Below are 104315 nucleotides of genomic sequence, written 5' to 3'. Positions count from 1 at the left end.
GTTCTGCACGTTTGGAGGTGAGCATATTTTTATGATTATAGCGTCATGTATTGGTCAAATTTTCGTAAACTTATTTTTGTTCCATGGCGTTTCCCCCCGCGCCTCGACAAGGGAAAGGTAATGCCCGTGAATATTACCAGACTTGAGGCCAAAGACGTGAAGGTGACAAAGGAGATGCTGATAGCGAGATCGGACACGCCTTGGGTGGAAGATTGCTGCAGATAAGGTGTAAGCCGCAAACAGTCACAGGACGCCAGTGAGACAGCATTATGTGAGAAGGAGAAGCATCTAAAGACAGTGGAGACACCAGAAATGAAGAATTTACTGATGGAATCTGAGGATTTGTTTTTTCTTCAGGGTCTGTTTCCTACAACGACCATTATACGGCACAGAAGTCCGATAGGGATGAAGCACTGGTGTACCATAAACCATATGAATACCACATTATCTACCGCCGATTCTGAAGGTGTTTATGAATCAGAAGTTCGCTGATGGGTTAAGAGAAGAGAGTAATAGTCCATGAGGAGCAGGAACTGTGATTGTGTAGAAAAAGTCTGTGGACAGTTCCAAGAGATACAGATTTACAGATTTTGCTGTGGTTATCGCCGTCATACAACTGTAACCGATGCATAACCCATACCCAATATCACAGAGAACTTGGGACAACGCGGGTATTTCTATACCATGGATTTAAGAAGTAGATACCATCAATTGGAGGTGATTCTGAACGACTGACCGAAGCAAGACTTACCATCATTCTGCGGCATATACCAGTGTCAGAGGATGCCACTTGGATTAAAAAAATGCTCCAGCGGTGTTTCAGCTTTTGTTGGTCAGTTCGTGGAAGACGAAGTTTTGTCAGTGTTTAGCTCACCTTGACGATGTACCTGCGTTCTCAAGGGACATGGAAAAAGATAGACAATGATTGAGAGATGTATTTATCAGTTTGCGGGCTATACATCTGACACTGAACAGAGAAGTATAATTTTGCATACGAGGCTGTTAGTTACTTAGAGTATCTGATTAGCAAAGACAGGGCGAGAATCTACCCAAGACTGCTAAAGGCAGTCCTAGAATTTCCATGCCGAAGACTAGCGAAAAACTAAAGTCGTTCTTGAGACTCCGGAACTGTTACAGGAAGCTCATAGGAAGATTTGCTGATACAGCGCAACCAATCCCTCAACTACTGAAAAGTGGTACAAAATTTGTGTGGACGGCGGAATGTTAGAAGTGTTCGAAGAACTGAAAACATTTGTCGTCAAGTCGAAGTGTTGGTGTTCCCAAATTCCAGAGGGAGTTTATATTGTCTTGAGCAACATCTAATCATGCTGTATGGTGTGTTCTGTATTAGAAGACTAATGATGAGCAATACTTAATTATTGCTTTTGCATCAGGTCAAATTGATACGACTGAGAGAAACTCCATGCTTAACCTCACATATGGAGTGACGTATTTTCGATGTTACCCTCATGGGAAGAAGTTTACAAAAAAATGGTTCAAATGGCTCTGAGGACTATGGGACTTAACATCTGTGGTCGTCAGTCCTCTAGAACTTAGAACTACTTAAATCTAACTAACCTAAGAACATCACACACATCCATGCCCGAGGCAGGATTCGAACCTGCGACCGTAGCAGTCACGCGGTTCCAGACTGAAGCGCCTAGAACCGCTCGGCCACCCCGGCCGGCGAAGAAGTTTACAGTTGTGATCGATCATGTTCCTCTGAAATGGTGATTACGGTTGAAAGACCCATCTAGAAGACTAATAAAGTGGCCGTTAACGCTCAATGAGTTTGACTACAAAGCAGCTCATAAGCAAGGAAAGAAACATGGAAATGCAGATGCATTAAGCAGGTGGTAGCGGTTGCGCAAATACTAGATCAGGTCATTTCTAAGTGCCAACCACGGCATCATGCTGACAGTGACTGCAAACAATACACAATACATATGCAATTCAGCAAGTGTGACAGTCTGTTTCACAAGGTAAAGAGGTTAGGGCTGTGTGTGGTGGTACTGGCTGAGATTAAGCAAGAAGTTCTAATGGAAGCACACAATCATAAGCTGTCTGGTCATGGAGAATGCAGAACAATGAACTAACAGCAGCAGAGAAATGGTGGTGGAATGGAAGAAAATAGATGTGGATCAGCATGTGAAGAATTATGTCCAGTGTGGGGATGTAACGCCGAAAATGTAGGATGCATGCCACCTGCTACCAATGTATAATTTTTTTTAAAATTGTATGTAAATATTTGCAATTTAAATGCTTTCTTTTAATAAATAAGGACATTGCTCCACTGTATGTGTACATTTAAGTAGAAGTCTGTAGACATTTCATTACATTTGTCTGTGTTTTACTGTGAAACTTATAAGCCCTGGGAAAAAGCCAAAAGAATTGTTATTTGCATCGACTAGCAACAATAATAGTAGTCCTTGTGCGTTGTAAAATATTTGAGTAGGGAGTTGATGCACGGAGCGCGCGGAGAGAGGAGAGATGGGTTCCAGCGCTTGTAGTGTGCGGAAGTGTGGTGTTAACACTCTCGCTGTAGAGAGTACCAATTTCGGCGGCATCATGTATGCTCGCCGGCCAGATTTCTAGAGCAGAAGTACGGACAGTGGACGGGCGGAAGAGGCTGTATTAATTACGATTGCCGTTCCATTAATTAGCCATGGCTCCACGATATGCTACTGCATTCAACAACAGCAGCAGTTCCTGCAATGGCCGGCCGGAGTGGCCGAGCAGTTCTAGGCGCTTCAGCCTGGAACCACGCGACCGCTACGGTCGCAGTTTCGAATCCCGCTTCGGGCATGGATGTGTGATGTCCTTAGGTTAGTTAGGTTTAAGTAGTTCTAAGATCTAGGGGACTGATGATCTCAGATGTTAAGTCTCATAGTGCTCAGAGCCACTTGAACCAAGTTCCAGCAATACAGTTTCGTCGTCGGCACCTAGTTTCGTCATATGCACAGCACTGAAGTAAGACTGTTCATTGGTAGAAAGTATTAACGGCTAACTCAGCAGTACAACTGAATGTGATTTGATTGACAAGATTTATTTAAATAATAATCAGTTGAACTCAGGGCTATTGTGCCCTCATCGCCCCCAGACATTGTTACCAGGCAGGATCCTTCTTCCTTTGTTTTTCCTAATATGCTAACTGAGTGTCATTAGAAACAAATTGAATAGTTACAGCCAGTTTATTAATGAATAATTTCTCTTTTAAGAATTTTAGGCTCAATCTACTTTCAGTTAACTGTTGTACAACACAGGCTTCAGTATGTGACTAACGTAAAACAATTTCATTTTTTAACTTTGAGAATCAATCACGGAAAAAATCCAAATCTCAAGAAATGCACAATTTTAGAGTGCAGAAGTTTTATTTATTTTACATATAGCTTGGAGCACATGGCTGTTTGGTTAGGTACATTTTCTAGTATTTAATTCTGTTCAAGTCAGTAAAAAAGGCTCAATTGTTTAGACAATAATATGAAATCCAATTTGCAAAATAAGTAACGGCAACGTAAAAAGTGCTTGCTTTTTTTCTAAATTTCTTTGGCGACGTTATGCTGAGGTCACTGAAAGTCATTATTGACATAAGGAAGTTCAGTACTAACATACAGTTTAACTGCATGTTTTCAAATCATCACTCGATTGCCTTTCTCAAAATTCAATTCCAAACATAACGTAAGAGTGACTTCTCAGTTTTCTTTATCATTACATATTCATTTAAAATTAATGTAAAAAATACCATGGAAACCTTTAGTTGCCACGTCAGTGTTTATTAATCCATGTTTTTCTTTCCCATCACCTTGTACAGGATTTTGGATGTAAATAGCCCTAGTTGGCTGGCAACCGTTAATTAGTTCCTTTTCGTTCATTAGTGTAGCTTTTGTCGTTCGTGAGTGAATGCACAAAGTAACTTTCATTTTCCAAATTATAGTCCTGTTCGGTTTAATTACTTTTATTTTTAGTAGAATTTCCTTCAGAAGAGTAGGTTGTACACTTTCCTCCTACTTATCGATATCACTGCTTCATGAAAGATAGCCTTATACAATTAGAAAAAATCCATTAGGCATACAAGCGATCCACAGTCATATTTTATATCGCAAGCAGGATAGGCCGATTAGTAAGAGGGAGGTTACAGGGACTTGAGTTATAAGCGAGTACCATTACAGAGTCTTCCAGAAGATTCAAAACTGTTTGAGATGATTTTGGTGGATGAGTTAAGACCGTTCGATCATACTCAAGTGGGGAATCGTTTTGCACTGATGATGACTGATCATTGCTCTAAGTATATAGAGATGATACATGTACTGAACCATCAAGCAGTTAGAGTCACACTGGTGATGGTGACACATAGATTCTGTAGCCTGGAGTACTGCAAACGATGACAGCAGGTCTGTGGACGAACTTTATGTCAGACCTGATGGAAGTATGTCGTTTATTATGAGTGAAGGAATTATGAACTAGCCCACTTCAGCTTCAAACGTATGAAATGGCAGAATGGGTGCATTAGACGACTGGGAGAATGCTGAAATACTACATGAAGTCTCACCACAGTCATTGCGACAAGTATTTTTCATCTGTAGTGTGCGTGTATGTGTGTGTGTGTGTGTGTGTGTGTGTGTGTGTGTGTGTGTGTGTGTTTGTGTAAAATTCTAAGGTCCATAGCACTACAGGGTTGTCACCGTATGAGGTAGAGCGAAGGAGTAAAATGCCATTCGCATATGATATAGTTGAGGCAGACAGAGGCAAGGACAGGGATTCGGTCCATGAGTTCGTGAGAACAGTGATAGGGTTATGGAAGTGAGTACAGTAGGTACACACCTTGGTGGTGGAGAGACAGGCACAAAACTCTTACTGCAGTATAGAGAGGTGTAGTTGCTGATATTGTCTACTCCTATACATTGGAAGGCGCGATGAAGAAATTTGCGACAATGTACAAAGGTCTTTATCAGAGTATAAAAACGACGTCCCCAGTCAATGTTAGGCTAAAATTGTCGTGGAGGTCGACAGTAGAACATGTTGGTTGTCTCTGACTGTGCAGAGGTGCTCTGGAGTCTATTACAGGGATACTAAGAGTGGATACACAGAAAAATGCAAAAAAAAGAGGGATTGAAGGAGTATACAGGTAATTGTAAATTGTAAATGATTCATTATGATCAAGAAAATAGCAGATGTCTTTTTATTGTGTTTATTGATGATTATTTAGGGTATTGTGTGGGGGTACCATGAGGAGTATGTTAAGGGTGAATGTATGAATTTTGTAGTAGAGTAATGGTTCTTTGGTTTTATTTTTATGAAAGATGCTAACCAGAGATGGCATACTTATCAGAAAAAAGAGAGGGCAATGGTAGTCCTTATACTTGTGTTGCTATACACTGAGACTGAGGATGTTGGTCATGGTGCCGCTGTAACTCTTAACTTGGGATGGAGTGTTGGCACTGCAGAACTAACATTTGGAGAGAGGAGTGCTGTTTGCGAGACAAGAGGATGTCCATCAACAGATGCTTAGCGTTTAATGAGTGGGAATTCCAGAATGAAATAAGGAGCCTGGAGAAGGTCGGTTCTTGTTTGTGACAGGTAACCATACATGGTAACCAAACCTGATGTGTTCCTTGAACCAATTAATAGCCGTTCAAGAGGTGTGAATCTCTGCAGAGCTGTCGGTACAGCATGATAAACGGTAATGATGAGTACCTGTGACCTTGAGTATCATGATACCTAGTTCTGTAGTGATTCTAACTCTGCTTGCACAGCCTTCATCTATTTGAGGCGGAGGGCCACTCAGTACACCGATCCACTGGTAATACAGATCCGGGTAGATAGGTTACTAGAGCATTAAAGGGAATATGGTAATGAAGAAGAAAGTATTTTATGGAATTTAAGAGGATGTAATCTCATGGAATAAGCAGTGAACGCTTGAAAATTTCCAACGGCAGATATTTTGACAGAATGTTAGAAGTGTAGAGGCACAAAGTGACGAATGTTCTAGGCTGTTAAGTGGGGTAGGCGTAAGCAACTAAATAGCATAAGGAGGCATTTAGCGTGTAGGGATTAATGTCAAATGTGGTCTCTCAACTTTGAAAATTCTACTGCCAGAGGTTTTGTAAGGGAACCTAGTGTTGTATGCGTGACACAGTGGAGAACCAATCCTAAGAAGACCCATGGGACCACGTCTCCTCTGTGGAAGGTTAAGAGTAAAAGTTGTGGGAATGTGTGGTAGAATATTGCATTAGCCGCTAGGGGGCAGTGAGCGTGTAATGTTACATTTGGGTTAAGATAAGAAGTATGTGAAATTATAGCGAGCCGTTCTAATAGAGATTTATCGAAGACGAGCGTTACTGAGATGACCTGTTGCTCAAACAGAAAAGAGTAGGGAAAAATGTTTTTTGTTTTGTTAAGAGGGCAAGATCGCTCTCTCTCTTACTTTTGTCTTTCTGTCGTAGTGTGTCTTCGCAAACAGAAGTATTGTGTAAGTTATGTAAAAAGTATTGCTTCTGTTTGCTGGTTTTAGAGTAATTAAGTGTGGTATCTGTTAAATACTACTGTAATTATTTTAAATTTCTTTCCTTCCAACTGGGTAATTTAAATGATGTTTTTGCCATAGAATTCAGCAGAGTCGGCAATCATGAAGACACGAAATAACCGTAGTGCAGGGAAGCTAAGACGAAATGGCTGCAGGAAAAAATGTGCCGGCCGTTGTGCCCGAGCGCTTCTAGGCGCTTCAGTCCGGAACCGCACTGCTGCTACGGTCGCAGGTTCCAATCCTGCCTCGGTCATGGGTCTGTGTGATGTTCTTAGGTTAATTAGGATTAAGTAGTTCTGAGTCTAGGGGACTGATGACCTCAGATGTTAAGTCCCATAGTTCTAAGAGCCATTTGAACCATTTGAATTTTGAAAAATGTGAATACATCGAAAAAGAAACTACTATCGGAAGGACAGGCTCACCATACAGGAAAGTCAAAACAACCTTCGATGGCATTAAAGTCAAGGCTGATAACATTAAGAGTGCAACGGGAATTCCACTGTTAAATGCAGAGGAGTGAGCGGATAGGTGGAAAGAATACATTGAAAGCCTCTATGAGGGTGAAGATTTGTCTGATGTGAGAGAAGGGGAAACAAGTGTTGATTTAGAAAAGATAGGGAATCCAGTATTAGAATTTCGACCATCTAACTATCGGAAAAGCATCATCCACGCAATTCTGAAGACGGCAAGAGCTGACAAGTGCTATAATTGTCGCACAATCAGCTTAACAGCTAGTGCATCGAAGCTGCTTACAAGAATAATATACAGAAGAATGGAAAAGAAAATTGAGGACCCGCTAGATGACGATCAGTTTGGCTTTAGGAAAAGTAAAGGGACGAGAGAGGCAATTCTGACGTTGAGGTTAATAATGGAAACAAGACTAAAGAAAAACCAAGACACGTTCATATGATTTGTTGACCTGCAAAAACCGTTCGACAATGTAAAATGGTTCAAGATGTTCGAAATTCTGAGAAAAGTAGGCGTAAGCTATAGGGAGAGACGGGTCATATACAATTTGCACAACAGCGAAGAGGAAATAATAAGAGTGGACGACCAAGAAACAAGTGCTCTTATTAAAAAGGATGTAAGACAATGGTGTATCTGTACATGGAGCCCAATGATGAAAATAAAATAAAGGCTCAGGAGTGGAATTAAAATTCAAGGTGATAGGAGATACATGATACGATTCCCTGATGACATTGCTATCTTGAGTGAAAATGAAGAAGAATTACTTGATCTGTTGGGCGGAATGAACAGTCTAATGAGACAGAGTATGAATTGAGAGTAAATCGAAGAAAGACGAAGGTAATGTGAAGTAGTAGAAATGAGAACAGCGCAAAAATTAACATCAGGATTGATGGTCACGAAGTAGATGAAGTTAAGTAATTCTGCTACCTAGGCAGTAAAATATTCAATGACGGGCGGAGAACGGAGGACATCAAAAGCAGACTAGCAATGGCAAAAAGGGAATTCCCGGTGAAGAGAAGTCTAATAAAATCGAATATCGACAATAATTTGAAGAAGAAATTTCTGAGAATGTGCTTCTGGAGTACAGCATTGTATGGCAGTGAAACATGGACTGTGGGAAAGCCGGAACAGAAGAGAATCGTAGCATTTGAGATGTAGTGCTACAGATGAATGTTGAAAATTTGGTGGACTGGTAACGTAAGGAGTGAGGAGGTTCTGCGCAGAATGGGAGAGGAAAGGAAGATGTTGAAAACACTGATAAGGAGAAGGGATATTGAGCCGTGTGCGGCTCCCGTTGGTGCCGTTCATAGCTTGCCATCTTGTAATAGCGATAGTGGCGTCTCATTTTCTTAGTGTGTTCACTGGCGCTCCCCTTGTCTGTCCGTGGGTGGCAGCACCAGCGCTTATAGATAGCGCGTACTGTGGTACCATCAGTGGAACGGTCTCTAGTATTTCCGGGGTCGTCGTTTGTAGAGCGGGTGGACTTGAGACGCAGCGGTAGTGAGCTCCGGACAGCCAGTGCTCGCCCGACCGCTGACGACGCACATGCACTGCCCGACGGAAGGATGCGGTCGAGAGAGTGCACGACCAAGTCAAAGACCGGGTTCAGCGAGATTCACTTGAATGGATCGCGATATTCGAGTAGCGCAACTTTCACCGGCGTGTGTCTGCCCCTCGAAGTGCCCTCATGACAATAAGTTGTCAGTTGACGATTTATCTTTCCGGTGCCTGGCTTGAGTGGGGAGGACCGTTAGTTGGTCGTTCTGTCTGTCGTCGCAGCGGGTGACCTGTATTTGGTCCTCCGAGTGCTTCTGGCTTCTCTGTGTTGTGCCGACTTATAATTCGTCCGTGTTGTTTCTCAGTGACTGGTTTTAGTATTGTGAGTTGTCGGTGGAATTGTTTTCCCAGATCCGTGTGTGTCTTGTGGTTTTGAATGAGCAGTTATTTTAATGCTGTCTGCGTACTGCATTTGGTGAGGGGTTGCCATCGGACATCAGTTCGGCTTCGGGCGGAGCAGCGAGGAGGTCCGTAGCGTGGGGGCAGGCCGACACCACTGGCGGAGTGCAGGCGCTTTCGGACCGAGGGGCTGTAGCGGGACAACCGAACCCAGGACGTTTGAAGTTGAGTGAGCCGTGGCCAGTACTGAAACCTCCACTGTTTGAGATCTCGCTGTTGTTTGCGTGTTGCTGCTCCCAGGATCGGCGAGACCAACCGCAACAAGTGGATGCTGTCTGGTTGGCGAAAGCTACTCGCCGCCTTCTACTCCTTGATGTTGGTTTGTATTTAGTATTATTATTATTAGTGAAGTGCAACCAGCGGTATTTTCTGCTTTGTGGCAGCTAACGCCCCAGTTACCTGCCCTTCAGCCGTCGCTATAACTTGTTACAGTTATTAAGATTGTTAAAAGGGTTTTTGGTATTTTTAACTTGTAATTGTCCACCTTATTGGTGATTCAGGCCTTCAGCCGTTGTGTATTTTGAAATTGTTTCTGGCCTTCGGGTTAGCGTACTTTTCTGGCAGTGTACCTTTCCACGTAGTGTTGATGCTGTCTGACACGGCTTGTAGTTCGACAGCCTATGGAATTGTACTGTGCATATGTGTTTGTGAGGTCTACCTTGGTCCTAGTGTTTCCTTCGGCCTTGGGTGTGTTTCTGAAGACGTGGTGCTGCCCTCTCTTCGACCTTCCCTAAAAATATTCCATCGTTGTATCGGTGATCGGACGTTAGGCGGATTGGTTAGTCCATGGGTCAGCGCTTAAGCTACCCATAGTGTGAGTTGTCGTCCTGTACAACTCTTGGCTGCCTGTATCACCACTTACACAGCTGTAGTCACCTTCTTCAGTTCGATCCATTGCCTGTCTTATTTGCACAAGTTGTCAAAATTGCTTAAAATTTACCCTAATGTTTTAACATGTTATTGGCTTCCCCACGTGTAATTGCGGCCTTCAGACATTAATTGTTTGTAACACCGCTAGTGGCCTTCAGTCGACAAATTATTTTCAATTTTCTCTTAATAAGGCCTGCAGCCGTCGCTATAGCCTGTTGCAGTTCGCTAAGATTGTTTTAAAAAGGTTTTGGTATTTAAACATGCAACTGATTTCCTTACTTGTAATTCAGGCCTTCACCTGTTGAGTATTTTGAAAACTGCTTGTGGCCTTCAGCCCCCAATAATATGGAATCCTTTCTTAATGATTCCTTCAGCCGTTGATTGTTTGTAACATTGCTTGTGGCCTTCAGCCGACAAATAATTTTGAATCCTATTTTAGTGAGGCCTTCAGCCGTCACTATAGCTCGTTACAGGTTATTAAGATTATTAGAAAGGGTTTCAGTATTTTTAAAGTGTAATTGTCCACCTTATTTGTAATTCAGGCCTTCAGCCCTTGTGTATTCTGAAACTGCTTGTGGCCTTCAGCCCAAGAATAATTTTCAACCTTCTTAATCAGACCTTCAGCCGTTGCAATTCTTCTAATAAGGCTTTTAGCCGCCAGTGTAGTAAATTAAAAAAAAGATCGTTGAGTTTTTTTTAAATAAATTGTACGTGTTTTCTGTGCAGCCAACGGCAACTGATTAGGCCCCGTCCACACCTTTCCTTCTTTCCGTATGTTCCACGTATCAGACATGATGATAGGAGATCTGTTAAGACTTGGGGGAATGACTTCCATGCTTCTAGAAGGAGATGTAGAGGGAAAAACTGAAGAGGAAGACAGAGATTGGAATACATCCAGCAAATAATTGAGGACGTAGGTTGCCAATGCTACTCTGAGATGAAGAGGTTAGCACAGGAGAGGAATTTGTGGCAGGCCGCATCAAACCAGTCAGAAGACTGATGACAAAAGAAAGGGCTTATGAAGATTGGTATTATATTATTTGGGAAAGGAAAATTTTGTACGACACGGCACAACGTTGTAAGGCAAAGGTAGATGTTCAGCAACTTTCTTACATTTTTTAAAAGTCACTCTTGTCTCATTTTGGGTTTTTGGGAGATAAACTTCACTATCTGTAATTTCGTTCTGGATATTGCTGTAAAGAAGTTCTCAAACATGGCGGAGACTGCGCAGCGCGTTGGCAAGATGGAATGGTATGCTAACTTCTGCTACATAAATGAACATCCGTCTCGTCTGTTTGTGGTAGTCAGTAATTATTGCTGCGCATAGTTAATGAATAAGAGAATTTCAGCCCTGTGATTATTTCTCTTTTTTGAATTTTGTAATATTCTGTGATATTAAAATTATGACAAAATTCTGGGAGCTTGAAAAGATGGAAACGCAACCAGATTCTGAAAAACAAATCAATGTCGACGACGGTGATATTGTCGATCCGGCTATTGACAAAGCTGATTCTGATGTTGATACTCCAGAATCTGCGGTTGCCAATGTGAGTTATTTGCTTGAGGATTCAAACAAAATTGGTGAAAGAACGGCCGCAAGGTTAACTTCTCGCGATAGCAAACAGAGGAATGATTTAGTTTCTCGAGATATGAAACATAAGAGTGAATTGAATGAAAATATTTCCCGCATTTTCAAGGGAACAGTGCACTAGAATCTACGATAGGTTGAAAGCGCAATCCATTTGGACGAACAAAAAGTTTGACGAAGTAGTTAAAAAGACAGAAATAATTATATTACCACAGCTTTATATTGCGTAAAAACTGAAATAGTAGGTCTTACAGAAGCATACCGTGAAATATAGAAGTAGTAAGCCAATTATCTGAAGATGTTAAGGAATTAGAAAGTGAACAGACTATAATAGAAACCAACAGAGAATAAGTTAAACCCCCTTCTGCTCAAGGTGAGCAGTCTCACAAAATGTTTAACGAGTGGATTTCAGAAAAAAATACTGACATCTTTGAAAAACCTGAAAAGGAAATCCGTGCTACGGTACAATCCGCCGATGCGGAGGTCTTTTCTCAACCGGTGAAAAGTGGTGAGACTATGCGAAATAAGCTCGGTCTGATAAGACAGATATTGGCCCTCGACTTACACGACAGGAGAGTCACTGTTGTTACATAAGAGTCTGACCTGAAACAGGAACTCTAAATGATAAGCAACTCAACGGATGAGACATGCGGACGCCACCATATGCGAATGTAAAGAATGGTACTACAAGTCAGTAAGTCCAGTCTGTTTCGCGTCACCGAGGGCCTAGTAGCCTGTTTCCAGAATGCTCGTATGATTCGGTGGGGCCAGCAAACACGTTCTCACGTTAACCGCCGTGCTTGTAGAGGAAAGGTTGCTCAAGCACCGGCAGTTCCAGATCTATAAATTGTCTAAAAAGTATCCAAGTCCTGTCATTTCCATTTGCAGTTTTAAGGGGAACTTACCTATAACGTGGAATGAAAAAAAAAAGAAAAAGAAAACCGTTTGCAGTATCACACATGCGAGGGAAGTCCTTGCTGTGAGTCGCACCAACGTCTGAGACCTGTTTAACGCTTGATTCATTTGAACATGCTTTTCTCGTGAAGTGTCGGTCGCAGCATGTCCAATGTCGCTTAAGACGAAGAGTGTGCAATCCTGAGACGTACATCTCGAAACAGAGCAGTCTCAGAAAAATATTTCGAGATGTACTGGGACAACTGAAGAGCATACAAAGATGGCATAAGAATGTTGAAGGGCAAACTGCGGAACAGCATTCGTGAAAAATTGTTTCCTGCACCGGAAGACACCGTGGAATACTTTTTAACTGTACTAGTTTCGCTCGATATTATTCAGAAGGATACGAAGCATGTTAACGGCAAAGTTGGCGCGGCGACACACAACTGTCAAAATCACGTCGGTTGCATAGGGTTGCTATCCGTGAGGATATATCGGGACCGTCACCGTTCTGGATCCTCTTGTCCCGACACCCCGACAAGACCCAGTTTTGTCCAGATTTGGCAAAACACTGTTACGAGCTTGGCTCAAGTACGCCACCTGTCAGCCAAAATATAAGTGCAGACTCAATTAGTTACATTTATGCCAACAAGTTTATGTTGACAAGGTCGTCTCACATATGGCGTTACTTTGTCGAAGCCCTGAAGTCTATTCGTGTAATAAAATAGCTTGACGCCTTCGAAGGAGCGATGAAGTTTTACTTATTCTACATCTACAACCATACTCTGCAAGCCGCCTGGCGGTGTGTGGCGGAGGGTACCTTGAGTACCTCTATCGGTTCTCCCTTCTGCTCCAGTCTCGTTTTGTTCATGGAAAGTAGGATTGTCGGTATGCCTCTGTACGGGCTCTAATCTCTCTGATTTTATCCTCATGGTCTCTTCGCGAGATATACGTAGGAGGGAGCAACATACTACTTGACTCCTAGGTGAAGGTATGTTCTCGAAACTTCAACAAAAGCCCGTACCGAGCTACTGAGCGTCTCTCCTGCAGTGTCTTCCACAGGAGTTTATCTATCATCTCCGTAACCCTTTCGTGATTACTAAATGATCCTGCAACGAAGCGCGCTGCTCTCCGTTCGATCTTCTCTATCTCTTCTGTCACCCCTATCTGGTACAGATCCCACACTGGTGAGCAGTATTCACGAAGTGGGCGAACAAGCGTACTGTTACCCACTTCCTTTCTTTTCGGATTTAATTGCCTTAGGATTCTTCCAATGAATCTCAGTCTGGCATCTGCTTTACCGACGATCAACTTTATATGATCATTCCAATTTATATCACTCCTAATGCCTACTCCCAGATAATTTATGGAATTAACTGGTTACAGTTTCTGGCCTGCTATATTGTAGCTAAATGATAAGGGATCTTTCTTTCTATGTATTCGCAGCACATTACACTTGTCTACATTGAGATTCAATTGCCAATTCGAGGACCTGTATGTTTTTGTTAATATTTGGAAAATAACCAGTCTAGTTACATATATCATTTTTCTGCAACACACTGCGTGTATGATAATATTGGTTAAGTAAATTGGAAGTGGAGGGTCGAGAAAGGAAAGGAGAGGAACTACTGATTTCTGCCACATCGCGAATTTATGAGGAATCAGCGACGACGCGAGAAAACGCGTACCGGTTACTATGCAGTTGCATTAACCACTGCAGCAGCTGGACACAGTGTCTGCAACAGTAGCGCGGACTATCGTAGTAGAGATTTATCGATGATCAGCGGTACTGAAATCATCATTCGTCGAAGAGGGGCTGCGTCTGCAAGATTCCCGTAGATGCTGTTCACGTCTGTACTGTGGCTCACACAACACAGCCACAGGGCCTAGCGCCGAGTGCAGACGCCAGCAACAGCAAAGTAGACGGCCAGCACATGTTGCAGCCAGCTGGACAGACGTTAGAGGTTGGTTGGTTTGATGTGGCTTACCACGAATTCCTCTTCTGCGCAGACCTCTTCACCGCAAAGTAATACTTGTATCCTCTCCGTCTTCCTCTACAGTTTTTACCCTCCACAGCTGCTTCTAGTACACGATAGGTCATTCCCAGATATTGTGTAACACATGATTTACTATCCTGTCCCTTCTTCTTGCCAGTGTTTTCAAATGGTTCTAGTGGCTCTGAGCACTATGGGACTTAACATCTGAGGTCATCAGTCCCCTAGAATTTAGAACTACTTAAACCTAACTAACCTAAGGACATCACACACGTCCATGCCCGAGGCAGGATTCGAACCTGCGACCGTAGCAGTCGTGTGGTTCCAGACTGAAGCGCCTAGAACCGCTCGGCCCCAATGTTTTCAACATGTTCTTTTATTTGCCCATTCCGTTGGGAACCCCTTCATTCTTTGTCATATCCGTCCACATAGTTTTCTGAGTTCTTCTGTAGCAGGACCTCTCAGACACTTCAGTTCTCTTGCACTCCAGTTTTCCCACCATCCGTGATTGACTACCATACAGTGATGTGCTACAACCGTACATTCTCTGAAATTTGTTTCTCAGATTGAGGCCTATGTTTGATATCAGTAGACTTCTCTTGGCCAGGAATACACTCTGTCCCTGTGCTGGTCTGCTTCTTATAATAACTGTCTTGTGTGACACTGTAATTGAGACTTACCGACGATCAGCGTTATTGAAATGGCTTGTTGCTTAAGCAGAACAGAGTAGGGGAATGTGTTCCCTCTCTCTCTCTTCTCTCTCTCTACCCCTTTTTATGAGGGCGAGCTCCTCTCTCTCTCTCTCTCTCTCGTAGCCTGTCTTAGGAAGCAGACCTTCTTCGTTAAACTTTTAGAGTAATGAAATGTTGTATCTGTTAAGAACTTCTGTAATTATTTTAAATTTATTTTGGATAATTTACATTTTTTTTAACCATAGGTTACTGCGGAGTCGCCAGATCATTGTGAAGAAACGCTGTGACCAGACACGTATTGCGTTCAGTCGATAATTTATACTTGCTCATGAGCAATCAGTGACCCTGAGATCAACAGCCGATCGCTTTAATGTGTCTTGCTGCTATTCCATGCAAGAGACGTTATAAATGATTCGGTCATTCTTTTTCGATTAGTGGTACTGTCGGTTTTTGTCAGACATCGGCCACGTGTTCAGTAATTGGGCGGTTACTCTCCTTGCCTTGACCCTATGAAGGTTAAAAGATACGAAAAAGAACTTAAACTAAGATAAAATTGAGGTGCAACGCTTGGCTATCATCGTGTCCCTTCTTCCAGTCTGTGTTTTCAATATATTCCTTTTTTCGCCGATTCTGAGGAGAGCTCTCTCATTCTTTATCTTATTTACCCCTAACTAATTCTGAACATTCTTCTGTACCACCACTTCTCAGGCGCTTCTCTTTTGTTCCGGTTTTCCCACTGTCCATGACTTACTACCACACAATGCTGTGCTGCAAACGTGAATTCTCAGAAATTTCTTTCCCAAATTAAGGCCTATGTTTGATATCAGTTGACTTATCTTGGCTAGGAATACACTCTGTCCCTGTGCTGGTCTGCTTTTTATGTCATTGTTTCAACTGTCAAGGATGATTTTGCTTCCAAGGTAGCAAAATTCCTATAACTTAGTGTACTTCGCCGGATCGTCTGGCACCAGATTCATCACTAAGTACCCATTTCATTACCGGTGAAATTTACGCTGCTACGAATACAGCACTGACAGTACTAGCGGGCCATCACTTCCACTCCTATCACAAACAAAGTGTGCAATCTGTCGTGCCAAATACTTTTAAACCCAGAGTGCATGTCTGTCAGTGTTGCGTATCACACTACTGCAGTGCGCAACTTTTTCCAGTTTGTGATATGTAGTGATATCGCCTGTTTCAGCCGTGGCGAAGTTTTGAACAGGAGTAAAATGTCACCCAATCATACACCGCAATCGTATAAGATCACGAGCAATGATTCTCTGTCTAGCTTGTAGGCCGAAATAGTACAAGATTTATTAAACGCATCATGTTTGATCAGAAGGACTGACTGGGCACGTTACTTGATGCCTGTTCTAGGTGTGCTGGAGACAGCACGTCTTGTTTTTGGTGATTTCACATCTGTGCTCCACCCCATATCGATAGTAGTGTTGCTGACCACCTGAACAACTGAGACGATCGTCTTACGATGAGAAGGGAATAGTTTTTCTATCTCCATCGCGATCGCTAGGTACCATTCTTATAGTATTTTAGTTGCAATGGTGTTCACAACCATGATAAATTTCTTAAATTATATCAGTTACTCGTAAGGCTATTGTCATTCTTTTATTTCGTAAGGTTCACAACTACGTTGTTTCAGCTGTGTAGCCATTCTCAAGTGTCTGCCATCCATATCAGGTAATGTACGGTAAACTGTACAATATAAAGAAAGCACTTGTTTTGTAGTCGACACAATAAAAAGAGAACTTAGGAAGCACAGCCTATTAGTAGCAAATACCGCGGTTACACCAGACGTACTTCTCTAAATTGCATAACTGTGAATGTAGAGCGTAGCGAATTAGATAAAACTGAAAGAAGTATGCTCGTAGTAACATCTTAATATTGTTTGAACATTTGGAAAATTGAATATTACAGTATAATTAGTTCTCATGTGTCACCTACACCGTCCATCCTAAAAGTTCCGAGACAGATTTATTCCCGCCGTATAAGTGTGAACTGCCAACTGTAAACAACAGACGAAAATTGGGAGTAGTCGAGTTAGTTGTGCGCAGGCAGTGTTAGGTGGTGGACGTATGGCTGTAGTGTGTCAATGTTGTTGTGTCACAAATCACAGTGCAGCAAGAGCTCTAAATCAAGTGGTCAAGAGATTCTTCAGGATGTTTGGAGGGAGAGGAAAATGTTTGCAAAATTTATGCGACACACTTTGGTACCCAAACAAAGACAAAGGCCACGAATTGATTGAAATGAAAAACGCGGGCAATTCTTTTATGGAAAAAATCATAATCTGTGACGAGATTTGGTGTTATCAGTGCGAAGCTACTGCAATATGATAAAATGCAGAAATCCACAAGAAGGGTCAGCGCTTTGACAACATAACCGACTTTCAAGCCAGTGCGACGCGCGAGTTGAACGACATTCCAAAGAAAGACTTTTCTAACAATTTTACACAGTCGTATAAACGTTGTATGCGTCGCATTCAAGTGAGGAGGAACTACGTAGCACAGCTGAAATTAAAACCACCATCTTAAAATTTTTCTCTTTTATTATTATTATTATTATTATTATTATTATTATTATTATTATTAATCCAGTCTTGAAATTTTCTGGACTGACAGGGTTGTGCAGTGCTGCACACTAGGTTAATGTCTTCCTCCATGTTGCACGATCTGTAACACCGTATTCCTCGCTGGTATTGTTGGAGTCGTGCGGACATTAAATCAGCGGGTATCGAACATAAACTTCGATATGTTTATCGACGTTGGCTGTTACTTGGTGGATATATGCTCGCTGATCCAATCGATGAAGTACGAAACTTCTGTGAAGACTCCAGGTAAGCCTTCGGAGGCGCAGGGCTTCTCGGACCATGAGACTATTCCGATCTGCTGGCCATTTGCTATGAGGGGACCTCCTGAATCTCCCTGAAAAAGAAAAAAAATGTTTATTACGGGTATGCAAGCAGGCAATAAAGCTATCACGACAGATCTTAGAGCGTTAGGCACACTGCAGTTCAACCTTCACACAGCAACAGTAAATTCAGACTAAAAATGGGTTTTAAAAATGCAACAAAGTATGGTACATGTAAAACCTATTGGATTCCTCAGGTAGTGGTCCTTTGTGCACTAGAATCACAAAATCTTTGACAAAGTTATTTAAGGGGGGGTAGGACGTCAAACGGGCTGACTTGGAGCAGGAGAGGCACCAGAGGACATTTTAATTTCTACTGTCTATACTTTTACAAGTAAATTCATAAAATGACCAGGACGAATTCAGGATTCACACTCGTAGCAGCGGAAGTTCAAAAACATAACAAAATAATTTTTTTACATGTGAATTTCATCATTTTTTCACTTACTATTGGCTGCATTTGTTGCTATAGGTACACTTTCCTTCATAAGTAAGAGAGACTGTTCAATGAATTTTGCACAGCACATAAAGAATACTTACAGGTGTCTGAAACTCTAAAATCTATTTATTTTTTGAAAAAAATAATGAGCTGTTACATTTTAAACTTTATGTTTAGAAAAAAATCAAATTTTGTAGAAAATTATCTCAATTTTTACCACAGTTTTTTATAGATTTGGAAAATTCTAGAGTTTCATACACCTGTAAGTATGGTTTGTATGATGTCTAAAATTCATCAAAGAATCTCTCATCAAAGAATCTCTTGTGAAGAAAAATGTACCTATAGAAACAAATGCAGCCAACAGAAAGTGAAAAAATGGTGAAATTTCATACCTAAAAAAAAAATATTTTGTTATGTTTTTGCACTTCGACTGCTATGAGTGTGAATCTTGAATCCTTCCTGGTCATGCTGACAAAGTTTTATGAATTTATTTGTAAAAGAATAGACAGTAGAAAATAAAATGTCCTATGGCGCCTCTCCTGCTCCATGTCGGCCAGTTTGACATCCTACGCCCTTAATACCGTCACATAAACAAAATACGTTCTTCTGAATCAGATGTGTAGGCATGTAACAGGACTGAACCATTGCTAGCAAATGGAGCTCAGTACGTCCTTATCAATGGCCACGCACTGAGAGAAGTGGAAGTAACATCGAGTGTATCTTGAGGAGCTGTAATAGGACCGTCACAGTTCATGGTAAATCGTCCTTTAGACTGAGATATAGAAAAAAAATGTGCAGGCAATCGTAACAGGCATTGTCAGTAAATAATCAACTAAACGATAGTCACATCACAAGAATAATATATTTCAGACTAAGGCTGGTCAGTTCGCATCTCAACATGGCAGCACTTTCCAACCACCACACCACAAAGTTCTGTAATTCCTGTATCTTTTACATACCAGTATTCCAGATTGAATACGCGGCGAATTTAAACAGAGGGTTTATTGTGTGACTGCTCAGGCTTTCCCTGTGGGTATGTTAAATATAACACTACCGGCTTTGCCGGCTGATCACGTTTTATAAATCTCACAGTATTTCTTCGAGGCAGCTGATTCAGATTGTCATCCGACTGCACAACTTTCACATGAGGCCTTCACAACAAGACCATCACCACGAAGACGCCAGCAGTTGGTAAATACCATAAGTAACTGGCAGACACCGCTTGACGGTACTGAGCACTGGCCTCAAAGAAATATTGTCAGATTCACAAAGCATCATCCACGTCCGAGATCTGGTGTTTGTGTTATTTATTATCAATGTACTTTTGTTCAAAGGCTCCGAGCACTATGGAACTTAACTTCTGAGGTCATCAGTCTCCTAGAACTTAGAACTAATTATACCTAACTAACCTAAGGACAGCACATACATCCATTCCCGAGGCAGGATTCGAACCTTCAACCGTAGCAGTCGCTCGGTTCCAGCCTAGAACCGCACGGCCACTCCGGCCGGCTACGTACTTTCGTATTGGAATCATTAGTCTTTCTTTGAGTACATGTTAGAAAATTATGGCGATAAGAAAATTTTAAAAAACGCTTCCTTCTGACGAGCAACTGTCAGTTGAGAATCCGGTGTAAAAAACAAAGTAGGTCCATCATAGAGTCCTCCTTTTAAGTAGAAATAATCACTGCATCCACAGAAAATTTAGAAATTTCAGTCCATGTTGATTCTTTACTCATACGGTATGTTGTTTAACATGAAATAAAAAATTTAGGTGTGAACTGAAAAAGACAGTTACTTTCATCTGGGCTTTACCGAATCAGTCCAGATCCGTGTGCTTCAGAATCTTAAGAGTCTCTAACAAGGACGACCAGCTAGAGCGATCATGTGCCATCAAGGTCTACAGTCAACAGTGTCATTTAGACTCAGTGTTTGTGTCATCTGTGACTCATCAAGGTCTACAGTCAACAGTGTCATTTAGACTCAGTGTTTGTGTCATCTGTGACTCATCAAGGTCTACAGTCAACAGTGTCATTTAGACTCAGTGTTTGTGTCATCTGTGACTCATCAAGGTCTACAGTCAACAGTGTCATTTAGACTCAGTGTTTGTGTCATCTGTGACTCATTTAGATGAGTGGTTGCCATCTTTTACCCACCAAACAGTCCGAAGTGCGCGTTGGTGAACTACACTGAAATCTGATTTCCACGAAATCATCATCAAAATGGTACCTGTAGGTGCTAAGAGCTGCAAGGTTCGAACTTCTAGATTGGACATTGGGATTTACGAGGGCTATTTGGAAAGCAAGGAAAGATCTGTCGGAAAATAGAAACCCCAGTGAAAATCAAAACTGTTTCATTTCCGACAGTTAACTACATCTACCAGGTGCTCCTCTACACAGTCGCCCTTCCGACCTATACATCTGTATTAGCGTTTTACTAACTTTCCATTACCCTATTCATCGATGGCAGCCCCCTGTGCTTTCCGACAATTTGCTATGCTGGACAGCAACTCGTTGTCTGTGCCAAAATATCGTCTTTATAGCCAGCTGTTCATGTGAGAACTCCGTCTTCAGGCCACGAGTGGCCTACCGGGACCATCCGACCGCCGTGTCATCCTCCAAGGAGGATGCGGATAGGAGGGGCGTGTGGTCAGCACACCGCTCTCCCGGTCGTTATGATGGTTTTCTTGACCGAAGCCGCTGCTATTCGGTTGAGTAGCTCCTCAATTGGTATCACGAGGCTGAGTGCACCCCGAAAAATGGCAACAGCGCATGGCGGCTGGATGGTCACCCATCCGAGTGCTGGCCACGCCCAACAGCGCTTAACTTCGGTGATCTCACGACAAGGTCGTTAATGTGAGCAGGAATGAAAATTAGAGGGAACCAAGTCCAGGCTGTACAATTGGTGATTTAACATTTCCCACTGAAAACGCTACAGGAGCGTCCTCATTGTCCCTGCATTGTGCAGTCTAGAACTGTGTTAAGGAAGGGAATGCATTACAGTGACATTATGTGGGGTTGCGTAAAATCATGCGAAAGCTCCTGGTGGGCATCCATACTCTGCAGGAGACACTACTTTCTAGGCATCTTTATGCATTCACTGTACTCATGACAGAGGAGAACGACGCGACGCTTCCTATGGGCATACTAGAGATTCTGCTCAATACGTCTGTGTTTCACTGTGGTTTTCATTCGCGACCTATCTTCCTTTCAGAATTGCCCTTGTACAAAGGCTAATTGCCTAATCCTCTGTAAGATATAATTATTAGCTCTACCCCTAATTTTAATTCAGTCATTTTCAGCAGTTTACATGATGCACACGTAATGAAAACACTGCTCGGGTAGTAGTATGCCAAATTACAGTCCGAACAGGTGCCCGTTGCGTAAGGATCGAAATGTGGTATAGTGGTGAAAAGATTTGTACAGTGGCTACTAAAGTGAATTATCAATGGAAATGTATAGATTCTGAAAGTATAAGTTGCTGCACACTTCAGAAAGAGTTTGCAGTAGACCTGCCTGTATCTTTCCCAGATAACGAAGTTGATCCCACCGTAGAAGATATCGATGTTATCGAGTCAAGGACGGATTCCGGCAACTCAGTATAGGCTGTGTGCGCTCCCAGCAGTTATCCAATGCTGGCACCGAGAGACCAGAAGGCCTTTTTATGCAGCGACTGACAGCTCCAATAGGTTGTTCACCAAGTGAAGGCTGTTGAAATCATCCTCGTAATCTGCTACTGCTCTCTGGTATCTCTCTACTGGATTAGACTACGGCTTGCCAAACGGACTATTAGTTACTGCGCTGATAACGACTTTGCGAGGGATTGTGGACTTTCTGGTATAATTCTTCCACCTCCTGACACAACTCGTTCACGTTTTGTGGATTGTAACTTTGTTCTGTGATTATTTCATTACGAATTAATGAAATTAATTAAAAGGACTACAAGCAATGTATCCTCAACGAATCTTCAGCGAACGTAGCTGCGTATGGGCCCCCACAGCGGGTGCTTGGTTCATGCGCCCATGTTAACTGCTGTTCATCGGCGACGAAGTCTCGAATTCGCACGAAAAAACTGGAACAGGAAGTCCACTGAGTGGCGACAGCCTGCCTTTTCAGATGAATCACGTATTATGTTTCAGCGTCGTGAAACGTCTGAAAGAAAACACCCTGGAACAACCGTTGGAAAAGTCCAGGTCGGGGAGGGGGATTATGATCTGGGGAATTCCCTGCGTGATCTCGTCATTCTGCAAGGCGCAATGGATCAACATAAGTATGCATCTATCTTTGGGGACCATGTCTACGGCTACTAGCAGTTTGTCCTTTCGTCGTCACGATTGTATCCACTAGGAGACACTGCAAAGTGTATGTTCATGTTGTGAAGAGCACCAGGATGAGTTTACCGTACTCGCCTGGCCACCAAACTCCCAGATTAAAACCCAATCGAGAATCTGTGAGGCCACTTCGATCGGCCTGGTCGCGCCGTGGATCTCCAACCGAGAAACCTAGCGCAGCTGGCCACAGCAATGAAGTCGGCATGGCTCTACATTCCTGCCGGTAACTTCCAAAACGTCACTGAGTGTCTTCCTGCACGTTCGCACTGCAAGAGATTGTCATTCACGGTTTTGGTAGGTATTCACATCAATGTGACTTGACCGTGTATGTGGGAGTTCATGGTGCCCATGATATCAAAATCAGCCTTCCTCCTTGAGAGGGTTGAAGTGCAGGATCACTCAAATCTGGTTACCACCAGACTAAGTTGTGTTATTCAGTCAGTAAACGGTCAATACCGGTCTTACCGATCATTTATCTGATATTCACATGAGCAGTTTGCAGATACGTAAAAGAGGAAGTCGTTTCAACCTTGCTCCCTGCCATGATGTGGCTGTTGCGGAAAGAAATGTGGTTACTGCCTTTACATTTCATACAGGATGCCTTTCTCCGTTTGAAGCACTGATCGTAGTTGTGACAACGTCTAAGGAATAAGGCGCAGCAGTTCGTTTCCTTCGCGATTGTGTTCTAGCCTGTAAGCTTGCACGCTTTAGTCAGTTTTGGCTCCAGTGTTCCCATCACTGCATTACACACAAAAGGCTACTGAATTTTATTTGCTGTGGCCTTCTACACCAGACATCATGGCGCCTAGAGTATCAACAACCAAACTGACAGCCTGCAGCCGCGGGTTGCCCGCCATCGCAGGCACACCGAAGCACTACACAACCGACAGGCAATATTAATGAACGGCCACAGCAACAACCACAGCCCGCATCTCGTGGTCGTGCGGTAGCGTTCTCGCTTCCCACGCCCGGGTTCCCGGGTTCGATTCCCGGCTGGGTCAGGGATTTTCTCTGCCTCGTGATGGCTGGGTGTTGTGTGATGTCCTTAGGTTAGTTAGGTTTAAGTAGTTCTAAGTTATAGGGGACCGATGACCATCGATGTTAAGTCCCATAGTGCTCAGAGCCATTTGAACCATTTGAACCAACAACCACAACCACAACAACAACACAGCAAAGACACCAGCGGCCACCAGGGGCCACTACCGGCCCACATAAACATAAGGAAGAGGTCTCTGCAGATCCCGGAACTATTATCACACGACAACCGCGTGATGGAAAATAGTTCCGATCCGCCGAAGCGCTATAAAGGCCGGCGCTCGGCCGCACATCGGCAGTTCATCGACCGCCAGCAGACTTGGATAGCTGCCGCCCTGGCAGCCCGGCTTGGATCTTGTCTCTGATCTCTGGATTAGGCTTGGTTTATCGGAGAAGTCTCTGGCGGAGACTAGTAGGAGATTATTTCAGTTGTTTTCTATCTTATTCTTGTATGCAGTTGTGATTCGAAGACGGATCACTGTTTTGTGTTGGAGTTATACTTGGAGAAATTGTTTTGGTTAATTGAACAGTCCAATAAATTGTTTCGGATTTTGATCGTTAGTTTCTTCTGCTTACGCAGACGTATCATTATTGTTTCCTCCTCTTGTCACCCGTAGTTCTAACCTTCACATGAGATGCGAATACCATGTGTAGCCTACACGATTCCCTGGTGGAACAGTATCTTCACGTATGTTGTATGTTCCATCAACCTCTTCCTGTAGACGCTCCATGAGGTGTGTGAGATTTCCTTCTTGGATCTTTTGCCTTCATGCATGGATAAGCCAGTGTGTGCAAATATCCTGTGAGAATGCATATAGATGTTTGGCAGCGAGAAATCTAAAAGAATCCACGTCCTCTTCTAGTGCTCATTGTGCATGAATATGCTTATGGCAGTCAATGTAGATGGTGTTGAGAGCTTCTGGAGTGCATGAAGTAGGAGCTTTAAGGTTCTCCGAGGCGTCTAGGAGGCTTTGGATAACTCTGTTTACGTTGCTTCATTTGGATTTGAAATCAGGCATCGTCTTCTAATAACAGTCCCATCGGCCATGTCCTTATGTTACTTATCTAGGTCGCCACAGAGGAATATATGCTGATTAATAATAGACAATGTCGGATTTTCATCTTTGGAAGGAATGAACTGCTCCCAGAATCGAGCCCATGCTTCCATGACACATCAATTAGGATGCAGTTTGGTGGTAGGCAACTTCACATCTGTGGAGGCGTCATGGTGCGCTTTTGAGGTTGGCAAATGAGTATCACCTGTATTTCTACCACCTGAACGTGCTCCTCCGAGAACCCCTTTCACCTTCAGATAGCGTGTTTGCATTTGTTGGTACAGTTGTCACAACTTTCTGGCCTGCCTCGCATTCAGTGTAATCCAACAGATCTTGCACTTAGTCACTGAGTGTGATCACCTTTTCTAGGGGTTTCTGCAGGCAAAGTTGACAGCGTCCAATTCCCCTGCCGGTATGAAAACATCAACTGTGTTTATCTGTCTCAGGAAATCCTCAGTGTTTGAGTGCAGATTTGTTCGCTGTCGTCACAATTTGGGGAGAATCAAGGTTGCTGTGTGCGTCATGAAGAGTGGTTCTTGCTTATACCGTGAGGATATATCTGTATCGCTGTAACAGGCAGCCGCTGAGAGATGGCGCCACTGTCTAGTAGTATGATAAGTTATCTTTTTACTATGCAATAATATGCCAACTGGACAATATTGCTCTGTCACTAAAATGCCTGCATCAAATAACATCATAAACAACAAGAGTGTATCAGTAATATCAGTTCGAGTGCAGTAAAGCAAGTCTGTGACTAATTTGCATTAGCTGAACGTGTTGTGGCCTGATCTAAATTAGATATTTAAGTCGCTGGAAATCTTCTTCGTCGACACTCTCACCCTGAGATACCTTAGCATGACCCTCAACTGTCAGCTCTCCTGGAACTCTCAAACTCCTGACCATCCAGCAGAAAGCCTATTCCCGCCTCCACCTCCTGGAACTCCTGTCTGGCCGGACATGGGGATTTCATCCTTCCATCATCCTCCACACCTACAAATATCTCATCCGTCCTCTCCTCTGTTATGCCAGAACTCCCTCGATCTCTGCACCTACCTGCTTTTACAAGGCCGTCCAAATCCTTGAACGCCATGCGCTCTGCTCTTCCTTCCGTATCCACCTTCCTTCCTCCACACGGCTCCTGTGTGACCTAATCCCCTTCCCCCACCTCCTCCTTTTCCACCAACATCTCCGCATCCTTTACACTGTCTGCAGGCTTGATCCCTCCAAGCCCCTGGTTTCCTCCTTCCTCTCTGCCCGTCACCCATTGCCATGCCTCTATCGCTGTATCTCTCCCTCTCTCCACCTCCACACCCTCCATTTCCTTCATCAGGGCAATTTCAAGCATCTCCCATTCCCGGATATTGAACTTCGCCATGACATATACCCTTCCTTCCATCTGTAACCTGGGCTTGTTACCCTCCTACTCCTCTCTCCTCCTTCTCCCAGAGCTGATTTTCCTCCTTCCCCCCCCCCCCCCACCCCTCCCCCGACCCTGTGCGCCATCCTCACCTCTTTCCCTGCCACGTCCTTCCCTCCCCAGCCCTCTTCATTGCGCTCCCGCCTGTTTGCCCCTCTTCTCTTCCTCTCCCTCCCTTCTTCCCTTCTCCCTCATCTCTATGCACCTGGCGGATCCCCCGTTTTGCTCATCGTCATCAGTGTACTACGTCAGTGTTGTGTTTGGTGCTTGTGCAGAAAATAAACAATTTTTTCAGCCTTCAGTTGCAAGGTGTGGTCCTTATTTCTGGCTGGCGTAGCTCCATCTACGTTCGCCTTAATGGTTAATTTTGACAGACATAATCTTATGATTGTGTCTTTGTTTCAATCTTTAATCTGTGACATGGCCAGTGTTTAGCTCTCAAAATAATTTAATTTTTTCTTCTGAAGAAGATTCTATTACTGAAATCGAAACCTAGGTAAACGAGTAAAAATTACCTTGCAACTGAAAGCTGAAAAAAAAAGAATAAAAATGTTTATTTTCTGTATATTTCACGGTTGCTGACGCGCTGCATTATGTTAAAGATTTGTGAATTTGGTGCTTATATTTGGTGCTGTTCTCCTCTGCATTGAGAGGTGTGGTTTTAATTGTGTGCTGGACTTGTACATAGTGCTCCTGTCAGTGATTATTATGTGCTACACCGTCTGTTGATACTTTTGTGCTCCAGTCATACTTCGCCTTGTGTTCTTTTAGCTGTCCCAGTGTTTGGTTTTTTGTGTGCACTACTTTTTTACGGTTTCTATCTCCATTTTACAGTCGCCCCTTTTTTTCTATTTTCTTCCATAATGTCCCCCCTTTTTTATATCTATATACACCATGTTTTCTCCTTTCTGTTATTTTTAAATGTCTTCCATTGTATGTTTTATGTCTTTCGGCTGAAGAGCAGTACATATGCTGCTGCCAGCCCGCCCAGACGGGGAATTGAAATACAATAAAGAACAAAAAGAAAAAAAAAGTCGGTGTTGCACCCTCTTGAATGTGCTGCTGTAATTATTAACCACCTCATATGATCCCACGTTTCGGCACCGAAATGTTGCATCTTACTACTGTTTAAAGGAATTCAATACAGTAACTTTGGGACATACATTAGTTCACAGCACCGATTACAGTTACAGTTACAGTTACATCACACACACACACACACACACACACACAGACATATGTATGTGCTTCACTGGGAACCACAGTCTACAGTTCGCTATAATACGGCAATAGACGGCGTATTCCTAGATAGTCTGCACACACGCTCTTTGCTATTTCACGACACAAGCTAGGCTGAAAAAGAACGGCCACTATCTGTTAGTGGCATTTAATATGTCTGTCTGTCTGAAGGGTGGAAAACATAAAAACGTAATGTTGTAGCTTGTGTTGGTAACAAAAGGTGAACAATGGTTATCTGTGTAGAGTATCAGTCTTTGCAACATGGTCAGCTGTTTCTGCAGATCATCAATGGTCCAGTCTGTTGATGCTTGAGCTGCAATCCTTTGGAACATACTTCGATCCAAAGAGCTCCATTCAAGCTCGATAGCATTATGCTAGTGAGTTAGCTGGCGACTGTAAAAACCTGAATCTTCATGTTACAGACACCTATGTAACAAGGCAGACCTGCATGGCGCACACTATTAGCCATTAGAATCAAAATCCCCATCAAATGTACCAGTTTGCAGGTGCAAATACTTTGCAAGACACCAGTCATCAACCGTAAGCAGTGATGGGCATGCTCCTAAAAGGAGCCTTCAATTTAAGAGAATACTGCTGACACCGCTTCGGTCCCTACGTAAGTAATGGAAGGTTTGTAACATGACGCAGCAGAACAGACGGCGAGAGGCTCTTCCTAGGTTAAATCACAAACTATTAGTCAACGGGACACTGGAACACCTTTACTGAATTTAGTCATGAACTAAGCTTACACCGGGCTCCAAACTCGTTTTCATAAACGAGTGTCCAAGTTCCGTCTTTGATTGGACATGTTAACATTTCAATACCGATTCCAGAATTGTAGTGTACCGATTGTGAAACTGTAGTCACCTTTAAATCGTTAGAGGATTACAATGTTCACGAATTACCTTTCCATATATTTTCCACAGGGTGCATGATTTCAGTGGGTAATAAAATATTGTAGCATGTATTAAATGGCATGGACGAGTTCGAAAATATATTTTCGTGAAGAGTCGCCTCTTCTTCTTCCTTAGAAGTTCATTGAAAACTATTAGGAAATCGTGGTCTCTCTGTATTAAAAATACTACAAAGGAACGGATAACTTCATTCTGTTGTTCTGATTTACAAACGCCATTCGTGTTTTCCGAAGTTAGATCTCGGTCTTCCTCAAATTGTGCTGCATGGAAACGTAGAGATGGTGCTCAGGACGCCAGTTCGGTCAGACACAAGTTTATTTGATGGGAATGCGTATTACAGGTCGCCTAAGGTGCGACCATTAAAATTTGACAGTACACAATCAGAAGGAAAATGTGAGATTAAGAATGTCACAAGGTTGGTAGCCATTGAAGGCACTACATTAACTGCATGTCTTTGGCCTATTAAAAAGAAAAAGACCCATCGCTGGATTATAGGACTTTTTCCGTATTGCTGTTAATGTGTACCCCCCCCCCCCCCCCCCCCCTGGAGCCTTCTCCACAGCCATGGAATGATGCTGTGAGTGGCATCGTAACTAGTACTGGCTGTGTCTTCCCTCTAGCCCCATAATTATTCAGTATACATAACGACATTCACATATTTTCCGAATACCTTACTACTTCCATAAAACGTATATCTGTAATGTTTTCTGACAAATTCACACACCACGCATTCAGTAACTATACTAAAGATCTCTTCTCACATGAACTGTTGCAGGGACGAAAATGCCATTTTAACACAAGGGCAACTATTATTAGCGACACGTATGAGGGCAACCTGCTTTACTTTGATATGTAAGGAGCCCTTCAGACAAGAATACGACGTAGTGTCCTGTAACAAGTACCTTGGGCCGGAAGAATGTAGCTAATAATGTTATGCTACCTGCGATATATCCTGCGTCATGGAGTCTGAAACAACGTACATGTAACCAGTTGCTGCGACACTAAAAGTAATGTAATAATGGGAAAGAGACAACTCTACTTTTATTTATGAATTTTGTATTTCAGAAAATTTTTTTTTTTTGGGTTCCACAGTTATTTGGCGTGATTGTTTCATTCGTTACCGTTTCTCTGTTGAAGTTTAGGAAATTGATAACTGACAAAAACATTTATCTCCTACTCCTATGAGCTCCTCTTCGCAGGTTTATAGTCAACTGATTATCGTTTTATTACTCATCAGAGTTACTATGACGTTCCCAAATTAACTGACCAAGATCACATAATTCTAAGATTCTTCTACTTAAAAATGTACTTTCTCGGTATACTGAGTTTCGTCCACTTCACGTAATTCCTATAAAATGTAGCTAACACTTGGCAAAAATCTTTAAATTTTGGGGGATTTCGAAGCTTCCTCTCTTCTCGTGGAAATGTTGTTCTGGTGTTCAGTTCGATGACTGGTTTGATGCAGAGCTCCATGCTACTCTATCCTGTGCGAGCCTCTTCGTGTGCGAAGACCTACATATTCTTCCGAATCCGACGACTTTTTACCCCCGCCCTAAGTCCCAGTACTTCCCACCAGTACTAAGTCATTGATTGTTTGATGTCTCAGAATGTCTCCTATGAACCGATCCCTTCTTTTGGTCAATTTGTGATACATATTTCTTGTGCCCCAATTCTATCAGTACCTCATTAGTTATGTGATTCACACATCTAATCTTCAACATTCTTCTGTGGCACCACATTTCGAAAGCTTCCATTCTCTTTTTGTCTACAATGTTTATCGTCAATGTATCACTTCCATAAAGTGTAGACTCCACACAAATACATTCTGGAAAGACATCCTAATTCTTAAATCTATATTCTATGTTAAGAAATCTCCCTTCCTTTAGACATTCTTTTCTTGACAGTGCCATTTTATATCCTCTCTCATCATCAGTTACATTGCTGCCCAGATAGCAAAACCCATCTTCTACCTTTAGTACCCCGTTCCCTAATCTAATTCCCTCAGCATCACCTGATTCAATTGGACTACATCACATATTCTTGATTTGCGTTTGTTGATGTTCATCTTATATCCTCCTTTCAAGACAATGTCAAAACCTTTCAACTGTTCTTCCAATTCCTTTGCTGTCTCTGTCAGAATTACAATGTCACCGGCACACCTCAAAGTTTCTATTTCTTTCCCTGAACCTTAATTAGTACTCCACACGTTTGCTCAGGCTCCATTACTGCTTTTTCCTCGTACAGACTGAACAACATCGGGGAGAGGCTACAACCCTGTCTCACTCCCTTCCCAACCACTGCTTCCCTTGCACGCCCGTCGACTCTTATTACCGCCGTCTGGTTTCTGTGCAAGTTGTAAATAGCCTTTCGCTCCCCGCATTTTACCCCGTATTTCAGAGAGAGTAGTAGAGCAAATATTGTCAAAAGTCTTCTATAAGTCTAAAAACCCTATTAAGTTAAATTTGCCTTTTCTTAACCTATCTGGTAGCAGGATTAGTAATACCGCGCGTGTTTCTACGTTTCTTCGGAATCCAAACTGATCTCCCCCGAGGTTGGCTCTCGTTAGTATTTTGCAACCATTACTAATGGAAGTGACAGCTCGGTAATTTTCACATCTGTCATCAATTGCTTTCCCTGGAACTGGAATTATTCCCGTCTTCTTGAAGCCTGAGGGTAATTCGCCCGTCTCACACATCTTGGCTCTCGCAAGGGCATCAGTATCTCTGATGACGAAATATCGTCTAATCCCGGGGCCTTGTTATGATTTAGACCTTTCAGACCTCTTTCAAATTCTTCTCGTAGTATCGTATTTCTTACCTCATCTTCATCTAAGTCCACTTCCTTTTCTTAAAACTGTTTTCAAGCCTATCTCCCTTGTAAAGACCCTCCATATTTATCAAGTAAGCAGCCAGGAGTTTATCAAAAGAAGGGGGGGGGGGGGCGATTTGTTAAAGAGGGCCTTCAAAGAGCTCATGTTTTTAATTTTATTTTGGAAACTCATTACTTTATTTATTAATATTATCTACATAATATGCTTTCAGGAAATGTTCATGAAAATGGTATTTGGTCTATAAAATTAAGCAGGGAAAACTTCTCTTACAAAATTCAAATGTTATTCAACATTTAGTAAGAAATGCCCAGTTGCGCAATTCAGTATTTCTTTCATAAAATAAAGACCAACTGTCTTCTCACAATGGTGATTTTATATCCTTGCACGAGGCATTTCCAGTCCTGGGCCATCATTTCCATTTACTTTAACAGTCTACATAATTTTTTTTTCTTTTCTCAGATTTAGGTTCATTCTGGTCCTGGTAAGATTACAATGGTACATTACAAAGTGACACATTGTGAATATAAGATTACAGAATTAAGACAAATCGAAAGATAACTTACTATTTCGAATAATGGATACATAGTTCTGAAACACAGTATGAGTAAACATATCTATGTGCATATACTCACATACGTACATAGGTGTATAAATGCAGATAAACATGTTTACTCATACTGTGCGTCAAAATAATGTATCCACTATTGGAAAAAGTAAATTACTTTTCGGTTTAATTCTTTTCTTTTTTTTGTAAACTTATATTCAAAATGCGCAACATTCTGATCTACCAATGTAATCTCACCTGGACGAAACTTAATCTAAATCTGATAAAACAAAAAGATTGATTTATACTATTGAAGCACGTGAAGATCATCGCTGAGGGCTCGAAATGCCTCATGCATGGAAATTCAATCATGATTGTGATTGGAAGCGACTGTTCTTTACTTTACGAAAGTAATACCGTCACAGAAGGAACTCTGACAAATAAGGATAAAATCAGGTAAAATATTCCTTTATTTGGCAATATGTTAACTTCACTCTATTGCCAAAGGAATTAAAATTCTAATGTAACTTATTGCCTCATTGCTAACAAAAGACAACTCAGTCTTGTAATGCAAGTTTCACTATCTCAGAGAAGAGGAATCTTAATTTGGGTTCAGTAACTTATAGAGTTAAATGGGTTCATTTTTTTTTGACAATAGCTGTCTTTCTCCTACAAACCAGTATTTAAATTTACGACTTACCTGGAACCAAGTAAAAATTTCTTCACCACATCCAAGCACCCCGAGATCATCATTTAAGACTCAAATTTTATTGAAGTATCTTTTATTTCATTAAAGCTGTTCAGTTTTGAAGTGATCTAGAACTTTTAAAAAAATACTATTTTAACAATCGACATGAAACTACAAATCAATTTATTTATGAAACAGAAAGGAATTCGCAGATACTGTGAACTGTAGTTCTGAGATTTTAACACTGCTTCGTGCATTAATTTCAGCTGTACTTCTAATTTATGTGCCCTTATTAATGAGTTTGTATTTATCCATGGTAATATGATCATGTAGTCTTTGATAGTAATAAAGTATTCTACAGTGTACGACATACATTGTCGCTTGCAGTTATCTACAAATACGTTAGAGATGATACGGTTGTATCACAGTTTAGGGATAAAACATTTGACAATATTACATGTTATTGTAGGAAAACTTGAAGACATGACGTATCCCCGTTCCACAAGGGAGCCATCACAGAAACACAGTACAACATGACGATCGCTATCTTCAAATGTAAAAATGGCTTTTAGTGTCAGGAGTTATCGAGGAGATGTTCAGCTCACCTTCGAAGAAGCTCTTTTCATTGAAGCAGAGAGTCTACATCTTTAAGGAATTGGAATAACTGAAAATGGGAAATCGCAGAAAACCATATTACCGATTCACGACAGATGGATTCCAAAACCTCCAATCCTGAATACACGGATTCCTTGTTCAGCACCTCAAGGCACAGAGCTGTCCCGGTCGGTGGAGAATGTGAAAAAATGGTTGTTGTACATTGTTTTTAAATAAAGGGAATCACACAAATTGCATGTTTTTCCTTTGATTGTGCGTGTTTCGTCTTTTGACAGTGCACGAATGCGTGCATTTTAAGATTAAGTGTTCAGGGAATTCATGATTTCAGTTATTGTAGCATTAGGAGAGCGTAAATAGATTTTGGGGCGAAAAGGGTGGGATACAGGGTGCAGTCGGTTCTGACGAATCCAAGCAGCCCTCTGAAAAAATCTTTTGGAAAAGAACAAATTATACAATGTGGTGTTATCACATTTACCTTCTGTTCTCCGCAAAGCTCTCTTTATCCTTCCACATGGGACCCAGTTTTCATAATTGATTACCGTCCAGATGGCCAGATTTGTGCTAATAATGTTAGTTTTGAGAAAATTCTTAAAGAAATGTAACCACTGCCGTTTGGGCGATATTTTTGTTGATCAATATAATTTCTGGGTGACACAGAGAAGTCATAGTGTATTTTTATACACTGAGTTTAGTTTAATGTTATTTGCAATGATGTTTATCGCTTCGCTACCTTGTGGAATACTGAAAAATTTGAGCCCCTAAGTTCTACCAGCCTCTATACTACTATTCCAGTGCTAACATTAAACTGCTACAGATGAGTAATTAGGCTGCTGTAGTACTGCGTACATATTTTTAACTTATAATAACTCCAGTGGACGAATCAAATTAGGTTTTCCTTCTTTCTTGTTACAGTCTTATCTGTAGTTAGAAACTTTGGGAATAGCACACAGCACAAAAATCATAATCGGCAGCACTTACATTACATTAAACCGTAAGTGAGAACTGAACTGTTTACCAATGAAAAACTAAACTCAGGTGAGGCTAACAATGTGCAGAAGTAGGTCGTGGCTAAATTAGAGACAGGAGAAAGCCAACAGTGTTAGCGATATATCGATAGTTTAAATCTAACGATTATTTCGGTGACTATCGATCATGCTTATCCGTTTTTCGTCGTGTGATTCAAAATCAAAATATGCGGGGCGATCAAAAAGTGTCCGTTCGATAGTCGTACGGTCCAGAATCAGTATGCCGCGCAGGCGAAATAGCCGTACACATTTAGGTAATCATCCAACTGACGCACCAGGTCGAAGGGCCCCGTTTGGTAACACACCGTGTCCTGCTGCGTGAAGGACTCCGTATCGCCCCGCTGCACATCCTTGTCCGACAGAAACATCGACCCTACAAGGCCTTTTTTAAGGGATCGAAAACGGGATATTCGAATGGTGAGAGATGAAAACTGTAAGGTAGGTGCTCGAGTGTCTCCCACGTGATATGGCATGACTTCTGCATTACGACATTTGCGAAATGGGAACGTGCGTTATCAGGAAGCAGCAGTACCCCTTGTCGCATCATTCCACAATGGTGTTTTTCGACAGACGTGCTGCCCTACACACATTCATTCTCCGATACATGTCTTGCAATATCTGTCCTTCAGCTACAAAGAAACGAATAAGAGGAAAATGGCTCTGAGCACTATTGGACTCAGCATCTGAGGTCATCAGTCCCATAAAACTTAGCACTACTTAAACCTAACTAATCTAAGGACATCACAAACATCCATGCCCGAGGCAGGATTCGAATCTGCGACCGTAGCGGTCACGCGGTTCCAGACTGAAGCGCCTAGAACCGTTCGGCCACACCGGCCGTCTCGAATAAGAGCACTTATTTGGTAATAACATCGACATAGTTCAGGTTTCCGCATTTATGGCAAGCACGTCGGAAAGGCACAAATGACAGACTAATCCATTTGCATACCTGCCGCTGCTTGCATACCCGTATGGAATTTCTGCTACATTGCATTTAAGCCGCAGCAACGGCGTCAAGCGGAAACTTTTTGATCTCCCCTTACATATTTAAATTTCATTAAGCGGCAATTTGGTCTGATGTAATTCCTGTAGACGGCATTTATCTTTTCAATAATTAAATATGCTTCTAAATCTTTACATTTGTCTTTCAGGCATTCCTTCTTAGCCATTTTGCACTTCCTGTCAATCTCATTATTTTACACGTTTGTATTGCCAATCACCTACTTTATCTGTTGTATTTTTATATTTTCTCCTTTCATCGATGAAATTCAATATCTCTTTTGATACCCAAGGATTTCTACGAGCCCTTGTCTTTTTGCCTACTAGGTCCTCTGCTGCCTTCAGTATTTCATCTCTTAAAGCTACCCTTTCTTCTTCTACTTTATTCCTTTTCCCTGTTCTTGTCAATCGTTCCCTAATGCTCCCTCTGGAACTCTCTAAAACCTCCAGTTCTTTATCCAGGTCCCATATCCTGAAATTCCTTCCTTTTTGCAGATTCTTCGGGCTTTATCTGAAGTTCATAACCAATAAATAGTGGTGAGAGTCCACATCTGCCCCTGGAAATGTTACCTGGTTCCTCTGTCTTACCATTATATAATCAGTCTGAAGCCTTCCGGTGTCTCCAGATCTCATCCACATATACATCCTTCTTTTATCATGCTTAAACCAAGTGTTAGCGATGATTAACCTGATTTACCTGGCGACTTCCTCTTTTATTCTTTTCCTCCAGCCCATAGTAACCTATAGTTTTCGTTCTCTTCCTCTTCCTTTTCCTACGATCGATGTCGAGATCCTATCACTATGACAGATTCCTCTCCTTCATTGACTCTCGATAATACGACAGTCACGGGACCGAGGAGGTTTCGGGTTATCAAAACTGTTGCATTACCAAAGGTAGATTTTTTTCAAATTGAATTTAATCTTCTACGGCTAAAAAAATTTAAGTTGTTTCGTATAAATACTGAGCATGTGCTGTACATAGTATAATACGCCTACTGTTGCAGTTCATATTGAGTACATACATACGCATTTTGCAGCCACTGAGGTTAGGAAAAATACATATCTACATATAAGACAAATTAATAACGTGTGTTTGTACACTCCTGGAAATTGAAAAAAGAACACATTGACACCGGTGTGTCAGACCCACCATACTTGCTCCGGACACTGCGAGAGGGCTGTACAAGCAATGATCACATGCACGGCACAGCGGACACACCAGGAACCGCGGTGTTGACCGTCGAATGGCGCTAGCTGCGCAGCATTTGTGCACCGCCGCCGTCAGTGTCAGCCAGTTTGCCGTGGCATACGGAGCTCCATCGCAGTCTTTAACACTGGTTGCATGCCGCGACAGCGTGGACGTGAACCGTATGTGCAGTTGACGGACTTTGAGCGAGGGCGTATAGTGGGCATGTGGGAGGCCGGATGGACGTACCGCCGAATTGCTCAACATGTGGGGCGTGAGGTCTCCACAGTACATCGATGTTGTCGCCAGTGGTCGGCGGAAGGTGCACGTGCCCGTCGACCTGGGACCGGACCGCAGCGACGCACGGATGCACGCCAAGACCGTAGGATCCTACGCAGTGCCGTAGGGGACCGCACCGCCACTTCCCAGCAAATTAGGGACACTGTTGCTCCTGGGGTATCGGCGAGGACCATTCGCAACCGCCTCCATGAAGCTGGGCTACGGTCCCGCACACAGTTAGGCCGTCTTCCGCTCACGCCCCAACATCGTGCAGCCCGCCTCCAGTGGTGTCGCTACAGGCGTGAATGGAGGGACGAATGGAGACGTGTCGTCTTCAGCGATGAGAGTCGCTTCTGCCTTGGTGAAAATGATGGTCGTATGCGTGTTTGGCGCCGTGCAGGTAAGCGCCACAATCAGGACTGCATACGACCGAGGCACACAGGGCCAACACCCGGCATCATGGTGTGGGAAGCCATCTCCTACACTGGCCGTACTCCTCTAGTGATCGTCGAGGGGACACTGAATAGTGCACAGTACATCCAAACCGTCATCGAACCCATCGTTCTACCATTCCTAGACCGGCAAGGGAACTTGCTGTTCCAACAGGACAATGCACGTCCGCATGTATCCCGTGCCACCCAACGTGCTCTAGAAGGTGTAAGTCAACTACCCTGGCCAGCAAGATCTCCGGATCTGGCCCTCATTGAGCATATTTGGGACTGGATGAAGCGTCGTCTGACGCGGTCTGCACGTCCAGCACGAACGCTGGTCCAACTGAGGCGCCAGGTGGAAATGGCATGGCAAGCCGTTCCACAGGACTACATCCAGCATCTCTACGATCGTCTCCATGGGAGAATAGCAGCCTGCATTGCTGCGAAAGGTGGATATACACTGTACTAGTGCCGACATTGTGCATGCTCTGTTGCCTGTGTCTATGTGCCTGTGGTTCTGTCAGTGTGATCATGTGATATATCTGACCCCAGGAATGTGTCAATAAAGTTTCCCCTTCCTGGGACAATGAATTCACGGTGTTCTTATTTCAATTTCCAGAAGTGTATGTATTACAAATGTATACGCGTACATGCATAAAATGTACATACATACATGCTAATGTATACAAATAGTGTATTTATTGCTTAAAAAATCTGTTGTTCTATCTTTCGTAAATGGTCCGTCATTTAACATTAAAACGTTCCCATAGTCGCGCTCCCTCTCCTCACACCAACATACTGAAGTGTTGGCAGCCGCCGTAAACTCACCGCACTTCTGTGGCCGCCGCAGTCGGGTCGTCGTCTCCAACATAAGCCGTAACTTCGTGGATTATCTCCTATTCTCTCATTTCAGAACCAAGGTTATCGTGTAACACCCATCTTGTAGATTTTTCTACATCTTCTTGCGGAATATTTCATCATAAAGTGTAAGCGCAGTCTTGGTAACTTCGTTATTATCATCAGATTTGTTATCTCTGTCGCCTTTGTTTGGAAGGAGTGGATTTCCTGGTCAAATATTTCCCCAAGATCTTATCAGAGTTAAATACTTCACTTGGCGCCACGCAAACGCTGCTTTGACAATGACCTCCGTGAAGTTAAATTTTTCCGGGACTGATGTGATGTCTGCTTCAGGTTGGCTGATGATATCAATCAGCCAGCGCTTTTTGTAATATGCTTTCAATGTTTTGATAACATCTTGATCCATCGGCTGAACCAGGGCAGTCGTAATTTTTCCCAAATACAAAGCCTCTGTGTAATCCTCATCGTTCTTAACTCTCAATTCTTCCTTGTCCGTGTGTCTATGAGCATTATCTAATGAGAAAAGGGTCTTCAAATGGCATATTTTTTTCTCTTTAAGTGTCCTTTTACTTTTTGTGCAAAATGGTTGAAAAACCAGCGTAAAAAACTTATTTAGTAACCCAAGCTTGGCTTTGGATTTTGTACGTCACTGGATGAGATCCCACTTTCACGTTTTTAAATACCCATCGCTGAGAGGTTTAGCATATGGGTTCCAGCGGCATTTGCGCACACCATTTAAGTGATACACTCTCCCAGAGATTTTTTTTAAACTTCTTTTTCTTCCTGCGTTACAAAAGTTTTTGTTTGGAGTTGCCGACAGTTTATGCCTGTTTCATTGGAATTATACAGCAGTTCGGGAGCAAGGCCTCGTTCGTCGATTTCGGCGTTCAACACTTGAATGAACTGAGAAACCTCAGTCTCGTCAGCTGATAGTTTTTCTCCGCTCATCTGCAAGAAAAGAATGCCACTCTGCTTCTTAAAGTTTTCAAACCAAGCATCGCTGGCACGAAAAACAGCTTTGTTGGTCAATTCACAATAAAAGGGCTGGGCTTTCTGTTTTTAAATATAACCCGAAATAGGGATATGCCTGTTTCTCAACTCAGAAACTGAGGTTATTCACTCATGCAAAGGGTTTTCCCCTTAGAGCCATTTTCTACAGTTTCTATAAACTGTTCTACTTTAACCCTACCTTTTACGATGTCGTAAACGATAGATCGCCAGATATCAGAACATTTAGAACTGGAAGCTGGAAGTTCACAACTGTCGTACCACCATTTATCAATAAGAGTTAAAGTTTTATGCTAACGTTTAGCGTTTCCACTTTTGCTCACCTTCACACAACACTTTTCAGCACAAAAATGAAAACAGAACCGTTAATCCATGTGGCCAAATTCAAATTCACTAATAACATGAAAGGAGCGCCTCCAATAACACATTTTACACTGGATGTGGCAAGGGGCAGGGGGCAGAGGAGAAGAGTCTCCAGTCGCGACAAGTGTGTGCCCCTCTGTGTCTGGAGCAAGTGCAGTGCCGACCCCCGACGCGGCGTCGGTCTGTCAACCGAGTCGGATTGTTGAACGTCGAATTATCGCGTTTCTACTGTAATTTCTTTGATGCATTTATTCAATCTCTTCATTATTTGCGGAGCTAGTTGGCATATGAACTTGTACTACAGTGGTGGATGTGTGTTATCTTGGCTACAGTAATCCGTTCACTATGCTGTTTGTAGTAGATAAACCACATTTTTATTTTCTTATTCATTACTAAACCTACTCTCACATTACCCCCATTTTAAATCTATAGTCCGCAGCTCGTGGTCGTACGGTAGCGTTCTCGCTTCCCGAGCCCGGGTTCGATTCCCGGCGGGGCCAGGGATTTTCTCTGGCTCGTAATGATTGGGTGTTGTGTGCTGTCCATAGGTTAATTAGGTTTAAGTAGTTCTAGGTTCTAGGTGACTGATGACCATAGATGTTAACTCCCATAGAGCTCAGAGACATTTGAACCATTTTTTTTAAAATCTATATTTACAACCCTGTATTCAGCTGACCAGAAGTCCTGTTTCTCCTACACCAAAATTCACCGATTTCCACCATATATAATTTCAATCGAGTCACCTCGCTTTTTAAATTTTCTAGCCTACCTGCCCGTTTAAGGGAGCTAACATTCCACACTCCGACCCGTAGAATGCCAGGTTTGTTTCTCCTGATGACATCCTCCTGAGTAGTCCCCACATGGAGATCCGAATGAGGGACTACTTTACTTCCGGAATATTTTATACAAGAGGATGCCAATATCATTTAACTATATAGTAGAGCTGCATGCCCTCGGGAAAAATTACGGCTATAGTTTACCCTTGGTTTCAGCTGTTCGCAGCACCAGCACTGCAAGGCCGCTTTGGTTGCTGTTGCAAGACCAGACTGTTGCCCCTGCAAGTACTGAAAAGGCTGCTGTTTCTCTTCAGGAACCACACGTTTGTCTGGCCTCTCAACAGGTACCCCTCTGTTGTTGGGTCTACTGCACGGCTGCTATCTGTATCGTTGTGGCACGCAAGCCTCCTCACCGACGGCAAGGTCCATGGTTAATGGAGAGCTCATGCAAGTAGGGTTACCAATTAGTAGTATGCTGCCCTCGACGAAATAATCGTGCACAACGTTGAAATTATTAAATGCGTGTTGTCAATGTAATTCACATACACGATGGCGTGCTGAAAAGTAATGGATCGGAATTTTTCATGTGGAACTCTTAGGGCTTTTTAAATAAAACAAACTTTATTAACATTCTGCATCTTTGTTCTTCATGTCTATTTATTTAGTTCTCATCATAGTCACCCTGGAGATGAACACATTTCTTCCAACGATAGACGAGTTTTCTGAAATTGTAGATTGCTTACCACTGTTGACGGAGCCACAACCACACCTCCGTTTGCAAAGCTGCATCGCTATCATAGTGAATTACTCGAAGATGTTGTTTAAGCTCTTGAAACAGATGAAAATCGGATGAGACCAAGTGGGGACTATGTAGAGGATGATAGACGGCAGTGAACTAAAGGTCTCGGATTGCTGCAAATGTCACATCGTTCGTGCGCGTCCTGGCATTGTCATGGTGAAGGTTAGGTGCTCCATGTGTGAAAGAATTCGAAATTCGCCTACAGCGCACTGTTTTTCAGGCACCGACACAGTTACCTCACACACAGACATGTTTCGACACTAAGTTCGGAACCCTTTAGCAGCAGCGAAGCTGCACGAAGGCGGGGGGGTGGGGATGAGGGGGGGGGGGGGTGGTAGCTGTACGGATAACCCACTCTTCAGCCAGTAGAACGTAATATTAATATAGATGCTAAAAATAGAAAAACAAGAAGACACATGTACGAGTTTAAAAGCAATTGAAAACAGAACAGCTGGGAAGAGGTGGTGACAAAGACAAAGATTGCTGCAGGGGAGAAGTAGAGCTGTAGACTGAAGAGTAAAAGGTGGTGGGGGGCGGCAGGGGAGAGGAAAAGTATGAGGTGTGGTAAGAAGAGGAGGAGTAGGTAGCCTTGGGGAGGGTGGACAGGGTAGGGTGGGTTGGTAGGACGGGTATATGTCCGGGAGAGGGAGACAGTTGAAATTTCTTTGGGAGAGGATGTGGAGGGTGTGCAGGTGATGTGTGGCTGTGGTGTGTAAGTAGAGGCGTGGCAGCACATTAGGATTGGAAATGAGAGCGAACACAATAGGACTGTCGGAGTCCAGTTTACGGATGGTATAGGTTATTCAAAGGGTGTTCAATGTGAGTGGGGAGAGGTGGGAATTTGATGAGTTGGTAATGGATCCTAGTGCGAGAAGGTGCGTGAAAGTCGACTGAGCGATATGCATGACATGTAATACCACAACCAATATCGATAACAGAATAAAAAATTCAGATGCATTACTTTTCAGCATACCCTCGTACTTTAGAAGACACTTGTAGTCTACGAAAACATCCCTTCCGGTTCAACCATTTCAGCCGGAATCATAATATAAATATATATTGAACTTAATCAGTTGCCATGAGCGTTTTGGAAGGAGAAATTGCGCCAAAATGTCTTGAAAGACAGAAAAGTAATTACCTGCCTCTTATCTGTAACTGCTACAAGTTGTGTCAGTATGAAAGCAGACCAAGAGATCTCATACTAGCCTACCATTGCAGGTCGTGCTGTCCTGCCACAGACCATTTCACACAATATCACCACCATGAAACTGTTTTCTCTGAATTTCGAAGACTTTTTCTGCTTATGCTCATAATTACAGTTGACCGAAATAGTGGTCTCTTGCTTTTGGTTCACGTTACATGCCGTGTCTGAGAAAGAGCTCTCTGTTGTTCGCTTCGAACGTGCTCCCACAAAGTTCGAATGGGGTGAAGGAGTTCAATAGCAATTATTTGGAAGTGGACTATTACATATGGAACAAACCTGCCAACCAAAAGAGATAAACTTCGATCTCTGGTGGGAGAGTAGGATCTAATTTAAGTTGTGCCAGGGAAACTACAATCCCAGACCATAGTACAATGATGAGCAAAACTTAAGGACGAAATAAATTATTGCGTCTTCTGTCAAGTAACATATTTCGAAGAAACTTGGACCATGTACAGAAAGTACTGCTGCAGTACAGCATATATGAGGGTTGGAACTTAAATAGTGCCAACAATTTATTCACAGCCGATACAAAAGAGTTACATGTTTGCACCTGTTTACTGTCCTTCAAAGTAGTAACCAGCGTTGTGTAGAACCCGTTTCCAGCGATGCGGAAGGAGTAGCATACGATTAGCACAGCCTGTTCTGTTGATGGTGCGAATGGAGAGGTCTGCAGTTATGGTGATTCTCGTATACGACTGTGATGGTGTTATACTAACGCATTACGTTCCTCTATGGCAGGCCGTCAATGCACAGGATTATTATTCGTTTTTTGAGCATCAAATGCGACCAGCTTTGCGAAAGAAGCGGCGGCACTTTCTGCACAAACCACTCATCATTTTGCACGACAATACGCGGGCGCAAACTGCGCAAGCTGTGGCTGTTCTGTTCGGTCGATGGGTCTGGGAAGTACCATCTACCATACTCCTCGAACTTAAGTCCTTGTGATTTGATTTGATTCCAAAAATGAAGGAACCACTTTGTGGCATTCGCTTCCGAACTGTTCAAGAGATTCGACAGGCAGTAGACTCCGCTCCATTCGCACCATCAACAGAACAGGTTCTGCTAACGGTATACTACGCCTTCCACATCGCTGGCAACGGATTCTACACAACGCTCGTGACTACTTTGAAGGACAGTAACAGATGTAAACACGTAGCTCTTTTGTATTGGCTGTGAATAAATAGTTGCCACTATTAAATTTCCAACTCTCGTACACTGAAGAGCCAAAGAAACTGGTACACTTTACTAATATCGTGTAAGGCCCCGCAAGCACGAGGAAGTGGAATTGACTCTACTAATTTTTGAAGTGCTGGAGCAAACTGACACCAGTAATTTTGCAGGGCTGTCCATAAATCCGTAGGAGTGCGAGGGTTAGAGATCTCTTCTGAACAGCACGTTGCAAGACATCCAAGATATGCTAAATAATATTCGAGTCTGTGGAGTCCGGTGGCCGGCGGAAATGTTTAACTCAGAAGAGTGTTCCTGGAGCCACGCCTTAGATATTCTGTGCATGTGGGGTATCGCATTGTCCTACTGGATTGCCCAAGTTCGTCGGAATGTACAATTGACATGAATGGATGCACGTGAACAGACAGGATGCTTACGAACGTGTCACCTGTCAGTCGTATCTAGACGTATCAGGCATCACATATCACTCCAAATCTACACTCCCCACACAATTGCAGACATCCACAAGCTTGAACAGTCCCCTGCTGATATGCAGAGTTCATGAATTCATGAGGTTGTCGCCATACCCGTACACGTCCATCCGCTCGATACAATTTCAAACAAGACTCGTTCGACCAGGCAACATGTTTTCAGTCACCAACAGTCCAATCCCAAGCAAGGGATGACAATCCCAGGCGAGGTGCAAAGCTTTGTGTCGTGCAGACATCAAGGGTAAGCCATTGGGCCTTCGACTCCGAAAGCCCATATCGATGATGTTTCGTTGAATGGTTCGCACGATGACACTTGTTGATGGTTCAGCATTGAAATCTGCAGCAGTTTGTGGAAGGGTTGCTCTTCTGTTACGCTGAACGATTCTCTTCAGTCGTCGTTGGTCCTGTTCTTCCAGGATCTTTTTCCGGCCTCACCGATGTTGGAGATTTGATGTTTTATCGGGTTCCTGATATTCACGCTATACTCATGAAATGGTCGTACGGGAGAATCGCCACGCCATCGCTACCACGGAGATTGTGTCCCATCGCTCATGTACCGGCTGTTACACCAAGTCCAAACTCACTCAAATCTTGATAACCTGCCGTTGTAGCAGCATTAACCGATCTAACCACTTTGCTAGACAGTCGTTGTCTTATATAGAGGTTGCCGACCGCAGCGACGTATTGTGCCTGTTTACATATCTCTGTATTTGGATACGAATGCCTATACCAGTTTCTTTGGTGCTTCGTTGTAGTACAGTACAGAACGTAACTGACAGACAGACACAAAGAGTCGAACAGAAATGACATTTCCATTCAAAGACCATAATTACACCGCTATTTATGATGATCCTCTGGGTATTAGAGAAAGCGGGACACTGTTCATACCAGGATGTGTGATGACCATGGACGAGAATCCATTCTGCACTATGTGTTCCCATGGTGGCGACAAGGTTCTATTTCTGAACCAGAGTGGTTGACGATTGCTGTAAGATCGTTGGTATATGTGGACGTGCTCCAGTTCGTCTCCTCAACGCGTCCCACATGTTCTCGATGGAGTTTAAGTTGTGCTCGATGGGATTTAAGTTGGAGGAACGGGCAGGTCATTCCATTCGCCGAATACGCTCTCGCCATAAGAGCTCCTCCACCAGCGCTGTTCTATGCAGACGTGCGTTGTCATCCACGAAAATGAAGTCAGAGTCGAATACATCTCTGAAAAGACGTACGTGTAGGAAAGAGTATAGTGTCACAATAACATTGGCCAGTGAGTGTATCGCCTTCAAAAATTTGGAGGGCGGTACCCCTATGCAACATAAGGCCTCCCCAGACCTGGACCGCCAAAGCCGTAAGGTTGGACATTGTTGCTTGGTACATTACGTCCAGAACCATTTCGGGGACTGACTCTGCTCTCATCCGAGAAGAGCACGTGATCTCAATCCTCGTTGGTCTACTCCCTGTGTTCTTTGCACCATCGCCTACTGTGAAGCCAATATGCGGGTGTCACTGGAGCACAACGTGCTGGTCGTCGGGCAGAGATATTAGCCCCAGCAGTCACTATGTCACTGTGGAGAGTGACATATCATGCCTTGCAATCCTGTTCACTGTGGCTGCAACTGCACCCGCTGATTGACGTGGGTTCCTTCTTGTCTATCGCACAATGGAACGGTCGTCTGCTACTGTATTTTACCATAGTTTCTGGTCTGCGCAGTGGTACCTGTGGTTCGGAACGCTGTGAGTAATACGAAACTCCCGGACTATACTCGTCACTCTCCGTCCTGCAAGTTTCCCGATGATTCATCCCCGTGCGAGGTCATTCAGATGTTCACTACGTCCATGACGTTGTGAAGAACACCACCACAGTGCACCGTAACTTCTCACTGCCTCGGGTTATGGAGCCAGCTCCATTTGGCGCTAAGGTCACGCTGACCTCCCGCCATGTGACGTCCAGCTTTCTTTGCGGTACTGTGAGATCTCTGGCAACATGCTAGCGCGCTTTCACTTACTTCCACAGAGTTGTTAATGTGTCACGTTATTTTATCTATCTCGCCCTTAAGTCTTACAGTGCACTGTGTATAGGCCTAGTGTCGGTATGTGTAGTCCTAATGATTGTTCCAGTGTTTCATTCTCTAGCCCAATCGGCAGCGTCCTATGTACAGTTCTCGGTTCCCATCCAACAGGTTCCTGGAGGCTGGGAATGTGACAAATGGAAACCAAGTCGGAAACAGTTCTGAGGGGAATTTTTACCAGTGTCCGTGTTTACTTGATAACCAAGGGAAACAGAGATCAGAACCGGGAGGAGGGCGGTTTGTTATATGAGTTGGGACGATTGCAGCTACTGTAGCCGGGATTAGTGATGATATTGTTACACAAAAAAAACTGTTTTTAATGTGTCTTTATATTTGTTAACATCTCTCAAAGGGTACCTCCGACCTGTACTGCTGTGTACAGAGCTAGTTGTCTTCCGGGGAGTCAGTTGTAAAAGTAAGTGATGGAGCTATAAAATCCTGGGTGACAGTGTGTGTCACGGAGTCGTGAGAAAACTTATGTTTTAGTTGTGATCCTGTCTTTCTTTGGTATATAACTAGTCAAATTGTAGGTGTCACAAAAATAAATCGAATGGGGATGTGTGGTCACACGCATCAGTTAAACAAGTGGAGATTACCAATGAAAATGGTCGAGCACAAGAAGATATGAGATTGGTAGAGATAATATTGCAAAAAAAAGTGCTAGCCTGTCATCCAGGCGGACGAAGAAATGTTGGAAGACCAAACAGAGAATGAGATTACGATTTAACGTTCCTTCGACGGTGATGTCATTGTTGACTAAGCACATGTTAGAATGGGAAAGAAATTGTTCTTCGGAAATACATGTTGAACTGAAGCCGTAAATGGACGAAGGTATAATGCTAGGTGGAAGAAGTACTTTTTGTCTGTTCTTATGTTCTGTATATATGTACTAATGCTACAATTCAGTTTTTCTCGATGTTCCCATTTTCTCCATTTTGCACTCTATAAATTCATTACCAAACTTATGCAATGCTGAACGGTTCGAGGTAGAGAACAGGAAAGCGTCTATAAAGTGCACAGCTATATGTAGCGATTGCAAGTGGCTTTAATGGCTTAAATCTCGAAGAGAAGAGCACACCTCGCTTCATTCGACGCAATTCGACGATGAGATCACATACCACGAGAAGACGAAGACTTAGACTACGACGTTTCCTCTCAGGGTCCAGTTTCCACGAAACGCAGAAAACATCAAAAAATTAATTCTAAGTGAGTGGAAATACAGAACAATAATTGCTTAAAGCATGTTTTTAAAAAATTCCTCTCTTCTCAATTTTATATTGTAACTGAGGTATTTTCCATGATTAAAACTTTTGTTTTTCATTTTTAAACCCGTTTATTATCATCGTTTACTGTCATCGTAATTAATTAATTTTTAAGTCATATACCTAACGACCTAGGTATCTACATACCTAACTAAAGTGCTCTTATATTTGAATATTTGGACGAATGTGGATGATTTGGCATTAAGTAATTTGACTTTACAGAAAGGTCTTAGCATGAATTTAGCGAGGGAGTGAGTTCACTTTAAAATTTGGGAACTCTTATTACGCAGAATTTAATGCTTTGCAACTTTCATCCACGACACTTCTTATTTGGAGTAGCGACTTTTGAATTACAGGCATTGGAACATAAGCATAACTCACTTTTCCGCCAAGCTTATAGAAAGTGCCGATATTTGACGATTGATTGCAGCTAAACGGCTGAACAGATTTTAAGTTTTACGTAGGTCGTACTAGGCGAAGTTTTAAGCTCTTTCATTTTGGTGTTATGGAAATCTGAGGGTATATCGTTTTCGAGTTACAGGTAAAAAATTGGCAATATTCAAAAAAATTTTGTTGTTTTTTGGCTCTCAGTACTTCAGCGAAAACCAGAAATCCTCTCAGATTCATCTAACTCTTATCTGTGATGCCTAACGTAGATTAAAATTATTTCCAGCTGTGCATATTTATTGGTCAGTGCAGTATTCTCTGGGGTTAATATTCCTGGGTTATTGCTACATCAGCTCTCATTTCTGTTGCATCGTCCGTCTAATTTTTAAGATTTTTCTGTTATATCCCATCTGTCATTTCCCTTGTCTACCATTTGTTCACATACAGTGGTGCCTTTCATTCTCTTTTTTCAGGGGGGGGGGGGGGGGAGTTAACTACTTTTCAAATCTTTAAGCGCTTATTATCTGTAGTTGGGTTACCTCTGTTTCCTCAAAAACTGATATAAGTCTTGACCTCTGTATTTATTAATTTTGTACTACCTGCACGTTTCGCCCTTCCGCCAACCTCAGAGGCTCAAAATATCTCTAACACATTATCAGTCTTATCCTCTCAGTCTGCAGTCAAAGGTCATCAAATAATTTAGACGAGATACTTGTCACAAACGTAACATCAGGTGTTCCCCAGGGCAGCTTAATAGATCCGCTGCTTTTTACGATTTACATAAATGATCTGGTTGATGGTATTGACAGCGGCATTAAATTGGTTGCCGATGACGCTGTAGACTACAGGAAAGTAGCATCACACGAAAGTTGTGAACAAATCAATGAGGGGATTTGTAGAAATTAAATGCACGGTGTAATGACTGGCAGTTATCTCTCAATATTAGTAAGTGTAACCTACTGCGTATAACAAAGCGAAAATCCCCATCAACGTACAAGTCTAAAATAAGTGCCCAGTCACTGGAAGCAGTAACATCCGTCGAGTACCTGGGTGTGGCTGTTCTTAATGATCTCAAATGTAACCATCAGATTAAACTAGTAAGGGGTAAGGCGAACTCTAAATCGCGTTTGAATGGTGGAATCCTGAAGCGGTGCAGTTCTTCAACAAAGGAAATTGCTTACAATACTTTAGTTCGTCCACTCTTTGAGTATTGCTTGTCCGTATGGACCCTTACCAATTTGGACTGATTGAAGAGATTGAGAAGGCCCATAGAGGAGGGGCAAGATTCGTGACTGGTACATTTAGCCATCGAGAGAGCGTTACAAATCTCGTAGAAAGTTTGAAGTGGGACGCACCTGCAGATTGACGATGCGCTAAACGGAAGGGGCTGCTCACTAAATTCCAAAATCCGATTTTCGCCGAGGATGTAGAGCATATATTTTTACCAGCAACTTTCACATCGCGCAATGATCACCATTCAAATTAGAGCTCGTACTGAGGCGTTCAGGGAAATATGACTTCGGCGCGAATAGCGCCCTCCGCCACACACCCCTTGGTGGCTAGCTGAGTATATGCCTCGGGCATGGCTGTGTGTGATGTGCTTAGGTTAGTTGGGTTTCAGTAGTTCGAGGTCTAGAGGACTGATGACCTCAGATGTTAAGTCCCATAGTGCTTAGAGCCATTTCAACTACTTTAGCCACAACTACGCAACGGTACCTTCTCCGTCAGCAGGTGTAACTGTTATGCTCAAAGGAGACGTCCCACACCCGAATTGGAAGAGGCCGTTCTACATCACGTCGAAGAGACCCATCAACGAGTACACGAGCAATTTCTCTGTCTATTAATGAGTGGATCTGTATAATCGGGCCTATTCAGTTACCGACACGTTTTTAAATCGTTGCAACACGGGAACGGTACGTTTCCAGACATGTGTTCCAATTCATGTTATGATCTACTCACTCCACTCTTCAACGGGAATTTCCGAACGCCCTGTATAACTCAAGGTGTGTTCAATTATCCATGTTACTGTGTTATTCTTCATTTGTGGGTATCTCAATCTCTGACGATTAAGAAGATTTTATATAATGACGCAATTGGGAGCTGTGTCATCTATTATCGGTATTGTGTGGACGACGTATCTAAATATGGCCATCTGTTGCCGCATGTCAAGCTATGAATGACGGTATCTCTGAGGCAGCGAGCCATATTGCATGCATTGTATTTAGAAAGTGGCACACATTCTTGCAGGAGTACGGATCATTATTAGGGAAAAACTGCTACAAACATATGTCTGGAAACAAATTCTTGCTGAGATACATACTATTATGTCGTATGACAGTCATGGCTGTGTCGATACTACACAAGATATTCAACGTAGCTACAATACGTTCTTACACATTCCTCACTCTGTTCTCTCAAAGGACCAAGAACTGGTGTCAACACATGTCGCTGTCTCTGGCTTTTGACGAACATAGGAAACACAATCCTGTATCGTGTCAGTGGGTGTGGAGTACACCAAAGCCTTTAAATTCCCCAAGACAACTCTTAGATATTAGATTGTCTTCCTGTAAAGGCAGTGTTATCAAACAAAGCGCGTAATCGGATTCTCAGAAAATAGTTATCAACAATAGCTATTAATTGGCGTGTTTATTATATGGTTTAACTAATTACGAACTTTAGAATGTGGAATCAGGAGGAATTCATCATCTGTGGGATAAACATAGTATATATAACCAAATTTATGCCAAGGAAACAGCCGAAATCCTGCCATAAAAAAAGAATAAGATAAACAAAGGAAAGAGAATAGTTCGATGTTGGAAGGCCAGAATTTATTGTCCTGCTGGCATCGAGGACATTAGACGTCGCAGAGACATTGGAACAACAGTTGGTAAAGAGTAAGTCTATGACTCATTCTGAAGAAACCTTCATAGCAATCACCAGAAGTACCTGAGGGAATAAAAGATCATTCATTCCAGGATGACTGAAAGGGTATCTGAATTCAGCTCTGTGAGAATGATGCGAGGGTTGCCCATAAAGTAATGCACCGCATGTGTTTCTGAGCCGAAAACACTGCTGCAAATGGGAAACGTTACGTATCTATTATTTGCAGTCTCCTGAGTGAACGCATCAATTTTCCGTCACTTCCGACAGGGAGCCTAGCTACAGGATAGTTTCAAAACGGCGTCTGTAGGTCATGTGCGTTACAATCAACGTGCCGTCATTAAATATCTCACTGCAGAGAAAGAAACTTTGGGGATTATTCACAAACGCTTGTGCAAAGTCCATGGAGCATCTGCCGTCGACAGGGGTACAGTTAGTCTCTGGGCATGGACAGTGAGGTAATCAGAAGGAGGTTCGGCAGAGTTCGACGATTTGCAGCGGTCGGGGAGACCTTCCCACGGCTTTCACACCTGGAAAAAAAATGGTTCAAATGGCTCTGAGCACTATGCGACTTAACTTCTGAGGCCATCAGTCGCCTAGAACTTAGAACTAATTAAATATAACTAACCTAAGGACATCACACACATCCATGCCCGAGGCAGGATTCCAACCTGCGACCGTAGCGGTCGCCCGGCTCTAGACTGTAGCGCCTAGAACCGCACGGCCACTCCGGCCGGCTTTCACACCTGACACACCTGACCTAACCTCCTCGGACTTTCAGATATTCAGGCCGCTCTGTTTCGCCCTGGAGGAATGTGTACTTCTCATAGAGTACAATTAAGAATTTTTGAAGAAAAAAAATGAGGTGCATTACTCTCTCGGCAGCCCTCGTAGTACACCGTCTTAGTCGTTGCGCTAGTTGTCTCGAAAAACATTGGTTTAATGTGAAACATTTCCATTAAACTCTTGTTCTTTTGTATTGCATTCCGATGCAATTAATTAGGTACACGAGACAACACCGACATTAATTGAATACGATTTTAGCTGCATGACTATAAAAAATAGAAACATTAGTTGTTGAATGACATAGGTCTCAGTTTTCTTAAATTCCCTGACGTGCAAAAAATTAAAAAGATTTAGTTAAGTAACGTGATAAGAATGAGGATAAAAAATTTGATTACTCACGTTGCACTGGCCTTTGCCAGTTGCTCCTGCGCAAATGTTGTTTTCCCGCAAAACTCCGTAGTTTTCGTACGCCGCTTTACAGTCCTCGTCCGACCATACTGGAATGTCAACCTTCCGCAGTTTATCTACGGTAGACGATGACGACGTCTGAAACACAAATCACAATAAACACCTTATCGCACATGTTTAAAGCTTTTCTCATACAGTTACTAACTACATCGTTCACTCCGCAAACAGAGTTTGGGGTTCTTCTCTTTGTGACTTAAATTTACAATGCTGCTGAGTTCTCAAATATCAACTCAGACCATGTGGAAAGCTCCATGGACAAAATATTAGTCACCTGCTTAAGGAAAAGTTTACTTTTCTAAAAATCGATTTTTTTTAAATTGCAGTTTTGGATCCATAAGTGTTTAGGATCCACCCCTGAAACCGTTTCTCCCAAAAGGGAATGGAAACGTTTGTTATTCGCGGTTGAACAAAAAACTCCACCTTCCTGAAATCAGCCATTTTCGCGCACCAGTGTTTTTCTTTCGGAGGACGAATTGTTGTACCGGTGCTTGAAAGGAAACACACAAAATTCAAATGAAAGTTTGAACGCGTGTGTTTGGAAGTTAGCCCCCAAGCATTTGCATTCTGGTGCGAAGACTGTGGAGATTTCGACTTTCCTGTCAGTGAGCAGCTTCATCGGAGGGTATTCAGCAATTCTGAAGACCATGACAACGATGGACGTCACCCTGGTACTCTATTCGACGCAGTTCGCCAAGCATTCGGACGACCACCGGAGCGACCGAAAAATTCTTCTCACCGGCCGTAAGAGCGGCTCTGGAGCAGCGCAGGATGGCCCAGATCGTGCACAACGCCCTCTACGATGAAGGACTAGTTTATGGACCCGGAATATCAGATTGAACGTAAGTTGCATGATATTGTATTTATGTGTAGCCAAAACTTCAAACGCGTAGTTCTCGAAATGACTTTTTTTATCGCGCGGTACGGTAACTTCTAATCTACTTAGCCGATTGGCACTATTCTTTGTTTCCGACCAACCTAACTGAATTGTCTAGGACTTTTACTCCGATCCATCAACTATAAATACTTTTACTTGGCCGACGAAGTCGAGAAATCGATTTTTTTTTCAAATGGCCGCCATTTTGTTTCCTATGGTCCTAATAACATAAGCGAGGTACAACTCCTAAAGGACTTTATGTACTTCGCTAACGTCAAATCAATTTTGATTTCAGTCCAGCCGGCTGACCTGTGACATATCGCGCGTGGATGTCTACCTCCGCCTTCGTTCTTCGACATTTCCGGTCCAAAAAGTTCCGGTTTGTAGAGGAGATATCAATAAACATTTTGACAAAACTATTATTGATATCTATAGCACATCCAGAGAAAAAATTCTCGAAGAACATGCTTTTTTCGTTACAAAGATAGAATACCTCCACTTAAGAAAGTTAACTGGTCGCTTAGGGTTCACGTAGATGCTTTGGAACCGGTACCAGGTGACTATGGAACCCTGCACTGCAGATGTGAGTCATGGTAGTGAAGTGGTATGGTTTGTGCCACATGGTTGTATGAAACCAGTGCAGTAAATTGGGTCGGCTTGTAGACGTTATTCAATCTGTATATTGAGCAAGCAGTAAAGGAAACAAAAGAACAATTCGGAGTAGGTATTAAAATCCAAGGAGAAGAAATAAAAACTTTGAGGTTCGCCGATGACGTAGTAATTCTGTCAGAGACAGCAAAGGACTTAGAAGAGCAGTTCAGTGGAATGGACAGTGTCTTGAAAGGAGGATATAAGATGAACATCAACAAAAGCAAAACGAGGATAATGGAATGTAGTCGAATTAAGTCGGGCGATGCTGGGGAATCAGATTAGAATAAAGTAATAAAGGAGTTTGACTATTTGGGGAGCAAAACAACTGATGATGGTCGAAGTAGAGAGGATATAAAATGTAGACTGGCAATGGCAAGGAAAGCGTTTCTGAAGAAGAGAAATTTGTAACATCGAGTATAGATTTAAGTGCCAGGAAGTCGTTTCTGAAAATATTTGCATGGAGTAAAGCCATGTATGGAAGTGAAACATGGACGATAAATAGTTTGGACAAGAAGAGAATAGAAGCTTTCGAAATGCGGTGCTACAGAAGAATGCTGAAGATTAGATGGGTAGATCATATAACTAATGAGGAAGTATTGAATAGGATTGGGGAGAAGAGAAGTTTGTGGCACAACGTGACTAGAAGAAGGGATCGGTTGGTAGGACATGTTCTGAGGCATCAAGGGATCACCAATTTAGTATTGGAGGGCAGCGAGGAGGGTAAAAGTCGTAGAGGGAGACCAAGAGATGAATACACTAAACAGATTCAGAAGGATGTAGGTTGCAGTAGGTACTGGGAGATGAAGAGGCTTGCACAGGATAGAGTAGCATGGAGAGCTGCATCAAACCAGTCTCTGGACTGAAGACCACAACAACAACATAGACGTTACAGCATGGCAAAAGGCAGCTGCCGTGTTAGGACGTGCTATAGTAGAACAATGTGTATCTACAAAGGTCTTATACGGCCTTATAGACACTAAGATAATGCTATAAATGCCGGCCGGAGTGGCCGTGCGGTTCAAGGCGCTACAGTCTGGAACCGCGCGACCGCTACGGTCGCAGCTTCGAATCCTGCCTCGGGCATGGGTGTGTGTGATGTCCTTAGGTTAGTTAGGTTTAAGTAGTTCTAAGTTCTAGGGGACTGATGACATCAGCAGTTAAGTCCCACAGTGCTCAGAGCCATTTTTTTAATGCTATAAATATGTGCACAATGTATAAAATCTAATCACACGATAATGCAATGCCTAGCATGTCCGAAGGAACAGGCACTGCGTCAACGACAGCCGTTACGAATTACGTACAAGAGCTGTATTCGCAGTTGCAAATACGGACAACCATCAGCTGTAGAATGGAAAGATGACAAGGTAAATTTGTGCTTCACCGCGATTCGATCCCAGATTTCCCACTTATCGCGGGCGGTCACCTTACCATTTTTTTACCTCGTTTTGTTCGTTATTATTCGTAGCAATTGCTCGGAACGAACGTCTCCATGACAGCCGTTAAAGTTCATAATTAATCCATTTACTCAGTTTTTTTTATTTTAGGGGGCAGCTAACCCTCTGACCGAACACGCTGAGCTACCGTGCAGGTGTACCATTAGGCTGTCCTAGCACGCTTCACGAGCACACCCAAACTTTCATATGTCGTCAGCTATGTGTCTACAACCCGCACTCGTACATCCATTGTGTATATTCCCGTACAGAGGAGACATTGTAATTGAAAGTCGCTTGCCCGGTGTCGGCGGGTAAATGCGATATTGCTGCGTCTGTGTTGTTCAGAAGTACGACGCAATGCTATGGACAACCATCGGATGTATAATGGAATGACCGGAATGAAAATCTTTGTCTGAAGGAAGACTGCATAGCACTTCTGCGCCACACAGGCACTCCAATATCGTATTTTCTCCGCCGACACCGGCCAAGAAACTCTCAGTCCAAATATCACCAATGTACAGGAATTTACATAATCTAGGTACGAGTGCAGGTAGTAGAGAACATCGTTAACGACATGTGGGAATTTGGGTCTGGCCGTGAAGCATTCTCGGATAGGCTTCTGGTAAATTTCATTATAGTAAAGCCGGCAGCAGTGGCCGAGCGGTACTAGGCCCTTCAATCTGGAACCACGCGATCGCTACGGTCGCAGGTTCGAATCCTGCCTCGGGCATGGATGTGTGTGACGTTCTTAGGTTAGTCAGGTTCCAGTACTTCTAAGTTCTAGGGGCTGGTGACCTCAGATGTAAGTCCCATAGTGCTCAGAGCCATTTGAATTTTCATTATAGTAATTCCATTATACAGCTGATGGTTGTCCACATTTGCAACTGCGAATACATTTCTTGTATTGTATAAAATCTGGATAATCGTTTGGATTTCATTCGAAAGACAATCGAGAAATCATAGTCAGCTTCCGGAAAGACTCTCTTTTTAGCGCGCCTTCTGTCAGAAAGTTGCCATATTCTTATCTACGTACCACATAGATTAGTAACAATTCTTTGAAAGATATGATGCTTTTATTTAATATTATCATGTTTCCATATCTTAACATTGATCTTTAAAAACTTTTGCAGATTATTTGTAACGGTGAGTGACGAATTGAGCTGAATGTTACTGATCGGACGCTATTGTAGCAGTCTTAAATTCTTATAGCTTCGTCAATACGGGAGCCTGCCTGCGTTTTTTCTAAGTTCTTCCCACGAAGGCTGATACCTATTAAAGAATCACAGGCCTTCAAAGCCCATACAATCAATCAAATAGCGATATTTCTTGTCATGGTCCTTCAAGATGTTCTTAGCAACGAGCTAGTGATCACAGATTATGTCGGTTTCTTCCTTGGCTCAGATCATCAAGATAATTCCGTTTTCTGTTCTTGCCAGTAAGGCTGGTCCCGGCGGAGGTTAGAGTCCTCCCACGGGCATGGGTGCGTGTGTTTGTCCTTAGGGTAATTTAGGTTAAGTAGTGTGTAAGCTTAGGGACTGATGACCTTAGCAGTTAAGTGCCATAAGATTTCGCACACAATTGAACATTTTTTTGGCTAGTAATGTGTTACCAAATACGTCAAATATTCAGTCAGAGAGAAGGAAGAAATATAGTGCCCATGATCGTACCGTGTACGAAGTTTCTCAATTTGTTAGTGTATCAAACCCTACTTCGTTGTGTCTACAAGGAATAGTGTACCATTCGTAGCCACGTAACATGGCGTAACAGAGATGGGCGTAAGGAAATCCTAAGCGACAGGGACAAGAGACGAGTGTCAGACATTGTCAGTGAGGATCGGTTTCTAACTTGACACGAATTGCTACTGCCACTGAATTCAGGTCAAACTTAACCTTTGCCTGAGAAACCGCTGCGAAGGGAACTACATGTAGTAGTCATTTGGAGTCGAGTACCTCGAAAACGATCAGCAATTCAAGAGGCACAGAAAGCTCCACTTCTTCATTAAGCCACGCAACACAGAAAGTGGACGGTGTCAGGTTAGGACGCATAGTGCCGTCAGATCAGCCACTATTTTCCTTCTTTTCTACAGGTACAAGGCTTCGAATGCACCTACGTCCCGATGAGGCGTTTCAAGCGCAGCGTGTGGAAGGCGTAGTTCAGGCCAGAGGTGGTTCTGTGTTTTGTGGGTGTTTTTTGTACCATGTCTTGTGGCTACTCAGTTAGTTTGCTGTGAACAGGAACCAGCCTGTTTATGATAACGTTTTCGTTCATCGAGGATTGCCTTTTCTTCTACATCTTTGAGGGGTATGCTGTAGAGAGAGTCGTTTTCCACGATGAGAAACAGCGAGTTTCGCAGGGCTGCAGGCTTACTTTTTCTGCTTTGCTGAATACTCAGGCACACTACAGCACCTCGATTGGCAAAGCACCCGAGATGAAACATGTTGGAAATGTTTGGGGCTGTTTGAAACAGCTAGCGAAACTTAGCTGTCGACATCCTCACACTCTGGTAGCTTTACCGGACACCATCATCAGTGAGAGCTCTCAGATATGGCATACATGAAGAGACTTGTGGTCCACTTTCCTCACCGAGTTGAGGGAATTATTCGGGTTAAAAGTGGAGTTACACTGTTTTCCTACGATGTCTCATAAGGGAGAGGTGCATGCGTTTTACTTTGCAGTAAAGTGAAGGTAAATACGCGTTACAATTATAAAAAGCGTTCCCATAATCCATTACTTTCTAACTGAACATTTTATTGAGAAATATTGCATGAATTGTGCATTTTTGTTCATTATACTCTTCATCTAAATGAATATAGCCATTAAAGAAGTAGTAGATTATAAATAAATTAAATTTGTGTGAAATACAAAAATTCACCATTGCTAAACCCAAAAGAAGCAATGATCATACAAACTATTCAGTCTTTAGTATGTACTCTCAACTGAAGAAATTGTTTCTAGTTCAGAAGCTACTGAAAAAACTAAAGTAAAAATAATCAGTAATTAATCTTTTTGGATACCTGTTTCAAATGATTAAATCTAAAATATCTGTAAACCGACGTTAAATGAAATTGGACGAAGCTACGATTATGGATAAGTAAGTGATTTAATTATTTTTGAATATTTTAATCTGATTTTATGAAAAAAATGCCTTTTAAAAGTGAGCAGGTACTTGAAACATGTATTGAGACTGACACTCCAGTGGTAAACATGGATATTTAGTACTGTTTTAGTTAGAAAAATATATAGGGTAGTTTTTTCTGTTTCGTATGGTACATGTACTTCATCGGTTACAAAAGAAAGTAAAATAGTTTCTACATGGCTGAGTCAGACGAACTTCCACGCATATTGAAGGTGATAGCTACAGATTTTCCCTGATAAAATACTGAATAAGAAAATCATCAACACTGGGCTTTTCGGTAGACACGTTACAGTCAAGCCGCTTTGAAGGTAGCTAGATAATACTGTTTGGGTGATGCTTAAGTTATTAATGTTTTTGTTTTGCACGTTGCTATTCCGATTGCTATGGGTTTCTTTGTAGAGTGTCATTTTTTATTTTTTATTTACTGTTGACTGTAGCTATCTGACTTTACACATTACCATTTTATTGTCTGAACATAGTGAGTGGAGCTAGATAATGGAGCGCTAATTGGACCAATCGGAACATTTCGGACACATTCTACTGTATGGGCATAACGCCATTACATGGATTACGGCAAGAAAATGGTCTTCTCGTTTAAGAGGGATCTTTTTGACATTAGTGACTAACCACGTTCAGAAAGACCTTCGGGGTTTAATGCAGATCGTTCAAACGTATTAATCCACATTCAACCACGTCAGTGTACTCAAGAATTGACAAATGTGTTGAACTGCGATCATCCCTCCACTGTGCGACATTTTCACGCAGTGAGGAAGGTGCAAACATCGGACGTATGGGTGCCATATGCTGGAGGCCAGAATCACAAAAATCAGCGGATGGCCACTTGTGTGTTTCCACTTGCTCGTCATCAAATGGCTCGTGAACAACATCGAACGTACCTGCACTGGATCGTTACCAGTGAACAGAAACGGTGTCCTTATGGCAATGTCTGTAAGGGAAAGAAAGCAATGTTTGACCCCAAACACAGCAGTAGCTTCCCGTCAAAAGACCTTTGAGCATATACGAAAGATAATTTTACGCATTTGGTTGAACAGTGACGGTGTAGCGTGCTACAGACTGCTTCCCCCAAAGTTAACTGTCACTGCTGACATTTATTGTCAACGACTGAGTCTTCTTGCAGACACAGTCCACGAACAACGACCAGGAAGCCTACGTGAAGTGATACTACTCCACGATAACGTTCACCTGCATTCTTCTAGATTGAAGGAAAACACTATGTAGGAGGCGGTTTCGGAAGTCAAAGCGCACCCATGTTATTCATATGACGTTCCACTCTCCGATGTTAATCTTTTCCGCTCTCTATCGAACAACCTTCAAGGAACTTCCTTTTTGGAGGAAATGTGGTCGACGTGCTCTTTGCCTCAAAACCAAGTGAGTTTTACAGCCGAGGAATCGAAAAGTTACCCCAGCGTTGGTAGATTATTGTAAATAGTGAAGGAGAATATATTACTGATGATAGAGCAGTCTCTGTTATAAGTATCTGTTGTGTTTATTAAACTTATGGAAAAACGCTATGAGCGTAAGCACCCGACCCATTGTACTGAATCATATATGCTTTGCTTCCTGAACGTGGAGAATCATCACTATTAAAGCGATGAAATCATTTTCTTTGCAATGCTCTGTCCAATGGAATTATACCCATACACGGCGCAAGTCTTTCTGACTCCCCCGCAACTGTCGCCCTGAACTGAACTCAAGCAGAAGAATATGGCGGGAATGTTATTTCTCCTATTGGCACTCCACCTTGTAGGGCCCACTGCTCCACTCACTATTCCAAAATAACAAAATGATATTGTGTAACCGCAAATAGTAGCCGTGCACTACAAATAAAAAATGAAAATCGATAGGGAAACCCTTAGTAATCGGAATACCAACATGAAAAACAAAAACGTCAGGAGCTTATGCACCAACATAATATTGTACACTCATAAATAAGGATAATGCTGATACCTGGTGAAACAACTCTCTGGTGGGCGGTTTGCGGGTTTAAATCACATCAGGGTATGACCAATGCGGTGCATTTGACCAGCGGTCGTTGCACGGTGGCGATGGCAGCAGTCCACATACGCAGAGATGTGTTGGTGCATGTCAGAGTTTGGTGCAGCGAGTAAGAGTGCAGACGTTTTGAGACGTCCTAATGGTGACTGTGAGTTGAAAATGGCTCAAAGGACACATATTGATGACGTTATGATGGGTAGAATACTAGGCGACTGGTGGCTGGTAAAAGCACAGCAGGTCGTAGCACAGGCCATCCGTGTGCCACACAATGTGATCTCAAGATTATGGCAACGATTCCAGCAGACAGGACACGTGTCCAGGCGCTACAGTACGAGACGCCCACAGTGTACAACACCACATGAAGACCGCTATCTCACCATCAGTGCCTGCAGACGGCCACGGAGTACTGCAGGTAGCCTTGCTCGGGACCTTACTGCAGCCATCGGAACAGTTGTCTCCAGGTACACAATCTAAGACGACTGAACAGACATGGTTTATTCGCCCGGAAACCTGCAAGTTGCATTCCACTGATCCCTGGTCAGAGGAGAGCCCGTAAAGCCTGGTGCCAACTGCACATTACATGATCATTGAAACAGTGATCCCAGGTTGTGTTCACGGACGAGTCCACGTATAGTCTGAGCAGTGAGTCTCACCGGATTCTCATCTGGCGTGAACCAGGAACCAGATACCAACTCCTTAATGTCCTTGGAAGGGACCTGTATGGAGGTCATGGTTTGATGGTGTGGGGTGGGATTGTCATTGGTGCACGTACACATCTGCATGTCTTTGACAGAGGAACTGTAACAGGTCACATGTATCGGGACGTCATTTTGCACTAGTTTGTCCGCCTTTTCAGGAGTGCACTGGGTCCCACCTTGCTCCTGATGGATGATAACGCACGTCCCCACCGAGCTCCCATCGTGCAGTAGTACCTCGAAACAGCAGATATCAGGCGAATGGAGTGGCCTGCCTGTTCTCCATACCTTCTCTGTCGACGTATCGCTGCACGTCTTCACACCCCTAGGACACTTTAGGAGCTCCGACAGGCATTGGTGCAAGAATGGGAGGCTATACCCTAGCAGCTGCTCGACCACCTGATCCAGAGTATGTCAACCCGTTGTGCGGCCTGTGTACTTGTGCATGGTGATCATATCCCATATTGATGTCGGGAAACAGTGGTGTTTTGTAGCGCAGGAAAGAGTGGCGTTTTGTAACACATGTGTTTCGGGACGGTTTTCTCAACTTATCACCAATACCGTGGAGTCAGAGATCTGTGTCGTGTGTGTTTCCTATGTGCCTATGCTATTAGCGCCAGTTTTGTGTAGTGTCACATTGTGTGGCACTACATTCAGCAATTATCCTCAATTTATGAGCATGAGTGTATTAAAACACATAATCTCCTCAGTTCTGCATTTCAAAGTCTGGAAAGCTCCTCCAGGCCTACTGGTAATAGTTCTGATTTAATTGAATTTATTGTACTTGTCTGTCTTCTCTTTCCAATTTGAAGGTCTCACAGTCTTGAAGTGCCTTAGAATTGCAACGAAAGCATTTTGATTAAACTAGCGTTATCTCTTCGCTGCTCGAGCCTTCAGTATACATTCAGAAATTACGACCAAGTTATACCGCTGTCGCTCTGTCACACATTTGAAGCACTTCGGCGTAGTGTATGCTAACTTACCTCTGTGGCTCCCCATCCGACCAGAGTGGCCGTTGTTCCAGCCGTTGTCTGCTGCTGAGACGCTGGTAACGTGACCGCTTGTATTTTGGAGTTGAACGTCAGGGGCTGCTTCAGCTGCGAGCGTTAAAACCAGTTGTGTGTTAATATATGATTCTGTCACCAACAAAGAAAGCAATAATGCAACTAGAGGTAGGAAGACTTTGGCGTGATAGGAGCTACATCAATCGGTCGTATTGAAGAAACAATTCTGTGATGTGTGGAATGGTAGAGTTAGTTGGATACTGGAGCTAGATTTCATGGGATATTTCATTTCGGAAATCGTTAGGGAATTGAGTATTCCGAGAGCTACTGTTTCAGTAGTGTGCCGAGAACATCAAATTTAATGCATTATCTCTCACCACCAAAGACAACGCAGAGGCCAATGGCCTTCGCTTAACGACCGTGTGCAGCTGCGTTTGTGTAGTGTTGTCAGAGCTAAGAGACAAGCAACTCTGGTTGAAATAAGTGTAAAAATCAATGTGGGACATACGACGATTTTATCCATTAGAGCAGTACGGCGAAATTTGTCATTAACGTGCTTTTGGCAGCAGTCGATCGAAGCGAGTGCCTTTGCTAAGAGCCCGACATCGCCTGCAGCGCCTCTCCTGTGCTCGCGACCACATCGGTTGGACGTTAGCCGTCTAGAAAACCCTGACCTGATCAGACGAGTCTCGATTTCAGAGCTGATGGTAGGGTTCGAGTGTGGCGAAGACCTCACGAAGTCATGGACCCAATCAGTCAACACGGCACTGTGCAAGCTGTGTGGCCTCCATGATGGTGAGGGCTGTGTTTATATTTAATGGACTGGGTCCTCCGGTCCAACTGAACCCGCCATGGACTGGAAACGCTTTTTGGAGACCATTTGCCGCCATTCGGGGTTTTCACGTTTCGAAATTTTTATGGATGATAATGCGCCATGTCCTCAAGTCACAATTGTTCGCGACTGGTTTGAAGATTATTTTGGACAGTTCAGTTCAAGCGAATAATCCGGCCACCCTCATCGTCCGACATAAATCGCACTGAACATTTATGGAACCTAAACGAAAGGTCAGTTGATGCATAAAATCCTGCATCGGCAAGACTTTTGCGGTTATGAATGGCTCAGTATTTCTGCAGGGAACTTCCAATGACTTGTTGGTTCCATACCACGTCGAGTTGATGCACTACGCCGCAGATATGAGGTCGGGCGCGATATTAAGAGGTATCATATGACATTTGTCACCTCAGTGTAAAGGTCAATAAAACTACATTGCATTACTATTGTAACTAACAGGGATCTCGAAGCTACAGATGCTATAGGGAACTTAATGATAACATAAGTGTTTACGAGTGTTGCTATAGAGTCACATCAATATTAGCCATTGTCGTCGTGCTGGAGCAATGTTTACAAATTTCAGCCTAGATAACAGTTTTACCCAGAGAAAGTACCCCATAGCCGAACCTGCTAATGCATACTTACTTGTGGGATGATGGAAGAACGGGCCATGGCTGCTCTGAATTCTTAGGTTCGAAGGAATTGTCAAAGTTTGTATTTGCCCGATGAGAGGAACAGGTGGAGCTACATGAATTTGTACGTCATAGGACTATGTGCCAGACCTCCCCACATTGCGGCAGGGAGTGAGTGTGTTACAGTTGACGGTGGTTCGTCCGTCGGTTGGATTCTAAAGCCTTCTGGGTGCTGTGAGGGTTCAGTAGACGGCCCGCCGGCGATTGTTTCGCTTCCTCCCTTGGCTATCTTCATAATCAACAACACAAAAAGTGACACCGGATGAGTGCTCATCTCAGTTATATATACTATGTTGTTACAATTTACACAGAGCACTATGTTCTGAATAGGAAAGGTGCCTAATGGTCTTTTCCGTTTAGGGGGCCGAATCCTTAGATCAGCGGTTCTAAGCCCGGGAGTAATTCCTCACTGCAGCGTAAAATGAAATTTTCTTTAGGATAAACCAAAATGCATTCGATTATAGGCTGAGTAAGGAAATCAGTTTCATTTTAAAAATTCATTTGCATTAATGTTTTTAGACTAATATTTATTTGCTGAAAAAGCTAAACTCCGCCCGAACCAATGAAGGCCCAACGGCACCGACCGGCCGCCGTATCATCCTCAGCCCACAGGCGTCACTGGATGCTGATGTGGGCAACTCACAACATTTATTACCTTAAGTAACCAAAAATTACATTTTTTTTCAAATACGATCAGTGCGAGTACTGAAAGCGATGGACACGAAGTTTGTGAAATGAATTTTTGCACAATTTAAACTGAAATTAAGGCGCAGTCAATGATGACTGCAATCGGGTAACAGCTGCATGGCACATCCAATGATTCGACCGAATCGATTTGCCAGCGTTGCTTCGCAATTCAGGTGCTGGTCCGCCGCCCGAGTACATTTAGTAGATAATGTATTTATTTCGTCCGTTGTGAGTTTTGCGAATTAATTCCAAGGAGGAAGGGTGACTGATCTCGATGATCTCGGCTTGCGAAGAAATTTCTTGAATGTTCTGAAAAACACAGATTATGGTTCCCAGATTACAGTTTTCGCTGAAATGATGATGATATAACAAGTAATGAAAAGGGTGATTTAGAGATTTCATATTTCTCTACCTGTCGTAAGATAAGTATATAAACTGTTTTCCTCATTCGGAATACTAACAAGAAAGTCTCTATCTTTAAAAACATGTTTCAGTGAATGAAGGAATATTCTTAAGTATTGAAATTATAAGAAAAATAGAACATTTTAGACACAACGAGGAGATCTCAAAACAATTAAGCATCAACTGAATTAGCAACATGACGACGAAAGGCTGGTGATTACTATCTTTTATTATCTGAAAAACTTTCGAGTGTGAGAGTACTTGAAATGTATTCGCAGCTGTGAATATAGAAACCAATCACATCACCTGTATAATGGATCGTCGAACGCAGAAATTTGTTCCGCACCGGGATTACAACCCGAATTAAACGCTTATCCCGATAAGCCGGAAGCCTGGCTTAAAGTCCCGTTCCGGCACGAAGTTTCATTGTCCTCATTCACTTACGTAGCCGACGGTTGTCATAGTCGAAACTGCGAATACATTTCATGGATTTTATAACGACTGTAGTCGCCGCAGTGCCTGTTAGTTCGGACACGCAAGCATATCCGACGACAACACAGGCATTGCAGTATCGTATGTGAGAGTGATGTTCCCATATGCCACGACATATAGATATGAAAAAGAATTTTCGAATAATAGAGAATGGAAACAAAATCGCGAAATCGGTTAGACGTGGAGCATCATTATGACAGGAAGTGGAAAAGATCAAACTAAATTTGAGAAATAAACATTACCTAACGTCTCATTGACCCTTTATTTCTCGATTTAAAAATGTGAATTTTATTTATTTCACTGTTAAGTTAACAGTACTTACCTTTCCTCATTTTAGAAATAGGAAAGTGCCCTTATTTTAACGAATTCAAAGTTTGCCTACAGACGTAACTTTATAGCTGACATATGATCTCCTGCAAGAGTGATGGTGTCAGAAAAGTTGACCATTGGCATCCTAGTGTATACTATAGGCATTAATGTCATACGGCATTTACATTGCTGCCGAGGGCAAGAATAGCTCTTCCCGCAAAGAAGCCCTACGAGGATACCTCAGAAAGAAAACAAAATTATGTCTTCCTTTCAACAGCCACTAGATTAGCCAAAGTCTTCAAATTCCATTAAACCTTTACTTCACTCCTGAGACACAAACATAGTAACCAAACAGAAATTAAACGACATAATGCAAATCGCAGACGAAGAGAATAATTTTTAGAGAAAGTGAATCGAAAACTAACTACTAATTTGGCCACTCTCCATGCACAAGACACATAGACGCATTTAGTGATTGACAACACAAACACATAGTAGGAGTGCCAAATTGTATAATATTTCAGGTCTATAAATGTGGAAGCAAGCGACACCACTATGTGTGAGAGGGAAAACGTATAAAAATTCCGAAGTAGAAATTACGTTTCAGTATATTTCGTAACAAACTGGTTTTATATTCCGAAAGCAAACCAGAGTTCCAGATATGTAACACTACAGAAGAATGACGATTGTTTTAAATTAATGAATCTAAACGCAGATTTTCTTAGTAGTTTACATGAAATTTAAGTACGTTAATATCTGTAAAGCAACTACTGACACTGTGGTAACAAAAAAAAGTTCCAATGTGTGTGAAATCTTATGGGGCTTAACTACTAAGGTCATCAGTCCCTAAGCCTACACACTACTTAACCTAAATTATCCTAAGGACAAACACACACACACCCATGCCCGAGGGAGGACTCGAACCTCCGCCGGGACCAGCCGCACAGTCCAAGACTGCAGCACCCTAGACCGCTCGTCTGTGGTAACACAAACGAATAACGTAATAAGCATATGTCTTACTCAGTTACTTCTGATCACTACTGAAAACGTACGTCTTTAATTTCGTTATAACTGCGCAGCCTTCCAGTAGCAGGTCTCAGCCTTTTTTCGGACAAATGAATAACTGACAGTCTTTCCCTATGGGTTCTTTACAGATTGTACATAGCTTTTCTTTGGTTCGTTTGGATTCTTGAGACCGATACAGAATGGTCCATATGAAACTTTCCCTAAAATTCTTATCAAACTCAAATCTTAACATTCAAGGAACAGTAGGCAGTCTCAGTTGCAAAATTGTTTTTTATTTATTTAATTTGTGACGCTCTTCACTCTCACAGGAACATCATCAGACATCCAGACAATTGTCGCGTGTTCATAGGAGAGCCGAACAGTAGTCCACAGTGAAGCCAGAACAGTAGCTACATGGTTCTCGTAAAACCTATGACTGTTGTACTGTTACTCCTGTCATCAATTATTGTTGCTGCTATCTCATAAATGTCTGAAAGACAATCAACATTTATAGCTTCATTCTGGACTACTGTTACGCTCTTCTACGAACACACGACAGTGGTCTAGATGTCTGTGATGCTCCTGTGAGAGTGAAACGCGTCAGAAATTAAATAAATCAATAACCATTTTGAAAACGAAACTGCCTATTCTTTCTTGAACATCTCACGAGATTGCTGTCCCATGAGCCGAAAGACAGAATGATTTGATTTTCAATTTAACCTTATCATTGTCTAACGTGTACTCTGCGTACTGATGAGGAGTTTGTGGCACCTAATGGTTGGTGTTCTGTGACTTTACATATTAAGACGGGGCTAAACGAGATATCATTTATAAAAAAAGTAAACTGAGGATGTAAATGTTTCTTTACCACTTCTTTAACATACCTGCAGCACCAAATACACTCACGTTGGTGTGGAAGCCTTAACTAATGTTCGATAGAAATTAATAATCTTCAAGATCTATTCCTTCCTGATAATGTTTTGATGCAGCAGCCCTTTGATTGATTGTTCAAACTTTTTTAATGACGTTAGCCGGATTTGAGATTTGAAATGTAACGATGGTAACTGGTGAAAAATTGTAGCGCAGTGAGAGCCCGCATTTCCCACTTTACGCGAGCGTTCGACTTCATCGCCTCTGCCATCCGAACACGTTTCCCTTCTGACTCAAATTCTCAGACTGTTACTCACTACTGACACCCACTTACGAATCCGTATTCGCAGTTGCTGATACTCGTAAGAGATCGGGCATCGTGTGCATACGTACCGAAAGACAGCAACGTTGGTTGGGGTTGGTTGTTGGGGGAGGAGGCCAGACAGCGAGGTCATCAGTCTCATCGGGTTAGGGAAGGACGGGGAAGGAAGTCGGCCGTGCCCTTTCAAAGGAACCATCCCGGGATTTGCCTGGAGCGATTTAGGGAAATTAGGATGCCCAGACGCGAGATAGAACCGTCGTCCTCCCGGATGCGAGCAGCATCGATGGTTGTCGGCACCTGTTATATACCGTGTGTTTCCGTCAGAGCGTGCAAAAGTTTAACAGGACATAGAGGATGCTCCACTGAACAATTGGAGGTAGGGAGCCTGGGGTCGGAGAAACCAGCTTAAGGAGATATTAGGAATAAAATCACATTACTGTGTACTTTTTTATTTACTTTAGTTACAGTTCTCTGCAAATGAACGTACCAATTTTTTTGTGTCTTACAAAATGTGCTGAAACTGACGGCAATCAACCACAATGCAAGAATGACATATATGAACAAGATTCTGATTCACCCTGATAAATAAATATCCTTGGTGCGTTTGAAATCACATCAGAAGCAGCTACAATTCTGGCAACTATTCCATCTCAGCATCCACTGGGGTCTAATGCATATGACTCTACTCGTAGATATCCCACTTAGGAAGTAACCAAGGGGATTCAGGTCAGATGACCTGGCAGACCATCGAATTGGACCTTTCCTTCCAATTCAGCGACCACGAAATACAACAGTGAGATGGTTGCAGATGTCCACACTGAAGTAAGGCGGTGCACCGTCATATTGTATCCACGTCCTCTCACGAAAAGAAAATGGTACGTTCTCAAAAACTCAGTTAGAACTTTGCACGAACCTCGAGTTGAGGTGGGCATTCGGACGGCCTGGTAGAATATATGGCCCAATGAGATTTCCTCCTACAACGCCGGCCCAGATATTCACTGCTAAAAGTACTAGACGGTGTGACTACTGATGGATGAGAGTCTGTCTTATCCCAAACATGGCTATTCATGCTGTTCGAAATACCATTACGGTCTAATCAGGAAACAGTACCATTTGGAGAAAAATCAGATCGATCAATAGATTGTTGGCGCAACCACTGACACAATGTAAATTCAGTCACAAGCACTGCGTAGAATCGTTATGGGTGACACGGGTGTAACTGTTTTTCGTGGAGTTCTCGCCACTCGCTACTATGTGCAGCGCTCATTTCACATGCAATACGACGAGTACTTGTAGTGGGGTCCGCTACAACTCTTATCAGCATCTCCTCTTCAGAGTCTGGTGTGCGACTGGTCCTTATGTTGTCTGGTCCCTCGTTTCTTCTTTGCAGTGAACCAGTCTCTCGCATTCGTCGCTCGAGAGAAATAAGCACTCCAGACGGATGATACCTCTGAGGAAATCGTTCACTGTACAGCCTTTCAGCAGCGAGAGCATGGAAACGTATTTCTCCAAGGTGCATGTCACTGAGTTCTGCGAAACTGTTTGCCGGTACTGCTCCATCATGTTATACTACACATCTCTGAATAGCACTGAAAGAGTAGATCGTTGATTTATAGCATGTTCTGCTGTGGGACAATGTAAATGCGGTACAACGACGCCACCTTGTGGACCAGGAAAACAAACACAACCTGCATCATGACTTACAAGTAATCAGGCTCCTCCGTTTTGTTTCAATAAAGAATACACATTTAAATAAACAGCACAGTACGTGTAAATTGGTACTCATATTAGTTCATATGAGTGTGAAATCTTATGGGACTTAACTGCTAAGGTTATCAGTCCCTAAGCTTACACACTACTTAACCTAAAGGCAGACACACACACACACACACACACACACTCACACACACACACACACACACACACACACAACCATGCCCGAGGGAGGACTCGAACCTTCGCCGGGGCCAGCTGACACATGTTATTTGTCACTAAGCTACAAAACAGTAATGCTAGCCGAAGTGGTATGCAAGTATACTTCCATATCTCCTTAAGATAGCTTCTCCGACCCCAGATTCCCTATCTCAAATTGTTCAGTAGAGCATTCTCTTTGTCCTGAAATTTTTTTGCACGTTCTTACGGAAACACCCTGTATATACGATGACGACGACGCCCCATTGATACATACACATGCTAAAGTCAGTAGTGAGTAACAGCTTGGAAATTGGGGTCAAGTGAAGCATGAACGCAAGGCCGGAGCAGTTACGGTGGCGTTTCGCGTAAAGCAGGAAATCCGGGTTCGAGACCCGGGCTGGCAAAAATTTTCACCTGTTAACCAGCGATACATTTCAGTGCCCAAATGCAGTTACTACCATTAAAAACCTTTCAACGATTAGTCTTATATCTCTTGATCCATTGTGGACATGGGACAGAAGGTGGTCAGATATTTACCAAAGAAAAGTCGACAAACAGCAGTATATTTTCAGAATTTACTTTTCTAAGATAACCAGTTTCGCCATTTCATTAATGCCATCTTCAGGCTTCTAAGCACTCCATGTGTACAGAATCAGATAGCCGTCAGTACCTGTATTCTCTTACTTCTAAAAAGAAAGCACAAACAGTCATGCCTTAAGTAACAAGTGAAGATGAACATTAAACCAATACATGCATAATGTCCCTGGATCAAACAAATTGTCTATTCTTTCGGATATGTCCGAAAGAAAAGACTTCACATGTACATATGTCTTTTAATTTCTACTTACATATCTAACCAATATTGCGATCGTCCCGAAATTTTCTGTAGATTATTCTTTACTTGAGAATGATTTGTGCTGTGCAAATTCGCTTCGGGTAGTTTTCTAACAATTGATTTTATATTTGAATTACTAAATATAATTTCGAGTAATTTTTTGTCGCCTTGTGTGTTACATGGGTTCATTTAGATTTCCTTCTACTCTTACGACTACTTAATTGACCACGTCCAGAGGAGCAATATTCAAGCTGGAAACTTAAAGTGGTAGCATTAGAAGATATTTCTTCGTCGCAGACAATATTTTTCTGAGACAAAAGTTCTTACACAAAACTCACAGTGTCTTAGAGTGTTAGGATAAACTTCACGGAGGTAATTGCAATGTATGCCGAAAATAGTTAACTGGAAACCTGTTGTACGCCAACAGTCTATCACACCCAAAAGAATTCGAACGAACTGAATTGCGTTTTGCCTGATATGCATGCAGCCCACATAACGTAACTGTCTTGCAGGTCCTCTGACTTCTTTACAATACAGTCGCGTGATAATAAAAAATTGATACCACAAGGGATCCTAGAGAACACTGTTCTGTAAGGTAATCAGACAAGATGTAAATCGACGTGACGATATTGTAAATACCGTACTAGAAATTGCTTCATTAGAGATAAGACAGTATTAATGCTTGCAAGTTTTATTAATGTACAGTAAGCGATATTTCAAAATCACTAATTTGTGTTAACTACCTCCGCTACATAAGTTATTCTAGCGACCTTTAGGAAAAATTAAATAATTTCATGAACAAGAGATTTAGAGATGATATCTGGATTCCTGAAGTTCTATGTCAGTTCGAAGTATTTTTGTTATTTATAAGGTTTTCCCGCACCCCTGAAACGTCGTTCCTTATAAGAGTGGTTTGTCACAAACTGAATGTTGAACTAAACAGTTAAAAGCAACTCAATTAACAGCGGCAAGCGCTCTATGGAAACCTCAAAATTAATATCGCATCACCAGCAAATTCTCTCTACTTACGATTGAGCATTTATTTTAGTACATGTCTGAACTTTAAACGACTTACCAACTTTTTTTGTTCTGTATCTCTATTGAAACCAAACATCTATAGCTATTGTCACTAAGCAAAGCTTCCGTGTCTGACCGAGACTCGATCACAGCAGCGTTCGTCACCGGTGACTGGCACAGAGAGTCCAGAAATGTCGAAGTTTTCAACAGTATCAGTCAGCAAACCTAAACTTGAACATTTTTGTGCTCTGCCTGGAATCCTGTCAAATGTCTTATTATGTTTACTATAATTTCTTGTGACAAAGTTTGCAGTTGTGTAAAACGAAATGCCTTGATGTAAAGTTTTGTAACGGGGACCCAAACTAAGCACGAAATCAGATTTAAAGTAAGTAAAATCAAATGTTAGGTATTGAATTTTTTGACCAAAAGCGAGGTGTCTGAATTTTAAATAAGGATACAATTTCTTTGCCAGACCGGGAATCGAAACTAGCACCTACCACCGTTGTTTTCTGTACAAAAATTGTTTGTTCACAACTAGTAAGATGTGTGCGTGTTTGACTAGAAATAACGGCACCTATCGTTTTTATTGAAAACACACGAAGAGACATTAAAAATAAAAATTATTTATCAGTAGTAGTTCGATGAAAATGGTAGGACTTGAAATGAAACCATGGATAACTTTGCCCTGGATCGGAATTCAAACCCACATATGTGACTTTCGTGGAGATGTAGAAGAGTTTGCCATCTTGGAGAAAAACAACGAAATGATCGAACCATATCATTTTTTGCGGGTTAGGTACCACGAAAGAGGAGAGTCGAATTCCAATCCCAGTACTGCACCAAGTTTTTCAGTTTCTCAAGTTCAAATAATACAGGAGTCCTGTGACCTTAAATGACAATTGGACCATTAAATACGAGTAAAATAAAGTTTATAATCTAAGGAAGCCCATTGGAGACCGAGTTTCTGTTTGCCGCGACTTCCACCTCTGCTATGGTGTAACTACACCGGCTCTGCCCCATTTGATGGCGAATGGATATGATGTTTATAATGTGGATTCTGAACTACAGTACAACTTGGCATTCTTTGCTTGGCATTACTAGAGGTACAGGAGATATTTCGTATGTGTTTAAACATAGGCTGGAAGTGGGAGTCGTGCCCATATCGCACACATAAGGCGATAGGATCCATTCGCCTGACTACTGAAGCCCACATTTGCTACACTCATGACTGTTTCGTAACGTGTTATTTGACGTAGCCGTAAGCAACATGTACCCTGACGCGTAAGCAGGTCCATGTATCCAACAAGGTCATGTCAGGTACTATGGTGGAAGATATGGGCATGCATTCTAATTCGGTATCTGATCGCGTGGAGATAGTACGCAATCGATATCACGTCCAAGAAAGACATGATTGTACCTGCCCGGGATAAGGAACATCATCTCAGTCCGATAGAATTCGGAGGACGCGCGTTGTTGCTGGACCCAAATTGGATGTGTATATTGACGATCCGGACTGCGAAGAGCGTAAGAGCTGCTTCTCTCGCCGAAGGTAAAAACTCGACGTCCTCAACATCGGTACCCGCTTTGGTCAGCATTGCAGCGCCCAGTTCTTGTGCGGTACCTGGGTGGATATGAGCGAGCAGTTAGATCTGCCTCCCTTACCTCCTGTTATAAGGCGGTATCGACACCCACTGCGCGTAACATGTAACTTAGAAGCTGTAATTTATGTCCTTATGTCCATTGCTGATGTTACTGACGATGATCTTCGTTATTCGATATGCCTGTTGGGGGTTCATTCTGCAGAATTCCGCTGCTCAACTCGCCGTTCTCTCTCCGAGACGACGGCTGTTTCACTTGCTCCATCTTGTATCCTGATGTCCATGGTACCTTTGTTTTTGTTTGCATCCTGTGTTGTCATTGGTATATCCGTCTTTCCTGTATCCCAGTTGTCAAACTCAACTTCATCCTTCGAATTCACAGGATCGTGTCGAGGGGGAACTCGGTTCAAGGTCAGAATTCGTCTATATGGACCGCTTTGTGGTTCGGGCTGTCGCACAGTGTTCACGTCCATGGGTGTCGAACCACTGCCTCCACAGCTATACTGACCTCAGGTCGTCTCTTGCTGTTCTGGTTCCTGTTCCTTTTCATGACCCGGCGGCGGAATACTGCACTGTGCTTCTACTATTTATGTTGTTGTTGCAGTGTCGTGTGTCCGTCCTTCGTATCATACGTTGGAGACTGTCCCAAACTTGCAGTTTCTAAATGCCCTCCTTTCTCGAGAGTCACGTCATGACTACATCCCTCCCGTCCGTCTGTATGGGATCAACAAGCTCCGAGACAGCGCAACTTGAAGCGTCTTGCAACGTTCTCACTCGCTGGTCCACTGCTTGTCCATGCTGCAGAGTTGCTATCGTGGCTCAGCGCTCGGTGCTCGTGCAGTGGGGAGCGGTGCCGTAGTTCCTCGCGCTGACTCGGCGTATGTGAGGGGCCGTGCTTTAGATCGTTGCGGTTCAATGCTTTCTCCCACCGGCAATTGCGCAATTCGTCGTTGTGGGCATGAGACCTTCTCTGCCACAACCGGAGCATATGTGAGGTTGCCCTTCATACATAAAGACTACACGACAGCCAAAAAACATATACGTAAGAGCCGACACGACTCATGAAATCGAATCTTAAATGACGAACACCAATGACAACAGGATATGTCTCAAAACTCATCCATTTTTCTTCCGAAAAGGCGAGGGCCTTTCCGTATTACTGCAGTGCTGACGTTACTTGTTGTGCAGTCACCTCATAAGGCAGTTAAAAAAGACACACCGTTCTTATTCCAATGAGCGCTGGATCTACAAAGACATTTTATAGACCGTTATTGAAGTGAAGAAACTTATAAAAGCCGCCTGACGACTGAATGAGTTGGCCACAGCAATTGTCATTGATAAGCTTGACACACACCACTTGTTACTATTGAAAGATAAATGCCAATCAGTTCGTGAGGATCGAGTTTGAGCATTTCTCTCAAAAATACGTTGAACTTCAAGCGCTTGTCGGGAAAATAGGTTTTCGAATGCGAACTTCACAATCGATTTTCGTAGAGAGTTAGCCATGTGAAAGACATCTGTGTGCGCTGAACGCTCCGTTGCTAAATCACTACACTCCCCCTTCACCTACGCTCTTTGTCACAGATAGGACGTAAACAACCTTTTCTCGTAGCATGGCCTCTCAAACCCGACTTGTTAAGCCACATGAGAGTACTGCGGTATATCTATTTTCATTACGTCCGTATTTCCTAACGTAGATTACAAGGAAAGTGGCATTAGGCAGCAATCATAGCATAGGTGCCAAACGTCATATCTGAGTTGAAACAATGAATTTTACGTACATAGTGTCACATCTTAAATGGAAGTCATTTGGAATATTTCACCGAGATGACAATAAAGTACAATGTTAGACATAAAAGCTGGCCGCCAGCTGGCCGCCATCTGGTCACTTCAGAAATGAAATCTGAGTAATTCACTTAAGGCAGCCGCGTCTCAGAATCGTAAGTCCTGGCGCATCCATAATCTGGCGACACTGTAAGATGCAAAATTGCTTGAAGGAAGTCCTGTTAGTCTTCTAGAGATGTTCCAGAGACGTATTTGCGCATGGTGTAGCGGTAAGCTTCGTGTTCGTCCACTCCGTCCCACGGTTCCCATGGAAACTCAAGCATAATTCGTGTCATTTTGTAATGCACCTGCAATAGCAAAAAGTTCCAGAAACAAATCCACCAAACAGCTCATGGCTGCGTCAATATCAGGTTTATGCTCTAGTGTTTCCTCAACCGACAGGAGCTACCGCCCACAGACAATACACCGCCTACTGCAACATCAGACGGCTCCGACTAGGTGAAAGTGGCGTGGCGCTATGAGGGTATTTATCGATGGTTATGTTCTTGTTTGAAATTCTCGTACTTATCCCACACTCACAACTTCGATTTTGCGTGTCTGAAACTTATGAACCTGGTTCAAGTGTGATAAGATATGGTCGAAAGTGGAAAAAGGTCAAACCTTTTTGCTTTGTGTTTAGTAGAGGTGTAAAGGCAAAGAAACATATCTGAATCTTTTTATTGTGTGTGGAGATAGTACGTTTGGGCAAAACACGTCCGAAAAAGACTTTTTTTTGCGTCAAGAAACATCGTTATGACGTGAAGGATTTTGCACATTGAGGAATCTTCTATAACAGACATACGGTGTGGAGTGCGACAATTTAACGTCGTGCGTCCCTTACGTTGAGCAGAAAAGGTTGAGAAGCCGGGAGCAGTGGTGCTGAATGCTCTAATTTAAAACAACGAACATCAAAGGGGTGGCTACTAACACCTGTTTGCTTGATCGTCATCAGTTGGTTTATTGAGAATTCCAATGCAATATTGCTACTGGTGACTAGCTATGATGTCTTTACATTAACTTCTTAAGAATTTTTTATTGAGCCCTAACAAGAGACATATAATCCAGCAAAGGGCAGTGTGAGCATAATATTTTGCCTATGGTGGCTCAGAAAAGTTTTTGTGCCTTACGAAAACCTCACTGTTGAAGAGTATATCGCAGTTGGCAATTTTTTTCCTTTTTTTTTTAGCAACAATGGACATGTATGAGTCGCAGTGTAAGAAAAAGTCCTACAAAACTTCATTTCGTGTTGATACTACAAAATAACGCTCACTGCCGATTTCACTAGCAAAGGTATTCAGGAGTTTCAAATGTCATCCATCATGCACTTATTCTTCTCATCTTATGCCCTCAAATGTTTGCGTTTCAACATGCTTGTCAAAAAACGGTCAAGAAAATTTCTCTCTGGACGAAACTGCACTTCACACCAGGTTCAACGACATCTTTAACTCTGGTCCAGTATGTAGGCGTGTAATCATTAAACTACCTGAACAGACTGTTTTACATAATGTCTGTTGATGATTAATTTCTCTCTGATGTTTACTGTTGTGTTCACTAAAAGAAATGTTATGGTCTAACACACCACCAATCACGCACACCCTTTTCCCCCCATCCACCACACCACAATGGATGTCTCATTAATTATGACACCAAACGCAGATGTATACCTAAATTAACCAGCTCCTTATCGGCTTTTTTGAATAGGTTCAAAAATGGTTCAAATGGCTATGGGACGTACATCTGAGATCATCAGTCCCCTAGAACTTAGAACTATTTAAACCTACCCAACCTAAGGACGTCACACACATCCATGCTCAAGGCAGGATTCGAACCTCCGACCGTAGCGGTCGCGCGATTCCAGACTGAAGCGCCTAGAACAGCTCGGCCACGATGGCCGGCTTTGAATAGGTATTCTGCCGTTGCTCTGAAGAGAAATAGTTAAGGTAAGTACAAAGATTCTATATGGCGATCAGTCAATGTTTCCACTCTTCCAGGTCCTTTATTCGAAGAACTGTGAAAATAAGCGACAGAGAAGCACCTATGAATTAATAAATAGTAATCTGTCAAATGTGGCATACCCCATCACTCACCTGACGATTGTGAAAAACTGCTTTTTGACCTACACGGCACTGCAGTACAAATTTAAGGCTTTCCTAGGAATCTGTCACTTAAATTCGTTGCGGTCTTTATCAATTAACACAGAGGAGGACGGAAAAGGATGACTTTGAATAATCTGTTCCAGCAGAATTTGAGCCTATGCCTTCATCTTTAGTGGCACTCTGCAGCTGAGGAATCAACAAAATGAAGAATATTCTGTTGTTTGTGTAATACAGACTAAGGCAGAGAGAAACATTTTCATTGTTTATTTTATGCTTTATTTAACATATACCATTGCATTTGAAGCACTCTGCAGCTGAGGAATCAACAAAATGAAGAATATTCTGTTGTTTGTGTAATACAGACTAAGGCAGAGAGAAACATTTTCATTGTTTATTTTATGCTTTATTTAACATATACCATTGCATTTGAAGCACTCTGCAGCTGAGGAATCAACAAAATGAAGAATATTCTGTTGTTTGTGTAATACAGACTAAGGCAGAGAGAAACATTTTCATTGTTTATTTTATGCTTTATTTAACATATACCATTGCATTTGAAGCACTTTTTGCTTATCAGACGGTGCTTATGCGTACAAAAAGCTGTTACATGAAGATAAATTAGCTTAATCTAACTTAGCATGGAAATGTTCTGTTCACTCTTAGCTGCTGGAACTTTAGTTGGAGTGTCTGGAGGGGGAGGGGTGTGTCAGTGAGTGGTGAGAAATCAACATCTAGTGGTGCCTCCTGCTAGCGTGGAGCAGTATCCCGTTGTGACTGACACCCTATCCTAAGTGGGAGGCAGAGAGTTTTGCAGCAGTTATTGTGGTGCTTTATCGTGTGATACGCTCTTGATATTTCAGTTGTACACTTACAATTTACCCTTCCCAAACGTCATTCGTTTTTTTGCTACTCTTGAGGAGAATTGTTGCATCATTACATTGTTGCACGGCTGAATCTGACGCTGACACTAACTTTTAGTTTCAATGGAGAAGCTAAATTCAACTTTTCATGGGTTAAGGTTAATAAATGCATTTGCAATGAAATATTTCATGAAACACTTCATCCCCTATTTCAACTCCTTAGGAGCTGAATTTTCAAAATTACTTAAATACGTACTTTTTATTTGGAACTGAGACCTTCAAATTCCAATTTTCACAGGTTTAGCTTTAAAAGAAACTCTCTGTTAATTATTTATTATCCAAAAACAAACTGTCACCCACTGTTTCTCCCCCATAGGGGTTAAATTGTTGAAACACATATTTTTACTTATGACTGACAATCCCAATACCCATTTTGGTGGTTATAGCTTCAGAACTATCTTAATAGCGGCTCGTTTTCAAAGCCTTTCCTCTCCTGATTCATCCCAAAAGGGACGGAATTTCGAAAAATTCTTTCTTAAACGACGCCTACAGTATGAGGTCAATGTCCTCTACAAATTTTAAGTGTCTGTCCTGAGAGTTTTGGGATGGGCGACGACGAGTTAGTGAGTGAGCCAGTCAGGTGAGAGATGTATAGATATTTGTGACTACAGAATATAACTTTAAGTACTAATATAGGTACTACAACCTGTAACTTCCGTAGTGTTGTTGTTTATTTACAAATACCTAATACGTTTTGACCTAGTAACTAATCATCGTAATATGACGGAACTTGTCTCTCTCTAACTACTCGTGTTAATAGCCCTCATATTGTGTGAAAAAAAGGGTTTAAACATCAGCATCTGTGAAACGTCACGAAAAAGAAACAGCTATGAATTACAAATGCACTTAGTAGTCATGTGCTGTTATTAAAGTGTTCATAATTATAGCTGTGTCAATTATAGGTTGGCCAAGTGGCTAAGCGTTTAATTGCCACTTCCACTTGCACATTTATACCAGTCAACAACTCCTACGTGCACACTTTCATCATCTTAATTTTAATGGTTACCCACTCGAAAATGCATTATAAACAGACAACAACAAAATGAAAATGGTGCGGTGCTATTCGGGGTTTAAAGACATAACCACTTATCTACGAAGTTGACCATTTTGACATAGTTGGCTCAATACTATCTTAGGAAACCAATCTGTTAAATGCATATGCAGAATACCGATCGTTAACAGTTTTGGAGATAGTCTGTAGCGTATCACCAACTTCACTTTCATACTGAATGGCACAGTCGGCTATTGCCTTTTACATAATTTTGGCTCCTTCTGCAGTACTGTGACTTTAAAAGACATACCATCGTAAGTCCAGATAAGTTCCTTTCTCAATGAAGAAAGGTTGCGTATTTTTAGATGTGTGTCAAAAATGAGGAGCAATCTGTAACCTCATACACACATAGTCGACGTAACAGTTGAAATGCTGTTAACAATGGTCCTTAACCATTACTGTGATGCCTGGAATACATGAATTTGCAGTTTTGCACAGCAAATATTTCCCAGAAGATTATTTGTTTCCCAAAGCAATATTTATTTCTTAAATTTTGCACTGCTAGATTACATTCAAGTGTTGAAAAAAACTTCTTTTGTCTTTGTTTCAAAACACACATTTTGTAGGTAAGTCTTTATGAGTCTAGATCACCGCCATCTATTCTAACTAAATGAAGTGTGAAGAAAGAAAGAGGACACAAACAGAGGAAAGCACAGACAAGGAATCAGGGAACAGCAGAATAGGTTACCTCTAGAAGAGCGATGTCGTTCGTAAGAGCCATGTCATCGAAACTCTCGTGAACAAACCGGCTTCCAACGTCAACTCGTACACCCGTATCATCACTTGCATTGTTGGAACCAGCGTGAATGGTCATGGCTGGAATGTTGCTCCTAAAACGTAACATTTTCTTCTTAGTGGAAAATGTTTTCTATATGTCAAGTACACGATAATCTGGTACTTATAAAAAAGTGGAATTAACCAATTTTACTATTGTGACATTATATACCGACGTAAGTTACTGTTAAACTGACGCTAGAAGAAAATTTACCTAACTTTCAGATACTGCCTAGTCTATGTCACAAAGTGAAAAAAGATGCAACTTGAAATGAATAACGGTAAATAACTTTTAGTGAGTGAATTCAGGTTCATAGGTTTCTTCAGTCAATTTTACGCAGCTGATATATGTTTAAAAAAACTCATGCAGATGGAGTGCATTGACTGGATTTTATTTATTTAAATTTTCTAAGTGCAGAGAATCATACTCAGCAAATAGGCTTGATTATGCAACCACTATATGAACGTTAATTGTTAATTCTGATTACCCACGTAGAGTACATGTTGATATTTCTTCACGGTGGTGCAATTTATACTGTGCATACTGGCACAATTAAACAAAGCCAGGGAATTTAAAACTCTAACGTATGTCGAGGAACAACTACATATTGTTTAACAGACAATACCGAAAAACAATCCAATGATAACTTTAACTTGCTCACACTTCAAACGCAATTATTATTGCATCTATATAACCCCTGACGAAAAGTAAAATACTTTAAAAATAAGTGTTCAAATAATCCACGAAGAACAGTAGTCTAATAAAACGAATCATTCTTCAGGAAAAAAGAAACTCTAAGCAAGAAGTTTATGAATTGTCTTTACGCAATACAAAACCGGAGAACTAGCAAACAGAATGAAAGGAAAAGAATAGGAAGATTTCAAGGAAACCAACAGTAAGAAAATAGGAATATGTTTAGAAGAAGAGGAAAGACAGTGGAAATTTGAAAGAATACTGGAGAAAAAGGAAAAGATCTTTGAGAAAGAGGAAAGAGACATAGCGAAAATTAGAAGAATAATGTAGAAAAAGTAGTCAAAGGTCTTAGAATTCTATAATGAATAACAAGCACAAAATACTTATTATTTAGGGCAATGTGTTTTGGTTTGTTACTTTTGGTGTGCTTTGATTACAGATAATTTTATTGTATTTGACTTCTTTTACCAATTGTAACGAGTTCTGACTTGAAGTAATTGGAACTGACTTCACAAATTAAATAAATAATTTATGCTAAATGTTTTTCAATAGTCAGTTCTTTTACCAAATGGCTCTCTTAGAGTATTCAATGATAAACTTCCTCTGAATTTACTCACTTGTAGATCCCAGTTTGAAGGAGAAGTTTAGAAATGAGTGTGATTCAAGTTTAGTAATTAATAAAGAGAGGTAGTTATTAGTTGCACAGACTGCATACTACACCAACGTCTAGGTATTGCTGATATACGTTTTTTAATTTCATTAAATAAAATTATTAAGCCTATTACTTGTGAATTCAGGAGTTTTGTAAATGAAAGCGAAACTGGTTGAATTAGGTTGGTTCGTTTCTGAAGGTGACACTTCTGTCTTAGTAACTCTTGCACAATCTACATAAGTAAGCAAGAGATATAATACGCGGGATACACGCTTTCCTCAAGCGCAAAGCACATGCCTGTACTAATGCAACTGTTGCTTGGAACTGGCAACAATGCAATCTCCGTCAGCGCCTCGACATTTGCGAACAGTCATCGTTGATTGTTCATGAATCGGACTATAGCTAGTATAAGAAGCAAAAGAAAAAGTGGTACTCTTTTATATAGCAATGACAGCAATGACAGATGTACATAGTCTGTCAAACATCTGAGGTTTTGGATTCTTCCTGTTTCTCGGCTTTGAAAGTTCACCCCTCATGGTAATGTACTTGTGCGTCAGTGAAAAAGACCAATAAAAAGGTGTTAGCATGTGAACGTAATGTGCTGTTCCAGTCTCTTCTGTACCTAAGGTCCATCACCGTTCCCTTTGGATCCCTACGTAAATCCGTGCTCTCCGATACACACGATCGAACAGCGGAGGAGTGGTACTCAAGCGTGAACTTTAGGTTACAATATCTCCGGATGTAATTAACATTTTACATTGCAACAAACGGCACTGATTACCTATTTGTTTATATGTTCAGATGTGCTGACAAAACTATCGGGGTTCCGCTTAAAAAACGTAGGTTTGTGTTAAAAATCATACTTCCGTGAATTTTTTTATGGTTTGTATTAACCAATTAAACTAGCCCCTCTCCTCACGTTCGGTCTGTGGAATCGATTCGTCAGTATTTTAAGTGGTTTACGAAATATATCCAGCGGTAACGTTAGGTGACTCACCCTGTATATACAGGGTGTTACAAAAAGGTACGGCCAATCTTTCAGGAAACATTCCTCACACACAAAGAAAGAAAATATGTTATGTGGACATGTGTCCGGAAACGCTTACTTTCCATGTTAGAGCTCATTTTATTACTTCTCTTCAAATCACATTAAACATGGAATGGCAACACACAGCAACAGAACGTACCAGCGTGACTTCAAACACTTTGTTACAGGAAATGTTCAAAATGTCCTCCGTCAGCGAGGATACATGCATCCACCTTCCGTCGCATGGAATCCCTGATGCGCTGATGCAGCCCTGGAGAATGGCGTATTGTATCACAGCCTTCAACAATGCGAGCACGAAGAGTCTCTACATTTGATACCGGGGTTGCGTAGACAAGAGCTTCCAAATGCCCCCATAAATGAAAGTCAAGAGGGTTGAGGTCAGGAGAACGTGGAGGCCATGGAATTGGTCCGTCTCTACCAATCCATCGGTCACCGAATCTGTTGTTGAGAAGCGTACGAGCACTTCGACTGAAATGTGCAGGAGCTCCATTGTGCATGAACCACATGTTGTGTCGTAATTGTAAAGACACATGTTCTAGCAGCACAGGTAGAGTATCCCGTTTGAAATCATGATAACGTGCTCCATTGAGCGTAGGTGGACGAAACTAAAATGAGCTCTTTTTGTAACACCCTATATATATATATATATATATATATATATATATATATATATATATATATATATATATATATATAAAGTTTAATACTTCAATTAAAACTCAGTATAATACTCCAGCTTCTCGAAATTTGTTGCGGAAGAAACTAATCTGTCTTCACATGTGCTAGGAAATCAAGAATAATTTCGAAGCAAATAAATAAAACACATACACGTTAAACATAGAATCAATGTTTGCGCAGAAAACTGTAGCTTTAGGTTAATCAGCTCCCTTTCCACTGGAAAAGTCCTGTGAGTTCGTTAGTAATGCATTTCAAAGTTTTACAAGTTTAGCTTGACAATATTTCCTGATGTAGTGCTGTAAAGTTTTGGTCTAAATACTGAATTAATATGTTTTAAAAAAGGAGTATCCTATTGTTCAGTAACGTGTGTGTAAATACCTGGAAACGGATAAGTAAGATCTGCAGTTAGTTTCTCTTTAGTTCCCACACATATCATTTCAGGATGAAATAAATAAATAATCAGGGTGTTTACAGATTTCCAAAGGATCAAATTCATAGCTTTTCATTTCTTTTTCATTGCCCTTTTATTTATATTCATGACCTCTCATAAATATGAGTGATAATGACGAAAACACATCTTTTATGAGTCTGACAGCTGATTGAAATGAAAGCTAGATGTAATGATAATGAAGAAGAATGACATAATACACTAATCACACAGCTAAGAAGAAAAGAAACAGTAGGAGTTTTTGGTGTCTAAATTCACGGGAATGTTCATGGTGGTAGTGTGTTTTAGGTGTCACTGGATGGTGGACACCCATTATCGTTAGACCTGTATGATTAAAACGCTATAAAAGATGATTAACTGGAAAGCATATCATCATTACAATCGCTTGGAGCATCAATGAGAACCTTTTATGTGTATTCAGAGTGAAGCATTTGTCTATAGTCCAATTTCGAATTTATCAAGGTTTTTCCGATCGGTCTCAGAGTTCATAGCTTCTCAAGGCATCAATTAAATTCCCACAATCGGACAACTGCGTCACATTGTTACTCTTAAAGTGTAAAGCATACGCAGTCGGGCCCACTTATTCTTGAAAAAAATGGTTCAAATGGCTCTGAGCACTATGGGGCTTAACTGCTGAGGTCATCAGTCCCCTAGAACTTAGAACTAATTAAACCTAACTAACCTAAGGACATCACACACATCCATGCCCGAGGCAGGATTCGAACCTGCGACCGTAGCGGTTGCGCGTTTCCAGACTGTAGCACCTAGAACCGCTCGGTCACTCCGGCCCACTTACTCTTGAAAAGATAAGACGTAAGTTTTCCTTACCCGTCCACACAGTGAGCCGCGATCAGCACCCACTTCTCACTGATGATTGTGGCTGTGCACTGGAGAACGTCGTAATGAATGTAAGCAACCTGGAACAAATACAATATTTTTTCCTCCCTGACATTTGACTGTAGACTGCAGATAGCGTAACCTGTAAGAAATAAGAAATAGAACTAGAATCTTGTTTCTGACTTTGTCTGCGAGAAGCTCATTATGAAACCACACTGCAGATGCGATGTGTGAGCAGCTGTTAAATATGAACGTTTGTTAAATGGAAACCGTCTGCATTACTGAATCCACCGTACAGTAAGTATGTTGCGCAATACGTCTTGGTCTTCGTCGTAGAATATTATTGGTCGAAGCCAAAATCTGAATGCATTATCTTCTACGATTTAATGGTAATTGGCTCATAAATAATATTTTGGTGCATGTGTTCGACATTTATATTACGAACTCTTAGGAGCACGTCTAGATTTGTAACACAATTGTTTCTGTATTTACTTGACAACCATAGAGCTCGAAGATAAATATAGTGGACAGAATGTTTGTTACCTCAGAGTGAGAATCAGTGTAAAACTATTCACAGCGAACATAGAGTGGTAGATAAAATTCAAGCCACTGCATAGCGCTGTATAATACCAATAATCCTGGATTGTGAAAATTTCCCAAGATTAATGTGTGGCAAATGAACGATGTATGTTAATGTGAAATAAATTATTATTGAATTATGTAAAACATTTATAAAATTTGTGACTCAGTGCACAATAAAAACATACTAGAAATAGCCATTTATGTGGTTGTAGAATGCTGTTTATTGTTTCAGGAGCATCCGTTTCCGGCATTGTAACCCATCTAGCTGTGGTTACACAGTAACCCGTAGTAGTTACTTGTCATGTAATTCTAAAATCCGGATTTGCAGGCCAGAGCGGATCAGGTTGTGGAAAGGGGCCAAGGTCAATTACTGTTAGTTATACAAGAACATACACAACTTTATTGTATAAACCAATGCACACTTTTCTCTTTATAGCAAACCAAGATCAATTCACTGCTGAGGGCCCGAGTAACTTCTCCATAATAGGTTTGAATGATTGCTTTTAAAACACCAGTGTTTAAAATAACGGCTGAAGGCCTTACTTAAGCATAATTACAATATCTTCTCGGCTAAAGGCCGGAATAATAATTCAGATCAGCTAAGGAATTCTTTAAAAACCAATCATTTACAAATTCCGGCTAAAGGCCATATTAAGGAAAATTCAATTCTTCGGCTAAAGGTCCAACAAAAAATTTTCCTTACGTAATAAAAGAGAGGCTTTAAAGAAAACCTTTTACACAGTACAACAGAAAAATATCTTAAGCAAACTTGAAGTATGTTGTCGGCTTAAACCCAAACAATTACACAAGAATAATTAAAGACAACCTTAAGGTAAACATTTACATAACACGGCTGTGGGCCGTTTCAAGAATCCAAGATAATTAAAGGGATACCTTACAGACAAGGATTTACATATTAAAGTCACAGATTCTGAAACAAACGCAACTGAAGGCCTAAATACAGAGCAACAAGAATTTTAAATGAAAGACGGCTGAATGCCTCATCTTAAAGTTGTTATGAAGTTCGGCTGAAGGCCATGTACTAAACATAAAACAATATCAACACACGGCTGAAGGCCTGGCATAGTACCTGCGACCAAATAAAGTCACAACCACAAACACCAAATAGTGGTGCTCACAAATGTTCCAAGGGCCGGCTTCGGGAGAAAACTATAACCTCAGTTTAGGTGAGACAGACAGCCAAGCCTAACATTAAATAATCGGTTGGCAACAGGACCCATGGACGGCTGAAAAACCAACCAACAACTTCATCAATTCCCTCTGTCGCAAGCGACCAACTGACTACTCCAGTAAGCAGATAGAAATCATCTGCTCAGTGGAAATCACAGACGCTACACATAGTTCCACGTAAACACAATTACACAAGAACTCGAACAATCGTAAAAGCAATCACTGTGGAACAACAAGGACGAATCAGTTCGACACAAAGAGAGTTTCTTCAAGCGGTCGGTGACCAAATACACATCGTCCGATGAGACGACCGTCCAAACGACCAACACAGGTCGTTCCCACTCAAGTTACGTGTGTTGGCAACGGTCGCGCGAGTCTTGGTCGCCCAAAGCTGACAGCAGCTCCAACCCAACTGAACTCCATGTCCGTTCGGAAGTCAGAGACACGGTGACCAGAGCTCACTGGCTCGGACCCAACCATGCAGAGGTAACTCTTGCCCATTGGCCACGACATCTCTGCACAAGGAAGGAACCGACCCACGTCCGGCAAGATGACCAACTGACGAGTCCCAGACACGGTCAACAGACCAAACACACGTCACCCGATGAGACGACCGACCGAACGACCAACCAACAGTCGTCCTGCTCCAATCTCCTTCCGTCGGACAGATCACGTGTTTGTCAACGGCCGGCAAGGACTGGCCGTCCGCACCTCACTGGCGTTCCGTCCCCGACTGAACTCCCGACACACGACGAGCCGGAAATACTAGCGGTCGCTTCAAAGAAAGTACGACAGTGCTCTATCGATACGCGCTGCTGCTGCCACTCACGTGCAAGCAAACCAGAAACTTAGTGACGCCAGTAAATCGAATTAAGGAGGAAACGAGGCGACAGAACCATAAAAACAAGAAGACGAGCCATAAACGGCATGACCGCGAGCCGCGCACGGGTCAAATTCTTTACTTAAAAGTATACCCAGCTTCTAAAAATAAACATTTTGTAAACCGTATAAGATAAGGTATTAATGCACTGCCTCAGAAGAAAAAGTGGAACGCCCATAAGATACAGTCGGATGTCTGTGTAGCTATGTACAATACGCACCATCGGGTGTGTAAAAGAATAGAGGTGCAATTCCTTGTTAAAAATGGCTCTGAGCACTATGGGACTTAACTTCTGAGGTCATCAGTCCCCTACAACTTAGAACTACTTAAACCTAATTAACCCAAGGACATCACACACATCCATGCCCGAGGCAGGATTCGAACCTGCGACCGTAGCGGTCGCGCGGTTCCAGACTGAAGTGCCTAGAACCGCTCGCCACTCCGACCGACCAATTCCTTGTGACAGGTCGATCAGCCACCAGAGTGGATGAGTGTTGTTCGTGCTTAGTGTTGTTGCCACGCATGGCTGAGTATATAAAGGGCATGAACAGATGCTGACTGATCATTGTGAAGGACACGGAGATGCTACGTACTTATGTGACGCAGCATGGTCAGTACCTGACACGAGTTTGAAAGGGGCCTCACTGCGGGTCTCAATTTGTGATGTTCGTGGAATGGTGCTGTACCCATATATGTGGGGTGGTCGGATATGAAAGTGAGACAGATGGTGGACTTTATGGGGACGTGAGAGTAGGCATACTCGTCAATTTTCCGGTCGATCACTTCTCATCTCAACAAAGGGTAGTTCACCGCACTGCACAGCGTAAGCCCTTAACAACTGTGCCTGACATCCGAGAACAAGCAATGAGCTCCCTGAAACAAGCCGTGCCATCCTGAAACGATGGTCGGAGGCTACCGTCAGCTGGGCTGGGAATTAAAATCCCATTTGTAGGCTGTCATTAACACCGTACCATCGCGCCCGGCTTGCAGCGCAGTCTAACGCGCTGCTTCCCGAGCGGGAATGCGACCCGGTCCTCGGCACGAATGCTCCCGGTGGATTAGTGTCGAGGTCCGGTGTGCCGGCCAGTCTGTGCATGGTTTTTAAGGCGGTTCTCCCATCTGCCTCGGTGAATGCGGGATTAATCCCCATTACTCTGCCTCAGTCACACTATGTCTCCACCCGCAGACACTGTCTCCATGTACAGGTATATCATAATTACCACGCAAATATTTGGGGTTACACTCGTCTGGTATAAGACGTTCCCGAGAAGGGGGGTCGAACCGCACAATAACCATGGGTTCGGTGTTGGGCAGTGGTGGGGTGAGTGGACTGCTGTGGCCTATGGTGTGGTTGTGAACTACTGAAACACTGAGGGCTACGGCGGGGACGAAGCTTCTCCATCCTTTCTACGCCCCGGTTAAATGTACAATATAATACACAAGTCACGAAAGTCTACGTTTGGAGTGGCGTCAGACCAGGCAGCATGGTCTCCTGATGACTGGCATCGCATTTTGTTCAGTGACGAACTGCGGATCTGCACTATTCGGATGATCATCTCTGGCAAGTATGGCGGCGACCTGAGGAAAAGTTCCGTTCTCTCAGCGTTTTATAGAGGAGCGGTGGTCTTACTCGCTATCTGTTATGACTGCAAGTCACGGCTGGTAGTAACTGAGGAACTGGATAAGGATGTTGTAAATTCTGCTTCCTGACGTGTGAACACTCATGCGGATCTTGATGCCATTTTGCCTATTCATGCATGGAAGATTTCTCTATGAAGTGTGTGCATGATGTCAAAGATTTCCCTGGGCCATTAAAATCTCCAGATATTTCCCGATGGATTCTGTGTGGCAACCCGTTCCAGTGCCAGTGTGCAGGATGTCGAGTAGCAGTTACAACAGTTGTGGAGGCAACACAACGTTTTTACGACCCCTCCCAACGGAATCAGTTCATGCATCCTGGAGAAAGAGGGTGTAACGCCAGACTCATAAGTGGGCTCATACTGCCAACTTATTCGTAAGTTGGACTCGATTTTATAATTACTGAAGTCACCTTACATGTTTCATTTCGTTTCATCCTTCCGTACTGCTTGCATCACCTATTTTGTCACACTGTATATATATAGTTACTTAATGAGTCTACAACGTCAGAGAAGTGTAGAGTATATTTATACTATACATAAACTTCATAAACAGTGTTATGGACACAAAGAAGAAAAAATAATCGCAACATCAAAAAATAATTAATGTAGAGTAATGAAATTTTGGAATTCATTTTTCTAAGTAACATATTCAAGCGATTAACTTTGCAAGAACACATGTTACCGTAAGTGTGAGATAAGTCATTCATTGCACATGTGAAATGCTGATACATTCATAACCGATGCAGCAGCCAGAACGCAAGCAAGCAAACGTGCATGTATTCTGTCGCACATGTGCAGGATGCCAGTTTAAGGGATGGGGTTCCATGCCTGTTGCGCTTCGTCGGTCATTATAGGGACGGCTAATCCACTAGAAGGGCACTGCACCTGTCGTCCGATAATGTCCTATAAGGGTTCGACTGGAGACAGGTATGGTGATCGAGAAGCCAAGGTAACACTATGTAGAGCTTGTTAGGCTAAAACAGGGGTATGTGGATGAGTGTATTACAGTTGCGCATGAATCGCAACTCAACAGTTCGAATCATCAGATTCATGTACAAATTTGCAGTCAGAGTGCGTGGGATAACCGCTAGAGTGCTGCTGCTGTCGTACGAAATCGCACACAGACCACAACTCCTGGTGCAGTGTACGCAGATATGTTGGTTGCAGACCCTCAACTTGGCTTTCCTCTGACCAACATCAGCCATCACTGGCACTGCGACAGAACCAAATGGTTCAAACGGCTCTGAGCACCATGGGACTTAACACCTGAGGTCATCAGTACCCAACACTTAGAAATACTTAAACCCAACTAACCTAAGGACTTCACACACATCCATGTCCAAGGTAGGATTCAAACCTACGACCGTAGGAGCAGCGCGGTTCCGGACTGAAGCGCCTAGAACCGCTCGGCCACATCGGCCGGCGAGGCAGAAGCAGCTTTCATCAGAAAGCACAACAGACCTCTACCCTACCCTCCAACGATCTATCGCTTGACACCACTGAAGGCTCAATTGGCGGTGGTTTGGTGTCATTGGAATGCACCCTACAGATCGTCTAGCTCAGAGTTGTTCTTGTCTTAACCGATTTGTAACAGTTCGTTGTGTCACTGTGGTGACAGCTGCTGATCAGACTGCTGCTTGAAGTGCAGTACGGTGCGCCAGAGGTATATACCGAGGATGATGGCCTTCCGTTTCGATAGTGCCTCGTGACTGTTCGAAGTTCGGTCCTCTTGCGACTGTATACTCTGGTGACTACCGCTGCCAGCAGTTATGTACAGTGGCTATATTCCTCCCAAGTATTTCTGCAATATCGCCGAAGGAACGTCCAGCTTCTGGTAGTCCTCGGTCAATCTCCGTGCGGTGGTGATAATGTGATATTTGTTGCCTTAAAAGTTGTTATTGACAAACATCAACTTACTGCGTCCATGCTCAAAGACAGCTAACGGTCACGACCATTATCTAGCGTCTATTTAAAGCACACCTGATATGCTTTCTCATCGTGACGCTACCAGCGCCTCTCTCACGCGACTGTAGCGAAGTTTCTACAGACATCATCTTTCTGAAATAAAAACACGTCTCCGATAGAAAAACGTCCGCGAGCTCTCGTTCACAACGGACAGATCCTTTTTGTTGCTTTTCGTCAGATTATGAATAATGTGGCGAAGGGAATATTTGAGGAACTGCATTATGTATAAGTCGTGAGTGACAATAAATGATATCTATTGTGGATGCTAGTAAATTTTAAGAAACACAATTTTCGTTTTAGTCACATGTAAGTAATGCTGGCACCTATAATTGTAATAAGAACTGATGAATAACTGCTAAATTGTTTTCATGATTCACAACTTAAAACTAATGGCGAGCAGGAGGTAAGACTAGTGCAGTGATTTAAGACATTTCAATATTTAAGTAGAGGTAAAATTAAAAACTCACATATTCTGACTGATTTAGATTAGACTAAACTGATATCAACGTATTTAATTGCTCTTAGACATTGAGCTAACTTAATGTATTCCTCTTATTTGTGAACTATATCGAAATGTCTCTATGCTTTGCGTTGTCTTTCAACGTTGTACTTGCATAATATAGAGCCCTCAAACACTTGATCAGTTAGGAAGAAACAAGCTGTTTGCGTAATAAAATTTTATACTTTTGCAGGAGAGAGGGATGAAACAACAGCTCTAGTACTTGTATTAAAAAGGAAGTATACCATAGTACTTAAAGCAAAATAAATACTTTTTTACGAATAAATATTACAAGTCTCCTAGTGACGCCAGCATTTAATCAGATCGGAAACAGCTGTATCTTGATGCAGTGTGACTCCTGCTGTGTGAACGGACAGACGTAGCAGGATTCTGAACTTAGTAAAAGGCAGTTTAAGTAAGGGGTCATGTGCTGGCAGCTGAGGCATAAGTAACTAGTAGTGGCAGCCAATGTCATCGCTGGATTCGTATTTTTTAACACCTTACAATTCCATGAAAACTAATCGTCATCTACTAATCACTGACTGGGAATATTTCGAAGCCTGTCTCTCTGTGGACTGACACAAATCTTCTTTCACGTTTCGTTCTGCAGGACTTGTCGGTTGCCTTGATCACAATTAACTTCATTTTATTCTACGGAAGAGTTATTAGTGGTTCAAACCGTACCACAGAACGTGAAGGGATGGAAGATTAGCGTTTGAAGTCCCGTTGACGGCTTGGCCGTTGGAGACGGTTGATATACTCAGGTCAACGAAAGGATAGGGAAGGTAATGGACCGCGTCCTCTTTAAAGGACACGTCCCGTCATTAGTCATACGTAATTTAAGGAAACTACGGATAGCTTAATCTTGATTTCCATACGGGAACTTGAACCACTCTTCCGAATGACGAGTCCAGTGCGTCAACCACAATGTCCCATCGACCGCCTACAAAGAAAAGGCACATATGTTGTGTGTGGTAGTGCTGAGGCTGCAGGTTGAGTAATGGCGGTATGTAGTCTTTGTTATTTCAAGAAAACATAACTCAGTTCTAGCCGTGAGCCCAGAATGTTAGCCCGCATCTCGTGGTCGTGCGGCAACGTTCTCGCTTCCCGCGCCCGGGTTCCCGGGTTCGATTCCCGGCGGGGTCAGGGATTTTCTTTGCCTCGTGATGGCTGGGTGTTGTGTGTTGTCCTTAGGTCAGTTAGGTTTAAGTAGTTCTAAGTTCTAGGGGACTGATGACCATAGATGTTGAGTCCCATAGTGATCAGAACCATTTGAACCAGAATGTTATGGGAGTCTAATGACAAGTGCACACAGCGGAGCTAGACATATTGTAGCTGGGAACTCGGTTCCTATCGTCGCTCCTGTTTCTATGGTTTCGCCCCTGCTCCTTGAAAACGTCCGCTAGCTTTCCCATTGTATCTAAAGACAAAATTCCCGAATTCTTCTCTGTTGCGGATTGTGTGCTGATCTGGATCTTCTTTGCAAATTAAAACCGTCTACCAGGCTGGGACTCGAAGTCGGAAAATTTGACTATTGTATGCAAATGCGCCAGCGGCTGAGCTATCCAGCCATAACTTGCGCACCTGTCACGTATTTACTTATGCCAGGATCTCTCTGCCACTTTCTAAGCATCGCAGAAATTTTCCTGTTTAGCGTTCTGGGCTAGCACTCAAGATACAGGAAACAGTGGTTCCATCTCTGACCTGCTTGGATTGAATCAACCGTAGCACCCTTTGCGAGCAATTGTGCCACTAGCCGTTGGCGGTATTAATCCCTTCACAGAAAAGTATTGTATTTTTGATGTATTCCTTTCTTGAACAATATTCTAGCCATCTTAGGAACTACAACGGACTGATACTATGCTTAGTTTCTCCTTTGATCTACAAAAATTTCTCCTAGGTATGAAAGATATGATACTGCTAAAGTTTCATACAGTGCAAACCCTGTTTTTTTGCCTGCATTGAAAAAATTATTCCTTACCATAACATTACTAAGACACAAAAAAATTACTGACCTTGGCTGCGAGCGGGCACTGATTGAAATGAAAGGGAAAAGTTGAACAGTTGAGCTATTCGGGGATTCGAACCGGGAGCCCTGTTCACTAGGTAGATGATCTGACCACTAAGCCATGCGGACGCAGTGATCACTGCAACTTCATAGTCTGCCCTAGCACGCTTCCTGTCAGACCTAATTCTCAGTTTATCCACACACTACAAATGTAGCTCCCTGCCCATTATCCTCATTACTGGTGGCAGTTCGCCAATTTCCTTAAGAGTTCGAGACCGGTGTGCATCTGCACTGAAAATATCATGGGCCGTCTCACCGATAGTACCATCGATTAGCAGTTTGTCAATGTGGCACGAACAAATTCTTCAAAGTGTATTCTTTGAAGAATGAGTTCATCACGAATTCGTGCCACATGGATATATATATATATATATATATATATATATATATATATATATATATATATATATATATATACTTTGAAGAATTAGTTCATCATGAAATCGTGCCACATGGACAAACTGCTATTCGATGGTACTATCGGGACATGTTGCGGCGCCTGAAGGAAAATGTGGGAAGGAAACCGCCTGAAATGTGGCGAGACAATTGATGGCTCTGGCATCACGATAACACACCCACACATTCATCCCTGTTCGTGCATGACTATTGGACAAAAAACGAAATCACTTTGTTGCCTTATCCTGCGTATTCTCCAGACCTGGCCCCTGCAGATTTCCATTTTTTGTTTTTTTGTTTCCAGAGTTGAAAACCCCTTTAAGGGTAGAAGATTTTCAACGATAGACTAGATAAAAGAAAATTAATTGACGGCGGTTCACGCGACCCAGAAAAAGAGGGTTACGAAGACTGCTTCCGGAAATGGAAATTGCATTGAGAGCGGTGTATCAATTGTGGAAGAAAGTATTTGGAAGAAGACAATGCACAATAAGCAAAAGGCAAGAGCAGAAAAAATGTTGTGGACAAAGTTTCGCAATTTTTTGAACAGATATGGTAAGTGCCATAAGGTAACATCTGCGAGGCAATGGTCGTGGATAACTAAATTTTGAAACTGATTGGCCTGCCTAGAGTGGCGAACTGAGCCTAATGCAACATCTTTGAAATGAGTTAGGACGTCGACTTCCCTTCGAACCCTAGAAACTTCGGATGTCCCCACAGTGTTCAAGCCGTCATTAAGGAGAAGGGTGGACACACCTCAAATTAATATCTGCTAACAGCTTTCCGTATACTTTTGATCAGTTGATGTATTACCCTACAGGAGACCATGGCAAGGGCAATATTTGGAGTAAACATCGTCGAGTTCAGCTGCACGAATAGTTGAGAGGATGGGGGATCTGCGCAGAACCACAATCAGTCCTCTTAGTTCTGAGCGTACCTGTCTCTCGCGGCTGATCCTATAGTCGGACGAAAATGGTATGCGATGATATTATTACAACAGGGAAAAACGATGGCGCCCTCTTCCAATTTTGTGTACGTACCGTGAAGCGAGACATTTTAAATTTCTTTTATATACAAAACATACATTTCTAGACATTTCTTCCTTATCAAAACTTCATCCACTAAGTTTTCTCTACAATTCCAAAAACCTGTAAAAGGAACTGCCAAAAATTTGACATTCATAGCAAATTTAAAAGTTTTACCTGTTGACTTACGGACCTGTTCATCGGTATCACAGATGTCATTGAATGTTTCCCGGTAAATACTACCGTTTAACTTACGAATTGGTGTATCAAAAGTGTATTCAGTATGTAGCGCACATAGCTGATAGACTGCTCTCTCAAGATGATGTTCTCTCCTTTGCATTACGGTTCAGTCATCAATAAAGAATAATGTAGAACTGGGCTTAAGATTATTGAGATGTAATACCTTGAGGGGTTTCAACGCTCATCGGCGTATTAGTTAACCAGAATGTAAATAAAATAGGAGAGCAAGCGCACTGTATCTGTATAGTAAGCCACTGTTGATGGGTATGCACTTCGTATAGTTATTTTACTCTTCTACTATTTTTTTCTATTTATGTTTTTATCTACTGTGACTGAATTCAGCTATGGAAATAAGTTGATGTAGTAGGCTAGGAAATTCTAATTTTGAAGTCCACCAAGTAATGAAACTACGAGCCTTAGGAACAAAATAAAATGGAACGATATTGGCAGTGACTGTCCCGATACTTTACCACGAAAGGGAACTCGCCCTCCGCAGCTTCCGTCCCGCCCACTACTCTATTTTCCTGTTGTTCGTCAGGAGCACCTGAAACAAATATGTACACTGCACTTTTCTTTGTTCAGACAGTGCTTCAGAAAGTGGACAGAAAGTATTTCGCAGTTCTGCAAATCTAGTGATTCAAATCTTATTCCCTGCTAACTAGTACTAACGGAAACTACGATAACTTCACAAAACATTTTACACAATTTTCACTGAATATCACCTTATAACTAAGTATGAAGTTAACAGTTATTCAACTCATAACTGGAACGTCGGCTATCTTGTACGATCATGTAACCAAAAACAATCAGTTCAGATCGCAAAGATGTTTACTTTTATGTTATGACAACAAGTTCAGTCGTACATAGATCAACATCAGGCCATTAATGTCTGAAATTAGTACGGTAGGCCAGAAATAACACTACCATACAACTTAAGTGACACCAGAGAAGCAACACAGTTACGGAATAAATAAAATAAAAATACTTCTTATATATATCCATAAATAATTAATAAAATAAAAATAGTTCGTATATATACCCTAAGTGGAGTCGCTGGACGCAACCGTTGTAAGTGCACGAAGCACCTGTCATTAGCTGCCCATCTATCAGCGCGTCATCATTTCTACAACTAGTAATATTAGGGCAAAAATCAACATCTATATAATTACAAAATCTGAGTCATCAGTCTTCTGATTGGTTTGATGCGAACGCCCACGAAACTTCTCCTGTGCCGACCTTTTCATCTGAGAAGCAATTGCAACATACGGCCTCAATTATGTGCAGTATATTTTCAAATCTCTGTCTTATTCTGCAATTTTTACCCTCTACAGCCCTCGCTAATACCACAGAAGTTGATGCCTGATGTTTTAGCAGATGTCCTGTATCTTGTCCCTCTTTCTTGCCTTTCTTTTCTCGCCGATTCTGCAAAGACTCTCCTCATTCTTACCTTATCAGTCAGTCTAATTTTTAAGGTCTTCTTAAACACCACAAATCGAATACTACGAGTCTCTTCTGTTCCAATTTCCCAACACCTTACGTTTCACTGCCATACAATCCTATTCTCCAAACGTAAATTCTTAGAGATTTCTTCCTCAAGTTGAGGCCTATGTTTGATGTTAGTACATTTCCCTTTGCCAGGAATGCCCTTTTTGCCAGTGCTAACGTGCAATTCTATGTCCTCCTTGTTCCGTCCGTCATATGTTATTTTGCTCACAAGGTAGCTGAATTCCTTGACATAGTCTACTTCGTGATCCTCAATATTGATATTAACTTTCCTGCTGTTCTCATTTCTGCTACTTCTGGCCGGCCGCGGTGGTCTCGCGGCTAAGGCGCTCAGTCCGGAACCGCTTGACTGCTACGGTCGCAGGTTCGAATCCTGCCTCGGGCATGGATGTGTTTGATGTCCTTAGGTTATTTAGGTTTAAGTAGTTCTAAGTTCGAGGGGACTGATGACCTCAGATGTTTAGTCCCATAGTGCTCAGAGCCATTTGAACCATTTTGCTACTTCTAACTACAATCGTTGTTCTTCGACTATCTCACAATCCATATTCTGTACTCATTAGACTGTTTATCTCATGCAACGGAATTTGTAACTTTTTTTTTCGCTGAGCACAGAAATATCATTATCAAATCTCATCACTTATACCTTTTGACCTTTACTGTTAATCCCACTCTTGAACCTTTTTTTTTTTTTTTTATTGCCGTCACTGCTTCTTTGATGTTCAGTGGGAAAAGTAGGGTGAACGAATACACCCCTGTCTTACACCATTTTTGATCTAAGTATTTCTTTCTTGGACTACCAATCGTATTGTCCACTGTACAAGAACTTGTATACATTGTTTGTTACCACGCGTTTTCTACAGATCAACCCTTTTTTCTCAGAATTTCGAACTTGTTTCCCCATTTTACACAGTCGACCTCTTTCTCTAAGTCGATAAACCGTATAAAAGTTTCCTGGTTTTCTTCAGTCTTCCTTATGTTATAAACCAAAACATCAGAACTGCCTGTCTGGTGCCTTTCCTTTTCCTAAGGCCAACCTGATTGTCATCTAACAGAACCTCAGTTTTCTTTTCCATACTTTAATATATTATTCCTGTTAGGAACTTGGTTACATGAGATGTTCAGCTGATTGTTCGATAATTCACGCACTTCCCGGCTCTTGATGTCTTCGCAGCTGTGTGGGTGATGCTTTTCCGAAGCACCTGACGGTACGTCGCTAGTCTCATACATTCAACACACCATTTATGTAATTCTTAAGCGACGTGTAATTCTTTACTCCTGAGTTTTTGTACTTACTTCTGTTTTCTTCTGCTACTCATTGTTTCTTCGCCGTTACCTTCTTTGTACCTACGTTTTTCTTTCAAATTTCCGTGATTGCCCTTTTTAGAGATGTCCATTCCTCTTCAACTGAGCTGCCTACTTAACTGTTAACTATCATAGTATACGTAGCCTCAGAGAACTTCAAGCCTATCTCTTCCTTCAATAGTACTTCCATATTTGCCTTCTTTACGTACTGATTGCTCCCAATTAGTCTCTTAAACTTCAGAGTATTCTCGTTATTACTAAACTGTAATCTAAATCTATATCTGCTCTTGGGTAAGCTTACAAACTATTATCTGATTTCGGACTTTCTGCCCGACCATGATGTAATCCGAGTGGAATCTTCTGGTCTTCCCTGGTCTTTTACAACTATACCTCCTTTTGTGATTCCTGAATAGAGTATTTTCTATTACTTGCTGAAATTTATTGCAGAACCCAGTCTTTCCCCTCTCTCATTCCTGCTTCCATGCCCACATTCTCCCGCAACCCTTTGATCTTTTCTTTCCACTACAACCGTATTCCAAACCTTTGACTAATAGATCTTCATCTCTCTTTATGTACTAAATCACCAGTACAATATCTTCTTATCTTCTTCTTGCGACGTCGGCATGTATGCTTCAACTATTGTCGTCGGTATTGGTTTATTATCGATACAGATGTGAGCAACCCCGACACAGAACCGTTTACAGCAACTCACACTCTCCCCTATCTTCCTATTCTTCTACTCCCATTATACCATTTTCTGCTTTTGTCGATATAACCCTATATTCGTCTGAACAGAAATCCTTATTTTCTTTTCATTTCACTTCACTGACACCCACTATAACTATATTAAGCCTTATCGTTTCCCGGTTCATATTTTTAACTTCCCTCACACGTTCAACGTTCTGGAATTCTACGCCTCGATTCGTAGCACGTTACCCTTTCGTTAGTTATTCAATCCTTTTCTTATGGCCACTTTCTCCTTGGCAGTCTCTTCCCGGACATCCGAATGGGAGACTAGTCTACAATCTTTTCGCACTGGGGAGGTCATCATGACACGTTTTCAATTACAGGCCACGTATTCTGCGGACACGTATCACGTGTTGTTAAAAAATGGCTTCCATTGCCTTCTGCATCCTCATGCCGTTGATCATTGCTAATACTTCCATCTGCTACAGGCAGCTTCCCACCACAAGGGCAACAGACTGTCCTCTCTTTCTCCCTCTTAGAGAAGGCCGTTAGTAGAACGAGGGTGACTTCTGGTGCTGGAACTCTTCGGCCACCATTGCTGTTGATTTTTGTGCAGACTTCAAAACTTAGGTATTAAGTAGGGGGGAGTTATGGATTCGGGACCCAGGAGGTTTTGATTACTATTCAAAGACGATACCCCCCAAGACAAATGGTGCAATATAGTACATGCACAATAAATAAACTTAGCCCCGCGGGATTAGCCAAGCTGAGGCGCTGCAGTCATGGACTGTGCGGCTGGTCCCGGCGGACTCGCTTTCGAGATCATACTGCTGGAGTTTCATGCAGTAAATCCTTATTTGAAAAATATCTATTACAAAATGAACACTTAGTTGGGGCAATCAATGGCAATGAAAAAGTAAGTAAATTGTTTATTATATAAAAAATAATCGCCATAATTGGTAACACATTTATCCCACTGTTAGACAAGACGGGCAATGGCGCAGCGATGCCAGAGATTTGATTTTTTATCGGATTCGTGATATTCACCGTACACTCGCGAAATGGTCGTCCTGAAAATCCCCACTTCATCGCTATCTCAGAGATACTGTGTCCAATCTCTCGTGCGCCGACTATGACAGCACGTACAACTCACTTAATTCTTGATAACCTGCCGTTGTAGCAGCAGTAGCCGATCTAACAACTGCGCCAGACACATGTTGTCATAAGGAGGCGTTGTCAACCGCAGCGCCGTATTCTACCTATTTATATATTCGTCTGTTTGAATACGCATGCCTATCCCAGTTTCTTTGGAGCATCAGTGTAGATACTATGGAACAAAAAGAGATATGAAGTCGGCATAATTATCGATTTCAAATCCTCCTGAATTATTACAATATTCTTACTGTACTTTTTTCGAAAACTTTCCAATTGATCCCTGAGCTTTTACGACTTTTAGCAACTATGTTTATTTTGAGTAGGCTTTAAGCGTATTAATTTTGTTTTTACAGGAGTTCTCGTTTAGTTTTTTTCTAGTACAAAGCGCACAGACTTACACAGACTACGATAAATAGCAATGCTATGCTCCTTTAGTAAGACATTATCAACTACGGACATTTCCCTTCTGTCTGTTGATTACTACATGTTGGTGAAAATAATCACCAAATACCTACAAAGGAAATCATTGGATTTTAATCAGGAAGACGAATAGGCTGAGTTCAGAATTGGAAACAGCGCAATGGACCATTTGCAAATGATACAGAAAATTATAGAATGGCTCCCTGAGACTGAACTGCCACTTGACCTCATTTCGTAGTTTGGAACAACGCGTGTGACTCGGTTTCAACAAAATCTCTGCTAATAAATTTGGACAAACAAGTCATTGTTTAGCCAATATTATTATCCAAAATTATGTATTTTAAAGCTACATTGAAATTCATAGGGGATGTATCAAGTATAAAACAAAATGAACTGATGTAAAACCGCTCTTCAATTCCACTTTTCAGTCAACCAAGAGAAAGAGCCATAAATTGGCAAAAAGAAGGGAGTCGTGTTAATACAGCACACTGAGTCGCCGTTGTTTTGTGGTGGACCTGGTGTGTTTGACAGTAGTGGACATTTGTGAGTACTTGTGACTCACACACAGAGTCTCAAGTTATTAGTTATTTATACGACGTGTTAAAAAGAGTATTCCATACTTTGAGAGTTAGTAGTATGGACCAAAAAAGGAAAAAGAAGTTCAGTAAACATGGGCTCTAAATTGTATACCTTAAGAACTGCAAGATGGTTTAAAATTATATTTTACAGACCTTCTAATAAGGTAGACGATCTGCAGATGGTAATATTTGGAGAAATATTTCAGAGCCAAGATCGCATTTAAATATTTACCTTTTTACAGATTGTATGATGATATCTGCACATTACGTAACATGCATCTTCGAGTTGTTCGTTGGGTAATTGTGTATTGTATGAGTCGAAATGGTGTGTCAGAATGTTATGATTGCACACTGATGTTACTACGCTAATGGCTAGCAATTTCGTAACGCAAGGTAAAGTAAAAAGATGACGACATCACACTAAAAGTCTTACACATAAGTGCATGAATTGCCCGGAGAAGCTTTAGGAATAAAACTAAGAAATTTTGAGGACATATGTTGCCTGGTTTTTCTTTAAAAAGTTTCAAACAGAAACTTTAAAAATTAAAAGAAAATATTATTTAAAAACTTTTGGTGGATTGCTTCCAATCCTATAAATATGGCACGAAAATGACAGTACTAAAACTTTTTGCAGTGTACTGCTTGAATGGCGATATTGGTCCTCCATGAAAACTTTTACTTTTATAACTTTTACTAGTGCATAAGATTTACAAAACTCTGTAATTTTCGTCAACTTCAGAGTTGGACTATTTTAATTATTGTACAAATTTCTGATAAGCGAACTGTGTAATTTATATAGTGAAAATACAGACCATAACGTCTGTTAGCAAGCTGCCATCAAGCGGACGTAAGAGTTAGCTTGCGTATCACAGCGCTCGACTCAGTACAGCTCGAGAGGGCATGTGTGTGGCGTCACACCAGCGACGAAAGTAATGACTATCTGATTGGTTGTGACCTACTGGCTGATAGAGCTCGCGTTTTCCAACTATTTAAATTTGCCCTAATCTCTCTCTTTCTCTCTCCAACGTAATTTTGAAAAAAGATGAGAAACGTTATCTGTAGGAGAGGATAACCCTATATGTTTTTTTCGCATTAGGGAGGACGACGGTTCAATCCCGCGTCCGGCCATCTTGATTTAGGTTTTCCGTGATTTCCCTAAATCGCTCCAGGCAAATGCCGGGATGGTTCCTTTCAAAGGGCACGGCCGACTTCCTTCCCCGTCCTTCCCTAATCAGATGAGACCGATGACCTCGCTGTCTGGTCTCCTTCCCCAAAAACAACACACCTATATGTTTTCATATTGTTTACGAAACAACCTTATCCCCTTCAACATACTCTCAATTTCAACTAACACTTCTGTTTCCACCGTTCGAAACAATTTTTTGTAATTATCTTTAGAAGTGGTTAACGGCTCCTCCTTCGATTTTTTCTTGACTTCTTTAGTGTTGTCAAATCGGTGTCCTTTCATGCCCCTTCTCATGCGTGGAATTAAGTAAAAATCGAATAGAGCCAGGCCAGGCGAGTAAGATACGTGGAGCAGCGGACTAATGCCGTTTTTAGCCAAGAGCAGTTTAACAGAGATGGCTGTGTGTGCAGGTGCGCTACCGTGGTGGTAGGGCCAGTCTTCTCTCTGCCACAAATTGGGTCTTTTTTGACAAACACTGTTCTTAAAACATTCTAATAAACGGTTGATTGACAGTCTGACCTGGGGGAACGAACTTTTTCTCGATTCGAGCAGTTGAAGAACGTCCTGTCCAAGGTTTTCCATCAATCGACATGTCACCATTTTAAATCTATGAAACTACGCGAGAGTTTTTCCCATAATGTCTTCTTAGTAAGCTGTTTTCAACATTAAAAGAGTTTCAGCAGCTCTTTTACCGCCGAGAAGACAAAATTTCACAGCTACACGTTGTTCACTTAAATTTGCCTAGTAAAAAACGAAACAAGAACAAAACAGCGTTAGCAAAAACAATCACTGCAGACGAACAGAATAAGCCAAGTCGACAACACAGGCGGCACGGAACTGACATTGAACTGCGACGGCTGCAGAAATGCGTTCTGCGCAAACTCCGCCCAGGACAATGTTATATTAGTTATTTTGGAGCGGGTTACTTCGTACGTAAAAATCATACTTACGTTTTTCATTACTGCTGGCATAGGATATATGTTTAAAATGCAATGTGTATCTGTGACGTATTGCAGATCCGAAGATGATTGCAAAGTGCCGTTGAAACCGTTCATCAGTTCAAAATAAATATTTATATGTTATCTTGGCTCTGAAGTATTCCTTTGAATATTGTAATACCTTCAACTTTTTTCCTCACAAACTAATCACACGAACAATGAAATTTGTGTCACTTTTGGACGTAATCTTCCAGCAGCGGTCGATGCCATGATTCCATGACCGCCGCAAACGTACGTTTGGGAGTGTTGTTTGATCACGGGAAAATCACGGTGAATGTGTTTGCTTCCATTGAGCTGATTGGCTCTTCATTTCAGGATTGAAAAATGCCTTCCATGTCTGATTCATTGCCACAGTCGATGAAAATAAACTCCCAGTCATACCGCCATCACGTGGCAACATTGCCTGGGAACATGTATGTCCATACCAAGTACCATAAACAGTCATCACTCCCGCTGCTGCTGCTACAGTTCTTCGTTCCGTACAGTGTTACCATCTCCGCCATGCATTCACAGCGAGTGCACGCGTATATTAAAACAAACCGCATGTTTCTATCTTTTCGAGTAACGAGACAAAAATTGAAGGTGTTATAACTTGAACCCACCTCGTATGAGCACTGGTTCACCTTTGCCACAGCGAAGACGTCTCTTCTAGGAAAAGCTCTTTGTTACTATGAACGATCTACAGAATCCAGTAAATACATGCGGACACATTGGTCTATTACGAACCATCGATACAATGTGCAATTAAAATCTGTTAGTGTTATATTGTTCTGGGTGAGTGCTGCGCTTTCATTACTTCTAATTGAACCAGCATATGTTGTGATAAATTTGTGAAGTGCTTTTTTATTGCAGCTATATCTTTGCACTTTCCAGCTTAACGGACACTTGTTACTCTACACGCTACATGGTGGACATAATCTCTTGTGGTCTGGCAAGTAGAAGCAACTGTCGATCCTATGCCCTGTTTGCTGAAAAATATCCAGGTCAAACTGATTTTTCTCTGTAAGACAGTATCCCGTTCACAGCATTCTGTAGGTCGTCCACAGACCTAGCAGTATGAGGTATGTTTCACAATATCGAAGACGAAAAAGGGCTCATGACTCTTACTTACTTACTCCTTGTCGCTACAGCCCTTCTGTGCTGGCTGACTTGGCTCTCCATCTTTTAACTCCCATTCTTCTCAAGTCCTCCTCCACGTTGTCTAGCCATCTGCTCCTTGGTCTGCCACTCTTACGGCGTCCACCTAGTTTTCTTTTGAAAACTTTCTTAACTGTGTTGCCCTCCACAATTCTTTTTGCATGTCCTAACCAACGTAGTCTAGTATTCCTTGTTTCTGTCACTATATCTGGTTTGTTACACAGCTCTCTGATCTCCTTATTATTTCTGACTTTCCAAAAACCCCTATCGTTCACTGGCCCGAAGATTTTTCTAAGTATCTTCCTTTTACATCTCTGCAACAGCTCATCATCATTTTGTGTCATTGTCCAAGCCTCCGAACCATACTACACCACAGGCTTCTCTACTGTACGATACACAGTCAGCTCAATATTCCTGCTATGTCTTATTGCTTTAGAACTTCAACCAGTGCAAGGTAACTGCTGTTACCAGTTGTAATCCTTGCATGTATTTATTCTGCCATACCACTGTTCTTAGTTATCAGTGACCCAAAATATTTAAAGCTCTCACGGCGTTCATATTCCTTTCCGTTCAAAGGCATGCTTTTTTATCCTTCACTATATCTTTTCCTAAATGTTAACATGTACCTGGCCTTTGACTGTTTAGTTGTCAGCACCATCTCCGCTTCATATCTTTTTAATTTTTTCTAGCTTTTCGTCCAGGTTTTGTTTTCTCGTGGATAACAAATCAGTATCATTTCCATATGCAAGATCCTGCGTCACTCTAAAACATAGTGCTCCCCCCCTCCCCCCCCCCTCCCCCAACCAGTGTTGCCGCTTTGTGTCTTTCGCATTACCCTTTGCAAGGCGACATTAAACAGAGTAGTGGAGAGCACATCACCCTGTCGCAATCCTTGTTTAACTTCAAATGCCATTTATAAAGCGCCCTCAACCTTTACATTGCATACTGTTCTTCTCAAAGCCATTCTAACCAATACTATCAATTTTTTGGGTACTCCTGCATCTTGCATTGCTTTTCAGAGTTGATTTCTTCCGATACTATCATAAGCTTCTTTGAAATCCAAGAACAGCTTGAAACGTCCCCTTAGAAAAATTAATGAATTACTGTGCTGATACACCTCTAGGTTATTTTATTTTCAAACAGCTGAGCAAAACTGAACGTTCTCAGACATTACTCTCTTTACTTACTCTGATCAGCACTAAACTGACACACAATATTTTCTGCGCAACGCAGTCTGACTTTCAATAATCCCGACAAAAAATGGCACTGACTGACAATAACCTATACCTTTCATGAATTACTTACCTCACAAAAATCTTCGTTACACGAGCTACTGCAATATAGCGAGCGCCACTAGTGCCAGCTAAATAAAAGATTCTAACTAGTGAAGGCACTACCTACTGATAGGCATAGTTAGCAAATGAAAGATTTTGATACAGAACAAACAATGTATTTCCCTTAATAGTGTTCAAAAGTCATAATATATACATCAGTTCATGATATCCAGTATTACAAATTTACTCTTTCTGGTGGACACACTTGCAGGTCGTCCGCCCTTAAAATTCTGCCATGTCTCTCCCCACATCCACCACTGCTGACGGCTCACCTACAACTG

At 42.1% G+C, this 104315-nt stretch overlaps 1 protein-coding gene across 1 annotated transcript; it reads right to left on the bottom strand.

Annotated features, from left to right (window-relative positions):
• Positions 1-17612: 17612 nt before the first annotated feature.
• On the bottom strand, positions 17613-94273 carry LOC126267057 (chymotrypsin BI-like). Its single transcript, XM_049971896.1, has 6 exons — positions 94205-94273; positions 83243-83331; positions 78809-78950; positions 61234-61347; positions 51377-51523; positions 17613-17921 (listed from the first exon to the last, which is right to left on the bottom strand). Exons 3-6 carry the CDS (start codon positions 78932-78934, stop codon positions 17769-17771), a joined length of 540 nt encoding a protein of 179 aa, XP_049827853.1. The 5' UTR covers positions 78935-78950; positions 83243-83331; positions 94205-94273; the 3' UTR covers positions 17613-17768.
• Positions 94274-104315: the final 10042 nt, after the last annotated feature.

Source organism: Schistocerca gregaria, chromosome 4, assembly GCF_023897955.1.
Source record: "Schistocerca gregaria isolate iqSchGreg1 chromosome 4, iqSchGreg1.2, whole genome shotgun sequence".
NCBI classification, from domain to species: Eukaryota; Metazoa; Arthropoda; class Insecta; order Orthoptera; family Acrididae; genus Schistocerca; species Schistocerca gregaria.
The sequence above is the reverse complement of the archived record's forward strand: the minus strand, read 5'-3'. Positions and strand labels throughout refer to the sequence as shown.

What these genes read in the sequence shown, in the direction of transcription:
- LOC126267057 (XM_049971896.1), bottom strand. Translation starts at nt 78,934, where the DNA reads ATGACCATTCACGCTGGTTCCAACAATGCAAGTGATGATACGGGTGTA. An exon ending in ACGACATCGCTCTTCTAGAG is followed by an intron (nt 61,348 to 78,808) that starts GTAACCTATTCT and finishes TAACGCTCGCAG; the next exon opens with CTGAAGCAGCCCCTGACGTT. An exon ending in TCGGATGGGGAGCCACAGAG is followed by an intron (nt 51,524 to 61,233) that starts GTAAGTTAGCAT and finishes TTTGTGTTTCAG; the next exon opens with ACGTCGTCATCGTCTACCGT.